Genomic DNA, 144,179 nt, shown 5'->3' on the forward strand with positions numbered 1-144,179 from the left:
CCCAACATTATATTTGCCACAGGTGGCTCCTCGGTCTTCAAAGGCTTTAGAAGTGGACTAAAAGCAGCTATACGTTACAAGCCTGGGTGTTGTGGAGATGTTACGATGTGGCAGATCTTTTTCCAGTCTAAGTGCATGTATTTCACATAATCACAGGATGGTGAGGGTTGAAAGGGACCTCTGGAGATCATCTAGTCCAACCCCCCTGTTAAAGCAGGATAACCTAGAGCAAGTTGCACAGAAACATGCCCAGGCCCCACAGCCTCTCAGGGCAGTCTGCTCCAGTGCTCAATCACCTTCACAGAGAAGAAGCTTCTCCTTAAGTTCCAGTGAAAGCTTCTGCATTTTAGTTTGTTCTAAACAGGATCCATTAACTTGATTTTTCCTCTGGTAAAGAGCTTTTAGACTGAGGGTTACCTTGTAAGGAAATACAGAGTGGATTGTTTCAGTCACACAGCAAGTGACACTCCTCACCTGGAACACTGCTTGTCCTGTCAGACACACTGGACAAGGAAATGTTTTCTCAGAGGTCCTCACAGGGCAGATTTGGGTGACAGCCAGTCTCTAGTCTGCTAGACAAGTCAATCATCAAACACTGGGACTGTGATAAAAGCCCAGGACATCTAGTCTCTTAGATTCTGATACTTAGATGCTTAAATCTTGTATGGCTGTAGATGTGCAGGGACCATCAAAATAATCATTTTTACTTGCTGCTAAACATAGGTGATGTGAAAATTGCCTTTAGTTGTAGCCTTTATACACTCACATCTGATAAACCAGGCTTTTCAGAAGGAAATGTTACTCCTGCAGATCCCAGTCTATGTCCAGTGACTGCACAGCACTTCATTCCTGTTCATCTGTGGAATGCTGGACAGGCAGACACTGCCTTCCTCTGAAAGCTCTCAGGAGTGTTACTGACAAGGAACATGGCTGGAGGACAAAACTTGTGCCTAGGAAAACACAGAAAAGGGAAGCCAGTAAAGGATTGGGTTGAAAAAATTAGCTTGCTGGAAAATTCTTTATGGTTTGAATTAATTTTCTGTTCAGCAGCATTTGTTAAAACTGATAAATAGACAAATAGTCTCTGGCTTTCCTTTTTCATCCTATAGTGTGCTTTAGAAATCTTACATTCAGTGATTTTTATTTTATTATATTTATCTATCACTGCAGGCTCTCTGTCAGAGGACTACTTTGATATCAGGCTGCTTGATCTCAGTTCTCAGTGTGATAAAAGCCAATTTGGAGTCACTTTCTCTGTACAAAACAATGGGCTGTACAAGATATTTTGATGATAATAGCACCTCTTAAAAAGGATGACCATCTGCATTAATTAATGTCTGCTTTCAGTGTCCTTTCAAGCTCTGTGTTCCCTATGGAAAGATGAAATCACTGAGATCACTTTCTGTCCTGTCAGCTGTGAAGATGTGTTAACCATCTTGTAAGACAAACATATGGCTGGGTCTTAAGGGCTTTTTCAAGCTGGGGATCCAAATATAGGCTGTTAAGTTGTGTTCAGGAGCATCTGCCACTTTGGTTCTTCATCACAACGCCTCCTTCCACCACCAGGAAGCCTGAGCTGGTGCCTGCTCTTTTCCAGGTTGGCATTTCATGGAAAGAGCAGGCTGCAGAAATGCAGAGCTGCATATCTGAGGGCTTAACTTTAGGCTTCTGCTTTTGAAAACCTTGAGACTTCAGACTAAGTTCTGGGTCCTGAACTTTGGCCACAAGCCTCTAACATGCTCCAGGTTTGGGGGAGAGCATCTGAATAGCTGCCTAGCAGAGAAAGACCTGAGGGGTATGGATTGACAGAAAGCTGAATGTGGGACAGCATGTGTCCAGGTGGCCAAGAGGGCAAACAGCATCACAGCCTGGATCAGCAATAGTGTGTCCAGCAGAACCAGGGCCACGACTGCCCCCTTGTACTCAGCACTGGGGAGGCCACACCTTGAGTCCTGGGTTCAGTTTTGAGCCCCTCACTACAAGAAAGACACTGAGGTGCTGGAGTGGATCCAGAGAAGGGCAGCAAAGCTGGTGATGGGTCTGGAGGATAGGGCTGGGGAGGAGCAGCTGAGGGAACTGGAATTGTTCTGCCTGGAGAAAAGGAGGCTGAGGGGAGAACTTCTGGCTCTCTACAACTCTCTGAAAGGAGGTTGGAGCCAGGTGAGTGTTGGTCTCTTCTCCCTAATAACAAATGACAAGACAAGAGGAAATGGCCTCAAGGTGAACCAGGGGAAGTTTAGGTTGGCTATGAGAAGAAACTTCTTGATAGAGAGGGTTCTCAAAGACTGGCACAGGCTGCCCAGGGAGGTGGCTGAATCCCCATCTCTGGAGATGTTTTAAAGAGGCAGAGATGTGGTGTTGAGGGCCATGGTTTAGCACCAGACTGGATAGATTTAGAGAATGATCAATGATCTTAAAAAGTCTTTTTTAACCAAAATTATTCTATGAGAGTACTTTGGGAAAGCTTCACCTATTTGGAGGATCACAGCAGAAACCCAGTTGCAAGCTATATGAGCATTGATGCTGAACAATCTCTCTAGGTGGACAAGACAATGATTTTGAGATGCATTTTGAGTCCACAGACTCAATGCTGTTTACACTGTGCTTGTTGGGCAGACCAGGAAGGACTCATTAGTCCTCCATCTGATGTATTTTTACACAGTATTTGCCAAAACTGCTATGTAGTAAGCCCAGTGTCTCTGTCTGGGTTTATTTGTGGTCTCTTTGTTTAGATGGCCTAGCTTCTGAGAAGCATCGAACAGGAGAATTGTCCTTATAGATGGGGTCCTAAGTGTGCTAGCAATTTCCCTGGCTTTTCATATCTAACCAGAATGTGTCTCTAACATCAATAATTTTATTTTTCTGTTCTGTCCTGCTCCTGCCTTCTGCCTTTGGTGACAAACACATAATTTCCCTCTACAAGCTCTTTTGGGGGTGATAGAAGCCACAGGGCAACTTGGGCTGGCCCTGGGAGCAAAGGCAAGGGCAAGGGCAGTGTACCACAGGGTGTCACCATTCCAGATGCTAAAAGCTAAGGAAAGGGCTTTAGCTCAAAGGGACAAAATGGGGTTTTGTTGCAAGCAGTGGATTTCATGGCCCTCATGGATTGCAAAATGTAAGTCATACTTCTGATAATTTGCCCTTTTCTGTGGCCATTCCAGTGCAGCCAACACGCTGGAATGGTGCCAGCCTTAGCAGTGCTTGTGAAGCAGCTCCACGTTAAGAGTAGGCAAAGTGAAGAGCAATCACCTGACCTGCATCTGACAGTTCATATTGGAGGCTGACTCCTTCCTTTTGACCTTCAAGAAGATGACCTTACCTGTGCCTTCCTTTTATTGCTGCTTCTGAAAAAGTTAACTCTGTGCTTAAGGGAACATATTGCCAAAGGAATTTGCAGTCAACCATTTACTTCCTCATTCAGCCCTTAATGCTAAAATTATCATCTATTCAGAGCTCAACAAGATGTTCTTTTCCCTCAGGAAACCAGCACAGCCATGACAAACTTGCCTGTGACAATGTTTGTGTGGAGGCAGTTGCTTGCATTCAACAGTTTCATGATGCCCGTGGCTAAAATCACTGCAGACTGTGGCTTTGGTACTTTTTGCCTGGTTATTTTTTGTTTAGCTGGGGGGATTTTGTGGTTTGTCTTCTTTTCAAAAGTAAGTCCTCCTCAATGTTGATCAGAACCAAGGCTGATCAACAGATGTTTTTTTATAAAGCAAAACCTGCTCCTCATGCGAGGAAGCTAACTTAGCATAGAAGCACAGAGTCATAGTGTCATCACAAAATGCTGGAAGGGACCTTTGAGATCATCTAGGGGTTGCACTAGATGGCCTTTGGACATCCCTTCCAAACTAGACCATTCTGTGATTCTGTGATCTGCTTCCAAGCCCTCCTACCCCATGGGCAGGTACACCTCCTACTAGACCAGTTTGCTCAAGCCCCCACCCAACCTGGCTTTGAACACTTCCAGCATTAGTCTCCGCAGCTTCCCTGGGCAGCCTGCTCCAGTGCCTCAACACCTTCATGTGGAATGATTTCCTCCTAATGACTGATCTAAACCCATCTTCTTCTAGTTTGAAGTCCTTACTGCTCATCCTGTCACTCTATGCCTTTGTAAAATGTCCCTCTCCAGCTCTCCTGGAGGCCCCCTTCAGATACTGTAAGACTGCTCTCAGGCCTCCACAGAGCCCTTTTCTTCTCCAGGCTGAACAAACCAAACTTTTGCAGTCTGCCCCCACAGAGGAGGTGCTCCAACCCACTGATCATCTTCATTGCCCCCTCTGGACATGCTCCAAGATTTCCACATCATTCTTGTGCTGGGGGATCCAGAGATGGATACAGTACTCCAGGTGAGGTCTCATGAGAGCAGAGCAGAGGGGAAGATTCCCCTTCCTTGAGCTGCTGGTCACATTCCTGGGATTCAGTAGAACTTACCTGTTCTAATTGCATAGAACTTGCCCTGAAGATCAGAAAGGGCAGAGTAATACAGAAAGATCTGTGAAGTTGCAGGAAGTTGTGTTCATTGCTATGTGTCAAGCTATTTAACATTGTTCAGAGTAATTTTAGCTGATCAGTGTCCCATTGGTCAACATCAAATTATCTGCCATGCTTATTTGAGACAACCTTCTGTCATGTATCTTCATTTGCTCTTATCTAGTGTTTGCCATAATCCCCATTTTAAAACTCCATTCATTTACCACAGGACCCCAAACCCTTCACCCTTCTCCCCCATCCCATGTAATGAATGACCAATTGATAAGCAGAGCAGTAAACAATTCCTGAAGGACTTTCTTTTCCTAAGGTAGCTGTTGAATAGGAACCATGCTCCTAGCAATTGGAATCACTTGGAAACACCTCTTGACCAAACTTCAAGCTGCAATCATTGCAATCAAGAGATTAACAGATAAGGAAGTAATTTTTAAAAGTCCCCTTCCCCCATGCACTGTTTTAAACATGAAGATTGCTGGTGAGATATTTAATAAATAGGGAATGAAAACCCCTCAGTTTAGGAAGGATGTTGACTTGCTGGAATGTGTCCAGAGAAGGGCAACAAAGCTGGTGAGGGGTTTGGAACACAAGCCCTATGAGGAGAGGCTGAGGGAGCTGGGGTTGCTTAGCCTGGAGAAGAGGAGGCTCAGGGGAGACCTTATTGCTCTCTACAACTACCTGAAGGGAGGTTGTAGACAGATGGGGGTTGGTCTCTTCTCCCAGGCAGCCAGCACCAGAATAAAAGGACACAGTCTCAAGCTGCACCATGGGAGGTTTAGGCTGGAAGTTAGGAAGAAATTCTACACAGAGGAAGTGATTGCCCATTGGAATGGGCTGCCTGGGGAGGTGGTGGAGTCACCGTCACTGGAGGTGTTTAGGAGGAGACTTGAGGGTGCTTGGTGCCATGGTTTACTTGATTAGGTGGTGTTGGGTGATGGGTTGGACGCAGTGATCTTGAAGGTCTCTTCCAACCTGGTTTGTTCTGTTCTGTTCTGTTCTGTTCTATTCCATTCCCATTCCTATTCTATTCTATTCTATTCTATTCTATTCTATTCTATTCTATTCTATTCTATTCTATTCTATTCCATTCTTTGGGGTGATGCTGTCAAGGAGCTGAGGCAGACCATGCTCTTTCTGTGCAGTTTAATAAAAAACAAGGCTGTGCAACATCTTCCGATGCAAAGTTCCAAGACTCTCAAGAACATCTAACAGTGAGCCTTAATAACACCGGAGCTGAATGCATGCAGATAGCTGTATTTGTGAATTTTAACAGCATCTGTGTCCATTTACACAGGCTAAACATCTAGTCTAACATTCAATACAAGCAATTTTCTCGTCCCTTCCCAATTAGCTGCATTGTAGAGAATCTAATTAAATCATATCTTTTAGCAGGAACTAAGAATTCAAGAGCTACATTATTTTTTTCCCCCCACTTAATTAAAAGCTCTTCATCTTGAACTGTTAATTTTCTGAAGAAGATATCCAGCAGTTCTTCCTCTGATGCACTTTGGTTACTGAATGAAGTGGCTCATTTACTCTTGAGTTAGCTCTTGAACTGTGTGCTTAGGCTCCAGCTCTTGCGAAGACCTTAGAAGATGATGGGAATTATAGCTGCTTTTCTTCTCACTTCTGGGTAAAATCTCTTCAGGTACACCCTGTGTTTCTTTTGGGCCCAGAGAGACATCTGGATGATCATCAGGAAAGCAAAAATGCCAACTATCAAGGAAAAAACAAAAGAAAAAGGATCATGTGTCTTCTTTCACAGAACCACAGTGGTGTAGGGGTTTGCAAGGCACCTCTGGTGACCATCTAGCTTGATCTCCCTGCCAAACCAGGGGCACCCAGAGCAGGTTGCACAGAAATGTGTTCAGGCACTCAGAAACTTTTGAATGTCTCTAGAGCAGTAGATTCCACAGCCTCTCCGGGCAGCCTGGTCCAGAGCTCCAGCACCCTCAAAGAAGTTTTTCCTTAAGTTTGGCTGAAACGTCCTGTCTTCTAGTTTGTGCCCATTGCCCCTTGTCCTATCACTGGGCACGATGGAAAAGAACCCAGGCCCATCTGCACCATCCCCACCCCTTAGCTATTGATTGGCATTGATCAGATCCCCTCCCAGGCTGCTCTTCTCCAGGCTAAAGAGCCCCAGGTCTCTCAGCCTCTGCTTGCAAGAGAGATGCTCCAGTCTCCTCAGCATCCTTGTGCCCCTCCATTGGACCCTCTCCAGTAGTTCCTTGTCCCTCTTGAACTGGGGACTCCAGAACTGAATACAACTTCCCCCTCTCCCCTACTAAAGAAGTAAAGGTTGTCCCAGGGGAATTGTCCTATCCCAGTCATAACCAGGACCACCCCTGCTTAACCTCCCCAGTGGGACACCTGCTGAAGCAGTGTAGCTCCACAACAGCTCTCGTTGTGGGTTTCTGTGAATACAGAGGGGACATGGAAAAGTCTGAAGTCTCTTCTCTGGGCAAAGACAAGTTAACTCTGCTACTCTCTGCCAGTTACTGATACACTATAGCCTGAGGCTCAGCTTCTAGACTAGGATTCATACAGGTGCTGTTCACATCTGTTAGACACGCTCTGTATCTGCCATCACTCATAAGACCTCTTTGAACATAGTGTCATCTCAACACAGTTTTACCTATGGCCTTTCTCAACTATTTCTCTGTTTTGCTTTTGGTCTACAACACTTCTTTGTTTTTACTTATGTCTCCCAGTGGCATGAAGGCATCCCTCATTCCTGGAGCAAGTGGGTAGTAGTGCAGGAGTAGATTAAGTTGCCTGGGAGCAAGGTCTGTGGTGGTTGTCTCTTGGGTACCTTTCCTTTCATGCTGAGTAGTACTGAATGGAGAATACTTTCACAGGTGCTGTTTGGATATTCATTGTCCTTTTTTCCTTAAAATGAGCTGGTGGATGAGGAAAATTCATTTGTGTTCTGGTCAAGTTCTGCTTGTGACAACTACTGCAAGGATCAGCATGCTGCATATGTTGCTGCTCCCTGTTCTTGCAAACACAGTCCTACAGTGTCCCCAGTGTTTCAGGTCATTTCTATACCAGAGCCTAAACACAAAATTGCTATATCTCTTCAAACAAAATGAAGTTTAACTTTTGCATGACACAGCTGAGCCTACTTCTGAAATTCCTTTCTTTTCATTTGTGAGCCATGTGGGTCTCCTTTTTTTGCAAGCAGCTTTCTTTAGGTTTCTCTTTTGAAACTGAAAGGTAATTAAAAAGTGACTGTTTTTGAAAGCTGAGTCCCAGGGCTCATGTTTGTGTGGGTATTTAGGTCTCTGAGGATGCAGGAAAGCACTGAGCAAGAGTTGCAAATGATAGTGAGCAGGCTGCTGTTAGAAGCTGGCTGCCTGGCACAAGCAAACAGGGAAATGCCACCAGGAACATGAGTGTCTTTCCTCTTTTGACTTACTAAGCACATCTGTTTTCCTCTGCCTGTTAGGGTTTACAGTGCAAAGAGGTTTTCCTACATCAAAATGATTGACTGTAGATGAAGAACACTGCCTCTTTCCCCCCCTTAAATTTCAAAATCTGTTTTCCTGTGGAAACAGAAGAGCGAGCAATATTTCACAAGAAGCAGAGAGCCAGTTTTGATCAAAAGAAGGTGTTGCGGTAGCGTCTGCACTCTCCCCGGCTTCCTGAAGGCAGCACTTTGAAGGTTTATAGTCGTGTTGCAAGAGGGATTTGATGGCAGTATCTCACATCTAGACATTTTTTGGCAAATTTAATATATCCATAATTCAATTCCTCCAATGACAGTTTAGAGGCTATCTCCATTCTGCTGCAATCTTACCTGGCAGGGTTTGTGTCATCACAGTGAAACTAATCCAAGACCCAACCTGTTGCAAAGAAAAAGGCTCTATTAATTGTAAATGCCATGCAAAGCAAAAGGGAATGTGTTCAAAAGCTGCCCCTGAAAGAAGGGAGTGATGTTTCCACTGGAAATGGAAGAGGAAAAATAGCTGGCAGGCACCCCACACACACTGTGAGGGATGGGGCGAAGAGATAAATGCTACATCCTTGGGTTGCTGTACTTGAGGGAACATGCACAGAGTCATGATAGTGATGTGAGAGGAGAGAAGGTCTGGTGGGGAAACATTTGTGGCAGCAAGGAGACTCTGATGTACAGCATGTAATATGCAGATTAGGAGTTGAGCTGTTGGAAAGCAGTTCCATGGAGAAGTACCTTGGAGTGCTGCTGGTCATTAAGTTATTTGTGGGACAGCAATGTGCCCTCGTGGCCAATAAGGCCAATGGTCTACTTGGAGTGCATTAAGAAGAATGTGGGGAGCAGGTCAAGGAAGGTTCTCTTCCCCAGCTACTCTGCCCTGGTGAGACCACATCTAGAGTCTTGGGTCCAGTTCTGGGCTCCCCAGTTAAAGAGGGACAGAGATATACTGGGGAGAGTCCAATGGAGGCTATGAGAATGATGAAGGGACTGTAACATCTGTCTGAAGAGGAAAGGCTGAGAGACCTGGGGCTGGTTAGTCTGGAGAAGGGAAGACTGAGAAGGGAGCTGATCAGTGTTTACAAGTATCTGAAGGGTGGGTGTCAAGAAAGGGCTGGGCTCTTTTTAGTGGTGTCCTGTGGTAGGACAAGGGGCAATGGACACAAACCGGAACATGGGAGGCTCCACCTCAACATGAAGGAAAACTTTCCTGTAAGGGTAACAAAGCCCTAGAGCAGGCTACCCAGAGAGGTTGTGGAGTCTCCTTTTCTGGAGACTTTCAAAACCTGCAGGGATGTGTTCCTGTGTGACCTGCCCTGGGTGATCCTGCTCTGACAGGGGCTTTGGACTAGATATCTCTAGAGGTCCCTTCCTACTTCTACCATTCGGTGATTCTGTGTGCAGAGGCAACTGTGTGGAGGTGAGTCAGAGTTTCTGCAGGCAGAGGGTGAAAGACAGTAGCCACCTACCCTATCCAAATAAGCAGAGGAAAGTCATGTACCTCATATGTGTAGTTGGGGCAGGATACAAGCAAGAAGAGCCACGTGAAGGGGTTGTAGGTTGGACTTGGAAAACAGGCTTGGCTTCCTGTATAAAGAAAAAGAAAGAAACTATTAAACCAGACAAAATCAGTTTCAACACAGGGAAGGGGACTGAGCCTAATCACAACTTGCCTATGTAACAGCCACCCCCTTGGCCAATGCTCCCAATGTACAACATGTCAGAAGTATTTCTGTTCAATGCTTTGGGACAACAGAAGCTGTGAGACTGCTGCTTAGTGAGCCATGGATCACTTTTTACAGCAAGGTTTGGCATGGCCAAAGGATGAACCGTTTGTTCTGAGGAAGAGAAAGACAAGCAGCTCGATGCAGAGTAGCCAGCAGGTGTGGAATAAAGACTTTTCTGTGATATAAAGGATACAGCTGCATCTTATTCAGCCTGACTCAAGGATGTGAACCTGTCCCCTCTTGCACCCTCATCCTTCATCCCAGGATAGAACAGGAAAACAACTCCAAAGCTAACAGGATGGCTTGCTACAGCCACTGGTAATGCTCACACAAAATGCCATGTGTGCAAGGATTCATTTTGGAGCTGTGGCAGCAGTGTTGTCTTTAGTGCTTGTAGGCACTGAGAATGTAGATGAATTATTTGGGTCCTGCAGCTTTTCAAGTGAATTAGGCCCCTTGCAGCAAAAAGTGGAAAACAAACACAAAATAAGTTTCTGTCTAACCACAGCACATCAAAAGCTTTCTGGAATAGAAGCTGCTTTCAGTGTGTGAAGTTGTGGTGAAGTGTTTTCTTAACAGAGCATTATTGCAGGAGATTAAACTCCTGTTATCTGAAAATATATTTTGCTTTCTAATGTATATATAGCATAACTTTTCTGGCCAAGGCACAAAAGACCCTGAAAGCCCACGCTTGGAGCAGCCTTTCAAGAGCCTTGCATATACATCGATGCCTCTGTAGGCATTCAGGAGGCTGCCTTTGTGCGCTCACATCTGTGCATGTATTGCTGTGTGAAGTGCACACATCTAAGAACTCTGCAGTCCAGCTGAGAACTTTTGGAGACTTATTTGAAATAGAATCCTCTGTTGTCAGTCTGGATGAGAACTTCCATGTTCAAATCCATATTTAAATTGCAGTTGTGCCTAAGAAAGATAAATTTGCTCTAAGCTTTGGAACAGCAACAACAGTGTTGATAATGTTTCCTTGTCACCACATTCAATGTTAAGATGTTATATCAGTGGCATGATACCTGCTTCATCTTCCTTTATTCTGTGGATGTAGATACACAAATTCCTGTACACCAGCAGAAGATGGATGGGTAAAGCACACTTCAGTCTTAAACAGATAAACAGGAAACAAAGACAGACCTGAGTGATTTTGGTGAGCTAAAGCTACATTGATAAAGTGATTTCCAGCTTCACACATCTGCAAGACATTAAAAACATATTTTCAGTTGCATGCCTAAAATGCTGCAGTAAGTCTGTTGTAGTGCATAACCAGAATGCCCCCCCATTAAAACTTAATCTTTGTACCCAGAAAATATGTATCCTCAAATAACTCTCCCATGGGAAATGCACTCTGTGACCCTTACCCAACAGAAAAGTGTCTGCTGTGCACCACAAGCACAGCCTGGGGTGAAAGCCTGTCTTTCAGATCCACAGAGCCCCATGCAGACATGCCTTCAGTGTGGTTCCCATGCCCATTATATGCAACATGTTTTGCTCTGGGGAAATAGGAAAGGCACCCTGGGGTCTAAAGAATTCAGAACCATACAATCATAGACTCCTTTCAGTTGGAAAAGACCTTTAAGATCACCAAGTCTAACCATTATCTAGTTCTACCAAGTCTGGTGCTCAACCATGCCCCTTAGCAAGATACTTCTCTGAACTGAAAATCATTGTCAGGATTGGGATGCAGTCTGCAAAAGAGCAGGTGAAAAGCTGACCACTGGGTTTGTAGAGACGTCATAAGTTAACAGCATCTACCCTCTTCCTACACATATTTTCAAAGATGTGACACCTTTGGTACTCCAATTCTCCAGGTCTGGAGAATAGGTCTTGTAAGGAGTGGCTGAAGGAACTGGGGTTGATTAGTCTGGAGAAAAAGAGGCTGAGGGGAAGACCCTCTGGCTCCCTACAACTCGATGAAAGGAGGTTGTAACCAGGTGGGGATTGGTATCTTCTTCCTAGAAACAAGGGACAGGACAAGAGGAAATGTCCTCAAGTTGTACCAGGGGAAGTTTAGGTTGACTGTGAGAACTTTCTTGACTGAAAAGCTTCTCAATCACTGAAACAGGCTCCCCAGGGATGTGGGGTTTAGGATGGAAATATTTCTTCACTGAAAGGGTTCTCAAGCATTGGAAAGGTCTGCCCAGGGCAGTGATGAAGTCTCCCCATGAGGAGAGGCTGAGGGAGTTGGGATTGTTTAGCCTGGAGAAGAGGAGGCTCAGAGGTGACCTCATTGCTCTCTACAACTACCTGAAGGGTGGTTGTAGCCAGGAAGGGGTTGGTCTCTTCTCCCAGGCGACCAGCACCAGAACAAGGGGACACAGTCTCAAGCTGCGCCAGGGGAAGTTTAGGCTCGAGGTGAGGAGAAAGTTCTTTAGGGAGAGAGTCATTTGTCATTGGAATGGGCTGCCCAGGGAGATGGCGGGAGTCACCATCCCTGGAGGTGTTCAAGAGGGGAGTGCCATGGTCTAGTCATGAGGTCTGTGGTGACAGGTTGGACTCGATCTTTGAGGTCCCTTCCAACCTTGGCGATACTGTGATCCCTGGAGGTGTTTAAGCAGCCAAGGGGACCTGGCCCTTAGGGATATGATTTAGTGTTGACCCTTCAGTGCTGGGTTGAGGGTTGGATCAGGTGACATTTGAGGTCTCTTCCAAATGGATGTTTTCTGTGATTCTGTGTTTGAATCCACATCTCTGGGGCTGTTTCAAAAGAGGCAGAGATGTGGTGCTGATGGACATGTTTTAGCCCCAGATGTGGCAGAGTTAAGAGAATGGTTGAGATGGAAGATATTAAAGGTCTTTTTCAACCAAAGAAAAATAGAGTGAATGAAAAGGCAGTGGTTCTCTGAAGGGCAGACTGGTTTGATGGACAGAAGTTAGGAACTGATAAATAAAAGGGAGCCAGTATTGTTTCTGGTTGTGCTACTCTCTGATTATGCCATTTCCAGCCCTAACCAACCTCTCAAACTTAGTCTGTGGAAGAAACACCATGGGAAAGGGGAGATTTGGACTGGAGATTAGGAAGAAATTCTTTAGAGTGAGGATGGTGAGACACTGGAACAGGTTGCCCACGGGAGTTGTGGATGTCCTCTACCTGGAGGTTTCGAAGGTCAGGTTGGCTGAGGCATTGAGCAACCTGGTCTAGTGGAAGGTGTTTCTGCCCATGGCAGGAGGGTTGGAACTAGATGATCTTTAAGGTCCCTTCTAACCAAAACTATGTTTTGAATGAAAGAATGAATGAATGAATGAATGAATGAATGAATGTCTGTCTGTCTCCCCACTTGATTATACAGTATGTAGTGTAAGCTGATTTCAGATTCGCTTGTGGCTTTCAGTTCTTCATCAATTGCAAGTGTAGAATCACACCTAATTATTACTTATGTTTAAAGTAGGAACTGGTAGGGGGAAAAAAGCAGTTTAAATTCTTGAAGAATAAAGCCTGTCAGTACAAAAATCTAACTTTATGGTTTTCATTTCTCCCCGCTTCATGAAGAAAACCAAATTGCTGTATAGATTTCAATCTCAGGCTGAATTGAACTTCTTTATCTATTTCCAGGTTTGAAGACTGATTTCTCCTTTGAAATTCCAAAAATGCAGTGTTAAAAAAACCCTCTGTGTTTCATTGTGTCACCCATCAGCCCACCTTTTGCAAAACTGGATAAAACTGAGAAATTAAAATCAAAAGCAAGGGAGCTAAAATCTGGAGACAAAACCAGTGTAAAGGCACAAAATTGATAATGAAATAAAGGAAGAGAATGGCAATTTTGAAAAGCCAGTTCTGACAAAGCCACCCATAACTAACTTCAATTAAAGATAATTGAAAGGAATATGCAACTTCATTTTCTATTGCCATGTGCTGCTATCTGAAAGAACATCGTGGAGAGCATTGAAGAATTCAGCCTCTTTTTATTTTGGCAGAGAGATGTCTGTGGCGTTTGTTAGGAAATATTAAATTGCTTCTATTAGCAAAGCTGTTATTCTGCATGGATTATGTAGTCATGGGTCAGACCCTGCAGTCCTTTTATGGTTTTTAATTACAGCTAACTGGCTGGTTTTGATCATAAACACCAGATGTAAAACACTAAATAGCCAGGAAAGGAAATTTTATTATAAAATACTATACCAGAAGCTATAATTCCAGACATAGCCATAGAAGTAATTTCCATTTATGTACTTCCAATTATGAGCTAGGAACACAGAATGGTTTAGGTTGAAAGAGACCTTAAAGATCAGCTAGTTCCAATACCCCTCCCATGGGCAAAGATACCTCCTACAGAACAAGAGGACACAGTCTCAGGCTGCGCCAGGGGAAGTTCAGGCTGGAGGTCAGGAGGAAGTTTTACACAGAGAGAGTGATTGCCCATTGGAATGGACTGCCTGGGGAGGTGGTGGAATTGCCATCACTGGAGGTGTTCAGGAGGAGACTTGACAGGGTGCTTGGTTGCATGGTTTAGTTGATTAGGTGGTGTTGGGTGACAGGTTGGACACGATGATCTTGAAGGTCTCTTCCAACCTGGTCTATTCTATTCTATTCTATTCTATTCTATTCTATTCTATTCTATTCTATTCTATTCTATTCTATTCTATTCTATTCTATTCTATTCTATTCTATTCTATTCTATTCTATTCTATTCTATTCTATTCTATTAGATGAGGTTGCTTAAGGCCCCATCCAACCTGCCTTTGAACACTATCAGGGTTGGAGCCTTCACTGAGCAACCTGTTCCAGTGCCCCACCACCCTCATGGGGAAGAATTTTGTCTGATCTAAATCCAGCTTCTTCCAGTTTGAAGCCATTACTCCTTGTCCTGTCATTTTATGCCCTTGTGAAAAGCCACTCTCCACCTCTCCTGGAGGCCTCTTCAGATACTTGAAGGCTGCTCTCAGTTGTCCCTGGAGCATTCTGTTCTCCAGGCTGAACAATCCCAGCTCCCTCAGCTGGAGGGATTTTTTCTGATTAGTACATGTTGGCTGTTTTCCTGATTACTGTTACTTTAGAGACAAAGTTTCAAAGTGGGAAGTGTTGTTATGGAACACTGTGCCCAGGCTGCTGCAGAGCAAGAGAGATCCACACACTACACTCAGTTCCTACTAATTCTGTAATCAGTTCCAAGTAAAATAAATACAGGGAATTTCTGTAGGGATTTTTCCTGGCTTACCTTTGACCCTGCAGCTGCATTCTGCTCTCATTAGCTCCTCTGTCCCTCTTTAGAAATGTGACTGCTAGTGCTCCATATCAAGAAGTGCTGCTAAATGTGAGCTAGTCCTGAGCCAATCTCTCAGGCAGAAAATATGGGGCAGTGGGGAACAGCAAAAAACTGGCCTACTGTATTTATGATGATGAAACATTGAAGCCTACATATTCTTTCCTTCTCTTTATATTCCACGTGTAGTCTGTAAGAAAAACATCCCTGCAGAGCTTTGAGTAATGTCTCTAAATGCAGGAATCTTTCAGAAGGACCTGCTGACACTCTTCAAATTGCTTACTACTGTTGTTTACAACATCTGTATACACTTAAATCAAGATATGTAATAAAGGCAAACCTTAAAGGGGGGGGAGGAGGGGGGAGAGAAATCTTCCAAATATTTTATTAATGTTTTAGCAGCTTGTGAAAACAGCTTAAAATTATTTTATTCAGTGTTGCTGGTTTGTGTTCATTATTTGGGAACCTGACGAGCAAGGTCTGAAAGGGAAGGGCTTTGATTTGCCATGGGTAGGAATTTCTGAGAATTCAGCCCACAGAGTGGGTGCTGATGCAGATCTAAAGGGGATGAGCCCTATTTTACTGCAGATAGCCCCAAGAGGGCTCATCTCTTTGCCTGATGGCAGCATTTTCCATAAAAGCTAGAGCAGGGTGTGCTACATTGGAGCAGGGAAGATGTTTCATTAGAGAAAAAGGCTTTTTCTCTTGCAGAGATTTTGATGAGGAGGACTTCTACTGGTAGCACTGAGTACTCAGGCAAGCAGTTTCCTTGGTTTCAAGTAACCTTGAGTTTAGGGAGGGAGCAGGCAGGGAGGCTCTGGGTGTATCACTGCCTACTGCTCCCACTGTCTTCACAGTACACGAACATTACTTTCAGCTGTAGAGTCTCACTGAGGTCATGAGCTTCTTCATAAGAGTATTTTGCTTGTCTTTGCTATACCTTATTTGAGCAAGAAAAGCTGAGAACTGCATGACCAATCTTAGAGACAAACACTGCCACAACTCTGAACTTTAAGGGTTACAATGTATGGAAGCATTTAAATATTGCTAAGGAGCTGTTTGAATGCTTTTCTGAATAGTATCTGCCTGGAGGTGCCTGGCTGGGCACATTACTATCCCATCCTTCTGTTGTATTTCTGGAAACTGATCTGTTTCTGTTATAAAGAGGTTTGGCTGCTGATGTCAATATTCAACATTTCCAAGGGCAATCTCCCAGAGGACAGAAGAGAATACACATCTCTGTAAGAGAATTCTTGCTGAGCCTCTGTCTCACTGTATAGTTGTGCTCAGTCAAACATCAGGTTCAGTGGCTTCAGCCATCCTTTGTCACCTGAACTTCCCCTTGGCTTTGACCCACTTTGGCAGGGACTGGTTTTACTGTTTTTAATAGCTATTGAGATTAAGTTACTCAAGGTACACAGTACTATTGCAAAATCTATTTAGAAAGCAATTCTTCAGTGTTTATAAAATGACAAGTTCCCATCTGTCTAAATATCAGTGTTTTACCCAATTATGAGTAGTAATCATAGAACTGCTCCGGATGAAAAAGCCCTTTAAGATCATCCAGTCCAACCATTCTCTAACTCCACCAAGTCTGATGCTAAACCACAGCCCTCAGCACCACATCTCTGCCTCTTTAAAGCACCTCCAGGGATGGGGATTCAACCACCTCCTTGGGGAGTTTGTTCCAGCCTTTGAAAACTCATTCAGTCAACAAGCTGCTTCTGATAACCAATTTAAACCTCTGCTGGCACAATGCTGCTGATGTTGTTAGGGGGTTCGAAGTACTTCTCATTAAGCTCTGTATAGATAGATACTACTAGGAAACTTTCTGGCCTAGAAGTCTCTTCCAGCCTGATTTATTCTGATTTATTCTATTCTACTTCATAAGCATATTTCTAATCTATTCTACTTCATAGATTATCACTAAATCCAGTCAAAGCACCTAGAGCTGTAGGTATAGAGTGATATAGGGGTAGATAGGTAGGTAGGTAAATAGGTAGGTAGGTAAATAGGTAAGTAGATAGGTAGGTAAATAGGTAGGTAGGTAGGTAAATAGGTAGGTAGGTAGGTAGGTAAATAGGTAGGTAGATAGGTAGGTAAATAGGTAGGTAGGTAGGTAGATAGGTAGGTAGGTAAATAGGTAGGTAGTAGGTAGGTAGGTAGGTAGATAGGTAGGTAAATAGGTAGGTAGGTAGGTAGTAGGTAGGTAGATAGGTAAGTAGATAGATAGATAGAAATACACAAATGCATTTTTCTAAATCACAGGTTACTCCCACCCCACAATCATCAATAACACTTTATTTTCATACATACCATAAAAGTAAGGGCAGATAAAGAAACTTGTCTGTGGCCGAGCGCTAGAAAACAGAGTGAAATGATAGGTCGCATTTTAGGGTGAGCACATAGATTACTGTGGATAAAATGAAAGTGATGCTGAGGAGCAGAACTGCTTCTTCACTGGCAGGCTCTGCAGAAAGAATGCACATTGCCACACACAATCTGAAGGCAATGCAAATCATGACAGCAGTCTAGAAATGCTGGTCTCTTCACCACTGGTTTCAAGGCTGTTTTCGCCTGATCCCCATTATCTGTGAACTTCAAATATGCAAGTGGTTTGTCAGAACAGCTGGTGGTGGTCTATTCCTTGGAAAGGCAAGGAGAGGGATGAAATAAAGGGCAGTGGCAGAACCAGGGTGGGAATCACAGCCTTATCCATCGAGCCTCCTATTTCCATGGGTAGAAAACTCAAGGCAAAAGCTATCCGTTACTTTTGTTTTGAACAGCAATGCCCATGGAAGAGCCATAAGGAGGACTCAGGGAACTACAGACCTATCAGTCTGAACTCAGTGCCAGGGAAGATCATGGGACAACCATTGTGATTCTGTGACCAGCTTCCTTGAGGCAGCATCCAACCTGCCTTTGAACAGTTCCAGGATGACAGCCTCCACAACTTCTCTGGGCAGACTTTCCCAGTGTCTCACTACCCTTGTGGGGAAGAATTTCCTCCTAATGTCAAATCTAAATCTAACTTCTTTCAGTGTGAAGACATTACTCCTCCCCTCCTGTCACTCCATGCCTTTGTCAAAAGTCCCTCTCCAGCTTCCCTGAAGCCCATTTCAGATACTGGAATGATGCTCTAAGATGTCCATAGAGCCTTTTGCTCACCAGGCTGAACAACCCCAGCTCTCTCAGGCTGCCTTCCTAGGAGTGGTTCTCCAGCCTTCCTTGGACAGGGAGTAAGCTGACCTCCGACATGTTCTCACCTGGGGGCCATCTATTGATGTTGGAGGATTTAAGGTTGCATACCAAAAAGGTTTTACAGCAAGGTGTGTTCTGTGCCCTGCTTACACAATACGTACATGGTGGTGTGTAGCGGGGGTGGTTGATGTAGTATGCAATCCAGGAAGTGAAGCCCCAGTAAAAGGCACAGCCCTGGCATGGAGAAAAGACACTTTTTGTTAGAGAGAGAGATGAGCAAGTCCACACTGCAACATAATAGAAATTCTGGTAGGTGCTTCTTCTGGCCTGAGCTAGAGCAGAACTGATTCTGGTCAGTGATTTGGCTTCCTAGCTCAGTCTCTGCTTAGTCCCTTTCTGCAGTTCAGGGAATGTTCTCACAGACAGTGTTCTCCTAGCAGTGAGAACGCCGATGGGCAGTTAGCACCAAGGGCTGGGGTGCAGGCCAGGGCACTGCTATATCTTACGTGTCGTGTCGGGGTGCAGAGTAAAAGGCCACACCTGGAGAGAGAAGTGGACAGTTCAAGTGACCCTAAACTGACCAGCAATGACCATTCTGTGGATGTCATATTCACTGTAAAGCTGACAGATCATGAGGGTTAACTTCTTCCTCTTATTCTTCAGTGGCCAGCATCCAAAGAGGAAATTGTTTATTCTGACTTTAATCTTGATCTGTGAGTACCTGAATCTCCAGTTAGAACAACCAGCTCCTGAATCTGGTTCCTATCTACTGCCAAGTCCGGTCTGGGACTTCTGCCACAGCATCACTGGTGACAGTGACCAGTTGTCATGAGGGGTTGGGTTCCATATTGGTTTGTAACTATTTCATGTTATTGTCATTGTTTTTATTAAAGCAGGCTTAGTTTCTTTCCCAACCCATCATTCTCTCTCCCTTGCTCCCTTTCTTTTACCTCTGGATAGGGAGAGGGGCTGGGAGGAAGCCTCTGGCAACTGTCTTAGTGGCCAGCCCACCCCTAATCCTTCATAGAGCAAAAGTCAGATGACCACTAAAAGAGTTTGCAGTGGCTCCTTGAATCATGGGCTATGGATCTTTTTAAGATGCTATGAGGCCACAAACAAAAACCTAAAAGGATGCAGAATGTAGAATGCATTTTACAGGAGTTGTGAGAAGTCAGGCTGTTTTCTCTTTACTTGATTCTGCTGCTGAAGGATACATTTCTTCCTGTTGTCCTATTAGAAGTCAAGGGCTGGCTAACACAGCTGAGCTGTTACTCTAAACTCAGCATTTCCCACCAAGATAGAGCTCTCCAAATAGAGCACACCACCAGCTGAGACAATAGAGAGTAAAACTGACTAGATCTGGTTTAACATGAAAAAAATAAACCAAAACAAAAACCCCCAAGGTAAACAGTTCCTATGAAGATAATGCATCTATCCCCATGGATTCAGCCCCACTTCATCCCTTGCTAAAAAGCATCACTGCAACTGTCTTTGATTGGTGATTGAAGCTGTGGCCCAGAGATAATGTGATAATTTTCTTGCCCTGTGGAGCACTCACTGATCCCATCCTTTGTGCAAGAGAAAAACAAAACCCATCAGCCAAAGAAGCAAAACCACCCTGGGGATGGGAGAAAGCCTTTTTATGTGTCTCATACTCTGTAGTAGCTGCTCAGGAAGAGCAATGTGCTGGAAGTGGCTGCAGCTTATGAGGCTGCCTTACGAGGAGAGGCTGAGACAGCTGAGACTGTTTAGCCTGGAGAAAAGCAGCCTGAGGGCAATCTCATTAATGCTGCTCAACAGCTAAAAGGTGAGTATCAGGAGGATGGAGTCAGACTCTTCTCAGTGGTGTGCAGTGACAGGACAAGAGGTAATGGTCACAAACTGGAACACAGGAAGTTACATGTAAACTTCTTCCTTTTGAGGTTAGCAGAGCATTGGGACAGGTTGTCCGTAGAGGTTATGGAAGTCTCCAACTCTGGAGGCATTCAGAAAACACCTGGGCATGTTCCTGTGTGATCTACTCTGGGTGATCCTGCTCTAGCAGCAGGGTTGAACTAGGTGGTCTTCAGAAGTCCCTTCCAATCCCCACCATTCAGTGGCTCTGTGATTCACTACGATCTTCAATGTATTGAGAAACCTTCCAAGGAGGCACCACAGTGGATGGGATGGGATGGGAAGGGAAGCGATACAAACTGACCTATACTGAGTATGTGAAATAAAAGGAAGGAGAGCTTATGAGTAATGACACAGCTGAAATTTGGGAACCTTTAGGAGACAGAGGACTTTAGGCCAGTTCATTATCTTCCTTCCTGAGGCTTTCACCTAGGGAAGGAGAATTATTTCCCTCCCCTGCCTTAATGCAAGGGCTGTCTCTCTATATTGATATTGCTCTAAGGAAGCAGAGTGTTATTTCTGTCAGCATTGCTAGATGTTGCAGCAGCATATCTCCTAATAAAAACAGTGTTCAGTCTGAAAAATATTCTGGACATGACAGTCAGCCCCTTGGGTGGATGAGTCAAAGTGGACATTGACATACAGGAGCTAAAATGGACAGTGATTTCAGTTCATGTCCTTGGGGACATGGCCCTGAAATTCATCCTGTCTTTCTATTTGGAGTAATCATAATTCCTGGAGCTAGAAAATAAATTAAATTTCCTATCCTCTTCCAAGGGCTGCTCTGATGTGAGGATAATTCTGTCTTACATAATATGATAAACATATTGTCACCTTTATCATGTTTTTCAGAGGAGTGTGCCCTCCCGAAAGCTTGTGAACGAATAAGGTCTCCAGAAGATGCCTGGTGTAGTGTAAACAATGGCAGAAGCAGGCCAAGCTGGAAGAAAAGAAGAGGGAAGAGAAGAGGAGGGAAGACAAAAAGGAGAGGAAAAAAAAAAAGGAAGTTAAGGTAAGTGAAAAATGACTTTTTATTACTCCACAGTTTAATGTCACAAAAGGAAAGAGGACTGATATTCCAAGACTGCAGAGTCGCACCAGAATCCTGGGGTTTAAGATACTCTCTTAATTGAAGCATCTGGAGGATTAATGAAATGATTTTCAGTGTCATGCAAAGTTGCTTCTATTTTGCAGGGAAGCAACTTCTTTTTACTAGCCTTGAATTAAGAAGAGCTCCTTGAGCTCTGAATGTGCTGCACAGCCCTGGCAAGGCATTAAAACAGGACAGCTGTGTGTACAAGCAGGCGTCTGCTCTGCTTTGCCAGAAGACATCTCCCATGTTTTAATGCCACCTTAATGCTCGTGGAGGATGTGTCTGACATTTAAAAACGTTCTGAATATCTTCTGAATGGTTTCCTTGTCCTTTGCCAGCTCGAGGAGCTGCGTGGAGGTAGTTTGCATTTCATTTCCTTGCGGGATACAAAAATGAGGCTTTGTCGCAAAGTCAATCCGTTCTGATGGCTTTTTTGTTGCCTCTTAGAAAGAAATGAGGTAATTGCTCTCAGAATTATTGTGCTGGTTCTCTGTTGAGGAAGATTATGAAACAATAACAGGCCTTGCTGATTTGCTTCCAAGAATGGGTTGCGTCTCATAGATGCTGAGTTTCAAAAACAAACACCCGAGTGATTCCTGGTGGCGTTTTCTCTTGCTTACATTTGCTGGGCTACCTGAGCCCATCTCACTTGCACACTGATTACAGTACATGAATCAAAAGAGGTTTGCAGCATGTGCAATCTCAAGTACTTCTATTATGCATCCTGTATGGTAGCCAGAGTCAAAAATAAACCCACTTTAAAGTAATTAAACCAGAGAGAGTTGAGGTAAGAGAATTCTAAACAATTAGTGACTTAATCAAAGTCTGAAGCAAACTTCCAGCTTTGGGAGTTTTAAAACTCATTTGGCTTAGGATGGGGACCTCAGGTGAACCCATTAAGGAGTGGTTACTACAAGGATTCTACATACCCCTTGCTCACTTAGAAGAAGGTTAAAGATATTTCTGGCTGTTCTGTGCTACTAGAGAGTCTCTCCTTTTAAGTGTACAAGCAAAAGATAGAAGGCAAGCATCTTGCAACCCTGGATTTGAAGTCAGCTATTCTGTTCTCATTTCCAGCTCCCTTAACATCTCTCCAAGTCTCTGCTCCTTCATCTGGGTTTAGTGTTCACTGTGTTTCCCTGCTGTACACCAGCTTCTCTGACTCTACAATCATAGTGTGGCTCCTAGTTTGCTTTGTGCCCTTCCACTTCCAGTGCTCAAACTCATGCAGCCAACAAGCTTTCCTTGGTCATGTTTCACCCCTCCACCAGGCATTAATTCCCCAGAATGGGGACAGTCACACTGAAGAGAAGAAAATTCCTTAAGTGTGATAATTCCCAGCCTGCCTGACTCTCATACCCAGGAGGTTTGGTCTGTGTATTGCTTAGCTGGTATCTGCTCATGTTTGGTAGTAAGGTGTTGGGAGCTGCAAAAGAGGGACTTTGTAAAAAGACATGTAGTGACAAGATGAGGGGGTAATGGCTTCAAACTGGAAGAAGCTCAATTGAGATTAGACATTAGGATAACAGTCTTCCCCATGAGGGTGGCAAGGCACTGGAACAGGTTGTCCAGAGGAGTGGTGGGGGCTCCAATCATGGAGGTGTTCAAAGCCAGGCTGGATGGGGCTTTGAGTAACCTGCTTTTTGATGTGCTCTTGAGTTCCAGCAGACTAAGCAGGTTGCATTTCCTTGCAGTCAGCTCCTGCTGTGTTATATTGGAGCTGGTTAATTTTCTTTGTTAGCATCACTGTTTCAGTGGTGGAAAGAAGCATAGCTATCTGGTTTATGCTCTTGTATGAGCTCCTCTGGTTTATTTATGTACAATCAGATGAAACCTGTGCACTTCGCTGTTCTAGAAGAGTGGCTGAGCTCTTATATTTGTTTATCACTAAGAGATTTGCTTCTTAGAAGTCTTTCAGAACTCACACATGTTGTGTATATATAGCACTGGGGAACAACCACAGTTTGGCAAGGTTTGTTTGGAAATCCAGATTACTAGTTCTAAATTTCTGTGGTGCCTCTTTTGGGTTTCTCAGTTGTTCCTGACCTGGCTCATGATATGCAGACCTTGCAAAATTCCTCCTGGTTCTGCCTAGGTGAAAGCTGGAGTAGAGGTAGTTATCTTCTGTGCTGAATGCTGATGCTACTCATCTTTTGAGTGGGAATGTGCTCTAAAGAGATGAGGACTGGGACACCTGAAGTCTTGTCCTTTCTCCTCTGCCAGCTGTGCCTTTGGGTTAGTACCCAGTGTGTTTATTATTTCACCCTCAGTTCAAGCTGCATGCCTAGAATGCATACTGCATCTCCCATTGTGACCAGATGCAGCAACCATTATAACTGGGATCCCATTATTTCATCAGTCTTATGAGTGCTGCTAAAACACTGAACACTGGTAAGGACAACCCAGAACTCCCAGTGACTCTGAAATCACAGATCATCTCAGAAGCAGCCTCACACCCTCTGTGACCTCCTCAGCCCTGGAAATGAAGTCTCCATCCCCCTGGCTCGCTGGCTCCTGGGTAAATAGCTGACACAAGTGTCACTTACTGGACCACTGGGTGGCGGAGGTTCTTCCTGCTTTCCCGTTGATCATAAATACTCGAGAGACGAATGTAAAAGAGCAGGTATATTACAAGTGGCCCAGTGTATTCTGTGAGGAAAAACTAGAAATGAAAAAGACAATGACTGTGTCAGAGTAGGAAGCTGGACCACTAAGAGCATGAGAAAAATAATACCCCTTCTTTGGAGACTTTCAAAACCCACCGAGATATCACAGAGTCATAGAATAGGCCGGCCTGAAAGGGACCTCCAAAGGTCATCCAGTCCAATCTCCCCGCAGTCAGCAGGGATGTCCCCAACTAGATCAGGTTGCCCAAGGCCTTGGCGAGCCTCACCTTGAATATCTCCAGGGAAGGGGTCAAAGCCACCTCCCTGGGCAACCTGTTCCAGTGTTCCACCACCCTCATAGTAAAGAACTTGTTCCCAACATCCAGTCTAAATCTACTCTTCTCTGCTTTGAAACCTTTGTTCCTCATTCTGTCAGTGCAGGCCTTTGTAAACAGTCCCTCTCCATCCCTGTTGCAGGCCCCCTTCAGGTACTGGAAGGTTGCTATTAGGTCTCCCCAGAGCCTCCTGTTCTCCAGGCTGAATAACCCCAACTCCCTCAGTCTGTCCTCACAGCAGAGGTGCTCCAACTCCCTGATCATTCTCATGTCCCTCCTCTGGACCTGCTCTGTCAAGTCCATGTCTTTCCATGTTCATGTACAGGGGTCCAGACATGTACACAGTACTCCAGGTGAGGTCACACAAGAACACATTGGCAGAATCACCTCTCTGGGCCTACTGGCAATGCATCATTTAATGCAGCCCAGGATGTAATTTGCCTTTTGGGCTGTAGGCTCACACTGCCTGCTCATGTCCAGCTTCTCATCCGTCAGTACCCCCAAGTCCTTTTCCTCAGGGCTGCTTTCTAACACTCATCCCCCAGTCTGTATTGTAGAAATGATTTCTCTGGCCCAGGTGTAGAACCCTGCACTTGCTCTTTTTTAACCTCATGTTCCTGTGAGACCTATTGTGGGTGACCCTGCTTTAGCAAGGGGGTTGGACTCCACGATCTCTATCCCCCACCAGCCCCCACTACTTTGTGACTGTTTCTGTTTCATCCTCAGAGCATTTGTATGAGTCCCCTCCTGACCGGGGCCCCACTCTGTAAAGCACTCTGAAAACACTGTAGAAGGCATCCTCCACTATTGAAACTAAATAGACTAAATGTAGACAGTGGTGGTATAGAAGGCAGAAGCAGGTCAGTGTAAGAGCTTGGAAGGAGCTGCTTTATTCAGTGTAGCTTTTCTTCTCAGCCATGAGTTGCACCACAAAATACACCCGTAACTGCCAGCTTTTATCATCTGTTTGGCATCAGCACTTTACAAAGCTGCCAGGAAAAGGCTGGCAGGGCTTGGCACCAAGTTGTGGTTACTACACCAAATGTTCCCCCACTTCCTTCCCCAAGTGATAAAGCAGCCCACAAGAAAAGTTGCTATGCTGGACCTTGTACTCATCAACAAAGAGGAGCTGGGGAGTGGTGTGAAATTCACGGGCAGCCTTGGCTGCAGTGACCATAGAGTTTAAGATCCTCGAGCTTGCAAGATCCTGAGCAAGCTCACTGCTCTAGATTTCAAGAGAGCAGACTTCACCCTCTTCAGGAAAATGCTTGGCAGAGTGCCATGGGATAAAGCCCAGGAGGGAAGAGGGGCCACATGGGAGGACTAAAAAGAATTTGTCTGAGATGCCAGTGATCAGGTTAGGAGAGCAAAAGAGCAGACAGAGTTAAACTTAGTCAGGGACATAAAGAGGAACAAGACGAATGGAGACTGGAGTGAGGTGGGGGTGTGTGTCTTCTCCATAGTAGCAAGTGATAGGAGCATGGGAAATGGCCTCAAGTTGCACCAGTGGAGGGTTAGGTTGGGTGTGAGAAGCAGCTTCTTGACTGAAATGATTTTCAAAGTCTGGCACAGGCTGCCCAGGGAGGTGGCTGAATGTTCATGCCTGGAGGTGTTTCAAAGAGGCGGAGATGTGGTGCTGAGGGCCATGGTTTAGCACCAGCCTTGGTAGAGTTACATCTTCTAACCAGAAGGACTCTATGATTCTGTGGCAAAAGACAGCCACTTTGTAAAAACAAAAAAGTGATCATTTAAGAATACAGAGCATTTATCTTCTGTAAGAATATCCAATATTTAGAAGAACATTACTTTTTTTTACCATTCTGTAGGTCTGCCTGGTGCAGTCAGATTTGGTGGTCCATAGTAACTGCAAAGAATTTTTTCCTTGGAGGAGTGTTCTGTCTCTATTACAATCTGCATAGCTCAACAGAGTTTAACTCTTGAGCTCATCATTAACCCCCTGAAGAAAGCATTAGATTGCCCTTGTGCCCCATATCCAAGCAGTCTGCACAAGATCCTGCTCCCTTCCCTTCCATCTCTCCTCTGCAGTGTCTGTCACTATATACTTGATCTGCCTCTTATTCTCAGCAGCACAGTGCCATCTATGAATCAAACCTCTCCCAGGTATGAGGTCCATGCAGGCTTCTAAACTCAAGCTTCTTTAACTGTCTCAATTATCAGGTCCTTGGGGATCTGCTTCGATGATACCCAAACATGGAAATATCTCCTACATAAATAACCAAACAAAACAGCTTAAAAGAGAGCTGAGACGAGAGTCTCCATCATTCAAGAGATGATGGGACAAATGGGAAGATAGTACATGACAGCTAATTTGCAGACCAGCAAGGCATCTCATCTGGTGTGAGCCAGATTGTAGCTGTTGCTTTTATCTCTGTTCAGATGATCATGTCACTAACACCTTGCTGAACTGAGCACTAACCAGATTAGGAACTGTAATCCCAGACTTTACATGGCAGAGGATATATTTAGGGAGCTATGAATGCAGCAGGGGTGAAAGGAGCTCTTTGAAGTCATTTGGAGGAATGTGAGGGGAACTAGTTGGCTGGTAGGGGTAGCTGGGCACAGTGCCTGACACCACCCCAACAGGTCTGTTACAGGGAATGGAAAGGTTTTTGATATGAGTTAAGAGTACCATGTGTACTGGCTTGGAAAAGGCAGGAAAAAAGGACAAAAGGAAGCTACAGAGGGGGTGGAGTGGGGGGAGTCTGAAAGCAATCCAACAGAATCTTTATAAATAAGCAGCCAACAGATTAGCAATCTTCACATGAGAGCACCAGCTAATTTCTCTCTGTAATGTTTATGAGATGCCCTTTCTGTAATATCACACAACACATCCCATCTTGTATCACGTTGCCTTTTGGCATAGTCTCCCATTATCTCATTTATGACAAGCTGCAGAGCAGAACTGAGGAAAGGCCATACAGCTTTTTTTCCATACTGCTCCCCTTCCTGCAGCTCTTTCCATGCCATTTAGGGGCAGTTTCCCAGTTCATCAGTGCTGGTTGTGATGTTTTCTCTTCCACTGCCAATGTGACATCTGGGTTCAAGCAGGGGAAGCGGAGGGTGTGGTATGAGGATAATACCTGCAGCCAGGACAATGACTCTGGGTCTTTGCCTGAAGCTCTCAGCCCAGAAAGAGCTACAAAATAGCCCAAGCATGTCCTGGGTAACTTTGATGGAGAAGCAGCTGCAGTATATAAATTATCTAATGGGCAGAGCTTAGTTTCTCTGATAAATGTGAGCCAAAGGCACTAGCTGCAGCACTGAGCCAGGGTCAGGCTGACACAGTACATAATGCAGAAAGAAGAGGATCAACTGGTATCAGACAGGCAGATCATTACCATGTGCAAGTATGTAGGATGCTGCTGGGATTTCTGATAAAAACAAGAAAAAAAAGCACTTGAACCGCCCCAGGGCCCCCAAAATACATTAAACTTATCCTCTAGACTCGTTTTACAATCCCAGCCCTAAGTACTCTTGGGCTAATGATCATGAAAAAACATTATTAATTTCTGGACTAATTTGTACTTCATATGCTTTGCCACCTCATTAAAGACCACATAGTTACCTGGGGGATGATAATGGCATTGTTTTAGCAACATCTCTACGTTTTCACCCTTTTCTAAGATGTTTGTGTTTTCATGGTTGCAAAAATCCACAGCAGCAGCTTTGCACCAGGCACTGTCATTCTTAAAGGGCTGCTTCAGTACTCAGTGAGTTTTATTTTGGTTCTCATGGAAATGGTTCATCCATTCTACAAAATGGAAATGGTGCCTGCAGAGGCACCTGAAACATCCCTTGTCAGGGCAGACTTTGCAGTGACACAGTGTCTAAGAGTATTTCAGGGTGCAGCTCAGTAATTGCTGCAAATAAGGATGGATTTGCTGAAGGATTTTGTAGGCAAATTGCAGCTGACTCAGGCCAGCTTCAGAAGCTGGGAGCTGAACAGTGACAGATGCTGCTTGACCCTGAGCCATGCCTGGGCTCCCTCTCGAAAAGGGAGGTGAAATCCCAGCTTTCTTCTGCCTCTTCATCTAAAACTGAGCTGCCTGAAGCCACATCAGACCACTTTATACTCTGGACAAGACCCTTCCCTGACAGAACAAGCCTTGGCATGCTTCTTACTCAAAAGGAGAAATTGCTGCAAATTAACAAATGCTCTTTTAATGTACATAGGTACATGCAAGATATCTGTGAGTTTAGCTGTACATATTCAGCCATGAATTAGAGCTCCTTTTATAATCAAACACCAGCATGAGTTCAGATTTGCTGCCAGTTACCTTTTCAGGGCATGATAAGCATTTTGAAATCAGCCATTTGTGACCAGAAGGACCAGGGGAAGGATTGTCCCCTTGTACTCAGCACTTGGGAGGCCGCAGTTTGAGTACTGGGTTCAGTTTTGGGGCCTTCACTAGAAGACATTGAGGTTTTGAAGTGGTACCTGAGAAGAGTAGCAAAGTTGGTGAAGGGTATGGGGAACAGGGCTTGAGAGGTGCAGTTGAGGGAACTGGAGTTGTTCAGTGTGGAGAAAAGGGGGCTGAGGGAGAGCTTCTGGTTCTCCACAACTCTGTAAAAGCAGGTTGGAGCCATGTGGGTGTCAGTCTCTTCTCCATAGTAACAAGTGATAGGAGAAGAAATGGCCTCAAGTTGCACCAGGCGAGGCTTAGGTTGGATATGAGAAGAAGCCTCTTGACTGAGAGAGTTCTCAAAGACTGGAACAAGCTCCCCAGGGAGGTAGTTGAATCCCCACCCCTGAAAGTGTTTCAAAGAGGCAGAGATGTGGTGCTGAGGGCCATGGTTTAGCACCAGACATAATAAAGTTAGATAAGGACATGATGATTTTACAGGTCTTTTCCAACCAAAACAATTCTGTGATTCTGTTTAATATGCATCACTTTAAAATGTGCATTTGTTCTCTGCCATGTAGACCCTTAAAAGGACTAGTGCTGTTTACCATCTATTGCTGATAATAGTATCAACTAACCCTTCCACAGTGCTTTTCATCTAGAAGCCTCTTTGCAAGGAGGTTATACTCTTATATTCTTGCCACAGATCTGGGAACTGAGATCCAGAAAAATTCAGTGATTTGTCCTTTGATAAGTTGGACAAAGAATGACAAAAAGGTATCTGGACCTCTCAAACAGAAGTTCTCTTTCTGGTTCACTCTCATAATCACTAGTTCACTTGCTTCTTTGTGCTCTCTTTATACCCTGTACAGGGTTGGTCAAAACTGGTTTTGCCAGGCTTACACATTCTAGCGGGACTAAAACTTCTCAGTTTTCACAGACTGATGTATTATCAGCCTCCCTCTCAATACAAACAGGGAAGGGTCTACACTTAGCACCACCATACATCAAGAAGTTCTTTGTTCCTTACGTAGCAGGAAGGGTTTGAGCATAACTGAAAGAAACATCTTGCTCTATGTATGCTTACTTAATTCCCCCTACTTTCATTTGATACTTTCAATTGATAAAACCTCAAGGGTATTACTAGAAACCCTTGCACAGGGGTTCTTCAGCCTGTACTGTGCTCAACAGCAACTAAAAAGTTCATCTCTCAGAATGCATTTTCCCAGTAGCTTCCTAACTGCCTTTGGCACCTGAAAAATTGACAAGCTGGCACGGTTTGTTGTGAGCTTGTGGCATTTGTTGCTGAGACCAAGAGAAATTATTGCAACACTCTTTGCCCTATTAGAAGCAGCATCCGAGGAATCCAAATCAGCCAGCTGGGCAGTTTCAGAGGTCTCTTCTTCCTTATCAGTTGACTTCATGCTGCTACTGGGCAGTAACAAAACGCCAGAAGTCTACGTGGCCCAAGGAAAGGCAGAAACAATATAGAACCATGGCAAGAAGTCAAGCAAAGGCAAGCTGTTCCCTCCTGATAACCCTGGGTGTTGGAAATTATTAGACTTAATTAAATGAAAAATAAAACCAATTTTGTGTGTGGAGCTTGCCTTTGTGAAAGGTTACAGTGTTTTGAAACTTCATAGCACTTGATTGGGACGAGATTAAGACTCGGCCAGCTGCAGTGAGGTAGAGCAACACTTAACTGTGTGTTCAAGCAGAAGCCTCTGCCAAGTGCAAACTGGAGGTGCCTTGCATTACAAATAATTGCAGCTGGGAAAAGTGCTTCAGTGGAAATAGTGACTGCTTTTTTTTTTTTCCTCTTCCCTAGAGATCATCTTCTATCATCAAACTAGCTATTGATCCAAGAAGTTTAGCAATGAAAACCTGATTGGGCATTTCTCTCTGTGGCACTTTGTTGTAGTTGCTCTTAAGCCACTCACAGATTTATAGAGAATCCCATGTTCTGTTTGTTTGGCACCACTGCCAGGTTTTCCAGGCACACCCACAAATCCCTGGCAGTGATACTCAGTTTGTAGGCAAGCTCTGATATGTGTTTGCTGAGAGCCATATTCAGTAACATTCTCCAGTAACTGACACATCCTATCTCTCTCTCCTCAGCTCTCTCTTACCTTGATCTCCAACTCTTTCCCAAGCAGTGTTCATATGAATTTTCTTACATTTGTCTTCTTCACAGTCACTCACTAGTTTGTTGGAACTGCCAGACCCTTCCACTCCTTCAGATTCCTCAGATCCTGTCTTTTTTTTCTTCAGTTCTAGTTGTCTGTAGTTCCACATCCCATCAAAAGGTTATAAACCTTTACTGCAGTCTCTTCTTCCATTCCCAAATTAGGGAAAATGCAGAATCAGAGAATGGTCTGCATTGGGAGGGACCTCCAAAGGTCATCTAGTCCAACCCCCTCTGCAGTAAGCAGGGCCATCCTCAACTAGGACAGGTTGCCCAGATCCCTGTCTAGCCTAACCTTGAATATCTGCAGGGATGGGGCCTCAACTGCCTCCCTGGGCAACCTGTTCCAGTGTTCCACTACCCTCATGGTTCCCCAAACTCAGCTCAGTGAGCAATGCAGCAGTTTGCCTCTTCTTCAAACCCATCAATACTCTAAAACTGCTTCATGTCACACTCACCCCACAGACTTCATGGGATTGTTCCATATTTACAAGACCAACTGAGTGACCTCTGCCAGCTGCAGTCAGAGCAAACTGCTCTTCCCTTGTTCACCACTCATTCACACCCAGAGCACAAAATAGCCTTTGGCACTTCCCTGCTGTGGACACCTGCTCTACATAACCACAATGCTTCCAACAGAGATGTCTTGGCTTCTTGTTCATTTTCCACAGTGATAATTTTGTTTGCCAGCCAGAAGGGAGGAGATCAGTCAGTGAAAGCATGGGTTTTCAGATTCTAGGGATGTCCCCAGGTTTACATAAGTATTGGTCCCTATATCTCTAAACTGGACAGAATCTTTTTATCACTGGAAAATGTGAAATGGAGCAGTCCTGCTGCCAGCCTCAGTTTTTGCAGACATGGCTGTGGGATGTGGCTTAATGGCCATGGTGGCATTGGGGTGATGGTTGGACTCAATGACCTTTAAGGTCTTTTCCAACAAAAACCTTTCTATGCTTCTATGACTTTAAGGCTCTCAGAACTATTTACCAAATCTCTGATTTTAGATCACAATTACAAAAATTACTTACTGAAGTACAGTGTTTGGGGCTGAAATGCACAGACCTGGAGGTAAAATACATTTTCCACAGTTCTAGGCTGTTTTCTCAGTTCTATTTTGAACCTTCTAGTAGCCTGCCTGGGTAGCAACTAGGCAACAGAAGCAGGTAAATCAGAAACTGCAATCAAATGAGGAAAGCTTTAACAGAAGACTAAATTTGGGCAGGAAGAATGTGTTTCATTTTCCTCTTGACCACCAGAGCAGCATGAATTCTTAATGTGAAATACCATCCATGTTTCAAAACGTCACTGCCACACTGCAGTATGTAAAAAGAAGTCTCTGCCAAATGTGTTTAGGCCCCAAATTGGACAGAGATTAAAAAGAAAACCCATCACTCCAGTGGTGGGAATTTCAAACACCCTTGGGAGTACAATTCTTTGCAGGAAGCTTATAGAAAATATCTCAAAACTCAGCTTCCATCATTATCTCACAGCATCACTCAGCAAACCTCAACTATCTCCTCCAGGCAGGGTGAAAGAATTGGTAAATACTGTGCAGAAGTAAATTGTCTCTTTCAGATAATATTTGTTTTATAAAAAATGAAGGCAGAGGAGAGAGAGAGCTGTAACAAAATCTGGGATACTGAAAAACTGATTCTGATTTCCCCATGAATTGGTTTCTAAAGGTGAGCCTTGAGGCCTTCTCTCTTCTAAACTAGCCAGCTGAGATTGGGTTGCTACCCACAGTATCTCAGGGAAGGGCTTCATTCTCAGAAGAGATTGAGAAGTAGTTGTTCCAGTGGAGAACTACCAATCTCTGATCCCAGTTTGTCCTCCCTTCTTCTTGAGAGCTTCTACAGTTGCTGAAATCTGGCCAGCCAAGCTCAGAGCAGTGGGGTAACTGGAGCCCATGGGGTATTTGACCTTTCACAACACAAAACACCAAAAGTATTTCAGCCACTGTGTAACCATGTTTTAGGAAGGCTGAGGATGAGGAGGAAAACATCCTTTATACAAAGTGGCAGCCTCTGACAGAAGGACCAACTAGACAACAGGAAAAGACAAACCCTCTAGCCACCACGGTGAAGTGTGACAAAGACTGTAAATCAGAGACTATGCATAGTCCAGAAAGGAAGCTGACATTTCTTGATTGAGAAATATGCTTCTAGACTTAGACACCCAAACTGTTTATCTGGGAACAGAAAACAGCATCATCTCTTATTTTACAGTACCCCTGGAGAGGGTACTCCTCCCGGGAGGTGGAAGTGTGTATCACTTTCCCCTTTAAAAACCACAGCTCTGTCCTGCTGTAAATCCCCAACACTGGGGGTCTTGGTGTTCTTGATCCTTGAGCAAACAACTCGGGTGTGATCTCCACTGAGGTGACAAAATCCCAGAGACCTACCTCTCTTCTTATTTTTCCCCTAGACAGATCCCTGCCCAACGCACTGACTTCTGGAGAGCCAGCATATCTCAGAGTGCTTCTGTGTCTATTTTTGGAGTCCAGACCTGAATGTGTCCCTTTGTACCTCAGCTGTCACTTTGCTGATGAGATAAGAATGTTTTCACTCTGTGCCTTGTTTATTTAAATGTCAGCTCTTTAGATCAGAAGCATCCCTTACTCTGTGCATAAATCTGATAGAGCAGAGAGAGGGATGGGAGCTCTAAGGGCAGTAAAAATGGCATTAAAATGACACACCCTGTGCAGAAATGTTTTCTTAATTGCTCATGAACAAATGTCCATGAACTTCTTCCCACTGCTATAGACTAGCTGCAATAAAAAGCTCTTGACTGTTAAAACAGAATCATAGAAGCATTTTGGTTTGGAAAGACCATAAAGATCATCAAACCCAACCATAACTGAAGTCTACCAAATCTGGTGCTAAACTGTGCCCCCTGGCACCACATCTCTGCAGCTTTTAAACAGCTCCAGGCATGGAGATTCAAACCCCTCCCTGGGGACTCTATTCCAGACTTTGAGAACCCTTTCAGTGAAGTTTCTTCTCGTATCACCCTAAACCTCCTCTGGTGCAAACTGACACAGCTAGGAAGAAGGTGTCTCCCACTGAGAACTGAGACAGTTTAGAATATGGAAACAGAGTGGGATGAGTGCTCAGGAACTCAGAGAGTCAGCTTTCTGCCCATGCAGATTAAATCATTTAAAAAATGCCACTGCTGGCAACATCAAGGCCTCATCATAACTGCAGCTGTTTATAATGGGATATTAAGCTTTAGTTATGGTACTGTCTCAGGCTGCATAAACCACCAGTAATGGACACAATAAATAAGATTCTTGCAGATTACTTGCTTGTAGCAAACAGGAGGCTGCTCCCAATTTTGCTTTGCAAGGCAATTCCACAGTTGAGAAGTGGTGGGATGGGTTGACAGGGAAACAGGACTCCAACTAGCGCTAATGAGTGTGGCTCCAGTAGGTGTTAATTAGTAGGTGAAGCAGTGGGATAAAGCTTCAGCTTTGGTAAGCTAGCAGACCTCTGGCAAAATAGTTAGGTGACAACTATGAACTGCTTTAACTCCACAGCAGTAAGTTTCTCAGCACTGCTGAGAGATTTGGGTCCTGTTAGTAGAACTGGGAAAGATAAATGGAGATCACATTCTTATTTGTAGGGACTGAAACCTGTTAGAGTTTGTGCTCCCTGGAGAAAGAGAAATGCACATGAGTGTGAGCAGGTGAAATGGACATGTGACCTTACAGTGCTGATCCCAAAGGTGACTGCCTCCAGAGTCAAGGGCATTTCTGGATGTAGCCATCCACCTTGACTATACTGGTTAACAGATAAGGAGCTGTAAAAGAGCAGTGTCTTGCAGTTATGCTTCCTAGACCACAGTGACCTAGTGGGGAGAGGGCCCAGTACTATCCTCTGCCATCTGCTTAAAGACCCAACACTCACAAGCTTCATGTGTACAGTCACAGCCAAGGAAGGACAGTGGCTGGTCAGTGGATGAGCAGAGTGGGATCTGTGAGCTGCCTAGGGCAAGATTGTAATAATTTGGTCTACAGCCAGGATGTCACTTAGCAAAACCTCACCTGATTAAAGCAAGCAAATAGCCCTTTTTTTTTGCCCCCTCATGGCTTTTGTGGCTTTCAGAAAGTGTAGTTCTTGTCTTACTTGTGTTTCTCACTGTAGAAATTGAGAGATTCATGACCCAATAGGCAGAGGTGGGGCGTGTGTCACTCCACACACTGCAGTAAATCTAGGTTGGTCTAGTCCTGAGACTGCTTTCAGCTCTGCCACTTACGCCTGTTGCAGGACATTGGGAAGGTCTCTTCATCTCCCCTTCCTTCACTGTTCGTTTCAAAGCATGCCATCTTCTCTCTCTGGGCCATCAAAGAATTGAATCTTTCACTTCTTGCTTGCACAGATGAGCCTGTAAGGTTACAGTATTCCACAGCCCCATTTGGGTGGAACATGTTGCCTCTCTTCTACCACCCTGACCTTCCAACAAGTGCTTACAGGAAAATAATTGCTCAAACTGAGGCCAGAAGTAAAACCACGTCATGGTTTGACCTACAGCACAGAACAGATACTGCTGCTCATGGCAAATGCTGAAGTTTAGAAGGTCTGTGACTCCTTAGCCTTGCTGGACAACTTCTGCTTGGAATCCTTTACCTCACTGCTCTCTCAGAACTGTTTGTTGGGTGAACAAAGAGTAAAACATTCCTATCCAATCATTTTCCTTCATTACCAGAAACCCAGTTTTTCTTTTAAATATCCTTCCACTTTCCAAGCTGAGGAATCTTGCAGGCAAATGCATTTGGCTACCACTGCTGCACAGGCATACAAACCCTAGATAAGCTAACATTGTTTTTAAACATTGATTTATTTTTTTCCCCCCCTCAGGCAATATTGTTATGTCCACTTTCTAATCTTTAATTGGATGTTAGTTAGCACATTGCCAACTTGGCTCACTATCCATTTAATTCTGGCTTGACTGCTGATAGTTACACCATCTGACATAGGATAGCTGAGGAACTTGGAGCAACAGGATGCTGAGACACATTGTCCATTCAGATACATCATGTTGAGTGTTACAAGGACGTACTTACCGTGGTCCAACCAACTTGTTGACCCAGGTCTGTAAAATACAGTGTAATGATGGAGGAAACAGCAAGGCTTTGAATGTTAATGGCATCCTTCAAATAGGGCCCATCTGTAATGGAAAAAAAATAAAAACAAGAGGGAAGAGGCATATTGGGTCACAACTACCCCATGAATGCTCCAGCTGCCCAGCAGAGAAAGACCTGGGAGTGTCAGAATCATAGAATTGTTAGGGTTGGAAGGGACCTCAAGGATCATCTAGTTCCAAACCCCCTGCCATGGGCAGAAACACCTCACACTAGGTCACGTTGCTTCAGAGCCACATCCAGCCTGGCCTTAAAAACCTCCAGGAATGGGGCTTCTACCACCTCCCTGGGCAACCTGTTCCAGTGTCTCACCAGCCTCATGGTGGTGTTGATTGACAGCTGGCTGGAGGTGAGCCAGGATGTGGCTCAGGTGGCCAAGAAGGCCAAGAGCATCCTGACCTGGATCAGCAATAGTGTGACCAGAAGAACCAGGGAAGTAATTGTTCCCCTGGATTCAGCACTGGGGAGGCCACACTTCAAGTCTTATGCTCAGTTTTGGGCACCTCACCACAAGAAAGACATTGAGGTGTTGGAGTGGGTCCAGAGAAGGGCAACAAATCTGGGGAAGGGCCTGGAGAGTAGGTCTGGTGAGTAGCAGCTGAGGGAACTGCCATTGTTTAGTGTGGAGAAAAGGATGCTGAGGGGAGACCTTCTAGCTCCCTACAACTCCCTGAAAGGAGGTTAATGCCAGGTAGAGATTGGTCTCCTCTCCAGTAACAACTGATAGAATGAGAGGAAGTCACCTCAGGTTGCACCAAGGAAGGTTTAGGTTGGCTATGCGACGAAACTTGTTGTCCGAAAGCATTCTCACAGATGGCAATGGGCTCCCCAGGGAGGTGGTTGAATCCCCACCCCTGGATGTGTTTTGAAGTGGCAGAGATGTGTTTCTGAGGGCCATGGTTTAGCCCCAGACTAATGGTTTGGCTTGAAGATCTCAAAGGTCTTTTCCAACTAAAATACTTCCATGATTCTATGAGATGAGCAAGAGGCATCCTCTGGAAGGCTCAGCAAGAAGTGTGGGCTGCCCTGCTAACGGTCAAGGTGTAGGCCAAACTTGTATTCTGATGTATTTAGAACTCTTGGGACTTACTGTCCAGGTTAGCAACTTAGAGTATTTCTCTGAGAATTATTCTCCTTGGATTTTCCCAAAAGCATGAGTCTGGCACTACCCTGGGCAGCAGTGCATACCAACAGCTACACTGCAGTCTCTGCTAATCTAGACCGTTAGAGATGCGCCATGCAGTCACACTGACGATTTCATACACCACTTTTTATTCTGCCTTGCAAGTCTGATGGGAAAGCTGATGCCACACAGCATCCCTCTCACTGCTAGCTTTTGCTGAAGCCTTTGCATTCTCAGGCTCTTTGACAATAGGTGGCACCACCATGATGAATGCAACTTCTTGGGCAAAGGGCCACAGATCCTTAGTAGGCTGTTGGACCCCGGCAGACCAGGTCTGACTGAGCATTTTCACAGTAATCTGAGGCACCTGCTTCCAGCCCTGATGTCTTTACAGGCAGAGACATAAAATGGCAGAATATGTTTCTCTTTTATTTACAGAGGCAATGATCTGGATAGTAGCAAACCCCAACAGCCACTGGCATAGTGTGTTGTCATGGATGCAGCACTTCTTTTCTCTTTTACATTTTATTTATTATCATAGAATGCTTTGGGTTGGGAGGAACCTTAAAGATCATCTAGTTGCAAACCCCCCACCATGGGCAGGAACACTTTCCACTAGACCAGTTTGCTCAAGGCTCTGTCCAGCCTTGTCCCTTTCAATATATGCTGTTGACTCTCTAAGTCAGTCCAGATGCTGAATTCCAGCAGGTGGTGAGCCCTTATTTTCTAGAGCTCTGGAATGCTGTGAGTCTACAAATAAACTGCTGCACAGCCTGTGGCAGCTTTGTCTCCCACTGCTGCATCCACCAAGAACTGTTGTGCTGGCACAGATAAAGAGGCTGCCTCCTGTAACCAGCTGTAGCTCCTGATAAGGCTGTGAGCAAGTCTTAAAATGGATCATGCAGTGAATGAGGGAAGTGAGTGAATAGTTTTCAAACTGCCTTGTCTTCACTATTTGACCATATAGTATGTTCTGAAGTTATTTTATTCACTGGACATGAAAAACAGTAGATTTCAATTTGATGGGCCAACACCAACCTCATGAAGCTCAACAAACCCAAGCACAAGGTCCTGCATGTGGGTCAGGGCAATTCCAACCACATATACACGCTGGGCAGAGAATGGATAGAGAGCAGTCACAAGGAGAAGGACAAAGGACTTAGGGCTGCTAGGTGTTGAGAAGCTCAATGTGAGCCAGCAACATGCACTTGCAGCCTAGGCACCAGCCATGGTCCTGGGCTGCATCAAAAGCAGCATGGGCAGTAGGTCAAGGGAAGGGATTCTGCCCTTCTGCTCTGCTGAGACCCCACCTGGAGTAGAGTATCAAGCTCTGGAACCCCCAACACAAGAAGGACATGAACCTGCTGAGGAGGCCACAAAGATGATCAGAGTGATGGAGCTATGAAAACAGGCTGAGAGAGTTAGTGGTGGTCAGGCTGGAGAAGAGAAAGCTCCAGGGACACCTTAGAGCAGTCTTCCAGTCCTCCAGGAGAGCTGGAGAGGGACTTCTGACAAAGGCATGAAGTGACAGGATGAGAGACTTCAAACTGTAAGAAACTGTATTTAGATTAGGCATTAGGATGTTCTTCCCTATGAGGTTGGTGACGCACTGGCACAGGTTGCCCAGAGAAATTGTGAGGCTCAAATCTTGGAAGTGTTGAAAGACAGGTTGGATGAGACCTTCAGCAACCTAGTGTAGCAGGAGGTATCCCTGCCCATAGCAGGGGTTTGGAACTAAAAGATCTTTAAGGTCCCTTCCAACGCAAACCATTCTATGATTATTTGTTAATGAGAAAGCCAATAAGATGATAATTGATACCAGTTAATGAAAAAGTGTTACCAGATCACTCAATAACATGAATAGAGAGAGCGGTACTGGTGAGAGAAGAAACTTGCTGAAGCATTAGTCAGGATTAGTAATACATTAGGTGGCTTTATTCAACCACAGTGATACTTACTGCGTTCCAGTTGCAGGCCAACACGAGAGGGATACCACTGGGGACCTGTTAAAATCACAAAGCATGGCTGTTTATGTCCTGGTGGAGCACCTGAATTGCTCTTTCTGTGAGCAGTCATTTTAGCTGGTAGCTACAAATGTGAGATTAAGAAAAAAGTTTCTTTTGGTCTCAGGTATACAAAGAGAAACACCTCACACCCACATCAGAGCAGAAATCCTTTCTCCCCACTTGAGTATTGGAAGGGCCAATCTCAGTGCTGAATGTTTCATCAGTGCCCCCAAAATGAGCATGTGCCTACCACTGGGAAGTATAAAACTGAATCTGTTTATTGCTGTATTTGCCCAAACTCCATTTTGAATGTGTCAGTCTTGCCCCTCCCTTTAATATGACACTTGTTCTTCATTCTGGTCCGAACAGGTTGGTCTTTCCTCATTTAGGAGAATGAGATGTGCAGCTGGCACCAGTTCTTAGTCATGGGTTAATAAGGCAAATAGACACACAAATAGGAGAGGCTCTAAGGGAGCTAATACTGTGTTATACAGGAATTTGTAATACCTATCAACTTAAGCACCTTCCCCAGAAGCAGATTGTTGAGTGCTCTAGTTTAAAGGTTGCTCCTAAATGAACAGTAGCAGTTGGCTATTGTTATTAGGTGCCCCTTGATGATTTTGGACTGTGACCTTGTCAGGTTGTTAACACAGTTCCAGATCTCCATCTGGATTTGTTTCTCTCAGTGTCAGGGCAAGTGGGCAACGGCCCCAGAAAGACTGCAGAAGGGGTTGTGGCTGTTCAGATTGTTAACTTGCCCAGGTCCTTGTGGGGCCTGTATGAAGAGCTGGTGCCTCTACAGTTGTGCTGGCTGAATGGACAACGTCATAAAAGCCTAGAATGGTTTGGAAGGAATGCTAAAGATCATCTACTTCCAACTCCCCTCCTTGTTCCACTAGACTTGTTCCACTAGACCAGGTTCCTCTCCTCCTTGTTCCACTAGACCAAGTTGCTCAAGGCTCCATCCAACCTGGCTTCCAACACTTCCTGAGTTGCAGCCTCCACGACTCATCCTGGGCAACAGGGCAACCTGTTCCAGTGTCTCATCACCCTCATAGGGAAGAATTGCCTCCTACTGTCTAATCTCAATCCATCTTTTTCCACTTTGAAGCCATTACCCATCATCCTGTCACCCCATGCCTTTGCCTTTGTCCAAAGTCCCTCACAACACACATTGTCCAGTTCTGGGCCCCTCAGTTTAGGAAAGATGTTGCATGGCTGGAATGTGTACAGAGAAGGGCAACAATGCTGGGGAGAGGTCTGGAACACAAGCTCTATGAGAAGAAGCTGCAGGAGCTGGGGTTGATTAGCCTGGAGAAGAGGAGGCTCAGGGGAGACCTTGTGGCCATCTACAGCTACCTGAAGGGAGGTTGTAGCTGGGTGGGGGTTGGTCTCTTCTCCCAGGCAACCTGTGACAAAACAAGAGGACACAGTCTCAAGCTGTGCCAAGAGAGGTTTAGGCTGGAGGTTAGGAAGAAATTCTTCACAGAAAGAATGATTGGCCATTGGAATGGGCTGCCCAGGGAGGTGGTGGAGTCACCACTAGTGGAGATGTTTAAAAAGAGACTGGATGAGGCACTTGGTTTAGTTGATTAGATAGTGTTGGGTGATAGGTCAGACTCAATGATCTCAAAGGTCTTTTCCAACCTGGTTAACTCTGTATTCTGTATAAGCACTCCTTTGCACCACAAAGACCTGGTATTTTGCTTAACCCATGCACACATAGTTTGCTGATTGAGGTTTTTAGGGCTGACCTGCAGCAGCTTGGGGAGACCTTACACAGTTCGTGGTGTTAACTGGGATGTAGAGTTAGGAATATCTGGCAGAGAAAAGTGAGGGTAAAGGGTGCAGCATCACCACCCCCAGACATTTCCACCACAATTGTCATTATTATGGTGCCATGGTTTAGTTGTTTAGGTGGGTTGGATTGGTTGATGGGTTGGACATGATGATCTTGAAGGTCTCTTCCAACCTGGTTGGTTTTTTATTATTATTATTATTATTATTATTATTATTATTATTATTATTTCCTTTGTCACACCTCAGGATAGTTGATAGCCTGAGACCATTGACCTAACATCACCATGGACATTAAACGATGTCCCACGGTGTCCAGGGATGGTGACACCACCACCTCCCTGGGCAGCTTTTTCCAATGCCTGACCACTCTTGCAGCAAAGAAATTTTTCCTGATATCCAACCTAATCCTCCCCTGCTGCAACTTGAGGCCACTTCCTCTCATTATTTCACTTGAAAGGAGGGAGAATCTTACAGGACTTGAAAGTTAGCCCTGCTATGAGCAGGAGCCTGGCCCAGATGGTTGCTTCTACCTGAACTGTATTTCATGATGATGATGAGAGCTTGTTCACCCACCAGCTGCCAGCTAGAGGGGAAGGGGAACTGTGCACAGAGTGCACTGCACTCACTGTGCAGTGGCACCCAGCAGACTCTCATTTCAAAAGCACTTGGTCTGAGCTTTGTTGGCAAGAACAGACATTAGCTGAACCCCGTGAACCAAGGCTAATAGCAGGAGGTGAGACATCCATCAAGCAAGTTGCAAACATGTTTTTCAAGGTACCACAACAATCTGTGGCTATTAAAGCTAACAGAAAGGAAGACTGGGAAAGAGCAGCTGTTAGACTTGTCAAGGCAGAGATGATTTGCTCCAGGACAGCAGATATCAATAGTTATTTGGAACCCAATAAGCAATGTACTTGTGTTAAATTGGAATCTTCCCCCGGCACCTCCCCCCTCATATTCCAGTATGTTTCAATAAAAGCCAATTTACCTGATCCTCTGGCAATGCTTTTTAGGTATGGCTCATCATCTTCACAAGGGCAAGCAGAGGTTGTGCGTTTGAGCACATCATCCCCATTGCCAGTCCTTCAGCCTCAGTGCACCATCACACTCAAAGATTTAGACTGATGGGAATAAGCCTTTGCCACTGCTTCGCTGCAGTGACCTTCTTATCACACTACTGGGCCTTTCTGGTTTCCAGACCAGGCTTAGGATGTTGTGTGTATTTTCCTGGAGGGACCTGTACCTCTGTTAGGATGTTCCTTCTCAGGATCAAGGGGACAGACACGGGCCGTGCACACTAGCTGACATCAATTGGAAATGCTATGCAGATAGAGTGGGGGACAAAGTCTAAACACCTCAGTTTGCAAGCACATTGGTTGGGAAGTCAGAGCATGAGAGTTTCCTACTTGAAATCTTTACTTGCAGCAGAATTTAGCAAGGCTGTTCCCAAGCCTTAGGTGCTTGAGGACGTAATACAACCTGCCAGTACCTGAAGGGGCCCTGCAAGAAGGATGGAGAGAAACTGCTTACGAAGGCCTGTAGGGATAGGACAAGGGGCATTGGCTTCAAACTAGAGAAGAGCAGATTTAGATTAGTAGATTAAGTTTTTTACCATGAGGATGGAGAAACACTGGAACAGGTTGCCCAGGGAGGTGGTCAAGGCCCCATTCCTGGAGGCTCAACATGGCTATATGCAGCCTGATCCAGTTGAGGATGCTTCTTACTGCAGGGGGTGTTGGGTGTTGGCCTTTGGAGGTCCCTTCCAACCCAAACCATTCAAAAAAAATAGAGGTCCTGCAACCCCCAACCTCTCTGTATTCCTCTGGAGGTCTGACTGGTCTGCTCTCCCAGCCTGATAAGACTCATTTCAGAGGGAGGAAGCCCTACATATTCCTGGGTATCAGAGATTTGCCAGCTCACCACTTGTGCCTTCTTCCTCACTGAGTACTTTCCACAGGGATCTTCAGGAGCTGACACTAGGGCATCAGAGATTTGCCAGCTCACCACTTGTGCCTTCTTCCTCACTGAGTACTTTCCACAGGGATCTTCAGGAGCTGACACTAGGGCAGCTCTAGATTTTTACCTGGAAATTCAGGAAGCCATTCCAGTCCAGCCTGGCTCTGCAAGCACACATTCATGTCATTCTCTGGGAGGAGAGCTCTTCTTTCTTCTCAATAATGAAAAGAAGCCAAACACAGTGACTATTTATCAACTCTGTTAGCTCTTGCTATTGCCTGTCAGAATAAAGGGCTTGAAGACTCTCCTGGATGCTTAGAGACAAATCATCTGCCATCAGCAGGAGTTCTGAGCTGCATGGGGAGAGTGCATGCTCCCAGAGTAAGACAGAGACACAGCTCCAGCTGTGTGCAGCACTCCAAGGCTTCTCTGCACTGCCACACCTCACAAAGCTCCCCTTGAAGGGCTTCTCTTTTCCAGGGCAGTTTTTTCAGTAAGGTTTACTTCCCAGTTTATTCTCATTAGCACTTCCCACTGGTGCCTCCTGAGGAGGTTTATGGCAATCCAAGAATATGAATGAGTGAAGTTTATCTTCTCACTCCTGTTGCATCTGAGATCAGGAATGTAGTATTAATAGTGTTGTTATTATGACTTTTATTATTGTTGTTATCATTGTTGTTATTGCTATTATTGATGCTATCCTTATTATTATTTACTGTCTAACACTGTGCTGGTGCAGAGAGCTCAGCCATGTGGCACATGGTAGGTCACAGTCCCTGTGCATTCCTTGTGATCAGCTCCCTCATGCAGGGTTTTGGGCTTGGCTATGCATTTCACTCATGGAGCAAAGTTGTAAAAATAACATATCCAACAGATTTTGATTTGAAAAAGTGGATAGCAGAAAATAAGTCTGGCCATCATGGTTCAAACCACAGGTTTATTTAGCCGATAGTATACCCTCTGATACTGGTTCCTCCATCACATTTATTGGATTTTTAGTATTTCTGCACAACAGCCTTGGCTCTTCTTTGCAGCTTGTTTGGACAGCTACTGGTCCGAACTCTCTTCTTGGCTTTTTTATGTTTTATTTGATTGTTTCTACCCTCCCAACGTCTTTTCTTCTCTTGAAGGTCGTTTGTCTCAATCTTTAACACATCACCCAACTGCATGCACATAGACATCTGCAACCAGTGACAAGCGGAGTCCCTCAGGGATCAGTCCTGGGACCTGTCTTATTCAACATCTTTGTGGGGGACATGGACAGTGGCATTGAGTGCACCCTCAGCAAGTTTGCTGATGACACCAAGCTGTGTGGTGCAGCAGACACGCTGGAGGGAAGGGAGGCCATCCAGAGGGACCTTGACAGGCTGAAGAGGTGGGCACAGGCCAACCTCATGAAGTTCAATAAGAGCAAGTGCAGGGTCCTGCATCTGGGTCGAGGCAATCCCAGGCACAAATACAGGCTGGGCAGTGACTGGCTGGAAAGTAGCCCTGAAGAGAGAGACTTGGGGGTGCTGGTGGACAAAAAGCTCAACATGAGCTCTCAGTGTGCACTTGCAGCCCGCAAAGCCAATCAGATCCTGGGCTGCATCAGGAGAAGTGTGGCTAGCAGGTCGAGGGAGGTGATCCTCCCCCTCTACTCAGCCCTGGTGAGACCCCACCTGGAGTACTGTGTCCAGTTCTGGAGCCCTTATTACAAGAGGGATGTGGAGGTGCTGGAGCGTGTCCAGAGAAGGGCCACAAGGATGATCAGAGGGCTGGAGCACCTCTCCTATGAGGACAGACTGAAGGAGTTGGGGCTGTTCAGTCTGCAGAGGAGAAGGCTCCGAGGTGACCTCATTCTGGCCTTCCAGTATCTGAAAGGGGCCTACAGGAAGGCTGGGGAAGGACTTCTCAGGATCTCAGGTAGTGATAGGACTAGGGGGAATGGAATGAAGCTGGAGGTGGGGAGATTCAGGCTGGATGTGAGGAGGAGGTTCTTCACCATGAGAGTGGTGAAGCCCTGGAATGGGTTGTCCGGGGAGGTGGTCGAGGCCCCGTCCCTGGGGGTGTTTAAGAGCAGGCTGGATGAGGCTCTGTCCAGCCTGATCTAGTGTAGGGTGTCCCTGCCCATGGCAGGGGGGTTGGAACTAGATGATCCTTGTGGTCCCTTCCAACCCTGAATGAAACTATGAAACTATGAAACCTTTGCCCCTTCCTCAGCTGAAAGGTCATTCACAAACTCCTTGATTTTGAGTGGCATCCTCGCTCTTCACTGAGCAATCCAATGAAAGATGTCCCTGCCTATGTCAGCGGGGCTGGGCTACACAATCTGTGACCATTCCTTCCAACCCAAACTGTTCTACAATTCCATAATTCTCTCTGTTGTGATTCAAACAATATCCCCCCTATGTGCACAAGCTTCCTGTAGTCTGGAAGGGTAAGTGATTCATGATGAGTCTTAAGCCTTTTACCTTCATCTCTTTTCTCTGTCAGGAATCTGTTCCAACTTTGTGGGGAAAAAAATCCATTCATTTATTCAAAGACAAAACATTTCAGTGCTATTACAGAATCACCAAGGTTGGAAGAGACCTCAAACCTTTACAGCATCATAAATACTTTTCAGCAGAGGATGGTATTTTCTTGGAAAATGACTCAATGTTTACTTTTAATAACCTATTTTTATGAAGTGCACATGAGGAGGAAAATCTTTCATCTGGGGGGGGCAAGTTACTTGTTGCACCTAGCAGTACTTAAAAACTAAGATCAAAACATAGGCAAACTGGCTGGGTATATAAAAACTGACAGGCTATACCCAACTCTGAAACCACACATTAACACTGGATATAAAAATCAGATGCAATGCTACTAAACCACCAACAAATAATGCCACTAAACCACCACACAAATGCTTGCTAAAATGACAGTCTTGGTGCTCTGTCCAGCTGCCAGCGCCTCTATGCAAAGATGCACAGAAAACCAAGTTCTACTGGTCCTGTTGCTCACACAGTTTGATTTTTCACTGCATTTCAACAATTCCAGTAAATTAATTGACTGCCAGGCACAGGAAGTAAGGACAGTTTTAAAAGCTCAGGTGTAGTTTTAAAACTGTCTCTGTCCACACAATTCAAACTGACCTTAAAAGTGTGCTCCACCACTTCACAGAATCAGAGGTTCACAAAATGGTAGGAGTCAGAAAGGACCTCTGGAGATCCTCTAGTCCAGCCCCCCTGCTAAAGAAGGGTCAGCTAAATCAGATTGCACAGGTTCACATCCAGGTGAGTTTTGAAACTCTCAAGGAGACTCCACAACTCCTCTGGGCAGCCTCTTCCAGTGATCTGTCACCCTCAAAGTAACGAAGTTTCTTCTTAAGTTCAAGTGAAACCTCCTGTGTTGTAGTTTGTGTCCACTGCCCCTCATCCTATCACTGGGCACCAATGAAAAGAGTCCAGCCCCATGTTTCTGACCTCCACCCTTTAGATACTGACCAGCATTGTTAAGAGCACCTCTCAGTATTCTCTTGTCCAGGCCACAGGTCTCTCGGGCTCTTCTTGTATAAAAGATGCTCCAGTACCCTCATCACCTTCATGGCCCTCCCTTGGACTCTCTCCAGTAGTTCCCTGTCCCTTGTGAACCGGGAAGCCCAGAAATACACACAGTACTCCAGGGACAGCCTCACCAGGGCAGAGTAGAAGGGGAAGAGAACCTCCCTTGAGCTGCTGGCCACACTTAATGCCCTAAAATATCACAAGTGTTTTGGAAAATTTAACAAATGAGAAATCTACCTACTTGGTACTTGCTAGTAGTTATGAAATTCAAGGGGTCAGTCTGGTTTATACTAAATGTCATAAAGAACCTTCCAGGGAGGTTTTGTAGTAAGTTAGACAATCAAACAGCTGTTTCCCACGAAGTATTTATGAACTTATGCCAACCTGCATGAGAGCAAAGGTGGAACATGATGACTTCCCTTGCTGGGAAATTCATTGCGTTCCTTTGAGCATAGCCCTGCAGCAGCTAATTCCACTGGGGAGTGAGGAGGGTAAGAAATGCAAATCAGAGCTGACAGACACAGTTTGGAGATAATTAGCAGACTGACTTTCCATGATCAGCTAATTTTATTATCAGTTAAATTGTTTGCTTCACATTGTATTTCAGCAGCCATGCATCTCTAATAACAAATAGCCTTAATAATTACAAGCCGTACCTGCTGTGATACAAAGAGCATGATAGGAACAACAAAATTACTATAATCAATCAGCAGCACCATCTTGGTGAAATTTGCAGCAATACAGAGAATTCTGCAGACCACTGCGGCACAAATATTCCTCAGATGGTCACAAAAGGTTGCATGTTAGCCGAGATAGCCAACAGAACCCACTCCTGGGAATGGAGCAGGGCTGAAGTGCATTCCACCACCCTAACCAGAGCATACCACTAGTATCTATGGAGCAATAGGAAGAGATTGCTAAGGAAGAGTCACAGATCAATTATGTGAGGGAATGGTAGGTCTGTGCGTAATATCATAGAGCCATAGGATAGCTTTGGTTGGAAAAGACTTTGAAGGTCATTGAATCTAACCATTACCTAACTCTACCAAGGCTGATGCTAAGTTGTGGCCCTAAGCACCACATCTCTGTGTCTTTGAAACACCTCCAGGGATAGGGATTCTACCACCTCCATGGGCATCCTGTGCCAGTCTTTGAGAACCCATTCAGTCAACAAGTTTCTTCTAATGTCCAACCCAAGCCTCACCTAATGCAACTTGAGGCCGTTTCCTCTCCTCCTATGTGGAGAAGAGACCAACACCCACCTGGCTCAAACCTCCTTTCAGAGACCTGTAGACAGCAGGATGGTCTCCCCTTCAGCCTGCTTTTCTCCAGATTAAACAACCCCAGTTCTCTCAGCTGCCCCTCACAAGACCTGTTCCTCACAAGACCTGTTCTTCAGACCCTTCACCAGCTTTGTTGCCTTTCTCTGGGACCCACTTCAGCACCTCAATGTCCTTCTTGGAGTGAGGGTTCCAACAACACACTGATTATCTGAAAACTTGCTGAAGTTTTTTCTTGACAAGTAAATGCTGAACAGATAGAGATGTTCCATGACCACATCCTTAAACATCAGTGGTCATAAATGTTTCTCTTGGTCACAGCAGGCATTTTTAAGCATTCTCAGGCATACTTCTGAGAAAACAGGAATAAATAGAGCCATCACCACGCTGACAGTTACAGCCTTTGCTGGAGCGAAGTCTGGACACTCTTGCTTCAGTGAGCTGACAACAGTAAAGCAGGATGCTGAAATGACTTGAAGCTGTTGCTTTCTGCTTTTATTTGGAAGGAAAGACTGTGGAATTTATTGTGCCAACATTGCACCTGAGTGATTTCTGAGCATGATAGCAGGAAGTAAAGCATGCCTAAGGAACTAAGCTGGGCCACAAGACTGAGAAAGTGTTTGAAGCTGTTACTTACTGTGCTTGCCTTCACTGTATTAAATGACAGTCACCAACTACTGTAATCTGAAGGACCAAGCTTTGGGCAAACAAGGCCCCAGTGTCTTATTACACACATGGCCCCACACAAGAGGCCCTCTTTGGCTGCAGACCGAAAGATATTTGCTGCTTTGACCCACTAAATGCCAGCACAATCCCCTGGGCCTTTTCAGCGCTAGTGCAGGGGAATAGCCTTGGCCAGGTCCAGCTGTACTGACCTGGCACCATACCGAGCTCCTGAGCCCAGCTGGGCTTCCAGGAGCCAGGCCACCAACTGCACACTGCTTCCACCTCTGCCTGAATCTGTAGGGCAGAGGGCTGGCCTTGTGAAGTGTGGGTCTGGGATCATTCAAGTAGGCCACATCTTCGTTGTAGCAAAACCTTTAATATGGTTTTATCACAATATTGAAAGGGGAGGAGCAAGGTTTTAAACTAGAGTCATGTTTTTATGGGAAGTCACTGAAAAGAGCAGATTCAGTACATTCTGTTTGGTAAAATCTCAGCAGATGTTGAAATAGAATTTGGTTTTAATAGTTCCATACCCAGGGATAAATCTCTTTTATTTTGTAGCTTTTATCTCTGAATATTTCCTATGATCTATTTAATTTGCAGGCTTTCCAGAGACAATCTCTGAACATGAGTTTAATAGAAGCACCTTGACCTCTAGTTGTGGCAGGGACACAAACAGTCACTCTCTTAGTGATGTGGAATTTAGAAAGAAACAAAAATGCTATTTGACCATAAGCATCCATTTCTTTCTCCTGGTTTTTATTTTACATGACAGGATCTAGCTGCAGTCATACTGGTTGCACAGGGAAAGCAAGAACTGAGCTGGCTGAATTGTTGTCTCCAGACATGGGCTAAGACAAGGTTTGGCCAAGGTGCAGAACAGGATCACAGGATGTTAGAGGTTGGCAGAGACCTTCAAAGAGATCGTCAAGTCCACCCCCCCTGCCAGAGCAGGACCATAGAATCTAGCACAGGTTGCACAGGAATACATCCAGATGGGTCTTGAAAGTCTCCAGAGAAGGAGACTCCACAACCTCTCTGGGCAGCCTGTTCCAGTTCTCTGTGACCCTCACAGTGAAGAAGTTCCTCCTCATGTTGAGGTGGAACCTCCTGTGCTGTAGTTTACATCCATTACCCCTTGTCCTGTTACAGGGTGCAACAGAGCAGAGCCTGTCCCCTCCCTCTTGACACCCAGCCCTCAGATATTTATAGGTATTTATTAAATCCCCTCTCAGTTTTCTCTTCTCCAGACTAAACAGCATGCACCTCCCACAAGCTACTAAACAAATAAGGCCCAGCCTGGAAAAATGTTTTCATTTCACAATGATAGAATCAGAGTAGTGTTTTGGTTGGAAAAGACCTTGAAGGTTATCTTGTCCAAACATTATGTAACCATACCAAGTCTGCAGCTAAAGCACGTTCCTCAGCACTACATCTCTGCCTCTTTGAAACACCTCCAGAGATGGAGATTCAACCACTGCCCTGGGGAGCCTGTGCTAGAGAACACTTTGAGAATGCTTTCAGACAAGATGTTTCTTCTCATAGCCAAACTAAACCTCCCCTGGTGCAACCTCAGGCCATTTCCCCTCCTCCTATCACTTGTTACTAGGGAGATGAGACCAACATGTACCTTACTCCAATCTCCTTTGGGGCAATTGTAGAGGATAAGAAGGTCTCCCCTTAGCTGGCCATTTAGTTGTTCCCACTGGCCTTAACTCTAACATCTGTAAGCATTCATTCTTCCTACATAAAGCCATGTAACTGTCACCCTGGAACCTCTAGTGAAGTGCCACAGATCCAGAAGGTTATTCAGATCATGCCTCCAGCCATTCTCCTTCAGGGTCAAAATCTTGCTTTTCTTGCCTAGGATCTGTCAACAAGCACAGTCCTGTCCATACATTGGTTCCTGAGAGCAGTTAATCTTCTGTGACTGTGTCCAGATGTGGAATTCCAGCCTAAGAGGCTCTTAGAATAGAATAGAATTAACCAGGTTGGAAAAGACTTTTGAGATCATAGAGTCTGACCTACCACCCAACACCATCTAATCAACTAAACCATGGCACCAAGTGCCTCATCCAGTCTCTTCCTAAACATCTCCAGTGATGGTGACTCCACCACCTCCCCAGGCAGCCCATTCCAATGGCAAATCACTCTTTCTGTGAAGAATTTCTTCCTAACCTCCAGCCTAAACCTCCCTTGGTGCAGCTTGAGACTGTGGCTTCTTGCTTTGTCATAGTATCATAGTATCATTCAGGGTTGGAAGGGACCACAAGGATCATCTAGTTCCAACCCCCCTGCCATGGGCAGGGACACCCCACACTAGATCAGCCTGGCCAGAGCCTCATCCAGCCTGCTCTTAAACACCTCCAGGGACGGGGCCTCGACCACCTCCCTGCACAACCCATTCCAGGGTTTCACAACTCTCATGGTGAAGAACCTCCTCCTCACATCTAGCCTGTATCTCCCCACCTCCAGCTTCATTCCATTCCCCCTAGTCCTATCACTACCTGAGATCCTGAGAAGTCCTTCCCCAGCCTTCCTGTAGGCCCCCTTCAGATACTGGAAGGCCACAATTAGGTCACCTCGGAGCCTTCTCTTCTGCAGACTGAACAGCCCCAACTCCTTCAGTCTATCCTCATAGGAGAGGTGCTCCAGCCCTCTGATCATCCTTGTGGCCCTTCTCTGGACACCTTCCAGCACCTCCACATCCCTCTTGTAATAGGGGCTCCAGAGCTCGACACAGTACTCCAGGTGGGAGTCACAGGTTGCCTGGGAGTATCTTGGGATACAAATTCATCTGACTGTATTTTCATTGCAAAAATAAAACCCCAACAAAAACCCTTGATAGGAATGCCTGAATTCCTCGAGGAACAGAAAGCTCCTCTCCCTTCCACCTCTATGTTCCCAGGGAAAAACAAAACAAAAATCAGGCTTTAGCTCTATTCTGATCAGGCAATAACGGACAAATTTCTTAAGAGTCAGCATAGTTTACTTAATGAAGATCGATAGTTATTAGTGGTAAACAGAATATTATTTGTCATTTAGAGGGCAATTTATGTCACTAGCAGATGAAGGTTTCCATTTTCTTTCTGAGCAAGCAGCTGTGTAAATTCAGACAAGGAAAAACAAAAACAAAAAAACCCACAAGAGCCAGAAACTAAAAGCAAAGACGTGTCCAAGATTTAGGTTGTGTGTTTTAATGGTTGGCTACATTGTTCCTACTTTCCACCTCCAAAAGAATAATAAATAAATAAATAAGGAAAAGGAAAAGCCAGCCCTCTGCATTTCAATTCACCATGTAGCCTGCTGCAGAAAGTATAATTAATTTTGATCTTTCTGGGTGGATTTGCATTTAAATGAATGTGCGTGGGGAAGGGGAAGGGAATGAGGCTCACCATTTATTTGATTAATACCAACCACGGAGCAGAATAAAGAGAAACAGGAAAATAGATGCTCTGACAAGTCTGGAGCTTGAAGCACCGTTCCCATAAGGGACTGCCCTTAACTCAAGGAGGTGAGGAGGTGCTGAACACATGGTGCTGCAGCAGTGTGACACACAGGGCTGCAGGGCTTCATGCTGCCTTCACTGCCTGTGTGTCCGACACGTTGCAGCAGGGTGGTGGTGGGCAGGCTGCTCAGCAAAGGTGGAAGTGATCATGCCCTGGCATTCAGCACTGGGGAGGCCACTCCTTGAGCAGTGGGTTCAGGTTTGGGGCCTGCACTGCAAGAAAGACACTGAGGTGCTGGAGTGTGTCCAGAGAAAAGCAACAAATCTGGTGAAGGGTCTGGAGAACAGGCTTGGGGGGGTGAGGCTGAGGGAACTGGGGCTGTTTATTCTGGAGAAAAGGAGGCTGAGGGGAGACCTCACTGTTCTCTACAGACTCCTGAAAGGAGGTTGGAGACAGGTGGGGGTTGTCTCTTCCCCACATAGGAGGAGAGGAAATGGCCTCAAGTGGCACCAGGGGAGGTTTAAATTGGGTATAAGGAAAAATTTCTTTCCTGCAAGAGTGGTGAGGCATCAGAACAGGATGCCCAGGGAGGTGGTGGAGTCACCATCCCTGGAGGTGTTCAAGGAAGGAGTGGGCATGGCACTTTGGGACATAATTTAGTGGTGGTCTTGCACTGACTGTTGGACTTGATGATCTTAGAGGTCTTTTCCAACCTTAACAATTATTCTATAATTCTGTGATACCACAAGAGTGTGTTTTGGGTATCTTTTGACTAGGGACTGCAAGGGAGGACTGCATCCTGTGATCCACTAATATAGCCCTGAGTTTGCTTAGTGTTTGCAGGCAGTCACGTTCTGGCTTTGAAATGCCAACACCAATTAGAGAGAGATGAGTAATGAATGCCAACTGAGGATCTGTATTCTGGCAGTGATCTTTTTCTTCGATTCTCCTGTCTCTTCAAGTTCAGGAAGGGTAACAAAGATAACTGTTGTCATATCAGGGGGATATGAGAACTCCAGCAGGGTTCTCTTCCTAAATGCAAACTCTATCAGTGAAGTCTCCATTCAAAGGGTAACCTGAACTTGAGAAACAGCACTTTAAGGAACCTATATCTTCCAAACTAAATCTGTGTTTCAAGGACAAAAAATTACCCTTCCTGCTGGATCTGCTTGTCCAGATCTTAAAATGAGATTTTTTTTTTTAAACACAGCTTCATGTTTGGTGAGTTATGGAATCAATTGCTGTCTATCCGAGTCCTTCACTGGCGTGCCAGTAGCCAATCCAGCCAAAGGTTTCATAAGCAGCAAAGCAGAGCATTTCAGCACAGGCATCTGGCCATCCTAGTGACGTCAGAAAACACAAGCAGTAAGATATAAAGGCCTGCTTTAACATGTTTCTTTTAAACCCTTTGCTCATGATCAGCCTCTGCCAGGTTCTGAGAGAACAAACTGTGCTGTGCCTCACGGTGTCATGGATGTGCTGTGTTTCAGGACACCAGATAACACAGGTCCTCATCTCCTTGCTTCAGAAACCGTTTGAGTACTGCCACAATCACCATGACTGCCAAGGACACTTAGGGAGCAGCTTTTCAGAGGGGCACAGAGCTGGTGAGGTGGCTGGTTTACTGACCTTTACTACACTAGGGCAGGTTTGGAGCCCTCTTGATTCATGTTTCAGCACTATACTGCAACCATTTCTGATGTTCTCATCATAAGAAGGACATGGAACTTTTGGAGAAAGTCCAGAGGAGGGCCACAAGGATGATCCAAGGGCTGGAGCACCTCTGCTATGAGGATAGGCTGAGGGAGCTTGGGGTGTTCTGCCTGGAGAAGAGAAGACTCTGGGGAGGACTGTAGAGATGCCTCCCCAATACCTGATGGGAGCTTACAGGAAGGCTGGAGAGGGATTTTTCCATAAAGGTGTCTAGAGAGAGGACAAGGGCAAATGGTTTGAATTTGAGGGAGAGCAGGGTTAGAATGGATCTGAGGAATAAGTTCTTCAGCACGACTGTGGTGAGACTCTGAAATGGACTGCCCGGAGTGTCTGAGGATGCCCCCTCGCTGGAGGTGTTTAAAGCCAGATTGGATGAGGCCTTGGGCATCCCTACCCATGGCAGAGGGTTTGGAGTAGATGAGCATAAGAGGGACATGGAACTACTGAAGCAGGTCCAGAGCAGGGTCACAAAGATGATCAGAAGTCTGGAGCACCTCCTCTATGGAGACAGGCTGAGAGAGCTGGGGCTGTTCAGCTAGGAGGAAAGAAAGCTCCAGGAGACTTTATAGTGGCCTTCCAGTACCTGAAGAGAACCTACAAGAAAGCCAGAAAGGGACTTTTTGCAAGGGCTTGTAGTGATAGGGCAAGATGGAATGGATTGAAGCTCGAGGAGGGGAGATTTAGACTGGAGATTGAGAAGAAATTCTTTTCAGTGAGAGCGGTGAGACACTGAGACAGGTTGTCTAGGAAGGTTGTGGATGTCCCCTCCCTGGAGGTGTTCAAGACCAGGTTGGATGAGGCCTTGAGCAACCGCAACCTGGTCTAGTGTCCCTGCCCATGGTGGAGAGTTGGAATTTGAAGGTCCCTTCCAACCTAAACCATTCTATGAATCAATGAATCTTGGGTCCCTTCCAACCTAAGCTATTCTATGGTCAGAAAGCACCTGGTGGTCCAACATCCATAGCTGATCCAGCAAAGATGGCTCCACAGCTCATTTGTCCCTCCACTTCAGACATACAGTTTAGAGAAGAGTCTTGCTCCAGGCTCCCTCTGTTTCTTTAAAAGCATTCCTTCATCAATTAGCTAATAAGTGATGCTAATGAAGTACAATTGTCTTTCAATATTTGGCTGTCCAGGGGATAGTGCTCTCTCCAGCCTCTAATCAGGAAGCATTCCCTTGCTAACCCCCTAATGGCAGTGTGGGACTTGTATCTAATGGCCATGCCAAGGCCATCCACAATGAACTGAACACATCTGAACCGACTGATTTCTTTCTTAGTGCAAATTAACTTCCCATAAATTTACTGGTAAATTCACTGAGAATTAATCCCTGCTAATAAAGGAGCTAAACTGTGGTTTCTGCACTAATGATGAGGAAAAGGCAGCAGAGATCTGCCCTGCTTTGGCAGCAGATCAGACACGGGTGTGTGAGCCAGAGGCTCAGGCATGTTCCCATGTACTTCCTGGGGGAAGTTTATTTAGGCTGGTTTAATTCCCCCATCCTACCACCTTAATTAGGTTGAGCAGAGGCTTCAGTGCCTCAAAAGCACTGCCACGGGACTTGGAAAACTGCTCTTCCCATCTCAGCTATGCATCAGAGGACAAATAATAGTCCCTCTGCCCTGCTGTGAAACCAGACTCTAGTACCTGAGTGAAAAAGAGCAAACATGGTTGATTCCAGGTCACCTCCTGTGCACGCTTTAGCCCACCTGTACAGCACAAGCCCTGTCATCCTAAGCTCTCCCAGCAGGAAATGAGACTAGGCTGTCTGCCCACCTACCATAAGGCAGTCATGTAGAAGGAAGTGTAAGATACTTTTCCACAGTTATGCAGACACAACCCATGAGGTACTTGAAGATGGTGATGTTGCTCAATGAGCGTGTTCATTATTGTACTTTGAGGGATGATGTTTCACCCCAATCTACACAGCAAGCCCTTAAAAGGGCTTGAACACTTCTACTGATTTTCTGCTGTGTATAGCAGTTGAATCCCCATCCCTGGAAGTGTTTCCAAGAGGCAGAAATGTGGTGCTTGAGGTCCATGGTTTAGCACATCTTGGTAGAGAGTTAGAGAGTGGTTGGGCTCAATGATATTGAAGGTCTTTTCCAACTAAAACAGCTTTATGATTCTATGATCAGCTCAGTAGGCTTTAATTCTCCATTTCACCTGAGACTAGATATTCCCTATAGCCTAGATTACTCTACAGGGCCTTGCACTGTGCTTGTCTCAACTGAGCCATAGGCACTCATAAAAACCCCACTGTAGCTAATAATAGGCAATTCTGGTAAACAAATGTTGCTGTTTCTCATCTAGATCTGTCAATGAAACCTACTGCAAAGGCAAGAAAAGCAACAAATCCAGCTATGAAATCTCCTCTTTTTTAATGAGGCATTTAAATAACATCTCACATTTGTCCTCCAATTGTTTACATAGGATGTCATTTGTGATGCATTGTTAGAGCCCTGGAAATCTCAGCTGGGAACAATATCCCAGAGAGCAGAGAGGGCCAGTTCTGCTTCAAGCTACGTCTCAATAGATTTCACTGCCTTTCCTTTTATTGTATCTGAAATGATATCTGTAATCCTACTAATGAAATGCAATAGCATCAGATGCAGCAGCTGCCAACAAACAAACAAACCAAAAAGAAGTGAAATACTGTGATTTTTCCATTAAAGTTTTTGAGTCTATCTTCACTTTGTTTTTCCCTTTTCCTTTGCTGGTTTAAACATTACTGGGGTTATTTTTTCTGAAGGTCATCTTCTTTCTATGAGAATGTAATGGATAGCCTAGCTTTTATGTTTTAGACACCTTTAGTCTCTCTGGTTCAATAGGTCATTAGGCATATATTTAAGTCCTTCTTTGTCCCAAATGTTTCTTATGGGATCACAGCCAAAACAGACAAAAGATCCCAAGGTGGATGAAAGGCAGGTTAATTGTTCTTACTTTATAGATGAGAAAATGAAGCTTGAAAGGGAGAAAGTACCTAGCACGCAACTCACCCCAGCCAGTAGTGTGGCTCCCCAATTGGTTTTCAGTCAAGTCTTAAAGACCTAAGTCCTAAACATCACATTCATCCAAGTGTGAATCAGGAGACTTCAAAAAAACCTAGCTTTTACTGTTACCTTTAGAAGACCAAAATGCTTTTAAAACATGACCCTAAAAGTCTTTGTTAAGGTCCTGTGCTATTAAGTGCACTGCTTCTAAACCAGTAGGGTGGTCCAAACCTCAACCATGGTTTCCAGATTTGGTAGATAATGAAAAAACTCTTTGTGACCACATGTACATAGCAGAAAGCAACATTCCAGGGATGTCTGAGCAGGTGGTTTTCAGGCTGATTTAATATCTCTTTCTCCACAACTTATAATGAGATTCAAGTGCTCAGCAAAAGTGAACTGCAGCTGCTTAGTCTGGAGCTTACTCTCATTATTAAGTCCAATTAAGCTGGGAGCAAGGAGTCAGACATCAGTGCCCCAGCTAGAAATGTCCAAATGAAAGTTCTGGGCTTTAGCAGTGTCAACAACAGATATATGAGTCAGGGCTCAAATGGCAGAGTTGTGAGCACAGCTCATGCTGCAAAATATCGTCTGTGAAGCACACAGAACCTTCTGGTGGGCTACCTGATGGCTACACGACTGTGATTGCAGCTGGAGCACTCCATGCATTGTGAGCCCCTTTTGGAAACTGGCCAGAATTGGTTTTCTGTAATTCCAGCACAGAAGGAGAAGGGAGGCAGAGAAGGGAGATTTTTGGAGCCTAAGTATAAGGTACATTTTTAATCACTTTGAGGATGAAAATCATGCGGTTAACTCAGCTTGGCTTCTTTTTTATCAGCTGTGTTATGTCAATGTGGCCATTCTCATTTCCTGCCTGGCTATTACAAAAGAAGTGGAAAGTATTCCCAGCTTTCCCAGGTGTGCTTCAATTATTTTGACAGCTAAACCATAAATTAAAGCTGCACAAGTCTGTAACAGCAGATAGACTCTTGGGGTTTGTATGGAGAGATTTGCATGGATATGCCCCAAATAAGCTGAGAGGGGATCACCTAATGACACTTCTTCCTGCACAGGTCAGAAATGAAGCTGATGGGGTAGGCTAGCCTGATGGCCAAAGCAGCATGCCAAGGCAGGAATTTAGGTCTCTTCTGACATGCAGACACTGCAGAGGCAGGAAGCAACTGACTCAGAAGTTAGATCTCTGATTGTGAGCTGGGGAGGAAGATGATGGCGACTGCTTTGAGTTTAGTGGCGGGAGCTGTTGCTTACTTTGTGCTTAGCCTTGCAAAACAACAACAACAACAAAAAAGGCAAATAATTTAAGTGCGTACAAAGCTCACTGTGGCAGCAACAAGAAGTTCAAGGAGTTTCTAGTAAACCCAATTGGGTTGACAAGCACAGAGTGGCAAACGGAGCTTTAAAATGGTGTCATTTGAGGGATAATAAAATCCATCACAACGTAGTCTTCTACTGCTATCTGCTGTGTGACTAAGACAAAAGAAAAAATAAGACAAAATAAACATCATCACGTTTGCCCCTAATCTAGTCATTTGCAAAGTCAACACAGATGAAGGAGCAGTTTACCCAGATGAAATTACTGCACTTCTTAGTGTCCATCTGCAGTAACTGCTTGTCCCATGGGATTCACCTTCATTGCTCCTTTCCAATCAACTTGCTATGAAAGCAGAGAGATGGAATTTCTTGAAGACAATAGCTGGCTGTGACTGCCACCACAGTGTGCTCAGAGAATCTGCACTAGGGACAGAGTGGTGAGTCTGTGAGCTCTGCAGTCACACAGCCTGCACAGCAGGGTATTGCCTATCCCTTTGGAAACTCATTCATGTATGGATTCGAGCTGTTCCTCTGGGCTAACGTCAACTACTTAGGATAAAACTAGGGAGGAAGGAGCTTGAGATTTGCTAAAAGCCACAAGACTTTAGCAGCCTTTCTTCCAGGGAGTGCATCCAGCTCAAGGCAACTCATGGCAGGATCAGACTGTGGCCCTCTTTCAAATGTTTTGGTTTATTCAAAGCCTGATCTCCTAATATAGGGCTAATATAAAGGAAGATCCCTTGGGATTGCTCTGTGCCCCAGATATGACTTGTTTGTCTCTCTTCAGTTTGCGAGACATGTGAAGGGATCCCAGCTGACTGACAGGCCAAGACTATGAAGTCAGCTTGGGAGAGCCATAAATAGCATCATTTAGCTTCTCTGAGTCCCCAGCAGGTGTATTCATCAGGTACATGAGTCTTGCCAGGCATCAGAATTGACAGATTTCATTAACTTTCTTCAACCTGCAAATCCAGCAGTAACAGACAGTGTGGAGAAATCAGAGGAACTGCAGGTTCCCAGCAAGCCTGTGTTATCAGACAGCTCTGATTACACACAGGCAGTAGGCAGGGCACCAGCTAAGCAGTCACTGTTCTCCCTGCTACTGCTCATAATGAGTAATCCCCACAGCAGCCTTCCTCACCTCTCTGAGCCTGGCAGTTTAACATCACAGCCAGCCTCCAGAAGGGATTTACGTGATACCATACAGTCATCCTTCCCAGCATCAGCTCTGCATTCAGCTCTTGCATTTCAACACAGACCTGGTAAAATACAAAGTCATTCCTCAGGCTCTTTCCCTTGGAATCATTCTCTCAGTGGTAACTGAAAACAGGAAAGCTGCATGAAGACCCTTAGCAGACTTTCTGGAAAGAAGAACTTCCTTTGCTAGAGGGCTAATTTTAACTCATAGAATCATAGATTGCATTGAGTTGGAAGGAACCTTGAAAGGTCATCCAGTCCAATCTCCCTGCAGTAAGTAGGCACATCTTTAGCTAGATCAGGTTGCTCAGAGCCCCATCAAGCCTGATCTTGAATGTTTTTAGGAATGGGGCCTCCACCACCTCCCTGGGCAACCTGTTCCAGTGCTCCCCTACCCTCATAGTAATGAACTTGCTCCAAATGTCTAGTCATTGCCTCCTTGTCTATCACTACAAACCCTTGTAAAATGTCCCTCCCAAGCTCTCCTGTAGCTTTCCATGTACTGGAAAGCTGCTCTAAGGTCTGTGCAGAGCCTTCTGCTCTCCAGGCTGAACAGCGCCAACTCTCTCATCCTGTCTCCATAAGGGAGGTACTCTAGCCTTCTGAACATCCTTGTGGCTCTCCTCTGGACCCACTGTCACAGTGCCATGTCCTTCTTGTGTTGAGGGCCCCAGAGCTGGACACAATACCCCAGAGGTGAGGTCTCTCCAGAGCAGAATAGAGTGGCAGAATCATCATGTGCCTTAAGCTGAGGAGCTTGGTTTGTGATTTCTAAGTAATGAAAGATTTTTCTCCTTGCTCTTCACCAGACCAGCCTGGCTTCTGCTGTTCTGTTTTGAACATCTGCTTCAGGGTTTAGGGCAAACAAGAACCTGTTGGTTCTAAAATGCTGCTCTCCTTCCAGCTGCTCAACACCAGCTGAGCTAAGCTCTACTGACAGGCAGCCACAGGGAGAAGCGAGCTGGAGGCACTAACAAGTCAGTTTGAAAAGGCATGGAGGGAGAACATGCAAAGGCCTCTTGTGCATCTGGAAAATAATTGCATGGTGTGGTATTTCTGCTTATGTTTGTCCTCTGAGATGATAAGGTATCTCCTTGAATTGGCAAGAAGGATTTTATTTAAGGCACTTGGAAGTCAGTTTGGATTGTTTAATAGACACATGGAAATGTGTGTTGGAAGAGCCTGCAGAGAAGCATTTAATCTTGCCTTTGTGCAGGGAATCAGACAAGGTACACTCTGACCAGTTAGTTTGGAGGATGATATCTAAGGACCTGCCAGTTCTCCTGTGGCTTCTGGGGAACATGCAAACCAAAAGTATTAGGTAAAATTTGGCAAAGGTCCCTGGCAGGATCAGAAAATTGATTGTCCCCCATACTCAGCACTGGGGAGGCCACATCTTGAGTAGTGGGTTCAGTTTTGGGGCCCTCACTACAAGAAAGACATTGAGGTGCTGGAGCAGGACCAGGGAATGGCCAGGTCTTGGGTGGAGCAGCTGAGGGAACTGGGTTTGTTCAGCCTGCAAAAAGGGAGGCTGAGGGCAGACCTGGCTCTCTACAACTGCCTGAAAGGTGGTTGGAGCCAGGTGGGAGTTGGTAACTTCTCCGTAGTAATGAGTGATAGGAGGATGGGAAATGACCTTAAGTTGCACCAGAGGAGGTTGAGTTTGGATCTTAGAAGAAGATTCTTGACTGAAATGGTTCTCAAAGACTGGGACAGGCTCCCCAGGGAGGTGGTGTTTGAATCCCCATCCCTGGAGGTGGTTAAAAGAGGCAGAGATGTGGCGCTGAATGCTGTGCGCTAGCACCAGCCTTGGTATAGTTAGAAAATGGTTGGACTCAATGATCTTAAAGGTCTTTTCCAATCAAAACAATTCTTGTGATTCTATGAGAAATGAATGCATCCTAACACACTCCCTGAAGCAGTTAGGAGGAGGCTTAGAGATTGGACCCCACCATGAAGAAAGAATTGTACTGTCTCCTTCTCCTCTCTCTACAGGAAAGCAACAGAAAACATTTCAGTGGTTTTCCAAAGAACAAAGCTTTTCTAAGGCTGGCTGTAGAAATACCTCTGAGAAGCAGCTGTAGGATGATATTGCAGAATTCTGAAGTTTCATAGTGTCCAGAAATGATGATGTTTATTCTTGAGTGCCATCTACTGACAATTTCCTTCTTAATGATTTCCTCTCCTTGGCATTGCTTATTTCAAATGCCTTGTGTAACATTTATTAGCTTTGATGGAGGGGCCTGCAATTTTGGAGTTGAAGGAGTTAGTGTTTTATTGGGACAGCTGGCAGCTTGAAATGTTCCTTATTCCCTGAGTACCTCATTCCCTGCTGCAAACTAGGATACTCCCCACATCACGTTTCCAGTTCTCTCTTTAAATTCTGGTTTTTGTTCCACCCATTACCAGGCTCCCACCATCTGCCCTTTCTTCCCTTCCTGCTCCTTCCACCCAGAGGGCAAATTCTGGCTTCTCTAGGCTCACTCTCCTGACTTCAAAGACCAGTTCTGGTTGTGCTATGTCTTTGTGAAGGGGATTGCACCCCCAAATTTGTCTCAGTATTGCTGAGATCTTATTTCCCTCTCTTCCCTTTCTATTCTTCCCCTTCTTTCAAGAACTTTTTTCAGCAACTTTTCTGCAGTGACCTTGAAAATATTTAATGATCACTGACTGCACTATCTAGAGGTATTTTATTTTAGTTATGTGATACTTGAATTAGCATTATTATTACAGTTTTCCATTTTCTATCTGTCAGATTTCCTCCCCCAACAATCCAATACATTTTGCAAAGATAAAAATAAATTAAAGGTGAAGAGTTATTGCCAAGGACAAGAGCTTGTGAAGTGTAGCCTCCAAGGTACTTCTTTCTCCACAGAAAACATAGTATTTATAGATAAAGCAAACAGCAGCTACCTAACTCACCACAAGCAACTGAGAAAATGGGAGAAGTTTCCTTCTTGCACACTTTGGTTTTGGCTCAGTTTTACCTCTGCCAGTTAGCCAAAGGAATAAGGAAAATGGTAGTAGTCACTACCTGCACAGAACCAATTTGACTGACACTTAGAACCACAGAATCATTTCAGGTGGAAAAGGCCTCTAACATCAAGTCTATCCATCAGTCCAACACCACCATGACCCACTACACTGTATCTCAAAATGTCCTGCATAGACGCTTTTTGAACACCTCCAGGGTGGGTGACTCCACCTCTCTGGGCAGCTTGTTGCAATACCTGACCAGTCTTTCAGGAAAGACATTTCCTAATATCCAGCCTAAACCTCCCCTGCCACAATAAGAAGAGGGGCAGGAAGAACCTGCACTCCCTAGTGGACCTGGAGGGGAACACGGTGACTGAGGATGAGGAGAAAGCTGAGGTCCTGAACACCTTCTTTGCCTCAATGTTTAACAGCAAGGCAGGAGTTCAGGACGAGTGGTCTCCGGAGCTGGGCGATGGGGTCGGGAAGCAGTGTAATGCCCCGGAAATCCATGAGGAATTAGTTTGGGACCTGCTGAGCCACTTGGATATTCACAAGTCCATGGGACCGGATGGGATCCATCCTAGGGTGCTGAGAGAGCTGGCAGATGTGCTAGCTAGGCCACTCTCCATCATTTTCCTCCAGTCCTGGCTCACCGGTGAGGTCCCAGGTGACTGGAAACTGGCCAACGTGGTCCCCATCCACAAGAAGGGTCGGATGGAGGAACCTGGAAACTCCAGGCCGGTCAGCCTGACCTCAGTGCCAGGGAAAGTGATGGAGCAGATTATCCTGGTGGCAATAACTGCGCACCTGAAGGATGGCCAAGGGCTCAGGTCCAGCCAACATGGATTTAGGAAGGTCAGATCCTGCCTCTCCAACCTGATCTCCTTCTATGATCAGGTGACCCGTCTGGTGGATGTAGGGAGGCCTGTGGATGTGGTCTACCTGGACTTCAGCAAGGCCTTTGACACCGTCCCCCACAGCAAACTGCTGACTAAGCTGTCAGCCCGTGGATTGGACTGCAACAGTCTGTGCTGGGTTAGGAACTGGCTGGAGGGCCGGGCCCAGAGAGTGGTCGTGAACGGTGCCACATCCAGCTGGAGGCCAGTCACCAGTGGTGTCCCCCAGGGATCCGTGCTGGGCCCTGTCCTCTTCAACATATTCGTTGATGATCTGGATGAAGGGGTAGAGTCAGTCATCAGCAAGTTTGCAGATGACACAAAGTTAGGGGCAGATGTAGTCAGTTAGAGGGTAGAAAGGCTCTGCAGAGGGACCTCGACCAACTGGGCAGATGGGCAGAGTCCAATGGGATGGCATTCAACAAGTCCAAGTGCCGAGTGCTGCACTTTGGCTATGGCAATCCCATGCAGAACTACAGGCTGGGGTCAGAGTGGCTGGAGAGCTCCCAAACAGAGAGGAACCTGGGGGTACTGATCGACAACCGCGTGAATATGAGCCAGCAGTGTGCCCAGGTGGCCAAGAGGGCCAATGGCATCCTGGCCTGCATTAGGAATAGTGTGGCCAGCAGGAGCAGGGAGGTCGTAGTGCCCCTGTACTCTGCATTGGTTAGGCCACACCTTGAGTACTGTGTCCAGTTCTGGGCCCCTCAGTTTAAGAAGGACATCGAAACACTTGAACGTGTCCAGAGAAGGGCAACAAGGCTGGGGAGAGGCCTTGAGCACAAGCCCTATGAGGAGAGGCTGAGGGAGCTGGGATTGTTTAGCCCGGAGAAGAGGAGGCTCAGGGGTGACCTCATTGCCCTCTAAACTACCTGAAGGGTGGTTGTAGCCAGGAAGGGGTTGGACTCTTCTCCCAGGCAACCAGCACCAGAACGAGAGGACACAGTCTCAAGCTGCGCCAGGGAAGGTTTAGACTCGAGGTGAGGAGGAAGTTCTTCACCGAGCGAGTCATTCGGCATTGGAACGGGTTGCCCAGGGAGGTGGTGGAGTCATCGACCCTGGAGGCGTTCAAGGGGAGACTGGACGTGGCACTTGGTGCCATGGTCTAGTCATGGGGTCTGTGTTGATAGGTTGGACTCGATGATCCTCGACGTCCTTTCCAACCTGGGTGATACTGTGATACTGTAATTTAAGGTCATTTTGCCTATTCCCCACCTCACATAAACCTCCTTTCAGGGAGTTATAGAGAGTGAGGTCTCCCCTCTGCTCCAGACCAAACAACCCCAGTTCCCTCAACCACCCCTCACCAGACCTGTGCTCTAGACCCTTCACCAGCCTCATTGCCCTTCTCTGTACTTTGGCCATAGCTTGGATAGCTGTGTGATGGCCAGTAACACCCAAGCACTCAGTAGAAAATATCAAGCAGTAGAAGTGCAGACATTTGCAATGCACACAGATTGTGGAACTCCTTCCCAAAGGATTTTGCTGAGGTCAAAATCGCAAGCAGGTTTAAAAAGGATTAGACAGATTCATGGTGGGCAGGTGTGATGTTTGTTATTAAGTGTGACAGGCTGGATCTAACATCTGTTACAGAAAGGCCCTGTAGAGCTGCTGGCTGGAAAGGCTGCAACAGGAAAACTGCTGTTCTGTGCTGATACGGTTGGTGCTGCCAGGCCCTGCCAGGGGCAGTGGCTCCAGCAAGCAGGGCCTGATTCAAAACAGCAGCCTTCAGAGTGGAAGAAATGGAGACCCCTGGAAATTGCCATGGAAATGGCAGTTTCTCTTGGTTATTCTCCAATTAAGAGTTCTTAGATCCTTGAATGTGGCCACCAGGGACAGGGAGGTGCTCATCCCCTTGTACTCGACACTGATGAGACAACACCTTGAGTACTGTGTTCAGTTCTGGGCCCCTCACTACAGGAAGGACATTGAGGTGCTGGAGCATGTCCAAAGAAGGGCAATGAGGCTGGTGAATGGCACATGGCCTAGGAGGAGCATCTGAGGGAGCTGGGATTGTTCAATCTGGAGAAGAGGAGGCTGAAGGGAGACCTCATTGTTCCCTACAGCTACCTGAAAGGAGGTTGGAGCAAGGAGGGGGCAGCCTCTTCTCCTTAGTGACAAGGGACAGAACCAGACGAAATGGTTTCAAGCTGCATCAGAAGAGGTTCAGGCTGGAGGTTATGAAATATTTCTTTACTAAAAGGATTCTCAAACTGCCCAGGGTAGTGGTGGATTCACCATTCCTGGAAGTGTTCAAGCAGTGTGTGGACCTGGTGCTTAGGCACATGGTTTAGCCTTGACCCTTCAGTGCTGGGTCAAGGGCTGGACTGGAAGAGCTTTGAGGTCTCCTCCATCTCCTTCCAACTGGATGGAGTCTGTGATTCCATGAATCTCTAGGGATAAAACTAAGATTGTTCCCCCCTGCCCCCAAAATCAGAGCCATGGGCTTTGTAGGAGTTATCTCAGCAGACAGTTTTGCTTAAGTGAGGGCTGAGGAGTATTTCAGTATTTGTTCCTTGCCTTCTAAGTCCATATTCTGCCTTTCATATAACCACAGATCAAAATTAATGTTTGACTGACTTTAGAAACTGCTTAGCAGTAATATGTTATCTGTCACTTGCATCCCATTTCTTTCATTTTCGTGGTTAACAGCCTTCTGTGCTGCAATTCATAATTCAGTCTTTTTCCTCCTTCCTTGAATCAGGCAGCAACAACTGATCAGTGACAGAGATGATGCTTGTGAAATTGCTACATAGGGGTTCCTCTTACTGAAGGGCTGACAAGATCCCAGCTGAGGAGAAAGCTTAATTGCCTGAGTGATCAAAGGAGAATGTATGAAGACGGGGAGGGGGGTGTAGGAGTGTGTTTTAGCAAGAGATTATAGAGGAACATGTGAGTCTGGCACCCACGGAATGACAGAAATGAATGCATGAGCAGGATCAGCTTCAGCCCCTTCTCAGCTCTTGCCTGAAAGAACTGTTTTCTATTAGCTGTCATCCACCAAACTCTCTGAAGAGAAAAAAAAAAAGTGAAGGTTTGTTCTTCTTGCAAGTGGGAGAGGAGGAGGAGGGAATCTCAGGAGACAACAACATCTCAGCTGAACTGGAAAAGTGAGATCAAAGCAAGGAGCTGGCATGGGAAGAAAAGATGCAGGACAGCATTATGGTGTACTCCCAGGAATGGGAGGAACTGATGTAAAAACCAGGACTGGGAAAGCCCTGAAGACACATGCCAGTGATCTGTGTTGTACTCTCACAGTTGCAGCTCATGTTTTGTTGTTTTGCTCACTGTTTACCACCATGCTGGGCTTCACTTACATCACTAGGAGTATTTGAGGAGTAAGATACCTCTCAATATGAAAACAGGTGCCATTAAAGTGGTTTACACACAGACTTCAGCCATTTTAGCCCAAATCCATTAAAAACCTCATTAAGGTTAAATTGGTGAAAAAACTCTGTGCCAGTGATCTTCAATTGATTTAAGCTGAATCGATATAAATACCATTTCAATGGATTTAAGAGAGCCCAGGCAGACCTTTGCTGCATTTCACAGGCTGGTGGGAGGATATACTCTTACTGAAATATTAAAACTTGGGCACTTGTTTGTTTTCCCTCTGTTCAGCTTCAGGGTTTTTTCAGCTTCTACCATTCTGCATTTTATAAGCCCTTACAGGGAGTGAAAACAAGTAGTTGAAGAACAGTCAGGTCAGCAGCCTTTTGCTTCATCAGCTGAAGCTTTGTGCAACCACAGAAGCCTTCAGCTTCTGCATAATATTTCTTCTGCTTACATTACTCTGAACTCAGAATATGTGTGTTTTACTAAACCTTTTTCCTGATTTTGCAAGAGGCATCTAGCCTGTAGTTGAACAATAGTAAAAATAATGAAAGCCCATCACCTAAGATGCTTACTCCAACAGTAAACCCTCCTGGTTCTTGGAACCAAATACCTCATTCCTAATTTGAGTTTCTCTAGTCTTAGCTGACAACCCCCAGCTCCTGTTGCACCTTTTTCTGCTCAGCTAAACACCTCTGCACTTCCAAGCAGTCTACTTCAAGTTAACAGGCCGTGACCTACGCATCTCAGATGTGGCTGACAATCAAGGTTATCGTCTCAAGTAGCACCATACTTTCCACAGGAAGAATTAGGAGAAACATTCTTCAGCCTAGGAGCAAGGGTGTCACAGTTAAGATCTCTACAAACACAGACACAGCAGGATTTTAGCATTTCAGAACTCAGGACACACTACACACACATAAAGAATCTGGAGGTTTCAGGTCCATTTAGCTCCACTCCCCCCTAACCAGCAATTCACTGGATAAAAGTAAATGCCATCAAACTCTGGTGCTCAGATGCTTTCACTGCTCTTTCTCCCACCTTTCCAACCGTCTTCCTCTACAAAAGAAATGGGGGAATGTGGCTCAGAGGAGGCAGAAATGAAGCATCCAGCAAACCTTTCCTCTGTTGTCTGGCAGGAAGAAGAGAGGAATTTTCATGTGTGATTGCTCTTGTACAAGGTCCATGTCTGCAGTTTGTACGTGCAAAAATTACTCTAGCTCTCTGCCCCTCATAGATATGAAAAGCAATACAAGAGGTATTAGAAGAAAAGGAGGTTGCTCTGACCATTAAGAGCTTGGACATGGCTAAGGCAGTTGAGAAGCTTGTCAAATTGCCTTCTTGACCACAGTTAGTCACTCTAGCTCCCCATTTCAGTAGTGGTTTGGTCTACATGGTCTGTTTGTGGGCAGTTTGAAGTGGTCCAGTGTTATCCAAGCTTGTCTAATGGAACACTGTGAGGGCAAATGCTGTTGTGGTCTTCAATTGAGGCTGTGCAATGTTAAAACGAGTATAGAAAGCATTACCCTCCTCATGAGTTGGCAGTGATAAATTATGCAGTCCTCTCCTTCCAGGCTCTCACATCTGTGATAGCTACAGTAGAGCCTTAGTCCAAACTGCTGCTCTTACTTAGCACAGGAGCTGTCAAGCCACCCTCAGCTTCTGTGCAAAATTTCATGAAAAATAAATCTGACAGTTTCTCCAAGCTGCAAGGCCTCTAACCATGCCTCCAGCCTGCTATCCAGAGTACTTACATTCTTTGTGAAATTTCTGTTTCACATCAAGCAGGGTAGATGTTGGCGATACCTGGAAAATAAACCAAAATGGGTGCAGTTTATTTTTCCTGTCTCCTCCACTCTGGGATCCCTTTGTCCCTCCTCTAATGAAGAGCTGATTCAATTTGTCTGCAGGTTCCTTAGGCAATAATGAAGCAAACCAGCAAATTTGCTCTCACATGTTGGTCTGTTATTGAGAATTGTCCACATTTGATTTACACATTACCTGGACCGCCTAGGCTTGGCTAATGGAAAGGCAAATTCCCAAGGGTCAGGAGGGAAATCTGCTGGCCCAGCTTGCGGCAATAACTTCCCTCAAGGTCAAACCCATGGGAAAAATGGAAAGGTTAGCTTAAAGTCAGGTTCAAGCACGCTGGGGCATGTCTCTTAGAGACAAGAAAGGATTTTCCTGAGGGCCCAGGAGCAAAGGTGGCACTTTCTGTCCTTTCTGAGTGAAATGAGTTTGTTTCTGCATGATGCTGTTCCTGTGCAGTGAAGCAATTCGGGTGTCACAGTGTTAGATGGCAGTCTGGAGGCCTTTTAGGCTCTGTTTTATTACGTGTATTGATTTCTTAATACACTTTGTACAAAGTATCTGAGAAACACAGTTAGAATTTACTGGAGAGAAACACTTAGAAGTACCTTACAGTGGAATACTTAAGGTAGTATTTTGAGCTTGACATCAAGGTGGTAAGAGGTAAGATCTGGTCTTAACAAAACCATCCCTTTGCAGCTGACACTGATTTAATATTCTATATTGTTCATCTAATCACAGAGACTGAGAAGTAAATTGAACTGTCTAAAACTATGGGGATCTGCTTTGGCTCTATCAGGAGACCTCATCATAGAAAAGAATCATTTTGGTTGGAAAAGGCCTTCAGAATCATCAAGTCTGACCATTATTTAACTCTGCCAAGGTTGGTGTTTAACCATGCCCCTTAAAACCACATCCCTGCATCCAGAGATGGGTCAGCCACCTCCCTGGGGAGCCTGTGCCAGTCTTTGAGAATCCTTTCAGCCAAGAAGTTTCTTCTCCTGATATAGCCTCCTTGGCAGTTACACAGGAACCCAAGAGCTGTGCCCTGCAGAAGCTTGTCCATCTCTTCCCAGCTAAAGATTCCTGTGGAATTTGCTGGGCAATGGAATTCTTGTTTCATTGCATTAATTAGAACTCATGCACTTCAGCAATAACCGGGCTACCAAGCCTTGCTTGGATCTTGGCACCATCTTTAGCTCACAGCCTTAATTCTTCCAAATATGATTAGTGATATTTATCCATCAATCTAGTTTACTTTTCAGTGATATTAGAATCATAGAATTGTCAGGGTTGGAAGGGACCTCAAGAATCATCTAGTTCCAACCCTGCCATGGGCAGGGACACCTCACACTAGATCAGGTTGCCCAGAGCCTCATCCACCCTGGCCTTAAAAACCTCCAGGGATTAGACTTCCTCCACCTTTCTGGGCAACCTGTTCCAGCGTCTCACCAACCTCATGGGGAAGAACTTCTTCCTAACATCTAATCTATATCTCTCCTTCTAGTCCTATCATTGCCTGACACCCTAAACAGTCCCTCACCATTGTAGCCCACTTTGGATATTGGAAAGCCACAATTAGGTCTCCTCAGAGCCTCCTCTTCTCCAGACTGAACAACCCCAAATCCCTCAGCCTGTGCTCCAGCCCTCTGATCATCCTTGTGGCCATTCTCTGGACATGTTCCAGCACCTCCAGATCCTTCCTGTAATAGGGCCTCCAGAACTCCAGGTGGGGTCTCACCAGAGTGGAGTAGAGGGGGAGAATCCCCTCCCTGGGCCTGCTGGCTCTGCTTCTCTTGATGCAGCCCAGGATCTGATTGGCTTTCTGGGCTGCAAGTGCACACTGGTGGCTCCTGTTGAGCTTCTCATCCCCCAGCACCCCCAAGTGCTTTTCCTCAGGGCTGCTCTCAAGCCAGTCACTGCCCAGCCTATATCAGTGCTTTGGATTGCTGCAACTCAGATGGATGACCTTGCACTTCATCTTTTGAAACTCATGATGTTAGTGAATTGTGACAATAACCACACCAAAAAATAGAGAACATAAGAAATTCTGCTAGTGGAGACCAGTCAGCACACTATCAGAAGTTGCTTTGCTGAAAAGATTGAGTTTGGAGAAATAACAATGTAAGAAAATAAAATTGCTGACTCAAAAGCAACAAACTGGTACAGAAAGGAAAGGTTTGCTCTTGTATATTAGGACACCCATGCAAACATGCAACACACTTGCCATTAGTGCTGAGGAGCAAGCCAACAGGTTTCCTGTAAGAACATGAGCAGGCAGGGAGCTCAATACACATTTCAGTGATCTAAAGCTGTAAAGTAATCCTTGTGCTAAAAGATGTGCAGAGTTAAGGTTTTCCCTAGCTTTTTCTTTGGGTTTAGATAAGAATGTTTTCTTTTCCACAGCCACATAGGAGTTTACTGGATGGTGGAAAGGTCCTTGTTTGCAGCAAGGGCTGTAAGTGATCCTCTGCTTAAACCCTAGCTTGTCTCTCTGATGCACCTGCTAAGTGATAACAGCTCTGCTCACCCAGACCAAGGACTGGGCTCCTTGAAACCAAGGACATACCCTGTTCCCCTTCCCAATATCACCAAGGTCTGTCTTGCACAGATACCTTGTCCTCTTCTCCAGCAGAGGGATATTGCTCAGAATTGATTAAACCCATCTTATCTTTCTCAGGTCAAAAAAGAAAGCAAGCATTTGATCTGTGTTCATGGCACTTAAGCTACTTCATGCAACATCCAGTTGAAAAGCAAATCTCCTTTCCTTGTTGCAGTGTGGGCTTGAACACAGGAGACAGAGGGCTTTTCTGTCTTCAAAACCTCTAAAAATATCTGAAATTGCTTTCTCACACCTTGAAATCTCACACCTGTGAGGTCTGGAGCCCAGAATCTGTCAGGTATGGATGCAGGTGTTGTTAGCTGGCAACAACTACCCAGCACACAGAACTGGAGACCAAAATCTGTCATGTGTGCTAGCCCAGGGCAGGTGTGCAGGTTTTCAGAGCTGGCATTGCCAGCTCAAGGATGAGATGTGATGGAAGATGATCTGGCTTTCTAAATACAGTATAAGCTGCCTTACTTCAGGGCCTGCATCCCAACACGAGATGAGTATCTCACCATACCAGCTTCTAGGAAAGAGTAGGCAGGGCCAGCCCATGCTCTAGGGACTTGATAATCTGATTAAGTTAAGGGAAGCTGTTACGGTTAGCATGCTCACAGAACAGTGCTAGCTCCAAACAGAGCCCATGGTCTCCAAGTCCTGCAAAAGTCCCATCTTTCAATCTGAGACCTTCTCCCATCCAGATCCTGCTATAACAGCCTGCTATGGCATTTATATCATCTGAGTTTATCCATGGAAAAAATTACTCTAAGCTTTTGGTTTAAGTCCACCTATAGAACCATTCAGATGTTGGTATTTGAAAGTTACAAAGCATCTGCCAGAATCTGTGTTAACTGTCTGTCTGCTGCAGCAGAGGAACCAGTGAGCATAGAATCATAGAATTGGTTTGGCTGGAAAAGACCTTTAAGACCACTGAGTCCAAGTCTGTTGGACTATCAAGTCTGGTGTTAAACCATGTTGCTCAGCACCACATCTCTGCCTCTTTTAGATGCCTTCAGGGATGGGGATTAAACCGCCTCCCTGAGGAGCTTGTTCCAGTCTTTGAGAACCCTTTCAGTAAAGAGGTTGCTTCTAATATCCAACTCAAACCTCCCCTGGTGCATCTTGAGGCCGTTTTCACTTGTCCTAGATGATGTGATGTGAACCATCACACACCACCTTCCTTATCTCCAAAGCTGGAGCTTGAACCACATCACTACAGCTGAGGGGGACTGCTCTGTTGCAACTCCTATGCACGACTCAGTGCTCACAAGCAAGGGCACTGCTGTGCCCAAAAACATCCAGGCTGCTTCAGGCTGGAGCTGGGTTCAATCCTGCCAGCTGAGGCCCAGGCAGGCATGTACTTGGTCAGTTCGTCACAGCCTGGCAGCAGCAAGTGGCATCATACTGTATGAGCCACCTGTGCCCAGGGACAGCCTGGAGCACACATCCAGCCAAGACAGCAGAAATATATTTGTGGTTCATGGGCTAGATAGCTTAGCAAAGGACCCTTCCACTTACCATGGAAACGTAGAAACATTTTGGGTTGAAAAGACCTCTGAGGTCATTGGGTCCAACTGGCAATCCAACACCCCTATGCCAAATAAACTATGTCCTCAAGTGCCACGTCTACATGTTTTTGAAACACCTCCAGGAATGTGTGAAGCAGCTCCACCACCTCCCTGGGCAGCCTATTCCAATGCCTGACCACTCTTTCAAGAAATACATTTTTCCTAATATCCAACCAAACCCTCCCCTGATGCAACTGGAGGCCATCTTCTCTTGTTCAATCACCTCACTGCAACCTCCTCTCAGGGATCTGTAGAGCAAGAAAGGCTGCCCTCAGCCTCCTCTTCTCCAGACTAGACAACCTCAGTTCCCTCAGCTACTCCTTATCAGACCTGCTCTCCAGACCCTTCACCAGCTTCATTGCCCTTTTCTGGACCTGCTCCAGCACCTCAGTATCTTTCTTGTAGTGAGGTGCCCCAAACTGAACATAGCATGCAAGATGCAGCCTCACCAGGGTCACCTGAGACAAACTACACAGATCACAAGCTGAAAAATACCACCAATACCTCCTTCTCCAGCATGGGCTATGGCTTAGAGGAATCACAATGTCCTTTTGCAGGCTGAATAATGAAGCTGCAGCCACAAAAGAATGAAATACATTTTTTTTATGATCTTGATAATTCTGTGTCCTTTTTTTTAAAGACCTCATAAAACACCCAGTGAAGTTATAGTTTCTAATATTGATCAGTGTGAAGATGGATGCCGAGACATCAGCTTCCTACTGAGACTGTCCCCTCTGTGGACTATTAATTATCTTTTGTTCTTTTCATTGTACATCAATAGGAGCTAAAGTATTGTAAGGATTGGAACAGGAGCTGCTCTTATTACCCTTTGTGCTAACTGAAGAAACCACCCAGGAACATTTCACTGTAATTATTAATCTTGCTCTCTTTTTCTTCTTTTAAATTAATCCTGAAAGTGTTACAACTTTCCTTTGCCTCTGTTTCAGCACTTTTCAAATATGCAGAGGAAAGACCAACCTTAGCTTACTTAACTCAAGATGGAGTGCACTGTACAGCCACCTTTTCCTTGGCACCTACCTGGAGTCTGGTGGTCAAGCCAGTTTTCCCTCCAACTTCTTAACTTGCAGTCTAATACTAGAATTTAAAAGTAGCAAACTTTCTTTCAAGTTCATGCATAAGGTTCAAGGCTGCTTTTTCTTCACCAGAAAATGCGAGGAAGAAATGCAGATTTGACAGGTGTGGGCTGCCTTCATCACACTTTGCAGTCAGGAAAGGATGATTTTAAGAGCTCAAATGCTGTTTTCCCTCTCCAGAGCCAAAATGCTTTTCTGCTTTTTTCATTTGAGGCAATTTCTTTGTGTAATTCTTTTAGGAATCCAAGAATGAAAGGACCTTCTGGGTCACCCGTTCCTGTCCTGTCCTTCCTTTATGCTGCAGTGAACAAAGCCTCACATTTCTTTTTAAGATTTAAAATACTGTATTAGGAACTTGGCTTATGACTCAAGGAAGAGCACTAAGTGGATGATGTTATGGGAACTTCATCCTGCCTTTTGTGAGTGCCAGCTAATCAGAGAGTTATCCATGTTCATACCTCTTTCACTTCTATAAGGCAAGGAATTAGAACAAATCTGGGGATCTCTATGTAATTGCATCACACAGTTCTTGCACTAAAGAATTCTTTTTTGGAGGCTAGAGGTTAGCAGAATATCAATATGAATTTGAATAATACAATTTTAGCAAAGAAGTGCTTTTCCCTTGGAAATTCCCCTCTGAGTGTTTTGTCTCTTTGTGACAGGTCAGTGCCACTGCAGTGCTGAGTCACCTGCTTTCCAGCAGGCCCTCATCTCTCATAATTGCAGGAATTCAGAAATTCTGCCACTCCAGCTGCTCATTAAGCACAGATGTCCCCATCTTCAGCCAGGGTGAATGTGTTCAAAAGGGTGGCATCAGCTTATTGCAGCTGAGGATTTGACCCTGAAAGAGATACCCAGCTAACAGGGCAGCCTATCAAATTCAGGTACTTATCAAACTCAGCACTCAGCAAATATTTCAGCATAGCAATCAATGTGTGCTTCACCATTACAATACTGTGGCCAGCAGGACCAAGGAAGGGATTGTCCCCCTGAACCCCTGGTGAGGCCACACCTTAAGTACTGGATTTCATTTTGGAGCCCCTCACTACATGACACACATTGAGGTACTGGAGCAGGTCCAGAGATGGGGTAACAAAGTCGGTGAAGTACCTGGAGAACAGGTCTGGTGAGGAGCAGCTGAGGGAACTGGTTTTATTTATTCTGAAGAATAGGAGTCTGAGGGCAGACCTTATGGCTCTCTACAACTCCCTGAAAGCAGGTTGGATCCAGGTAGGTGTTGGTCTCTTCTCCCTAAGAACAAGTGATAGGAGAGGAAATGGCCTTAAGTCACACCAGGGGATGTTTAGGTTGGATCTTAGAAGAAGGTTCTTGACTGAAGGAGTTCTCAAACACTGGAGCAGGCTCCCTAGGGAGGTGGTCAAATCCCTACCCCTGAAAGTGTTACAGAGAGAGAGATGTGATGCTGAGGGCACCAAACTTGATAGAATTAGGTAATGGTTGGACTGCATGATCCTAAAGATCTTTTACAAGCAAAACCATTCTATGAGTCTAAGCTTGCTGCTTTTCCACCCTGCCCTTGCTTTGGGACCATTCTGTATTACTGGAAGTCAGCAGCATATCACAGATAGTTGATAAATAAAACAGCTCTCCTGACTGATCCCTGTGCTCTGTGAGTTTGACTTCCTAATCAAATTACTTTTTCTTCTTCTTAATTTCCAAACACAGTATCCAGAGCTGGGTACCTCCTTCAGTGTGTCCTACTCTGCTGTCTTGTTAGCCTGGTGATCCAGTGTGCTGGTCATGTCCAGAGATATAAATAGATGAGCTCACTGTGGAAATAACATAGCAGTGACTACATATAGACAAGTGTTCTCAGTAGCTACAGAGGCTTTATATAGAATTTAATATTTGACTCAGCAGACTGCAGTGAACAGCATACCCAACAGCTATCTCTCATCTCAAGCCACACTTTCCAGAAACTGAAGATTTTCAGAGCTATGGTTTCAGCTCAAGTCAGTTCCAGTAGGCATGGGCAGAGAGGGCTGTATCGCTGAGCAATCTCCTAGGTCATTATGTGGTCAGATGCATTTTGGTGGATAGGATAGGATAGGATAGGGAATAGAATAGAATAGAATAGAATAGAATAGAATAGACCAGACCAGACCAGACCAGACCAGACCAGACCAGACCAGACCAGGTTGGAAAAGACCTTGAGACAATCCAACTCCCTAATACTTCCCATGACTATGTGTCAAATTATCCAAGAACACACATAACCACAGGCATGTTGAGTGCAGCCATGTCAATTTACACTAGCCAAGCTTGTCTCTAAAAATGTCATACTGGTTTTACACTGCCAGCTGGATGCTGGTAGGTGAGAGTGGAAGTCAAAATGAATGCAATCCATTAGCAGACAGAAGGGGTGTGCAGGCTACCCCTCAGTACACAGAACTTGCTACTGTTTCTGAATGTCCTGCTCTGAGCTGGAGCACGACCGATTCTGGTCAGTGCTGTGACTTCCCAGCTCACTCTCTGCTCAGGGCCTTTCTGCAGCTCAGGGAATGTTCTCACAGACAGAGGCTGCTCCTAGCAGGGAGAGCATTCATGGGCAGAGTCAGCACCAAGGGTTGGGGTGCAGGCCATGGGCACTGCTACATCTTGTGTGCTATGTAGGGGGGGTGCAGAGCAAAAGATGACACCTGCAGGGAGGAGTGGACAGTTCAGGTGACCCTAAACTGACCAATCAGGGATTCCATCCCATGGACGTCATATTTAGTATAAGGTTGAGGAATAGCAAGTCAACAACTTCTTCCTCTTCTTCAACAGCCAGCATCACATTTAATATAGAGATGAGTAATCCCGAGGGCTGAGTTCCTTTCCCTCTGTTTCAAGGAGGAGGACTCAGTAAATTCTGCTCTTGGTCTTGACCCATGAGTTCTTGAATGCAGTTACAGAGTCCAGCTCTTGAATCTGGTTTCCATCTGGTGCTGAGTCCAGCCTGGGACTCAGCACCACAGCACCAGTGGTGACAGTGACCAATTGCCAAACCATATTGGTTTGTATCTATTTCATTTTATTTTCATCCTTTTCATTAAAGCAGGTGAGGTTTTTTTCCCCAACCCATCAGTCTCTCTCCCTTAATCTCTTTCTCCTCCATTTGGGAATGGAGCAGGACTGGTAGAGAGCCTCTGGCACTTGGTTAGTAGCCCTGACCCTTGACATTGAGCAAATCTAACTGGAATTGATACCCCTCTGGGTTTTCTGGCCTTTCATTAAAGGGAGCTGACTAAGTCTGCTGTATTCACCTTGAGAAGCTAAGAGCAGAACCAGTCAAAAAGCCTCTGTAACAGCACTTTTGTACCAGGGAAGTTAAATTGCTCTGACAAAATTCTGGACATGCAAATTCATATCGACTTCAAATTTTAAGAATGAAGTAGAAAATGCTGTTGGCTTCTTGCTGTTTGCCTTTTTATGCCCTACTTGAGGAACATGCTGAAAATTCTTAGCATTTTGTTATTTTCACTTTGCTTTATTCCTCATTGGCATGGAGCTTTCATTACTTTTGCATTATTTCATGACCCATCAATCACAGCAGTGTGAAATAATATAACACATGGGTTCTCATGCCATGGAAAATAGCCCAACAGGAAACAATATTCAAATAATGGCATTATTAAATTGCAGAAGAAACTGCACCTAAAATGAAATATTTATTGTGTCATAACAGATTGAAATCTTCCCAAATCAGTTTCTAATACAATCTTTCCCAAATTCTACCTTATCCCAAATTTAAGACTCCAGAAGTTAACACAGTATTCCAGGTGTGGCCTCACCAGGACAGAGTAGAGGGGGAGGAGAACCTCCCTCAGCTTGCTTACCACACACTTCTTGTTGCACCCCGGGACACCATTGACCTTCTTGGCCACAAGGGCACACTGCTGGCTCCTGGTCAGCCTGTTGTCCACTAGGACTGCCAGGTCCTTTTTCCCAGAGCTCCTCTCGAACAGATCAGCCCCCAACATAGAATCATAGAATCAATAAGGTTGGAAAAGACCTCAGAGGTCATCAAGTCCAACCAATTACCTAATACCTGGCACCTTGCGACAACTAAACCATGGCTTCAAGTGCCACAGGGACGGTGACTCCACCACCTCCCTGGGCACCACATTCCAATGGCCAATTACTCTTTCTGTGAAGAACTTTCTCCTCACCTCAAGCCTAACTCAAGCCTAACTGTGTCCAGTTCTGGGCCCCTCAGTTTAAGAAGGACATCGAAACACTTGAGCGTGTCCAGAGAAGGGCAACAAGGCTGGTGAGAGGCCTTGAACACAAGCCCTATGAGGAGAGGCTGAGGGAGCTGGGATTGTTTAGCCTGGAGAAGAGGAGGCTCAGGGGTGACCTCATTGCCCTCTACAACTACCTGAAAGGTGGTTGTAGCCAGGAAGGGGTTGGACTCTTCTCCCAGGCAACCAGCACCAGAACAAGGGGACACAGTCTCAAGCTGCGCCAGGGGAGGTTTAGACTCGAGGTGAGGAGGAAGTTCTTCACCGAGCGAGTCATTCGGCATTGGAACGGGTTGCCCAGGGAGGTGGTGGAGTCATCGACCCTGGAGGCGTTCAAGGGGAGATTGGACGTGGCACTTGGTGCCATGGTCTAGTCATGGGGTCTGTGTTGATAGGTTGGACTCGATGATCCTCGAGGTCCTTTCCAACCTAAGTGATACTGTGATACTGTGATACTAAACTCCACCTTGCACAGCCTGAGACTCTGTCCTCTTGTTCCGTTGCTGCATGTGCTGATCTGTGGGGCTGCTCTTCCCCAGCTGCAGGACTTTTCACTTTCCCTTGTGGAATTTCATTGGATTTCTCTCTGCCCAACTCTCCAGCCTGTCTAGGTCACACTGAATGGCAGCATAGACTGCTGGTGTCAGCCACTCCTCCCAGTCTCCCATCCCACTCCTCCCATCAGCAAACTGGCTGAGGGTACACTGTGTCCCTTCAAAAAGTGTGCATGTGTCTGCTCTGAAGGGATGAGACCTTTTTCAATGCCTGCAAACACAGCATGTCTTTACAAAGCTGCTTCTGAGCACTGCAGAAAGAGAATCCTTGAGCAGGTTTGGGCTGGATGGCTGAGAAATAGTATCTGCCTTTCCTGCAGAAGCAGACTGAAGGAGACAATGTGATAGCATGGAACAGACAGTTCCTTAAATAACATCCTTGGTGATTTTTAGGCTTCTAAAACTTTCATGATGAAAGCACATTTTTTTAACACAACAACATCTAAACTGGACATTTGGGAGGGGGCTCAGAGGGATGGTGAAATCTTTCGTGCTGGCTTTCCTACCCCGCTTGCCTGCACTGAACAGGAGGGAGGCATTTTTCATCTCTTTAAAAGTTTGAGAGGTGAGTGTGTTCATTCTTTAATGGGCATTGACTTAAGGCATCCTTTTATGCTCAGCTGTTGCTCACTTTTATCCTCAAACTTTGCTTCAACTGAGTACTTCTCTACTAACTTCTTGTATGCAAAAACAATCTTCTGTCTGAAGGTAGTTTAAAGGCAAACTGCCTGCAATTACAACACCCTGGAAGTAAGTTCTGAGGTGAAATGGTGTCTGCTGTACACATTGCTGTGGGTATTTTCTTCCAGAAACACTAAAGGGGATTATAAATGTATTTCCTGAATTCTGCTTGGTGACACTACAAGATGGAGATGATAACACTTTAGAGTATCAGTGGTGCAGAGCAAATAGCTCTAAAAGCTCTGTGGAGTTTTCTGGAGCTTACTTTACTCATCAATAGCTAAAGGGTAGGGGGCAAGAGATGGAGCCAGACTCTTTTCAGTGGTGCCCAGCAACAAGACAAGGGGCAGTGGGCACAAACTGGAATCCAGGAAGTTCCACCTGAACATGAGGAGAAACTAGAGCAGGCTCCCTAGAGAGGTTGTGGTCTCTGTAGAGATTCCAAACCCACTTGGACATTGTGATCCTGCCCAACCTGCTGACAGTGACCTTGCTGTAGCAAGGCAGTTGGACTGCATATGACCTCCCAGAGGTCCCTTCCAGCCCCCAGCATGCTGAGATCCTGGGATTCTCTATTATTACTCTTGTTATTACCATTCTCTCAGTGTCTGTGACACTTTCTAGCTGAGGGCTGCAGAGTTAATGAGAATCCATTTCCTTGGCACAAAATTCTTGAATGTCACGGTGTCAAATCTTACTTTGGTCAAATAATAAGATGGACAGTTAAGAACTTATGGCAATCTTTGAGGGTCCCCAGTTCTTTGATCACAAAGTATAATTTCATTTGAACACCCGTGGGCGTGCTGATGCCTGGGCCAACCAGTCCAGACTTCAGCAATGGGTGTGGGCCAGATGCTGAGTTTGGCTGCTGTCCTCACTGAAGCCACCACCCTCCTCCTTTTAAAATTCTTGAAGTGCTGGAAATATGGCCTGGGGGTGTTTTGGTTTCATTCATTTGTTTTCAAGTGAAGACAGCAGCCAGCTTACCTCTGATCATGGGACTCAATCAGCCATTGCCTGCTCTATAGGGCAGGAAAAGATAATCTCTGAAAAAACCAAGATTCTGCTCCCCAAAAGCAATGACATTTCAAAGCAAGAAACGTGTGGCATTAGGTGCTCCTGGAAGCTGAAACCTCAGACACTTGCCCCTCTGATGTGATCACTTGGCATTGCAGAGCCTCTGTCCAGCTCACTGCACCTCAGGATGTGTTGGGAGCGTGTGACGGCTGGCTCAAGGAAACCTCTACACATACTCAGAGCTACCCTGACCTGCCGCAGTGCCAGCCCCACAGGCCTCCTGTCAGGGCAGGGGCAGGTAGGGTGAAGCTGTCTTCTTCCTGTAAGTAAACTGCTTAGTTTGGCTGCCAGCCTCAGAGAGTCAGCCACAGCATTCTGCCCAGGTGACTGTTTGTGTCTTGGCAAGAGGCACCAGGCTTTCTGAGGACCACTGGCGTTCAGGGTCTATTATCACTGTAACAATTAGTGATGCAGAGAGCAGCACTAATTCTCTGGAGCATCCTTATCTGAGCATTTTTGAGGAAAACACTCTCTACAAGGCTTATAAATATGTAAAGGGTGAGTGCCAAGAGGATGGAGCCAGGCTCTGCTGGGTGATGCCCAATGACAGCCAATGGGTGGAAGTCGAGGCATAGGAAGATCCATGGAAACATGAGGGAGGGTGGAGTGAGGAGAGGACCAGCCTCTTCTTGATGACAAGCAATAGGACCAGAGGAAATGGTTCTGAGCTGTGCCAGGGGCGGTTTAAGCTGGATATTAGGAGAGAGAACCCAAAGCATGTTCTGAGGGACTAATAAATCATCATCAGGAGTATTTTATTGCTACAATAATGCCTGTATGAGATGCTATTATACACCTACATTTCCATCATGGGTTGGTCTAACAAAACACCTATAGCTCCCTATGGTCTTATATTGCTCCACTACCTTGATAATTTGCAATAAACAGTGAATTATCTTCAATGCAACATGGCAAATGTGCAGCTGGGGTAAAATAGATTCACTTTGTTGGGAAATAGGGCATTTTCACACTGACCTGGGATCTGTCTCTACAGATACACTTTTGGCAATGCTCACTGTTCTGTTAGCATAGCTGGCTTTTATTGTTGGCCAGAATGGCTTATGGTGATGAAGAGCTGGAGCAACAGTAGTGTCTCAAGGATTCATTCTTGTGTTTTCACTGAATTCTGAATCATCCTTTAATTTTTTGGATCAGTTATTATATTTCTCAATGATCTGGATGAGAGGATTGAGTGCACCCTCAGTCACTTTGCAGATGGCATCAAACTGGGTGGCTGTGTTGATCTGCTAGAGGGTAGGGAAGCTTTACAGCAGGATCTGGATAGGTTAGACCCATGGGCCAAGGCTAATTGCATAGGGTTGAACAAAGCCAAGTGCCAGGTCCTGCATTTGGGTCACAACAACTCCATGGTCAGCTACAGACCTGGGCTGTGTGGTTCGAAAGTTGCAACTTGGAGAGGGACCTGGGGATATTGGTTGACTGTTGTCTGAACGTGAGTCAGCGGTGCCCAGGTGGCCAAGAAAGCCAATGGCATCCTGGCTTGTACTAGAAACATGGTGACCAGCAGGAACAGGGAGGTGATCATCCCCTTGTACTCAGCACTGGAGAGGCCACACCTCAAGTATTGTGTCAAGTTTGGGGCCCCTCACTACAGGAAGGACATTGAGGTGCTGGAGTGTGCCCAGAGGCTGGTGAAGAGTCTGGAGCACATGGACTGGGAGGAGTGCCTGAGGCAGCTGGGGTTGGTCAGCCTGGAGAAGAGGAGGCTGAGGGTAGACCTCCTTGCTCTCTACAGCTCCCTGGATGGAAGCTGGAGCAAGGAGGGGGCAGCCTCTTCTGCTTGGTGACAAGGCACAGGACCAGAGGAAATGGTTTCAAGCTGCACCAGGACAGGTTCAGGCTGGATGTTAGGGAATACTTCTTCACTGAGAGGATTCTCAAACATTGGAATGGTCTGCCCAGGGCAGTGGTGGAGTCACCATCCCTGGAGGTGTTCAAGCAGTGTGTGGACCTGGGAGCTAGGGACACGGTTTAGTGTTGACCCTTCAGTGCTGGTCAAGGGTTGGACTGGATGATCCTTTAGGTCTCTTCCAACTGGATGTATTCTGTGATTCTCTGTGATTCATTCTTTCTTTTCCAACCTAGGCTTATCCTTTTCTATCTCAAGTAAGAGCTATATAAAGCCTGTCACTTAAATGCCCTTCCAAGCTTTGAAAATTACTATCAGCTGAACGTTAGCCTTCTAGCAGCTTCTCTCATCCTTTAAATTATCCCCTTACAAATGCTAAATGCCCTTAAGTTAGCAGCTTTTCCCCTCCCCTCCCCCTCTCTTCTGGATGAATCAAAGGCCATTTCTCCAGGTATTACATTTAAAAAGCCATATTGAAACAAGATTGGTGACAGCAAAGAGCAAGCAGAAATTAATATGTCTAGTTGCCTTTTTTCATCTGAAACTATTTGTAGCTATACTGACATGCAGATTATGTGAATTTCTAGTGAAGCAGGGAAAAAAATATGAGTGCAACACATTGCTTCAACAGAATTTGAATATGTTTACCTGCTTTACCAAGTGTAACTAACAACCAAGGAAGAAAGTACTGGTGTCACCACTTCCAGCACTGGGGGACAGGCATAAAATTCAATTCTTACTAGCAAGGACATGCATAAACTTTATAATGTGTTTGCAAATATAATGTTGTCTTCTTGCTGTGCCTCCCAGCAAGGAACAGATCCCTGTTGTGCTAGATGCTGTGCAAACATACATTAAAAGACACAAGATACAACAAAATCCTCCTTTGCCTTCTTGCTGTGGGAATCTCTAGTTTGTGGGCCTCAGCATCAATGTGTGGTCTTCCCATGGAAGCCCTCTCCTTTGACATAGCTGGTTATTCAATTCCTCATCATTCAATGGTGCATGTTTGGCATCAAGAGGCAAGACAACTCTGCCACTTTACTCTGCTCTGATGAGACCTCACCTGGAGTACTGCATCCAGCTCTGGAACCCTAAACACGAGAATGGACCTGATGGAGCAGGTCCAGAAGAGGGCCATGAGGATGATCAGGGGGTGGAGCACCTCTGCTATGAGGACAGGCTGAGGGAGCTGGGTTTGTCCAGTCTGGAGAAGAGAAGGCTCTGGGGAGACCTATAGCAGTACCTGAAGGGAGCCTACAAGAAGGCTGGAGAGAGACTGTTCACAAAGGTGATAGGATGAGTGGGGAATGGCTTCAAAACAGAGAAGAGCAGATTTAGATGATAGGAACAAGTTTTTTGCCATGAGGGTAGTGGAACACTGGAACAGGTTGGCAGGCCCCATCCCTGGAGTATTCAAGATGAGGCTCAACAGGGCTCTGGGCAGCCTGATCTAGTTGAGGATACCTCTGCTGACTGCAGAAGGGTTGGACTAGATGACCTTTAGAGGTCCTTTCCAACCCAGACTATTCTATGATTCTGTGATTCTAATTGTCAATTGCTTGAATGAGAAAGATGATGATCTTAAAAATCACCAAGAAATGGAGCAGGTCCAGGTGAAGGATGTGGAGAACAGGTCTGGTGAGGAGTAGCTGAGAGAGCTGGGGGTTGGTCAGCCTGGAGAAGAGGAGGCTGAGAGCAGACCTCATTGCTCTCTACAACTCCCTGAAAAGAGCTTGTAACCAGGTGGGTGTTGGTCCCTTCTCCCTACTAACAAATGACAGAAGGAGATATAATGGACTCAAGTTGCACCAGGGGAGATTTAGGTTGGATATTAGAAGAAATTTCTTGACTGAAAGAGTTCTCAAAGACTGGAACAGGCTCCATAGGAAGGTGGTTGAATCCCCATCCCTGGAGGTGTTTCAAAGTTGCAGAGTGATGCTGGCTTAGGACCAGCCTTGGTAGAGCTAGATAATGGTTGGACCTGATGACCTTAAAGATCTTTTCCAACCCAAATTACTCTGATTCTATGACTTTTTGAAGCACTGCACAGCACATCTCTACTGACATTTATGTGTTTCTGAAGTGTATGCTGTTAACCAAGAACACTGAACTATCAATAAGGAGGTTCTACAAAGGGATTTCAGCAGGAGGATGCACAGTGTGCCTGGAGGGCTGGCTCCCTGGGAAAGTATCTTCCAAGTGTTCAGTGGTGCCCAGTGATAGGACAAGGGGCAAGGCCACAAACTAGAATACAGGAGGTTTCACTTGAACCTAAGGAGAAACTTCTTCACTTTGATGGTGCCAGACAACTGGACCAGGCTGCCCAGAGAGGTTGTTGAGTGTTCTTCACTGGAGACTTTCAAAACTTGTCTGGACCCATTCCTGTGCAACCTGATCTAAGTGACCCTGCTTTAGATCATCTCTAGAGGTCCTTTACAACCCCTAGCACTCTGTGATTCTGTGATCATCTTTGCAGCACACCAAGAAAAGAGGCTCTTTTCTGCACCCTTTAGGAAGCAAACGAGAGTTCTGTAGGCCTTAAGAAGTTTCTTTGGAAAGGAGGGCCCCTGTGTATCAGCCAAAACCTGAGTCTGCACCTCTGATTCTAGCTTAACTTGCAAAATCCATAGAGCAGGAAACCTCTGAGCTCTGAGACTTCCAGCTGGAAAAAGCTTTCTCTGCTAGTTTTCCCAAAGGTGATTTATTCTGTTAAAAACTATATTGTGTAACACTTTCTGCCTTAAAAGCAGCTCATGCAAAATTAATTACAAGGCACTATGTTTGTGGGGAAAAAAATGCATTTTGCTACAAGTTAAGTTGAAGAAAAAAAAAATTATATAATGTATGTTATACCAGAAACAGCTATGAGCTGCCACCACAGCCCTTATAAATCAAATCACTCCACATCAATGACTTTAGGACTAACCCACATCAGGCTTTGTGGGATAATGCACAAGTAAAACCATTTTGGAGTAGCTGTGTATTTTTCCTAAGCTGGGGGGGTGACAATACAAAACTGGGGATTATGTGTTTTTAAATGGCAAAGTGGGATTTTGGGGGGGGTTGGTTTGTTTGCTTGCTTGTATTTACGGCTCGGTGAATTTTGCATGTTCCGTTGTTTTCTCTGGCTTTTTGGAAGTGATGTGGGAGCCAAGACCCTTTGAAATCCGGGGGCTCTTTTTCACTGAAAATATTGCTAATTACTGGCCTTGTCCTCTTAAACAGGCAGACAGAAATTTCATCTGTAGAAACTGATGACATCCTCATAGGTAAACTCAAGAGCAGTGAGTTAGACCATGGACTAGCAGCAGACTTGGTGGAGTTCAAGAATGGTTTCACTCAATGACCTTAAAGATCTTTTCCAACAGAAACAATTCTATGATTCTATAATTTTTTAAATCTATGGTTCCTATTCTCTTCTATCATAAATCCTGGCAAGCAATAATTACATAGAACCCTGAAAAAGTAAGCTAATCATAATTACTGTGCAAAAAGAACACAGGCATTATAACAGTCCTGTTGGCTCTGTATCAATATTATATTTAATTAAGCAGAAGATTATCCAGTAAAATGGTCTCTTGTTTGCTCTATTAACCAGCTGAAAGTTCACCAACACTAACAAGTGTTCACAGGAGCGAGGAACACAACTTCCACATCTTCAGGGTTGCCTTAGGAAGGGATCACCCCAGCAAATTAAGGGCCTCAGGCAGACAGATGAATATGCATTCAAAATCCAGATTGTTTAGGCAGTCCTGGAAATCTCAGCCATGCACTGTACTTGCACCAAATCCCTCAGTACTGTGCCCAAAACCCCCCACAACTTAGAAAAGGTCCATGCTGCTGGCCATATCCCTGGGGATATTCAAAAGGGTGCTTGACAGGGCGCTGGGCAGCCTGATCTAGTTGAGGATGCCCCTCCTTTCTGCAGAGGGGGTTGGAGTAGATGACCTTTGCAGTTCCCTTCCAACCCAGACCATTCGATGAGTCTATGATATTGACCACAGATCCCTCACAGTTTACTGTTGTTACTGCTCTTCTGTTTGTATTTTACCTCTACATAGGGAGTTCCTCACAAGCATCATTTGTAAATCTCTTTCCACTATCTCCACAGGGACAGAGTTCATGGTTTGGAGAAGGTGTAGAAAACATTCAGCATAAAGATTAAAATGCAGGTCTGTCGTTGCCTCAGCAGTCTACAGTTCTTCCATGCATTCATGAAAGGATTCCTGAAATGTGGCTCCTTGCCTAATTCTGTTCCTGTTCATGTCACACTTTGACTGACACTACAGGAAACCTTAAGGTAAGAAAGAGCCCTTTTTTGGATTATTTTTTTTCCAGAACAGTATTTAGATAACTCTATTTTAACATCTGGCTAGATTCTATGGTCCTGCTCTGGCAGGGGGGTTCGACTCGATGATCTTCACACGTCCCTTCCAGACTGGACGTGAGGAAGTTCTTCACCATGAGAGTGGTGAAGCCCTGGAATGGGTTGTCCAGGGAGGTGTTTGGGGCCCCATCCCTGGAGGTGTTTAAGACCAGGCTGGATGAGGCTCTGGCCAGCCTGATCTAGTGTGGGGTGTCCCTGCCCATGGCAGGGGAGTTGGAACTAGATGATCCTTGTGGTCCCTTCCAACCCTGACTGATACTATGATACTATGAACCCCTAACCCCTAACATCCTGTGATCTGTGAGAGTAATTTTTATTTATCTGACCCCTTTCCACATGTCCCCTTTGGCTCAATTTAAACCACCACCACCTCCCCTCCCCTAGATATTTTGCCCCATTAAGAAGGAACAAACAGGACATTTAACTTCAACTAAGCATACAAAATACCAAACCCACCCTTTAAACAACCAAGAGCAGTCCAAATCCAGTACTATTCCACACTGCATATTTCAAAGGCATTAAGTTAAACATGTGAAGCAAACTTAGCCACAGGTTCCAGATGCTGACAGCGAGGGTAAGGGATTTTTAATGTTAGGGTTTTTTAATTCTAGCACAAGAACCCTCAAAATCCTCCTATGTTACTGGAAATCCCCATAGTCTTAACTAGATGAAGATTCCCACTTTGGTGGCACACACATGAGACCACATCATTGCAGTGTAGGATTAATGGTTGGACTTGATGATCCCAAGGGTCTTTTTCCAACCAGAATGAATAAATCTGTGATCTGCTGAGGGGCAATGAATCACCAAAGCAGCAATGAAACTGTTTATGAAGTGTATTTTCAGCTGGTTCTTACTGTGTTGTAAACTTCCTTCCACCCAGTCCTTTCACCCTGCTTATACAATCTGACTACAGTTTATGTATTTTTATTCACATTATTATACAAAGCAAAATTGAAAAGGAACAAAAAACCAAAACCTAAATCCCTGTTTGAAATCGGCAGGTTCCTGCCTGATCTGACAAGTAGGACTCAGCTATGTACCTTTAGATACCAACCAGAACCCACAGCACTGCAGAGAAGCTCAGCTTTATATATGTGTTAAAACTCAGTATCCATTCTGAAGCAGATGATTAAGCATCATGCTCTGAATTAAAGACTGCAACCTGTCAAAGAGACAGCCTAAGGACCTATCTGGAGTGCACAGAGCAGCCAGGAGGTCTAAAAGAAACCAGTGTAAACATCAGCCATGGATTGTGACTAAGGAGAAGTTCTGAGTATCCCCCAGAGCAAAGAATGAAAGTGTTTCTATTAGAGAATAAGACCACAGCAGAGTGAAAAGAGAGTCCCTGAACTAGCACCCTGTGACCCAGGCACATTCCCACCATGCCAGAACAATGCACTGACCTTGTCCACAATGCAGATCGGCTTCTTGCTTTGCCCATCAAGAATTTCCACTTCAAAGTAAGTAATCTTTGAATGTTTGAGGGCTGGTGTTGCCTTGGGTTTGCCAGCAGAGAGCATAAGCTGAGAGAAGCTGAGAGAGGAGCGTGAGTCATTGTGGGACATGGACAAAGCTCCTCCATGAGATTCGAGATCACTCTTCTGTTCTGGAGAGCTGGGTTTCTGCCTCCTGTCCATGGTGTGACCCAGAGGCAGAAACTGTCATCTCAGCAGGGCACAGTGGCAGGGGAAAGTGTTTCCTCCCTTTGTCAGTTAAATACAATCACAGACTGATGAGACAGGAAAGGTCAAGTGGCATTCCATTTTCAGAGCGCTGTCTTATTTAGCAGGACTGAAAACAATGGCTCTGTAATCCATGCCTATATTTAACCTGCTGCTGGGATCTGCTCTACTGCTCCTGCTGCTTCCCCCACTCCCCACCCCCCTTTTTTTAATTTAAAACAGTGTTTGAAACACTACATCTAGAGATTCCCTCTTACAAGAAGGCAGACCCTAAAATTCCAGAGCCCCAAAGGAATTGGTGGCAAATGCAGCAAATTTTACTGTTTTCTACTAAGGCAGAGGTCTAAAAGTGTCCACATAGGCACAGATAGAATCATAGAATTGTTTTGGTTGGAAAAGGTCTTTAAGATCCATGAGTCCCAACATTCCCTAACTCCACCAAGTCTGGTGCTAACACAGCCCTCAGCACCACATCTCTGCCTCTCTGAAACACCTCCAGGGATGAGGATTCAGCCACTTCCTGGGGAGCCTCTTCCTATCTTTGAGAACACTTTCAGCCAAGAAGTTTCTTGCAATATCCAGTCTGAGATGGATAGGTGTGGATGCATGCACCCTTACTGTGCATCCACAAAATAATGTCAGATATCACCTCTTCTGGAAATATTTACTAACTAAATGCCACAACTTCACCAGCAACATTTAAGGGTTGCCTGCAAATAGAGAGAATCCGGTACCTGGTGGTGTTTAGCTCTAAGGACCTTCTGTCATTCAGTGGGGCAGAGCTTGAAGCTCTGCCATGAAACTCAAGTGATGTAAAGGGAATTACAGCTACAAAGGCACTAATTCAGGGCTTGGAACATTGCACTATTTTCTTACTATTGTCTTTCCCGACAATGAATTGTCGCCACGCAAGTCTGATGCAAAACCCAAGTAGCCTCAATTGTAAAAATAAGGCTTAGTTAAACAAAGATATTTGCTCTACAAGGGCTTCCTCAAGCCTTGTTTAAACTCAATTTTTCCTTGTATAACTTTTTTTTTTAGTAGTATTTAGTAGAACTAGCAGCGCTTTTCCACGCTTAGAGTGTCCCAAGGATCACACTGTTAGATGGGCACCACAAATTCCTGCAGACAGCTTTTTTTTCCAGTGGAGAAACAAAGTTCTGAATACATTCCTACATGGTAAAAGCCTGGGGAAACTACAATCACCATGACAAAAGTCAAACAGGTTTGTTACACTCAGGAAATTGAATTAAGTGAAAAAAAAAAACCCTTCCTCAAGATAAAAGTGGGCACACAATTGAGCCCACAACTAATGCCTGCTCTAGAAGGCAGGGTGGGAACAGAAGAGGTCTCTTCTCTTTGACAATGATACAACCTACAGAAAGTTTAGTGGTGGCCTAGCAACACATGACAAGAAGCTCTGTGAAATAACAGAGAAATTAATTGATAAGTGATTGCAGGAATTAGAATAGAGTAGAGTAGAATAGAATAGAGCAGAGTAGAATAGAATAGAATAGAATAGACCAGACCAGACCAGATTGGAAGAGACCTTCAAGATCATCGCGTCCAACCTATCATCCAACACCACCTAATCAACTAACCCATGTAACCAAGCACCCTGTCAAGTCTCCTCCTGAACACCTCCAAAGATGGTGACTCCATCACCTCCTCAGGCAGCCCATTCCAATGGGCAGTCACTCTCTCTGTGTAAAATTTCCTCCTAACCTCCAGCCTAAACCTCCCCTGGTGCAGCCTGAGACTGTGTCCTATCTTTCTGGTGCTGGTTGCCTGGGAGAAGAGACCAACCTCTGCCTGTCTACAACCTCCCTTAAGGTAGTTGTAGAGAGCAAGAAGGTCACCCCTGAGTCTCCTCTTCTCCAGGCTAAGCAACCCCAGCTCCCTCAGTCTCTCCTCATAGGGCTTGTGTTCCAAGCCCCTCACCAACTTTGTTGCCCTTGAAAAAAATGAGAGTGAGGGGGCCCCCCAAAATGAAGGAAATTTCCAAATCAAAGCTCCTTTCCTGGCAATATTCACAGATAAACTCATCTTCACATGTGGGAGTTATCTAGTTGCTGTTGATGGAACAACTCATGCTACATCAAGCTGTCCAAGTGCTCAAGTTCTGAAGAGCCATTCCTGCATGCATGAAATGAGTCCTGCCTGTAGACATGTGGAAAAGATGTAGGAGAGAAGGAAACAGCACATTAGCAGGAGCTGCATTCATGAATGTCTGAGCTCAGCAGTACCAGGACTGGGCATCTGAAATTACAAAATACTTGCAATACCAAGAGCTAGCTCAGTTTATTTATGGCTCTTTAGCCAGTTGTTCTGACTAAAGAGGCCAACCCAAACTCATAACTAATGTGCTTTATGTCTATACAACACAACAAACTAAGGCCTGGCAGAAAATCCCTGTTATTTGTCGGTGCAGTGATGCAACCTCTGAATGCCTTCAGTGACTTTGTTAGTGGGAAGCCCTGACTGTGGGAATCGAGACTTGGTGACATTGGTCACATATTGGCTATACTGAAATCAGCGTCTTGCCATTGATGGAAAACAAGTCAGCATATAACGAAAAAACATGGTCAGAATTGAGCAGGATTACATTGTGATCAAAGAAGTCCACTTACGGCTGACTGGAATCACAAGGTCTGCAAGACGCCACCACCTTGGTGGAATCAATATAGCAAGCAGAAGTTTTGGTATGAACTGGTCAGAACATGGAGAGTGATGAATTATTAGCTAACCATAAGGGGCTTGCTATAAGCAGTAAAGTAAAGACCAAAGCTCCTGAGTGCGTATTTAGGCAGACTACTATAAGCAAACTTGATAAACTACTGCAGAAGAAATGAGACAAAGTGACACAACTTCCCCTGTTTTGCTGCAAGACCTCAGTGAGCTCCAATACCATATATTAATAAATATTCTAAATTCAGTTCAGTTCAAAAGCAATTAAGAATAATGTTGAACATCAACAAGAACAACCAGTGCTGGGTCCTGTACTTGGGTCACAACAACCACATGAATGCTCCAGGCATGGGACAGAGTGGCTGGAAAGCTGCCCAGCAGAAAAAGACCTGGGGATGCTGCTCAACAGCTGGCTGAAGATCAGCCAGCAATATGCTCAGGTGACCAAGAAAGCCAACAGCATCCTGACCTGGATGAGGAAGAGTGTGACCACCAAGAGCAGAAAAGTGATCTTTCCCCTGGACTCAGCACTGGTGAGGTCATTCCTTGAGCCCTGTTCAGTCTTGAGACCCTTACTCCAAGAAAGACATTAAGGTGCTGCAGAGTATCTAGACTAGGGCAACGAAGCTGGTGAAGGATCTAGAGGACAGGTCTGGAGAGGAACAGCTGAGGGGCGACCTTTTTGCTCTCTTCAGCTCTGAAGGGAAGTTGGAAACAGGTGGGGGTCAGTCTCTTCTCACTAGCAACAAGTCATAGGAGGAGAGGAAATGGCCTCAAGTTGCAGCAGGGGAGGTTTAGGTTGGATATGAGAAGAAACTTCATGACTGAAAGCATTCTCAAAGACTGGCACAGGCTCCCCAGGGAGGTGGAGATGTGATGCTGACGGACATGGTTTAGCACCACCCTTGGTGGAGTTAGGCAATGGTTAGACCAGATGATCTTAAAGGTCATTTCCAACTGAAACAATTTGGTGATTCTATGATCATGGCTAATTCTCCCTTCTGTTGCCAGCTTCCTAAACAGAATGACTCAGAAACTGAAGATCAATGGAGACAAATTCCCCAAGTGGCCCTGCTTTGGCAGGGAGGTTGGATCCAACGATCTCTTGAGGTTCCTTCCAAGCTCTAATGTAGTGTGACTCTGTGATGTGTATGTAAGAAACCAGCGTTGCAATCATTACTGTGGGCATATTTGTAATGTTATTTAAAATTGTAACAACTGAGCTGATGCTTCCAAAACACAAAGCAACACAAAAACAAAGTTAAAAAAAAAAAACCACCTTTTCACAGAATCACCAAGGTTGGAAGAGACCTCGAGGATCAGAGTCCAACCTGTCACCACCGACCTCATGACTAAACTGTGGCACCAAGTGCCACGTCCAATCCCCTCTTGAACACTTCCAGGGATGGTGACTGCACCACCTCCCTGGGCAGCACATTCCAATGGCCAACAACTCTCTTAGTAAAGAACTTTCTCCTCACCTCGAGCCTAAACTTCCCCTGGCGCAGCTTGAGACGGTGTCCTCTTGTTCTGATTTACTGCAGACATTTAAATGATCAGCATTTTATTAGTGACCAATGAACACTTCAAAAGCTGAACCAGTTCCAGCAAAATGGTCATTAAAATCTATTTTCATTTTTTCAATCTGAAGTAATCATCTTCAATGTCAATATTTTGATATACAACAATCTTTACGGAGCTAAATACTTTCTTGACATAAACTAGTAGGACTTCCCTGAAGGTGACAGGCTCTTTCCTCACTATTAAATTATGGGTCTGGCATCTGACTGGAGCACCATGTCTGCAGCAAACAGACTGCATTAAAGCTGGGTGCAAGCCACTCTACCAAAAATAAGCAGGGATAGAATTGCCACTGATAAGCTAAACTCTCAAAGAGATGCATAAAAGCAGTGGAGATTTTGCCATCAGTGTGACAAGTGCTGCACTTGCTTCAAAGTCATCACCAGCTTTGGATGTGAGGTGATTCAGCCCGTTCTATGAAGAAGTGCACACAGAAACATGAATCGCTAAATGAAAGGCACATGTTCCCTATCAGTGCCTCATCTCAGTGCCCAGCCCTAGAGACAGGAAATCCTAGCACATGGGGCCAAGCTGTCAGTCCTGGGGTGAGATTTATTGATCCACACTCCATGGGTACAAGCTGCTGTTCCCAGAGCTGTGCTAGGGCTAGTAGCCAGCAGCCATTGAGACTCTGACCTCAGCTTCATTCTGGGACTCTGAGATGAGTCAAAGAGCACTCAGCAAGAATTAAATCATCTCTGACAGCTTCAGCTCACACTGAATTTCCTGCCATATAAGGGGCTGATATTTTCGAGGAGGGCCACAAGAATGGGCATAGCTCTTCTCACACTGTGGCTCTCCCTCATCCCCTCAGCTGGCACAAGCTCTTGTACAGACAGGCAAGCATTTTCCTAGGGAAGCCTTCTGAAAGGCACTTCTTCCAGGGGCAGGAAATACCTGCCCCCAAAGCAGGCAGCAGGACCATCACTTCTGCTTAAATGAACCATTGGTATATTCACAAGAAAAGCAGCACCCTTCTGTAATGGACTTTTTGTGCCCTTCCCATACAGTGTCTTGAAACAACCATCAGCCTCTAGAGATCATGACAAAGCAGCTCACAAACTACAGGGCAGGGCCTGAGCTTTAACTTTCCTGTGAGGTGTTAGTGAGCTGCTGTTTTCCTGCTGTTCCCATTCCACAGGTCTTCTCTGTGTGAGGCTCTCTTGCACCGCACATTTTGCAGACAGCCTGGCACAAAGGGATTTCCCAAGATCTCAGCTGGGGCCTGCAGGCACTTCTGAAGTTCCTTTTCATCTTTGCTCGTGTTTTGTCCTCTACTTTCCCCAGAGAATGGGCTGTCTTTCAGCCTGCTGAGTATCGACTGTTAAGTCAGCAGCAGAAGGTCATCTGTCAGTCTGGATGCTTGTCAGCAGCCCCTCACATGTCACATTTTTATCTCACTCACTTTGAATGCTTGATGGAAAGAGAGTTACTACTTTCCTGTGGGCTTTGTGATGCCAAAAAACTGAGCAATGCCCCTAAGACACAAGCCTCCAGAGCACAAAATATGTGGGCTTCAGTACTGCAGGTCATGCAGCCTGAAGTAAAGCAGATTCCCAGGAACTGTTCTGATTAGCAAAGCCCTTTAAGATCGAGTCCAACCGTGAGCTAACTCTACCAAGGCTGGTGCTAAAACGACCTGTGATAGAACAAGAGGACACAGACTCAAGCTGCACCAAGGGAGGTTTAGACTGGATGTTAGGAAGAAGTTCTTCACAGAAAGAGTGATTTGCCATTGGAATGGGCTGCCCAGGGAGGTGGTGGAGTCACCATCACTGGAGGTGTATAAGAGGGGACTGGATGAAGCACTTGGTGCCATGGTTTAATTGTTTGGCTCGATGATCTCAAAGGTATTTCTAACCTGGTCTATTCTATTCTATTCTAAACTGTGTCCCCCAACACCACATCTCTGCCTTTTTGAAACACCTTCAGGAATGGGAATTCAACCACCTCCCTGGGTATCCTGCTCCAGTCTTTGAGAACCCTTTCAGTCAAGAAGTTTCTTCTCAGATCCTATCTAAACCTCCCCTGGTACAACTTGAGGCCATTTCTTCTCATCCTATCACTTGTTCCTACAGAGAAGAGACCAACCCCCACCTGGCTCCCATCTCCTTCCAGGGAGTCATAGATAGCCAGAAGATCTCCCATCAGCCTCCTTTTCTCCATACTAAACCACCCCAGGTCCTTCAGCTGCCCATTCTCCAAACCCTTCACCAGCTTCCTTGCCCTAGTGTGGACACGCTTCAGCACCTCAATGTCTTTCTTGTAGTGAGGGCCCCAAAACTGAACACAGTACTCAAGGTGTGACCTTTCCAGTGCTGACTACAAGCTCATGACCACTCCCCTGCTACTACTGGCCACAGTACTGCTGGTCCAGGCTGGGATGCCGTTTGCCTTCTTGGTTACCTGAGTACACTGCTGACACATCTTCACCCAGCTGTTGACCAAGAGCCCCAGGTCTGTCTCTACTGAGCAGCTTGCCAGACATTCTGCCCCAAGCCTGGAGCATTCATGTGATTGTTGTAACCCAGGTGTAGGACCCAGCACTTGGCCTTGTTGAGTCTCATACAACTGACCTCAGCCCATCAATCCAGGCTGTTCAGATCCCTCTGCATAACCTTCCAACCCTCAAGCAGATCAGCACTTGCTCCTGCCTTAGTGGCATCTGCAGACTCACTGAAGGAGCACTCAGCCCCTTTGTCCAGATCACTTATAAAGATATTAAAGAGAACTGGCCCCAGTACTGAGCCCTGGGGAATGCCACTCATGACTGGCCACCAACTGGATTTAACTCCATTCACCACCACTCTCTGGGGCCAGCCATCCAGACAGTTTGGTGGACAAGAGTTCTCAAAGCATGGGCAGACAGGGAGCTTCCATGTATTTCATTGTGACTCTCTGCTATCACACCACTTTGCAGTGTAAACAGAGAGGCCTGAGTGGATTAATGAAGGACAGGTGCTGATACTCTGTACTTTGCAGCAGTAAGCTTACTTTGTGTCCTCACCTAATTTCATCTGAGGATATGTATTACTGACAGCATTTTCTTTTAATCCCCCTCCAAGAACATAACCTGATGAAATAAAGGGTTGTCATTTCCCAGGGCAAGATCAAGCAGCCACATTACCAGAAGTTAAGTATGGATGATGAAAAGAAATACAGGGAGGCAAAGCCTTGCTCATGACTGGCAGCAGTACAGGACTGTCAAATCCATGCTCTTACTGCTGAGATTAAATGCATCTTTCTTTTGTGCAGACTTACACAGGCAAGATGAAGTTGGAGCCACTTGCACTATCTTCAAGGAAACAAAATGTTGCTCAAATCTGTGGGTTTTGTTGAGGCTGAAGCACTCAAAAGGATTTACTCATTTGGGCAAAAAAGATTTTGAGGTTCAGAGTAAGCTCATCTCTCTTGTATCTTCTGGCCAGTGGGATCATAGAATGGTTTGGGTTGGAAGGAGCCTGCAAAGGTCATCTAGTCCAACCCCCTATGCAGCCAGCAGGGATGTCCTCAACTACATCAGGTTGCCCAGAGCCCTGTTGAGCCTCACCATGAATATCTCCAAGGATGAGGCCTCAACTACCACCCTGGGCAACCTGTTCCAGTGTTCCACCACCCTCATGGTGCAGAATTTGTTCCTAACATCCAATCTAAATCTGCCCTTCTCTAATTTCATACCATTCCCCCTCATCCCATCACTGCAGGCCTTTGTAAACAGTCTCTCTCCATCCTTTCTGTAGGCCTCTTCAGGTACTGGACGGCCGTTATTAGGTCTTCTGGGAGCCTTCTCTTCTCCAGGCTGAATAGCTCCAGCTCCCTCAGCCTGTCCTCATAGCAGAGCTGCTTCAATGCCCTGATCATTTTCATGGCCCTCCTCTGGACCAGTTCCATCAGGTCCATGTCCTTCTCATGTTTAGGCACCAGAGCTGGATGCAGTACTCCAGGTGAAGTCTCACCAGAGTACAGTGGCAGAATCACCTCTCTGGGTCTGCTGGCAATGCATCACTTGATGTGATTTGCTTTCTGGGCTGCAAGCTCACACTGCTTGCTCATGTCCAGCGTCTCATCCATCAACACTCCCCAGTCCTTTTCCTCACCTCCTCCCCTACCCAGTCTGCATTGATAGTAAAGGTTTTTCTGGCCCAGGTGCAGTACCTTGCACTTGGTCTTGTTGAACCTCATGAGGTTCACCTGGGGCTACCTCTGTAGCTTGTCCAGGTCCTTCTGGATGACATCCTGTCTCTCTAGCATATTGACAGCACCACTCAGCTTGGTGTCACCTGTAAACTTGCTAATGGTGCACTCAATCCCCCTGTCTATATCATTGATAAAAATATCAAACAGTGCAGACCCCTGAGGGACACAACTTGTCACTGCTCTCCAGCTGGACTTCAAGCCATTGAGGACCACCCTCTGGATGCAGCCATCCTGCCAATTCCTTATTCACTGAACAGTCCACACATCAAGCCCCTATCTCCCCAACCTGGCAAGTAGGATGTTGTGGGGGACTGCATCAAAGGACTGTATCAAAGGCAGAAGTCCAGATAGATCACATCCATAGGTCATCCCTCGTCCACTGATCAAAAATACATTCTTGTGAGATTTTTCTCTAAATGCAGAATGATTTGGAATTAGTCAAGTGGAGCAAAGGGAGGATTTTTTGTGTTTCATTAGAACTGCCCTTCAGCACCAGGTGTTTTCAAGCTTAAAATGTCTGGGAAAATGTTTCCATGCAGGAAAATTACAAAACAAAGGCAAGCATTCTCATCAGATTTAAATACTCTTATCTTTTTCCAACTCTTTCTCCTGCTAAGCCTCTCCTGCCTATCCTGCTACCTCACCTGCCCCAGGAATACTGTCACTCTTCTTAATGACCCCAGTGAAGAAGCCACCTTACCCCAGTTTGGGTATTGCCCTGGGCTATTAGTGCATTCTGTTTCATTTTGACCATTACTTACATCTCAGAAGCAGAAAGAAGTTTCACCTGAGGTCTGATCGTTTTTCTGATAGGGCTGGGATTTTGTCCGGCATGGGAGGCAGCGCTCAGCCAGGCAGCTCTGCCTGCAGCAGGTTGTGCTGGTTTGGAATAGAGTTCATTTTCTTCCTAGGAGCTGGTACAGTGCTGTGGTTTGGATTTAGGGTGAGGAGAATGTTGATTACCCACTGATGTTTGAATGGTTTCTAAGTAGTGTTTATCCTAAGTTAAGGATTGTTTAGCTTCCCCAGCTCTTGGAGCAGACAGGTGTAGAGAGAGCAAGCAGCTGCATGGTGCTTAGTTGCCGGCTGGGGTTAAACCTCCACACATGTTTAGGTGAAGATGTCACTGACTTGCTACCTCCAATTTAGCAGGATCATGCACTCAGGATTGCCACCTTATCATACCTGTCATCCTCACAGCACCTGGAGCCACCACATAGCCTGAAGCAAAACCTGTCTTTCATAGATTGGAGAGGCATGAAATTGTTTCTGTTGGAGAAGATCATCCAGCCAAACCATTCTCTGACTCTCCCAATGCTGGTGCTAAACCATGGCCCTTAGTACCACATCTCTGCCTCTTTGAAACATCTCCAGGGATGAGGATTCAGCTACCTCCCTGGTGAACCTGTTCCAGTCTTTGGGAACCCCTTCAGTCAAGAGGCTTCTTCTCATATCCAGCCTACATCACCCCTGCTGCAACTTGAGGCCATTTCCTCTACTTCTATCACTTGTTGCTCGGGAGAAGAGACCAACACCCACCTTGCTACAACCTCAGCTTTTCTTTAGGAAGTCCAGCCAGACTGGAAGGGTACTCACAGAATCAGAGTTAGCAGTAGCTCCAGAGGAAGCCTAGTGACACATCCACCTGTGTGATGCTGAATAGTGAGAGCTGGCTCTCACTATCTGGTTGAGCAACCTGGCTCTTTTCCTCATGCCTACACATGATAAGGTTCCAGAAATTAGGCACGGAAAGATGTGACTCCTGAGGACCTCCCTCTTCTCAGAGAAGCCCCAGCAGAACAGGCTCTCAAGACCCTGCATAGCTTCAAAGGAGAAGATCCCCATGCTGAGACATCTGCCTCCCCTACACGAGGTACAGAGTACCCTGGTAGCTCAACACTGGACCTCTCCACAACCCTTAGAGCAGGGTGCTGTAGCACTTGAATGCTTTTTAAGGGCTGTCCTGTGGTCTCATGCTCTGTGCCACAATTTTGTGTACTGAGGGGAGAGCAGAGATGACTGTAGGGAAAGCGAGCTGCCCACAGGCATCCAGCTGATGAAGCTGAGTATAGTACCAGGTCTTCCAGCCACACACAAAAGGATGGAGCCTCTGTGAGCTCCAGAGCTCCCTCCACTTCCACTATTAAGCCCCCTGAAAGACATGCAGACACAAACAAGTGTGCATTTCATCTGTGTAGCGATATTGCACCACATAGTGAAACAGAGTGAGTTGAGAACAGGGTTTTAAACTTGAGCTCAGGGGCAAAAAGGTTAGCTCCAGAAATGCTTTTGTGGCTTCATGTGGAACACTTCCATTCCTAGTGCAGAAAGCATTTTCCACCTGGCTCTCTGTGGCTGGTACATCCCAATTTAACTCCTGCTTTGTTTCATCACAGCAACGTTGACACAGCAGCACTTGAAGCAAAAAGATGTGCTTCTGCACAGCACAGTTGGCAGGGAAGAGTGCCCTAATTTGTGTGAAGTTTGCGGTGCAGTCTTCCCTTGTTTTGCTGCAGCTCAGACAAGAGAGGGGCTTGCTGCTTGTATTAGTTAGCATGTGACAGCTCAGTGGTAGGCAGTTTGGCTTCGAGGAGGAGCAAAGCCAGAGCAGACTGTTGCCAGAGCAGACTCTCAAACCTTGTCAGGAACTGATATGTAAGCTCAGGCTGCCAAAAGACAGCACTTGTTGCTTGACACGTTAGGACAACAGCATGTCACTCAACACCCCTGGAGTGTGAGTTCCAGTTTAACAGCTCCCAGTCAGGAATGAGTGTGACCAGCTTGCAAACAATGTCAGAACCACCACTGGGTGGCTGCAGCCAGCTGCCAGAATTATATTTGCTTTTTAAGAAAATGAAAAACTGATGCTGTTGGTAGGCTTACAGCTGTCTGTGTGAGAGCATTCCTGCAACCTCCATAGCCACCCTGGGGGCAAGGTGATAAAGACAGATGTGACAAGGAGAGCCCTGACATTGACCAGTCTGGGAAGCAACACTGGAGCAGATCTGTGTCTTCCCTGTAATCTCAGGTAAGATAGCAGCATCCTTCACCAAAACTTCTTGTTGCAGAAAGCAGCTCAGATTCACAGACAGATCAAAAATGCAGGGAAATAAAACACTTGGGTAGAAAGAATGTGTCCCCACATTCTTAGTGTAGAGGGCTACACTAAGGGATAGGAAGTGCTTTAAAAGGCTGAAGATGCTGCCTCTTTCTAAGAGTGAAATAAAGGAAGATTCAGCATCACATCTGCAATCTTCCTGAGCTAGAAATTGATCAGTGGAACAGGAAAATACACAATTGCCTAGAGGCACTTAGTGCAGTTGTCACTAGCTCCACATGCTGATAGGATACAAAAGTTCACTTTTTTTGACAAGTAAGGAAGCTCTCCAAGAAGCCTGGCTTAGCAGTTGTCCTGTTCTGAGACAGAGCAGAACCAATTCTGGTCAGTGCTGTGACTTCCCAGCTGAGTCTCTGCTCAGTGCCTTTCTGCAGCTCAGGGAATGTTCCCACAGACAGAGGCTGCTCTAAGCAGTGAGAACACTGATGGGCAGAGTCAGCACCAAGGGCTGGGATGCAGACCAAGGGCACTGCTGCATATTGTGTGCTACATGGGGGTGCAGAGTGAAAGGTCACACCTGCAGGGAGGAATGGACAGTTCAGGTGACCCTAAACTGACCAATCAGGAATACCATCCCAATAGAGAGCTGAGGGATCATAAGGATCAGGCTGCTACTTCTTGTTTTTCAATGGCCAGAATCCAAGAAGGGTTCTGTCTGTTCTGCTTTTGATCCTAATCCATGAGTTCCTGAATCTAGCTCCCGTCTCCTGCTGAGTCCAGTCTGGGGCTTCTGCCACAGCATCAGTGGTGACAGTGACCAGTTGCTATGAGGGGGGTTGGGTTCCATATTGGTTTGTATCTATTTCATTTTATTGTCATTGTTTTCATTAAAGCACATTAGTTTCTTTCCCAACCCATCAGTTTCTCTCTTATTCCCTTCCCTTTAGAAAGAGAGAGGGACTGGTAGAGAGCGTCTGGCACTCAGTTAGTGGCTACCCCAGCCCTAGCCCTTGACACCTATGCTATTTTACAGCAGGAAAGTGGAGAATGGCTGCATTTGAAAGGAAACCCTTCCATCATCCAGGTTGCCAGTCATCCTCTACAGCCTTAGTAACTAATTAGTCCTGTATCCAGTCTGCAAAGCAATGAGGTATAGCTTTGCTTTTTCTTTCCTAACCATCAGGCCCTTTTCCACATGCCAGGCACCTCAAGCTGTCAGACATTTGGCAAAGCATGCTGTGCTGCAGATGTACTCAGACATAATCCTTGTGTACTGCTCTGTTGTGCTGACTGGGAGGTATGAATTGGCCAGGGCTCCTGGATGTGCCTGTGTGACAGCCACACTGCACCTTCACAGCCTCTGTAGCTTTCTATAGAGCTGCAGGCACCTGTGGTCAGCCCTGTCATACAAAAAAAAACCTGCTCCAGCATAGAATCATAAAAACAAAGAGCCATAGAACCATCTTGGTTGGAAAAGACCTTTGAGATCATTCAATCCAACCATTCTCCAATGCTACCAAGGCTGGTGCTAAACCATGGCCCTCAGCACCACATCTCTGCCTCTTTGAAACACCTCCAGGGATGGGGATTCAACCACCTCCCTGTTCCTGCTTTGAGAACCCTTTCAGTGAAGATGTTTGTTCTCCTATCCAACCCAAACCTCCCTTGGTACAACTTGCTTTCTGCTGCAACTTTCCTTTGTGAGCAAACCACGTATGGGCACCACAGATGCTGTATCTGAGTCCATCCAGTTTATCAGCCTTTGTGCCAGAGCTCTTGGCATTGCTCTATCCACAAGAGGAACTGGCTATGCCTGCCAGTTTCTTTGTAGATAAAGAACCTGCCTTGCTGTTGCTACTGTCAATACAGAGGAATTCAAAGTTTCATTCTGTTGCCAAAAAAAAGTTGCTTTGGCATGCAAAAGCAAGAACAGCCAAGAACAAACGTGGGGGAAAAAAAAGGCTACTAAAGAGAGCTGATCACTCTGTGCTGCAGTTTTTGTCTGTAGGTTAGCTACCACAGCACCCAGATGCAATGTGAACTGTTGGTGTGTATAGAGTTAGCAATGACAGAACAGTTTCTCATGAACATTTGTATGCACAGCTTTTCTCCAAATTCACAGCATTTAGAGCAAAGTAGACTGACCACACATCTTGGGGGGACACTCTCTACACAGAGGCAACCACAAACTCCACCTCAGAAAATAAATAGGTGGTTCTTCAGAGAGAGTAAAAAGTACAGCTTTAATTAATAGGGAGAAAAGAAAAGGTTTCTCTTGAAGTTTCTTCCAGAGAGCATTTTGCTTTCAGCTAGCTGTAGCACACAAGAGAGTGTCCAAGCAGGAACGTAACAAGCCTCTATCTTGCTTTTGCAGAAGCAAAGGTAAGATCTTCTAAGGACGAAATAATTCCTGCTTATGTGCAGAAATATGCTAACTACTGCAGCACACCTGGTTGGAAAGACTCTTAAACACAGTGAGAGGTTCTTTTAAGCAGAGTAGAGGCCTCAGGAATGCTACCCAGACAGCCCAGCGGTGGTGTAGCTGATGCACAGGCTGGATTTATTGCTAGTGGCAGAACTGTGAACCTGTCAGATCAGGAGACAGGCTGAGCTCCTCAGGTCCATGCCTTAAGTTAGCACTGCTGAGATGCTGATAAAGAAGTAGTCAGACATCTTCACCAACAACATCCTTAAAGGTTGTGTTAATAATGTTTGTATGGCTAAAGGGCACGTTCTGAACCAGGAGCTAATGGTTTCCCACTTGACGCTCTTTGGGGCTTGGAGAGACAAGCGTTCTGGTGTCTGTAATTTCTCACCTGGATATACTTTCCAATCTCTCTCTTGCAAACCAAAAAAAAGCAAGACCCACAGCAGCAGGATATGCCTCACTTTCAATAGCTCTGTCAGCTTTGTCTCAAAGAAGCTGATGTACAGTTTACACATCTCCCTCCTGAAATGGAGCAACTGATGGAAACAATACAGGACAATATAAAAGTGCCAGGGAAGCATCTGTAACTACTTAAAAACAACAGAACAAGCAGAACATCATTAGTAAGACTACTGAAACACACAAATTAAATTATGTATTTCTCCCCTGAGGAAAATCCAAGACTGAGCATCGAAACTATTCCAGAGGAAAAGACCATCTGGGCAGAATTCTGAAAATCACAGCAAGTGCATTAGCATGGCCTGGGCTTTGGGCCAGAGGGAGCTTACCGAAAAATGAAGGCCTCAGAGGGCTCAGCAGACAGTGACCTGGATGCTGAGCTCAAAACAACACTAATCAAAATTAAACTCTTAGCAGCAGCCAGGAGAAACTTGGGTTTGGTTGAGTAACACCAGCATGTCTGTGTCCTTGATTAAAAGTATCTGAATGAAGCACTTAGAAAATGAAATATTTCGAAACATTAAAAAAGGTAACATTTTATGAGATAAAAGGCTTAGAGAGATTTCACTTTAGTCATTGTCTTGTTCAGATGTTTTTAGCCTAGAAATGGCTATTAATTTCTGAGCCAGCAATGTGCACTTGCAGCCCAGCAAGCCAACCAAGTCCGGGGCTGCTGCAAAAGCAGCTTGAGCAGCAGATTGAGAGGGAGGATTGCCCCCTCCCCCCTTTACTCTGCCCTCCTGAGACCCCACCTGCAGTTGTGTGTCCATATCTGGAGCCCCCAAAACAAGAAGGACATGGAATTGCTGGAGCTGGTCCAAAGGAGGCCACAAAGATAATGATCAGAGAGCTGGAAAACCTCCCTGTAGGGGCAGGCTGAGAGAGTTGGGGTTGCTCAGCCTGGAGAAGAGAAAGCTACAGAGACAGCTTAAAGCATCTTTCAGGATTTGAAGAGGGCTACAGGAGAGCTGGAGAGGGACTTTTGACAGAGGCATGGAATGACAAGATGAGGGGTAATGGCTCCAAACTGCAAGAAGCTACATTTAGATTGGACATGAGGAGGAAATTCTTCCCGATGACAGTGCTGAGACACTGGAACAAGTTGCCCAGAGAAGGTTTGGAGCTCCAGCCCTGGAAATGTTGAAAGTGGGGTTGGAAGGGCCCTTGAGCATCCCGGTCTAGTGGAAGGTGCTCCTGCCACAGCAGTGGGGTTGGAACTAGATGATCTTGAAGGTCCCTTCCAAAGGGATATTTATCGTTTCAGTTGCAGAGTAAATGGTTATGCTTGGTTTAAATCACGTTTATTAAAGCCCATGAAACTTACTGTATGAGAGACAAATGCAATTATCTTTATTGTGGAATAAATGCATAAAGAATGCCTAGCTTTCCCTCTTCAAAACAGCATATTTCACAAGAAGGATAGATTCTGGCAAAGCAATGCTCCCCTGCCACACAGCACATGTTTAATGAAGTTACTCCTCAGCTGTTTGTTGCTGAACTGAGCTGAGCCAAAATGAGACACGCTCACTGAGTTTGTAAGCACTCCTAGTCCTTCAAAGTGGAAGCCTCCACCAAAGGAAAACACTTTCCAGTGCCAGTCTAAAAAAGTATGTCAGAAAAGACAATCATTCTGTCTTTTCAGAAAGCAAATAGAGCAGAAAGCAAGCACAGAAAGGAATTAAGAGGGACTTGTGGTCAGATCTCCCATTAGGATCACTCAGACCAGCTGGATTCATACAGCCTCAGATCTCTCCCTTTGCATTGTCACATCCTGGCCAGGCACAGCTTTGGCAGGGGTATACTGGAGGAATGCCAATGCCACTTCCATGCACTGCAGTTAATAAGCAAGGTTTTAATTTACCTATTGAAAACCAATCAAATTCTAGGAAGCTAATGAAAAGCCATTTTATTAACAAAACAACTGATTCTCTCTGGTCTGAAGAAATGACTGAAACATTAGGCAACCCACCTGAACTTAGAAGGGAAGATTTTCACATTCAGGAAAGAAAACAATCAAGAGGTGGTGGGGTTTTTGCATGGAAAACCATGCCACCGGAACATATGTGCCGCAAAAATGGAGCTTAAATAGTCAATATAAGACAGCAAAAAGCAGTGCCTGATCCCTCATAGCTAGCAGGTTTTCAAATGATGGAATTCATCTGCCACACTTCACTTAGCATAGCGGTAGCACTGCACCACAGAATGCCACCATCAGGTAGTTACTGTAATGGTGAGCAGTTAAATGAGCAGTGTAAAGGGTAATAGAATAGGGAGGGGAAAGAGGCAAGAACATTTAGTCAAGCATGTTTCTTTTTCCTTTTCTCTCACACAGAAGACTGAAGATTCCTCTTTAGCTTGCTTTAAATGAGGAGGAATGGGTGGGGGGAAGGCCTGGCCCAAAGAGTGGTAGTGAATGAACTAAATCTAGCTGGCACCCATCACTAGTGGTTTACCCAGGGTTCAGTACTGGGGCCTGTCCTCTTTAATGTCTTTCTCAGTGATATGGATGAGAGGATTGAGTGCACCCTCAGTCAGCTTCCAGGTGACACCAAGCTGAGTGGCTGTGTTGATCTGCTAGAGGGTAGTGAAGCTCTACAGCATGATCTGGACAGGTTAGACCCATGGGCTAATTATATGAAGTTTAACAAGGCCAAGTGCCAGGTCCTGCATTTGGGTCACAACAACCCCATGGTAAGCTACAGACCTGGGGATGTGTGGTTGGGAAGCTGCAACTTGGAGAGGGACCTGGGGGTTCTGGATGTCAGTCGACTGACCATGAGTCAGCAGTGTGCCCAGGTGGCCAAGAAAGCCAATGGCATCCTGGCTTGGATTAGAAACACAGTGGCCAGCAGGAACAGGGAAGTGATCGTCCCCCTGGACTCGGCACTGGTGAGGCCACACCCCAAGTACTGTGTTCACTTCTGAGCCCCTCACTGCAGGAAAGACACTGAGATGCTGGATCATGTCCAGAGAAGGGCAGTGGGTTGGACTGGATAATCTTTGAGCTCTCTTCCAACCAGATGGATTCTGTGATTTGATAAGGCAATTTACTTAATGATAGAAATCTTGAAGCTTACTCCAGGGCAGATCTCTAGTGGTGCTTACACTTCACAAGGGTCAATAGACACAAAGACCTTTACTGCGTGGAGAAACTATTTACCTAAAGCAATTGTTCTCCAAACTTAAGAGCGACTGGAGACTTGCCCCTAAAAATTCAAAGCCTCCATCTTTACAGTATTTATTCTCCAAAGCAGATGGCAAGCCTTGGTCTTTGGTCAACTAAGTCTCAAGATCCAAGCTGCAGAGTCTGCTGCTCTCTTGATCAAGGTTGGCTGTGCCCACACTGTTTCCTGAGTGGGCTGTACAGAGCAGTGAGAGATGCAGCACAGTCCTCTCAGGCTCCACAGCAGAGACAGTGGCTGAACATGCAAACTGCCAAGAGCCCCAGGCAATTCTCCAAACTGCATCCAGGCATTCCTCATCTCAGGAAGCTGAACCTTCCTTGAGGGACAGGTGAGGATTGAGCATGCAGGAAGGTTGCTAGGTAAAGCATCATTTCTCCTGTTTTCATGGTGGCTGGCTGGCAAAAGCAGCACAGACACTGGAACAGGGTGCACAGGGAGGTCACCTCCCTGGAGGTGTTCAAGGCAGGCTGGACAGGGCCTTGAGCTACCTGGACTAGTGGGAGGTGTCCCTGCCCATAGCAAGGGTGTTGGAACCAGAGGATTGCTAAGGTCCCTTCCAACCCAAACCATTCTACGAATCTATGAATCCTGCTTTGCATTATGAGGAGGCTTCCCACCTTCACCGTGCTCCAAGCAAAAAGTAAAATGCACAGACCTGCTCTACTTAAAGCTGCCCTGTCCCTCACACATGTTAGCACAGCTGAAGCTATCAGAAGGTTTCTGCAGCCACTGAATTTTGCTCTGAAAAGCTATTTCACTCAGTTCCTTTGGCTTCAGCAGTAACTTGGGCTGGAGAGTTACTGTACCAAAAACTACTGCAGCCTGAAAGCTTGGAATCATGAAAGCACAGAATTATTTCAAGTGGTAAAGACCTTTAAGATCATGGAGTCCAACCATTCTCTCCCTCTGCCAAGCCTAATGCTAAACCATGGCCCTCAGCACCACATCTCTGAGCTGCCACATGTCACGTTTTGGTTTTAACCTGCCTTCAGCTGCTACTTTTGGTCACCACTCCTACACCACACAGTGCATGGAGACCTGGGAGGGAGTCAGGAGGACAAAGACAGAAGAGGTTTTTCTTCTAGGACATGTTTGCTGAAGTAAAGCACTGGAACCCTCTGCTATTTGTAGCCCAGGTGTAAAATCTGCCGCCTTACATATTGCTGCTGCTGCTCACATCCTGCCGCATTTATTAAGCAGCCCACTAGAAAGGAATTCTCTCTCTTCTTCAAGTCTCCCCAGTCCTTCTCATAAAATACAGTGTGTACCTCTTGCACAAAAGATTATCTGAGTTTTGCAAAGATCTTTTGTTCATTATTTAACAGAGGGAGATAGCACACATTTAGGGAATATAAAAATGTTTTATTCACTGCCTTCAGCTGCCTCTTATTTTTTCCTCTGCCCCAGTAATAGAGTTAATACATTTGTATGCATTTTCCATGCAGTCTCTCACATTCCACCTGCAGATGTATATTTTTGTCTTTGAAATAGCTATGAAATAATCACTGGAAGCCATCTTTTGTGGATAGCTTTATCATTTTACTGTCCCTGAATGCAAAGCTAACACTGTATCACTGTTACAGGAAAGCAATTAAGGTAGACTGCATGACTTGGAGGAAATGGAAATCTCTCCATCCTGTTGCACACAGCAGCTTGTTTCCATCCCCTGTTTAGGTAAGGAAACAGCAGATGTTTGCAGACCTAGCTGGGTAGATCTGTGTGTGGAGGGGGTGGCTGTTTAGTAGGGTTACCAGATGCATGGGGCAATGCAAGAGAGGGGCCATGGATGTCACCTCTCTGGACTTCTGCAAGGCCTTTGACACAGTCCCCCACAATATCCTTCTCTCTAATCCATCCAGATGTGGATTCAAGGGGTGGGCTGGTGGATAAGGAATTGGCTGGATGGTCACAGCCAGAGGGTAGTGGTCAATGACCAGATGGAGATGGGTGACAAGTGGTGTTCCTCAGGGATCCATACTGGGACCAGTGCTGTTCAACATCTACATCAGTGATATACACCATGGGATCGAGTGCACCCTCAGCAAGTTTGCAGATGACACTGAGTGGTGCTATCCATATGCCAGAGCTATGGGATGTCATCCAGAGGGACCTGGAGAAGCTAGAAAGGTGGGCCCAGGTGAACCCCATGAGGCTTAATGAGGCCAAGTGCAAGGTCCTGCACTTGGGTCAGGGCAATCCTCCTTACCAATACAGGCTGGAGATTGAGAGCAGCCCTGCAGAGAAGGACTTGGGGGTACTGGTGGATGAGAAGCTGGACATGAGCCAGCAATTGTGAAGGCCAGTGGCATCCTGGGCTTCATCAAAAGAAGCATGGTCAGCAGGTTGAGAGAAGTGATTCTGCCCCTCTGCTCTGCTCTCCTGAGACCTCACCTGGAGCACCAGCTATGGGCTCTCAACACAAGAAGGAAGTCACAAAAATGGTCAGAGGTCTGGAGTACCTCTCCTACAAAACAAGGTAAGAGAGCTGGGGCTGTTCAGCCTGGAGAAGGCTCTGGGGAGACATTATAACAACCTTCCAGTACCTGAAAGGAGCCTGTAAAAAAGCTGGGGAGGGACTATTGAGAAGGGGTTGGAGTGATAGAATGACAAGCAGTGGTTTGAAACTAGAGAAGGGCAGATTTAGAGTGGATGCTAGGAAGAAGCTCTTTGCTATGAGGGTTGGGGAACACTGGAACAGGTTGCCCTGTGAGATGGTGGAGGTCCCACCCCTGAAGACACTCAAGGTCAGACTTGATGGGGCTCTGAGCAGCCTGATCTAGTTGGGGATGTCCCTGCTTACTGTAGGGAGGGTTGGACTAGATAAGCTTTGAAGGTCCCTTCCAACCTTATGCATTCTGTGGTTCTATGATAAAGGCAAGCTATGTTTTTTTAGCCCTAGGTCCTGGCTACATCAGCACCCACATGTGAAGAACTGAGTGCAATTTCTTCTCTGGTCACAGCTGGTAAAGCAGAGGCACAGCACAGCCTGCATCCCTACAGTCACAGTTACTGCCTGGGGCATGCTGCCTGTCGGTCCCAGCTCAGTGCAGGAACCCATCAAATGAACAGCCACAGGAAAGGACAAATCCTCAGCCTCATCCCAGCAGATGGAAGATGCTTGGTTTCAAAATGTGGCCACTGGTGTGAGGTGCCTTAACACCTGTGTAGTGATTTTGTGTATCCATGAATGCTGCCAATCCCTTAACATCAGCCTGTGAATTAAAGTCTACATTTGGGACCTACTTCATGGAAGAACCTAAGTCCATCTGAGTACCAGCCTTCCTACATCTGAAATCTGATTTGGTCAAGACCCATCTCTTTCACAGGACACTCCTAATATGAGATAAGAATATCCAAGACTTGTCTGGGTTCTTTCCTTTCTTTTTTTTTGCCCCCAACAACTCAGGGAACATGGAATAAACACTCTCTAATCTAAAGCACAAATCAAAGCCAGGGATCTTGCTGCTTTTTTTTTAATTAACAGGAAAATCTGCATACACAGTCAGCAGAGTTTCTGGGTTTAGGCCAGTGTGGTGGTTTGAGCCTTAACTGGGACATAAGAGTTCAGATGGAGGCCAGGCTGAGAATCCCTCCCCCACTCCCCCCTCCTCTTTCCCAATAGAGAGGAAAAGAAAGGGAAGGAGCAAATCCACCAAGAAATAATTTGGGTCTGGCTTGGAAGTAGAGAGATAAAGAATTTTCTTTAAACAGTATATATGTGTAACAATAACAGGCAGGGTTCACAAGGGTAGGGAACAAGGAGGGATGGGAAAAGAAAGAACTATGACATACAAAACCAGTCCTTTGCAACGTGTGGAAGCAGCAGGGAGGACCACGTGGCAGAGAAGCAGCAAGCCAGCAGCAACTCTCTTTCGTCCCCACGAGGCAGAAGGAAGAGAGCAATGGCTGCAATGCCCTCACCTTTACACCCCTGCTGGACAGGGGGAGGGGGTGGGAGGGTGGAACAGACCAAGCCAGTTTCCCAGGGGAAAAACACCCTCCATGGAGGGCCAAAACTCTCACAAGCCTCCCCCCTTGCTTCCAGGATGAGCATAACCCATCAGAGCCAGATTTAATGCTAGCATGCCAAAGGAGGGAACAGGAATTGTCCCCACAGAGTCTCACAGTAGGCATTATGGCCTGCAACAGCCTGCCTGTGAAAAGAATCGGTCCTGTCAATGAATGGTGCTAACAGAAAATGGAAACACTCCACAGTGAAACAGCTCACAAAAGTCTCATTGTTCATCATCAAAGGCTTCTGCTATCAGAAAGCATAAATACTATCATCCATCCACCCACATTTTACTACTTCCAGTAATTAATTATTCTTGCCTAGGAAGCACCAAAGAAGTTAATAAAACATTGTCTTCACTCTGGAGATGCCTATTTTAGGCAATAGCTGTGAAATCAAAGATTTGAACCAAGAGGGTTCCAATTCTGAAACATAAAAAGCCTTTCTTCTTGGAAGAGCTAAATGGCTCACACACACAAACAAAAGTAAACAAACCCAGGAATTCTTCCTGCTTTGCCACTCTCCCCCACATCAGCAACTGTCCCTTCTGACAGCTCTAGAAATGCCAAGGTAGGACCACAAAGCAAACTGGGGATGTGCAGTCAAAAAAACCCAAACCCCACAGAGCTATTACCAGTGGAAGCCGAAGTGAAGCCTCTTCCCTGTGCCCAGTTCTGTGCAGCAGCCAGCTGAGACCACAGCCCAGAGTGAGTGACAAAACGGTGAGGCTGAACCCACATCCAGCCTAGCATGTCCTTGTAGTCTACAAGCCTGTATGGAAATCCTGCCCACTGGACAGAGAGGAACCAGCCCTGTGGGAACCAATTAGGAAAGGAAAATAGACTCTCCTGCCCTTAGGTAGCTCTGTACTTCTGCTAATGTGTCCTTTCTTATCAACTGGAAACAGCCCTCATGAGCTCAACAGCCCTCTAGAGCACAAGAAACCACCTCTAGGTGTTTCAGAAACCACTGTAGGTTTGAGGGAATGAAAAAAATAAAGCTCTGTCAAGTCACTGTCTGTCACTTGCAGAATGAAACTATGGCCAAATTATGCACTATTTGCATCTTCACATTCAGCAGCTTAAAGCATAAACCAAAGCAGGGAGCTGGCAGGTTAGCTCATCATGACATGCTGGCTAATTTATTATACACAGCTCTCTAACGAGCTGTGAAATACATTCAGATGTGGCCATTTTAGCAAATTCACAATAATCTCCAGCTCTCAAATATCTGAGCTGGTTTGCCACTCCCCAAAGCTGTGGCTACTGGTTTTAATATCAGTGCCTCTACTTTGCATCACACAGGTGCCTGAATGCTCCCACTGAGCTCAAGGGTGTCTGCTACCTGGGAGCTGCCAGGCAGACCCTCTGCAGTGCCTTCACCTCAGAGGGGACTCTTTCTAAGAATTCTGAGACAGCTCAGAAAACATCTTTCAACCCAAAAACTTTGGCAAGGGCTCTCCTGGCTACCCTGAGTACTGTGTTCAGTTTTGGGGCCCTAACTACATGAGGTGCTGGAGCATGTCCAGAGCAACAAAGCTGGTGAAGGGTCTGGAGAAGGAGAGGATGAGGGAACCGGTGCTGTTTAGTCTAGATAAAAGGAGGCTGAGGAGAGACCTAGCTCTACAACTGCCTGAAAGGAGGTTGGAGCCAGGTGGGTGTTGGTCTCTTCTCCCTAGTAGCAAGTGATAGGACAAGAGGAAATGGCCTGAAGTTGCATCAGGGGAGGTTTAGATTGGAGTTGAGAATGAAATTCTTCACTGAAAGGTTTCTTGGAGACTGGAGCAGGCTCCCCATGCCTGGAGATGTTTCACAGAGGCAGAGCTGTAGTGCTGAAGGCAGTGGTTTGGCACCAGCCTAGGCAGAGTTGCATTATGTTTGGACATGATAACCTGAAAGGCATTTGCCAGTGAAAACAACTCTATGATTTTGATTCTATAGTTAGCATCACTTTTCACCATTTAACCACAATCCCAGTTCTCTACTAAGCAAGCCTCACCAGCTAAGGTTGGTTTGGGTTTTTTTTCAGAAGATAGAGGAGCAGATGTACATTAAAGGGAGAAAAAGCATGGTGAGTATATGGCTATGGCTCTCAAACACAGGTGACGGTGTGCAACATGTCAGATGTACATATTCTTTGGTAGGGAAATGTTTGAGATGATGAGCCCAAGACTGTAAAGCCTCAGCAAGCTTAGCCCCATAGCAACTATAAATTCACCTGCTATAAACACACAATCCTGGACCTGCAAGACATTTGTATTCTGTCACACCCAGTTTTAAAGGTCTCAGGCGAAGGTGATTTGCAGGCTATTATATTTCATTAGCAAGATGCTTTCTGGGTACTCATTTACAATTTTCCCTTCCTTAATTAACTCCAGCTACTTCTAGTTACACCTTTGTGTGCTTCATTAAATCATTTCATTTCCTCCTTGTTATTTAACAGCCTTCAGTTACTTGCAGACTGCTGAGCTCCATTCTCACCCTTTAGGCTGGCCAGTGGCCAAAACTAAAGTAGCCAGCTCAGAACCTCAGCTGGCATAAATCACTTTGGTACTTTTAATATTTCTCACACTGCATGAGTCTCTCCTTCCAAGTCAACGATCTGCTCATCAGTTTTTTTTCTCTCTCAGCTCTGACCTCCTCCTGCTGCTCACACGATGCCCACACTCAGCACGACTTGCAAGAAATGAGTGCACCAGAGGCCTGTAAAGTCAGCCCAGATTGCCACAGGCTTTTTCTACACAGGTTGGAAAGCAGTGTCTAATTCTGAGCTCAGAAGAGCAGACTCTTGTCTCCTTCAATATTTTCTTCCCATGCTGTTGTGGATGTTTTCAATAAAATTGTTGGAAAAAATAGACAACTTCACACGTTTTCATGTATAGTTTTGTAGCTTTTCCCTCCTCTGATGTATTTACCTCTCTTGTTGAATCACTGAATCTGTTTAATCTTAGGTCTGTTTACCTCATTGTCTAAAACATAAGCCCCAAACCAATCCCATTGGCATGTGTGCCAGTCAAGTGTATGGGGTGAGGTGCTTCTGGAATGCTATGGCATAATACCCACTCAAACCTACTCACTGGGAGAGATGTGGGGAACAGCTGTGGAGCTTACAGATGTCTACAGCACAGAATTGAAGGAAGCAGAAGTGTTCGCCCACCTGAATTAGTGTCTAGTGCTGCCCTCCAATCTTAATTAGTCTCCAGCAGTGCTAGAGCTGCAGAGAGTTGCCTGCAGTGTGAGCACCTTCAAAGAATCCCAGACATGCCTGTGAATAACTTCCATTGCTTACTATTGTATGGTGCTGCCATGATGTGCAGAACTGAGCTCTCTAATTAGATGTATTGTTGAATAACTTGACAGAAGGAAACAGCTTCAGGCATTTGTCCCTCTGAGGACTCAGCTTCCCTCCCAGTCCAAGGCAGATGTTGCTGGGTTTGTTGCTCAAGGAGTTTTATTTCTAAGCATAACTGCAGTTGCACCATCCAAAGCACTCAAAGGTCACTTTTGTGCCATCCAGCCCCTCAGAAACAACTCCACCAACACGAAGGACAACCAAGGTATGTGCTACAACCAGCCACAATGTCTTCCAGCAGGGGAGGTGGATAAAAGACATGCAAGGTGTTTAACACCCAGGTTTCCAGTGGCTTGAGTAGAGAGGTTATTTTCCTCAAGAAAGGAAGCAGTTGTGTCTGAGGTACTGCAGAGCAGCACAAGCTGAACACAAACACCAGGAAAATAGCTTCCGACAGAAGTGACAGAGCCTGCCCCAGTGTTTAGCAAACAGGTCAGTAGCTGGGGCTATCCCAGGGGGCTGCAAATGTCAGCATGGCCAAGTAGTTTCTCTGTGAGATGAAGGGAATTGCATCCTACCCTTTCTCTCACAACAGCAATGCAAGGGACAGTGGCATGACTGCCTTTTGCTTTTCCATGCTAGAATTGGACACATTTTGCATCCCATCAGCTCTCTACCTCCATCCCATAGAGGAACAACAGGATGGCTGTCTGAAAATTGCCTACGTGCAGGTTAATAAAATGAAGATTGGCTCCCCAGGCATGCTGGAAATAGTACCTGTAATATATAGCTCTTCATGCTCACCAAAGGTCAGGCAGGAGATCAGATTTGAGAATTTGTATCAGGCAAATTAATTAGACAGTTTCTGGCTCTCTCTTATCAAATAACTAAAACTAACCAAGACTGCTTTAGAAAAATCAGTTCTTTATCTTCAAATACAGCAGCCAGCTTCATGAGGCAGACTGATTAACAAGTGAGAAATTGCAAACTGTGAGAAAGCTGTTCACAATGGAGTGATTCTCAAGACCAGAACTGTCACATTATCATTCGAAGCTGCCCTAAGGTTGCTCTAAGCTGCACATGGTCCATATGGGATCTGAATATAGACAGTAGCAGTGCAGACAACCAGCAGAGCCTAGACAGATAGGATCACACAATCAGAGAATGTTAGGGGCTAGAAGAGGGACTTAAAAATATCATCCAGTCCACCTCCCCTGCCAGCACAGGATCACCTAGAATAGGTCACTCAGGAACACATCCAGGCAGGTTTTGAATGTCTCCACAGAAGGAGACTCCACAACCTCTCTGGGCAGCCTGTTCCAGTGCTCACTAACAGTGAAAAGTTTTTCCTTATGTTCCCATGAAACCTTTTCTGCTCCAGCTTGCACCTATTGCCCCTGGTCCTATCATTGGACATCGATGAGCAGAGTCTGGGTCTGTCCTCCTGACACTGCCCTTCACATCTTTGTAAATATGAGGTCACCCCTCAGGCTCCTCTTCCCCAAGGTACAGAGCCCCAGCTCCCTCAGCCTTTCCTCACAAGGGTGTTTAAAAGAGGCAGAGATGCGGTGCTGAGGGCCATGGTTTAGCACAAGCCTTGGTAGAGTTAGAGAAAGATTGGACTTGATGATCATGAAGGTCTTTTCCAGCTGAAATGATTCTCTGATTCTAATTATGAACTCCAATGGGACTGTGAACACGAGGACTTTCAACCACACACATAATTCTTGCCATCACTGGCAATCAAATGTACTGCAGATACTTGGCCTCATACCAACTTGCTTCCCCTGCCAGTCTGAATTTGAGTATTTTCATGCTTTTCTCTTTCCCTCTACAATCACTCCAGACACATTCAGATGCATACTCTCCTTTCTGCACATCTTTACCCTCTGCAATCCTGTAATTAATCCAAAATTCCATAATGAAACTTGGGTCTTACAAGCTTTTGAGGGCAGTATTTTGTTGGGCTTTGTGTTGTTTTTTACTGTGCCTCAGCTTTCACCAATAACCAGCTTCTCACTCAGCTAACCTCTCTGAAACCTCAACCAACCACACATGTGGCAAAGCCACAGCAGCCCCCAGTACAACTTGTGAGAGATGTACCCTGCCTGGAATACTATCACTGCCTTCTGCTTCAGCATATCTAAGTGTGAAGGTAGGACAGTGATGTGCTCTTCAGTTCCAGAGCAGTTTTACCTCAAGACCCCCTTTAATTGGGATGGCACTGCTTCAAAAAGAAAAGATTTGGGAGAGGGTCTTGCAATGCCTGTTTTAAGCTGTGTTGAGCCAACTGCACTTTGACCTCCTTATGCCTTTGTTTGCTGTGTGAATCATCATCTTCATTTGTGCTTTCATTCTTTTTGCTGATGGAGAAGATAGCAGGACAAGATTCCTCAGGATTGATTAACTAAGCTCTCACCTCATTGCTCTTGGTAAGTTTAAAAAGAAATGGAGGTTACAATCATGATAGCCATGCACATTTCCATCTTCCCCTATATCACATCACGACTTTGCACTTAAAGGAGCACATAGCTCGGATAAAGCAACCATCTCTTCTCTTCCCCAACCAGTGCCAAGAAAGTTCTGGAGAGCTACAGCATGCTGTGAAGCCCCTTTCAGTAAGTGTGGCTTTATAAAAGTGCTGGGTTGAAATCTGTGCTTGGTTCTCTTCAGATTGGGCTGTAGGTATGGTATGAACTGAATGCCTGGGAAATTCACAGATCTGGCTTTGTTCTTCACGGATAGCACTCACAGCAGGCATATGAGCCTGGGAAAGGACTGCAGAGCCAGAAGGGTGTCTAAGGGAAAAGCACAGTGTTCCAGGACAAACTGGGAAAGAAACATCACAGGGAACTCAGAAATCACTCTTCTCTAGGGCTTAGAGGGTCAAACCCAAGTGTAAGAGCCAAAAAACCTCATCTCAGATGAGGGGTGAGTGCAGGAGCCTGCCTGAAATACCTGTAACAGGAAAAACTCTTCACTGAGGAAACAATCTAAATTTCAGAAACCAAAGTGTCTACTCTGTCCCATGGAACCAGTGGCACAGTTCTTGACACAAATCAGCCTCAGAAGGAAAGCCAGCTAGCAGGACAGAAAGGTGGTAATAGACTCTAATTGCCCTTATCAATCTGCCCTGGTGTACGCAGCTTCCACCCATAGCCCAGGAGTTCAGATCTGACCCCTCCTCTGCTTCCTTTAAACTGTGTTGTAGAATTAAAGAACTGTTTTGGTTGGAAGAGACCTCTAAGATCACTGAGGATAATGATTGCATCAGCCTAAGACCACTAGGGCCATTAAACAATGTCCCAAAGTGCCATGTGCACACATTTCTTAAACACCTCCAAGGACAGTGACTCCAGCATCTTCCTGGGCAGCCTGATCCAATGCCTGACCACTCTTGCAGGACAGAAACAGTTTGCTATTAGGAAAAGTGCCCTGTGCAGTGGTGACTAGTTCGACTGGCTGAGCACCTCCTGGGGCATGGTGTCTGCCCATGCTGCAGGTACTAAGACTTGTTTAGGTGTTGGTAACAGGTCCTTGAAAGGCTGTGTGTGCAACAGCCCAGAAAATGGAGCTGAAGACTGTGTGGGGCAGGGCAACACAAAGGCACAAGAGCCTTAGTCTGTTTGCAGCAGAGAGACCAGGCTTGCTTTGTGAGAGCTCCTAGTCCAGATGGGGGATGCAGGTGTTCCTGAACTGCAGGGTGGCAGAGCAGGGGGCTTAAGTACCCACTGGTATGGAAAAAGACTTAGACACATTTTGGAGGGAAAAGGTAACTGTTTGAGGGTCTTGTGCAATTTATATGGTGCTGCTTTGGAAAGGTTTAAGGGTACCTGGTTTTACACTCTTCCTTTTGTTGAGCTTGCTTCAGTGACACCAAAGAGATGGCCTGATAGATCTAATGGAGCACTGATTCCATCTCCTGGCTGCCAAAAGAAAGCCTGTGGAGTAAGATTTTACAGCCACTGTGAAGCTTCTAAGCAGTACAGCAGAACAGAAAGGAATTATAAAGAACAAACACATGAAATGTGGTGGGTTTTTTTTTCTCCTCCCCCAGAGTCTAAAGGTGAAGTTGTACAAATATCAGTAACTAATTAAGCTGACTATGTGATATTTAGTTATCTTAGATCCTAGGAGAAGAATTGATTTCTGTTGCACTGCATTAAATTACATTTTCATACTGATTGACACAAGCAGACTTTGCTTCTACTTGTCTTGCAAAACTAACAATTACCTGATTCCAGCTTTTGAAATTCAGCCACTGAGCATTTGCAGTGATGCTATTTTAACCCTGTATTGATGAACAAACACTTTGTCTGGAGGTAATATTGTGCTGAAAGATCTTCTATACATATTCCACCACTTTTTGAACTAGCTGCAGTTTTTAAAAGGGCATTCTTCCTCCTAAGAGAAACTTGTACAAATACTCTGTGTTGTTACCAGCTGCCAGCTTTTTGTATGAGGGGCTGATGCAAGTATCAAAAGTTTGTTTCCATTTTCAACAGCAATCAGCTTTTAAAACAAAGTTGGTGCCTGGAAGCCAAGCACCATGCTTCAGTTGCGTGGCCCTTAGCATCTCCCCTAGCTGATAACAGCCAGCCAGCTTCAGGAAGATGAGCTTCAGGTAATAATGTCTCATCTGATAAACCTTAAGTTCAAGGATGTGGCATTGCTACTGTTTGGCAGTGGTGCCACTGTGAGGTATTTACTGTAGAGAACAGAAGAGGTTGGAAAAGACCTTTGAGATCGAGTCCAGCCTATCATCCAACACTACCTAATCAATTAAACCATGGCACCAAGCACCCCACCCAGTCTCTTCCTATTATTCATTGCTGTGCTTCTGAGACAGGAAAAGGGGCTGTAGGTGTCCAGCTGATGGCCAGTTCTCCTCATTGCCAAGTTGCAGGCAGCTCCTGGATGGGATCTTTCTGCACATCACCGTGGCACATGCTAGTTCCTCTGCTGTGAGTGGCTCAGGAGGATACAGAATTTGAGATGCTGCTAAAGAAAAGGATCCTTGGTTCTGATCTTTTGTTGCAAGGACAGTTGGAATTTTTAGACTCTGAAAGCAAACTCTAACAACAGTCCAAATCTGTCCTTCAGTACAAAGGGAAAGAATGCTTCTGTCTGCAGATGAACTTGCCTGTGTCAAGGAAAGACAAGGAGGATGCAGTTCACTACTCTGAAGTGAAGCAGGAAGGTGGTCCTAACTATGTGGAAAAGCATGAAAGCATTCTTGGATGATACTAAAACTGCTTTCCTGCTGGGAGAGAATTTTTTTTTCCTCCCCTTGAGGGGAAAACACAGAATCACAGACTCAGAGAATTGCTTTGGGTGAAAAAGGCCTTTAAGAACATCAAATCCAACCATTCTCTAACTCCACCAAGGCTGGTGATAAACCATGGCCCTCATCATCACATCTCTGCCTCTTTGAAACACCTTCAGGGATAGGGATTCAACCACCTCCCTGGGGAGCCTGCTTCAGTGTTTGAGAACTTTCAGTCAAGAACCTTCTTCTCAGATCCAATGTAAACCTCCCCTGGTGTGACCTGAGGCTATTTCCTCTTCTCCTATCAGTTGTTAATAGGGAGAAGAGACCAACATTCACCTTGCTTCAGCTTCCTTTCAGGGACTTGTAGAGATCAAGGTCTCCCCTCAGCCTCCTCTTCTCCAGGCTAAACAACCCCAGTTCTCTCCGGTGTTCCTCACCAGACCTGGTCTCCACACCCTCCACCAGCTTCCTTGTCCTTCTCTGGACCTGCTCCACCACCCTCATGTCTTTTTCCAGTGAGGGGCCCAAAACTAAATCTCAAATGAAACTCAAGGTGTTGCCTTACCAGTGCTTAGTAGAGGGGCACTATCCTTTCCCTGGTCATGCTGGCCACACTATTCCTGATCCAGGACAAGATCATGTTTGCCTTCTTGGCCACCTGGACAGGCTGCTGACTCATCTTCAGCCATCTGTCAACCAAAACCCCTGGGTCTTTTCCTGTGAGGCAGCTTTCCAGCCACTCTCTCAAACCTGGAGCATTCAGGAGGTTATAACCCTTGGTCTTATTGAATCTCATACAACTGACCTCAGCCCATTGATCCAGCCTCTCCAGATCCCTCTGTGGAGCCTTCCTGCTCTCAAGCAGAACAACATCCCCCCCAACTAAGTGTCATCTGCAAACTTACTGAGGATGCACTCAATCCCCTCATCCAGATCATGTACAGGAAGTTTAATGTTAACATCTTGGTATCTTGATGCACTGTGATGGACAATCCTCTCTTGATCTTGTAAGACAGTTTGAGAAGCCCCTTGATTCCTGAGGAAAGCAAGCACACCTGAATCTGCCCAAGGATTCTGCTATCAGTATTTTTCTGCACACCTGACTCCTTTCACTCTCACTTCTCATGGAATCCTGGTGAGTTCTGTAATGGAAATTGCATGTGGCATGTCTTTCACACTCATGGGCTTATCAAGGTAAAGCTGACAAATTCTCTCTCCTCAGCCTCTGACTGCATGACAACTTGTACTAAGTCTTAGCTGCTTCCAGACAGCCCATGGCTTCTGCTTCCTACACAACCAGAGATGCTTAGTTACACTGATAAAGTGCCTGCCACAGAGCCCTGGGGTTAAGTGCTGCTCAAAATACACCCAAAGCAACAGGAAACTGGCACAAGAAATAAAGATGAAAGAAAAGGAAAAGTTCAGGCTAGACCCAAGCACTGTGAAGGTCTTGGTCACCTTTTGGGCTAAACTGCACACATTCAAGCTTTGGATGGCAGAGAAATGTCAATGCACCCAGTTCTCTTGGGTCAGAGCTGTGTGCTGTCTGCCTTCTCAAAAAAGTTAGGTAGTTTCTCTAAGCACCATGAAGAGTCTGGGATACAGAAACCTGTGCCCAGATACTTCACAAAAGAACTTCCTGTAATGGTTAAGAATTGCTTGAGCCAAGGGAGAAAGTGTAAGCCTATGTCCTCACACCCCTTTTGCACTAAGCAGCAGAGATGCACACATCCATCCAGCTCTCTGCTGCATCTAGGCCTAAGGCATATAAGGCAAAAGTGCTGTCAGGATGAAAACTCCTGGCTGGATACTGGGAACAGCTTCTGTGCCAGGGGTAGGGACCCTTAACCAAGGTATGCCACAAGGAAGTGGAGGGGAAAAATTAGCCTCTCTTCCTCAGCAACAGTTGGAGCCCAGGTCCTCTGGAGACTGCCTTGAATAAATTCTGTCTCCAGCATGCTGAGCAGACACTGCAGAAGTTACTGTGATTTTGTTGCCTATCCTAACAATGCACACACTGCTGGTTTCCCCCAAGGTAGTTCCATCAACATGAGAAACCTCAAACTCTGAATTAAAACCCACATTATACAGGGTGCACTATCTCACATGATCTGCAGTCAGGGAAAGGAGCTGCAGAACACTCCAGTTCCATGGCAATGGCAAACATATTAAATTCATCCAGGTTGTCTTGTTTTTTGCAAGGCTTTCATTGAATAGGTAGCTGCTGAAGTGACTGCATAGTTTGGAGACACTGCTCTTAAAGCACTGAGGTGAGCATGGCTGAGGGAACTGGGGTTGTTCAGCCTCCTTTTCTCCAGACTAAGGGGAGACCTCATTGTTCTCTACAGCTCTCTGAGATGAGGTTGGAGCCAGATGGGTGTTGGTCTATTTTCAGTAGGAGCAAGTAATAGGACAAAAGGCAATGGCCTCAAGTTGCATCAGGGGATATTTAGATTGGATATGGGAAGAAAATTTTTGACTGAAAGGGTTCTCAAAGATTGGAACAGGCTCTCCAGGGAGGGAGTTGAATTCCCATCCCTGGAGGTGTTTCAAAGAGGTGGAGATATGGTGCCGAGGGCCATGGTTTAGCACCAGCCTTGGTAGAGTTAGAGAATGGTTGGACTGGATGATCTTAAAGGTCTTTTCCAACCAAAATGATTCTGTGATAAGACTTACACTATGCAAAAGTTGGCTGAAAAAAATCTTTTATATTCACTTGGTTTGTTTCTAAGCACTGCAGAAAGAGGTTAAAAGGCTCTATCAATTTGCAGATGTTCTCTTCCATTAACAACCTGCCACTCCTGTCCCATCTTTATCAAAGAAATGTTCATTAAGGCAGAGCTCCCCTCCATTTGTGAAGGCTGAAGTAAATGCTCTTAGATAGTCTGAAAAATATCTCCTGGATTCACTGAGTATTATGACAAAGACTTCTTGCTCACTTCATTCCTTCAGTTTGGGTAGTTTACATCAAATCAGTGTAAAGTTATTTCCTTTGTTACTAAAAATTACTCCAGTTCCCCTTCACAGAGGCATGCAGAGAGATAAAAAGTTCTACTTTGTAGGACTAAAGTTTGTAAGACCCATTAGCAAATGCAAGCTGTTTGCATATGGTGTTGATAAAAAGCCTTCAGTACTAGCATAAGTAGAAAGGGCAGAAATAAATGAGGTAGAAAGGACATACTAACAATACCAAAATAGCCTTCAAAGATCAAGAGGTTGCAGCTGAGACAGATGAGTAATGGTGGAAGCACAAGCTGCTGATGCAAAACCTGAAGAGAAATGATGGCTACAGAGATGACAGTGACCCTCCCTGAAATTCAACAACATACATGGCCTGTTAGAGCAGATCCAGCTTGCAATCTGTTGCTTTTATTCTCACATCAATATTGAATACAGGGCAGGGGTGACCACCGACTTTCTGTATGAGAGCATAGGGAAGCAGTTCACAGAGCAAAGCAAGCTGCAAGCAGTCTTTCTCCTGCTCTGAACTATCCTCCAACCCACCAGGGCACTTGTTCCTATTCTGCTCAACCAGTTTCAGAAGCAGCACTCAAGGACTAAATTCCCACTCGACAGAATTGAGAAAGGCTGTAGGGCTTTAACTGCTATCACTGTTTAGCAGTTATTTTTCCCAAAGCTGCAATTATCACTGCCAATGCAATTCAGTGGGTAATGGAGGAAGTCAGGACAGTGCATGCTTCAAAACCTCTCAGGTGCTACCTACCCGTGGCACTTATTTGTGAGGCTCCTCCATTGCTCCAGGCAGAGTAAAAAGCATGAGCTCTCCCCTGTTGAAACCTCCAGCCCAGCTTTTGCCTTTTAGGCTGGATGTTAGGAAGAAGTTTTACACAGAGAGAGTGATTGCCCATTGGAATGGGCTGCCTGGGGAGGTGGTGGAGTCACCATCATTGGAGGTGCTCAGGAGAAGACTTGATAGGGTGCTTGGTGGGTTGAATTGGTTGATAGGTTGGACCTGATGATCTTGAAGGTCTCTTCCAACCTGGTTTATTCTATTCTACCGTGCCTTTGTAGGAGCTGGGAAGAATGCTGGGGGAGGAGGGAAACAAATTAAAAAGTCAAAGAAGGGTAATTACAGAACAAAGGCAAGATGTCTGCACTCACTAACCTAGCCCTCAGGAGAGCAGATGAAGTGTCAAAGTAAGGAATCAGACAGTTACAGTCCTGGACAGGACGGATCGTTAACACCTGCGTTGTGAACCAAGAAAAGATTTTTACACCAAGACTGTGGGCCTCGGTAAGTCTGAGTGTCACCTGCCACTCACTCATTTGGTGCTGAAGGTACTGAGGTGCTTCCAGTTTTGCCCTTGAGGTTATTGCTCAGAACTTGGATCCCAGCCTTGAACAGAAGATGCTACTATGACAGTAAGCTACTACGACCCTCTGAAGATTTCACTCCAGTCCCTGAAACATCTTAACTTCAGTTTCTGGTCAGTTACATTCTGCATATAAAGAGCTATTAAATGTGTTAATACATTCTTCATGAAGTCATAAAGTCCAACAGACCAGCAAGTTGTTTCTGCTTGTGGATTGCAACAATCTGCAGCATTTGCTGCTGTTTTTAGAACCATCTAGAGGTAAGTGGCATATGTGATAACACTTCATACTCATTGATTAACCTCAGATAGCCCACTGGAGATTGCTGAATCAGTTTTATTACTCAATGGACATGAATTCATTTCCATTTCCCATCTAGCCAAACAGAAGGGATCGTTGCTTCGTTTCAGTAGCAATTAATTGCTGCTAGTGAATCAAAAGAAAACCCAGAACCAGGCAGGAACACATGCAAACAAGCCAACCTGCCACAAACCTTCTGATGAAGAAGAAAACACTGGGCAAGGAAACTCTGCCACCATTAGGGAAAAAAAGGGCTCAGTAAAGCAAAGGCAAATTTCTTATCAAACATTAAAAGCATTAAGAAGTAATAAATATCTGGGATTAAAGCTGCAAAATACAGAGTGTAATCATTTTGTATGCCCTGCTTGTTCCTAGCCAATGCTACAGTGCGAGATTCCTTCTCTCAATTAAACAGGTACATTCATGATGCAAAACTAATTAAATGGAACAACTTTGGACAGGATTTGTTGCTTTGTCCTGCCTCCAGCCTGCAGTGTGCTGATGCAAGTGTGCCATCAAGTGGTACAACCAGAAAGAACTTGGCAACGAGCTGATCCTCTGGCTCAAGCCTATTAAATAGAGGAGCCCTGGTGCCCTTGCAGTGCCACCTTTTTATCTCTAAATAACAAGTGATGAATATTGATGTGCCACCATAGCACTAGGTGGGGAAGAGCTCTGTGGCTGTGGTTCCTGGGAACATAACTAAAAGGGCAAATGTCTCAATGCAACAAGATTTGAGGCTCTTTAACAGGCTTATATCAAAACCTAACTTTAAGTCTGCCAAAGGCCCAGATTGTCATACAGCATGGAAAATGTCCCACCGAACAGGACAAAGCAGCTCTTGAAAGACCCAGCTGAGGAACTGAGCAGCACAACTTGTTCAGACAGATGATGCTGATTTCAGCACAGGTCAACTCACCCCAGAAAAGAAACTGTCAGCTGAGACGTGCTGGTAGTGCCTGGTTGCTGAAGGACTTGTACAGCAACACAGGGACAACAAAAGATCACTCATTCTCCTTCTGCATGCTGGAGCTGATGAGTTAGCCTCCGAAATATCTGATTTGGGTCAGGGATATGAAGGGATCAATTTAGAGAGATGAAGAATCCTTCCTAAGGATTTCACAGGAACCTATACCAAACTACTGCAGTATGTCAAACCTGAGTGCACCAAGCCCTGTGTTGCTCTGAGGAAGTCTACTTTACCATGGCTTTGTTGTTTTGTGGGTTTTTTTTTTGTTTGGTTTTGGGGTTTGTGGGTTTTTTACATACAGTAACTTACAGAATCATAGAATGGGTTGGGTTGAAAGGGATCTTATAGATAATTTAGTTCCAAGTCCATTGCCATGAGTAAGAACAACTACTAGACTAGTTGCTCAGAGCCCCATCCAAACCCGCTTTGAGCACTGCCAGGCTTGGAACCTCCACAGCTTCCCTGGGCAACCTGTTCCAGTGCCTCACCACCCTCATGGGGAAGAATTTCCTCCTGATGTCTAATCTAAATGTAGCTTCTTCCATTACCCATCATCCTGTCACTCCATGCCTTTTCAAAACATCCCTCACCAGCTCTTCTGTAGCTCCCTTCAAATATGGGAAGGCTTCTCTGAGGTCTTCCCTGAGCCTTCTTTACTCCAGGCTGTACAACCCCAAGTTTCTCAGCCTGTCAGACTTGAGCTTGTACAAGGCAAAGCTCATACTTCAAGAGCTTCTAAGGCATCTGTACTCAGTAGAGTCACTAAAAGTTGTCTTCCCCTAAATACCTTTACAAATATGGTATTAGCCAACATGTCAGACAGAATATCAGTATATACCCTATATATAGTGCTAGGTGTACCAAGTGTGAGATCAAGAGCAGCATACAGCTGCTTTTACCTCCTGTATTTATCTATCTCACTAAAAGTTATAACTGAATTTCCAGTTCTAGTGTGACTAAAGCAGCAGATATTACTCTTTGCAGAACTACTTCTGGCAATTGCACTTGTTCCAGATTTTCAGCACTTGCTCAACACAGCTGAGATGACTGCAGCACAATTCCCATTGATTTCCTTTTTTTCCTCTACCTTAATTAGAACTTTCCAGTTTTTGCTGAGGGGGGGAAAAAAGCCAACAGCAAAACAAGTGAGGAAGTGTGAACATTAAACATTTGCATACAGCCCTCCACTGTGACTAACAGTAATAGGTTGCTTGGCTAATGTTCAGGGAAAGATTATTGAAACTTATTGAGACAAAGTTACCTTTCCATGAAGAGGCTGAATTTCTCTTTGTGATGACCTTCAACTTCACTCTCCAGCAAATCCTTCCCTGGATATTGCCTGATGCCAAGCACATCTCAGCACTGCATGGTTCCTTTGATTGAAAAAAAGGGGGGGGAAAGAAACGTAATTAGGAACTGGGTTAAAGCACAGCTCTGTGAGACAGTGTGTGCTTAGTGGGTAAAGTCATAGCTGTGCCAAAGCAGACATTTGAAATAAAAGAACCATGGAATCATTTTTGTTCAAAAAGATCTTCAAGATCATTGTGTCCAACCATTCCCTAATTCTACCAAGGCTGGTGCTAAACCATGGCCCTCAGCACCACATCTCTGCCTCTTGGAAACATCTCCAGGAATGGGATCCAACCACCTCCCTGTGGAGCCTGTTCCAATCTTTGAGAACCTTTTCAGTCAAGAAATTTCTTCTAAGATCCAAGCTAAACCTCCCCTTGTGCAACTTGAAGCAGATTCACAGAGACCTTCAAAGGTTATCTTGTCCAACACCCCCCCTGTAGTCAGCACAGAAATCTTCAATTAGATCAGGCTGCTTGGGGCCACATCAATGTCTCCAGGGATGGGGCCTCAACCACATTGTTGGGCAACCTGTTCCAGTATTTCACCACTCTCATTGTGAAGTACTTCCTCCTTATGTCCTACCTAAATCAACCCTGCTCCAGTTTAAAAGCATTGTCTCTCATCCTAATCATGACAAGCCCTTCTAAACCGTCCCTCCCCAGCCTGCCTGTAGGTTCCCTTCAGAAACAAATGTAGTTATTAGGCCTCCCTGGAGTCTTCTCTTCTCCAGGCTGAACAGCCTTAACTCCCTCAGCATCTTCACAGGAGAGCTGCTCCAGATCTCTGATCATCTACATGGCCCTCATCTGGACCCACTCTAGCAGGTTCATGTCTCTCCTGTGTAGAGGTCCCACAGCTGGACACAGTACTTCAGGTGAGGTCTCACCAGAGCAGAGTGGCAGAATCACTTCAGGATCTGCTAGCCATGCTTCTTTTGATGAAGCCCAGGATGTGACTAGCCTTCCAGCCTTCAAGTGCACACTGTTGGCTCATGTCCAGCTTCTCATCCACCAGCACCTTCTTTTCTGCAGGGCTGCTCTCAATTTCATCACCCCTCAGCCTGCATTAATATCTAGGATTGCCCCAAGGTAGGTGCAGGACCTTGCAGTTTGCCTCATGAGGTTCTCCTAAGCCCACTTCTCCAAGCCTGACCAGGTCCCTGGGGATAGCACCCATCCCATCCTTCAGTCTTATCATCCACACCACTCAGCTTGGTATCATCTGCAAATCTGCTGAGGGTGCCTCAGTCTTGCTGTGTGTATCACTGATGAAGATACTGAATAACAGTGGTCCCAGTACAGACCATTGAGGGACATCCATCTCCATCTGGACATTGAGCCACTGACCACAGCCCTTTGTATGTGATCATCCAACCAATTTCTTACCCTCTGGACAGTGCACACATCACTCCAGCTTAGAGAGAAGGATGTTGTGGGGGAATGTGTCATCTCCTCTCATTCCATCACTTGTTACTAGGGAGAAGGCATCAACACCCACCTGGCTCTCTTGCAGGGAGTCAGAGAGTGAGGAGCCTCCTTTACTTCAGACTAAACAACCCCAGTTCCCACTCCAGCAGCTTGATGTCTTCCTGCTAGTGAGCACAGCTACATAAAGCTTCCTCAGGGAATGTGGGCCCAGAGCTCACTGAGACCAATTGTCTCTACCTAGTAGGTTAAACTACCATACAGAGGTCCAGAGGATCAGAACTAGCAGTGTTCAAAATCTCAGTGGCAGAGAAGTGACTATCAGACAGCAGTAGAATGGAAATCGCCCACCTCACTTCACTGTCTAGAAAATGATGAAGTTGACTTAGATGAGGTTTTAATTAAATTTACCTTTTCCTTTCATCTGCTCTTCAGTCTTCTTAATGCAACTTGAAAGGCTTTTCCCATTTACAGATGGCTTTTCTAATAATTAATTGGACAATTAACTGTAACTTAGTAATTATTTATCCAGTATGCTAATTATGCAAATATCTACAGATTTAAAATATACCCACACTGAATGAATTTATTATAAAGGTACTGCTGTGGATAGTACAGAACTGCTCTCTTCACTTGCACCAAATACCTGAATGGCAAATGGTCGGGTTGCATTTCACAGACTTTGGAAAGGTGGTGTGGAATAACAATCACTGTATTGACCAGAGACTCAGAAGCCCCTGAAGACCTTTTTTAGAACACAGTAAAATTGCCTTTGAAAATTTTGTGACACCTCCAGGCTGCTACAATAGTCCCTTGGTATCAGTATTCAGCTGAAGGAAGGTGTAGGGGACATCTCAGTCAGCAAGGTGAGATCCCTCTGGCAGGCTTGTTCAGCATAGTAAATTTTCTATGCTGTTTTGGGGGTGTAACCCTAAATCTGAACATATCCATTCTCCCATACTTTCCCCTCTTTAAAAGTGTGGCAGTAGTTCAGATACCAGCAGGAGCCTAGAGTCCTAACAGTGGAGAAGAGGGAGGTGCCAGCAAAAATAGCAGCAGGTGAGGCCATGCCAACTACTGATTCCAGTTCTCTTCCATCACAGGCCAGCATGCAACAGCCTATTAACGCTGAAAGGTCTTTTCATGTATCTCAAACTCTACCCATGAGGCATAAAACATCCCACAATTTAAGATGGTGCCTTTCAGGGTTTTTTTTGCAACAATGAAGATTATACTGCACAGCAGAGAAGAGTGAACAGGCACTTAAAAGTTCTTGGAGACCTGCATGCAGTGGGCTAGCTCCTTTTTCCTCTGTTAATTAGCTCCTCCCAGCAGCTAGCTTACTTCAGGAATTGGGTAACTCCCTTTCCTACATGTTAATGTATATCCTTTGCCACTCCTGGAAAGGAATGCAGTCCAAACAAAAGCAGTATCTTCTCATCAGGCTTGCCAGCTCAGCTACACCAAATCAGCTGGCAGTTCTTCAGTGTAAAATCAGCCACAAGATCAAATCATTCTTTCTGTTCTTCCTTTTGTAGATGAACTTCCCATTATGACTCACTGGGTTTGCACCTCTTCTATGATTTCCTTTCCAAGAGCACCTCTCTCAAAACATGACCAAACCTTCACATTTCAGGCTCCTTGTATTTTGTTGTCTGATTGGACTGATGCCTAGGCTGATGCGAAGCACCATGTGCTTTTGGACTCAATCCATGGCAGTAGCTCATGCTCTGCAAGAGCAGGTATAGAAGGAAGAGCAAATTTACTTGGGCTGGACCGTTCTTGTTTCCATGCTTTTTCTTTGGTCTTGCCTCTTCATTCATAATATTTCTACCAATCCAGAGTACACTATTGCTTCATATAGAGAACCAAGAAACTAATAAAGCCTGAGGCTGTTCAGCCTGGAGATGGCTCTGGGGAGACCTTCTAGCCACCTTCCAGTACATGAAGAGGGCTACAAGAGCATTGGGAAGGGGCTTTTTACAAGGGCTTATAGTGATAGGATGAGAGGGAATGGATTGAAACTTGGGGAGGGTAGATTAGAATGGATATTAGGAAGAAATTATTTACAGCAAGGCAATGAGACAGTGAAACAGGTTGCCCAGGGAGGTCATGGATCCCCCTTCCTCTAAGTGTTCTAGGCCAGGCTGGATGAGGCCTTGAGCGACCTGGTCTAGTGGAAGGGGTCCTTGCCCATGGCAGGGGGTTTGGAACTAGGTATCTCTAAGGTCCCTTCCAACTCAAACCATTCTATGATTTTATGTTAAATGTCCATTCTTGCCATTTTGTCTCAGCTCTGGGTCTCTCCTACATTTATGACTAGTGACATCTTTTGATGATCTTTTGGTCAGTTCTTCTCTCTTTTTTTTGCTACTGCTGTTTTCAACTCTATCACAAGGCATCCTGAGGAAGGAGAAGACACTGAACTGGAAAAACTGCTCAGGGTTATATGATGGCTTCTGTAACTATTTTTATGGCTGTTTGAGACCATTGGAATTGAAAGCATTGGGAATACTTGGCCTACAGTTATTTGTGAATAATCTTAGAATATCCATCACCCTGGCTAGCTGAAAAGCTTGAAAAGCCATTTTCAGTTTGGAAAATGAAGTTGCAGCAACACTGCTTTTAAGAGCGGGGATTCTTCCTGACAATTCCATGACAAACTTGTCTCCCTTGCACACACCATACCAAAGAGAGTTGTTCTTTCTATAGTTTCCTTTGAGCATTGCTCAATGCTTTGGCTATTAGTGAGAAGGAAAAGGGTAAGTACAGTGCATTCCCTAGGGCTAATGGATTTGCTGATAAAGCGTGGAGAGAAGGCTCCAAGGAGACCTTATTGTGGCCCTACAGTACCTTAAGTGGGTCTAAAACAAAGCTGATGAGGGACTGTTTAGGGTGTCAGGTAATGGTAGGACTATGGAGAATGGAGCAAAACTAGAAGTGGGTAGATTCAGAGTGGATATTAGGAAGAAGTTCTTCACCTTGAGGGTGGTGAGACACTGGAACAGGTTGCCCAGGGAGGTGGTGGAAGCCCCATCCCTGGAAGTTTTTAAGAGCAGACTGAATGTGGCTCTGAGCAACCTGAGCTAGTGTGAGGTGTCCCTGCCCATGGCAGGGGGTGGAACTAGATGATCCTTGAAGTCCCTTCCAACCCTGACAATTCTATGATTCTAAATCATTACAAGCTCTTAATAGTGAGTGGAAACAAAACTGCTTAGCCAAATTCTGTTGTCACTTCCGCCAGGGAAGTCTGGAGTCCTCCTCCAGTGAAGTTACTCTGCATCTATTCTGGAAGACCAAAATCTGACCTCTTCCAGCTACACCAGCAAGATGCTTTTGCTAGTCATCATCTTCTCTCATGCTATACATACAATATCTTAATCACATCAAGATAACATCTCATCCACATCTGTTTAGCCAGGAGGAGACTGAGGGGGAATCTCATGAATGCTTAACATTTAAAGGGCAAGTGTCAGACCCTCCTGATATGGGATGGTGCCAAACTCTTCTCAGTGGTGTCATGTGACAGGACAAGCAGGCAAGGAACAGTCTGCAACACATGAGGTTAGCTCCACATACAAGGAAAATATTCTTCCTTTTGAGTTTGGCAGAGCACTGGGCCAGGTTGCCCAAAGAGGTTGTGGAGTCTCCTTCTATGGAGGCATTCCAAACCTGCTTGAACATCTTCCTGTGTGACTTACTCTTACTGTAGGTGATCCTGCTCTAGCAGAGGGGTTGGACTGGATAATCTTCAGAGGTTGCCCACCATTCTGTGATAGAACACAGCAGCCTTAGAAGCAGCAAGGCTGGCAGGACACAGAGGTGTGGGTGATCCCCAGAAAAGGTCTAGGACAGGACTTGATTCAGTGTGCCTGCTTCTGAGTATGTATTTTCAAAACAGTTCAGTTTCCTTTGTGAGAGTTATGGCCTTTCCTGTTAAATGAAAGGCAAAAACAGACAGCAGTGTGGATGGAGGTTTTGTCTTCCCTGTGAAAGCTGGCAACATATATAAAAAAAAGCAATATTTTAGCTACAAGGAGTGCTGAATCCTCATTCCCATTTCAGATATCTGATCATACACAAGTAACCCAAGTGCTTTTATGCCCTTCATGAGGAAAAGGCATAGAATGCTGTTACATGGTCTAATGGAGGATTGTAAAATTGCTGCAAACATTGGTGGGAATGCTTCATGGGCTGGAAATGGGTTTGCAAATACTGTGCTCTTAAAAGGGAAAGGACACTATCAACATTTAGGCAAGAAGAAACCTGAAAGTTGTTCCCCAGAGAGGCTTGATGCCTTCCTCTGAACTGACTCCACAGCTTGTGCTTATTCTGGATTATTGCAGGAGGTTGGGCTGATGTGACAAGAAGAAAGGAAAAGAGAAAAATTCCAGCTGCTTTAAAGTATCAAATGCTGATTTTCTGTGTGGCTGGCAGGTGTTGACTGTAATGAGTACATCTTGAGGAGGGGAAATGACATTTAGTCAAAGCATCTAAAAACTTGTAATGTATTTACAGTCACTTCGAGCATTGGGAAGCAGCATGAAAAAAATAAAAGGATTACATTACCCTATAGAATTAAGCAGTACATAGACAGGTCTTGCTGCACAGGGCTTCCTATGTGCTAAACAACACCTTAATGCATCAGAAATTCACCTCCAAAACAGACTTTTTTCTTGGTGTGGCAATTGTTGATCAGCCACACGTGTGCCTGCTGCTTCAGCCTATTCAGCACACCACATACCTCTGAAGGGAAGAGGCTCTACTGTGATCACTGGTCTAGCACTTGCACAGCCATTTCAAGTCCTCATTACCAGTATGGCCTGTGATCTTCGGACAGGGGGGAAAGATGTCTAAGCAATGCTTAAAGTGCAGGTTCTCTGAAGTGCTGGGGTGCTCCTCGGCCCTGTTCTAAGGGCAGTATTGCTGCACTGCCAGCCTTCAGAAGTCATGCAGCCTAACTTCTGGAAAATCATCGGCTGAGGCACCAGGTAATGAGACTAGAGACTTAGGGTTGTGCTTTAAGCTCTTTCCAGAGCTCAAAAGCCCAATGGGACAGATTTAAGCTGCCTCCCCTCTCCCCAGTAGGGAAAGCAAACTAGGCAGGAGAAGAAGAGAGAGATAAAACTACAAAAGAACAGTCTTGCATCAATTTGGAAGTAAAAAGGGGAGCTTAAAAAAAAACCTAAAAGGCATTTGAGCAAAAGCAAGGTTAAAAAGGTATCAGAAAAATGAATAAATAAAAACATATACACACCTAGACACAGCTGGTAAAGGACAGATTGGCTTCACATGCACTTCCCTTCGGTGTCCGTGACAGCGTGGAACATGCTCGACCATGTGGTTAACAACTCACAGCAACAACAGCAGTAAAGAGCCAGGAGCGAAACAGCACATTGCCCGCTCTTAAATAGGGTTGCAGGCAGGAAGTAGGAGGGGAATAAACTTTGACCTGAGACCCCTCCCTCTGGGAGGGGGCTAGGTCTTTCTGCCCGCCTGAGGCTAATTTTTTTCCAGCTCATCCCTCTTGGGCTGGGTTTGACTTAACCCAGCACTGTCTGACAGAGGAAACCCCAATGTTTCTTTTCTTTGACTGTTAAGTGTAAACATATGCCACTCACAAGCATCTTTATGCAGCTAAGTGGTGATGGCTTTTAAGAATGCTAAAACTTTGCATGTGGGAATTGCGGGAACCTGCACAGGAGTGAATGGCTTCTCTTCCTGGCGTGTTGATAATTAGCCGCCCAACTACTTTCCATAAAAGCACATGTCAAATCTCCTGGAGAGAGGAGAGGGAGAATCCACAGCACCTGTGATAAAATTGTGAGCCGTGGCATCACCACCTGCTGTGTTGATAATTGTTAGGTCTTGTTCTACAGGTGGGATCCAAGCCACAAACTGGCTGACATGACCAGCACACACAGGTGTGCTTCGTGGGATGTAATTGGCTGTCCTGTTGATGCTGGTGTGGTATAATGCTCTTGCTTGGGACAGGGGTTTGCTGTATTAATAGATTAGAAATTGCTGGGAAGCCTGAGGCTTAAATCTCTTTTTGGATGCTTTGTGAAGCAGCTCAGAGCGGAGAGCATAAGAAACTAGCCTCAGATTGGTGCAGGGTGCTTCTCCAGAATTAAAAGATTGAATTCCAAGTCTGAATTGCAGGGTATAGGAATGTAACTCAGAGAAGAGCCTCACAGGGTTCTGAGCAAACCACGCTTGTGGTGATGATGAGTTTCTCCAAGAATCTCTGTGGCAGGTGTTTCATCAGAGCAGGTGGATTTACCCCAACACTCAGTTTCACCTGATCAGTTGTACAACATGGTAAACTGTGCTGCTGGACTGAGAATGGGAACATAACAGCTCTGGTGGGCCAGACTCAGACTTTGAACCTTTTGTGTGACCTCATTTTTACTGTGCCTCTGACTACAGTAACTTACAGCTGAGAGCTACTTTATTTGCTGCTGTTTGCAGACTCAGAGAGCAGCTCCCATGACCAAGGTGCTTGTGGTCCTGACCCTCTTTAGTTCATTGGTGCATTAGTTTTAAGATGGACAGTCCACAGGGCACAACTAACAGTTTGTTCTCTGCAACCCAAAAGTGCCACTAACTTCCTATTGTCCTGCAGTGGGGTGGCTCTTGAAAGGCAAGTTGATATGGTAGGGCATCTACTGCTGTCTCAGAATTGCAGAAAGGCTGTTTGCTTAAGGGCCACAGTTGCAAAGGGATCTTACTTTCAGAGGGGCTCTTCTAGAAATTTAGGTCTGAGCTTGTTGGGCAGGAATTTTTGTTCTGTGCCACAAGACACCTGGTGGCTCCAGGTGTGAAAGCAGTGTAAATAAGTGTAGAATATTGAATACCTTGGGTAGATGTGAAAGTCTGGGCTTAAATGCTGCCACAAATCAGAATTCTTTCAGATGGAAAAGACCTTTAAGATCACTGAGTCCAACCATTCTCTAACTCTACCAAGTCTGGTGCTAAACGATGTCAGTCAACACCGCATCTCTGCCTCTTTTAAATCTGAGCATAAATTTTTGCCTTCAGAGCAAAAAAATCTCAAGTCTTGCTTTGATGTTGCCCTTTTACAGCCTGCCGTTTATGCCTAAGCAGAGCCAGTTTTAAATTGCTAGCAAAACAGATTGATGGCTTTTCCAAGGGATAAGAGGTGGTCAAGTTGTCATTCTCTCAAAAGCATCGGTCATCTCTGTGGGAAGCACAATGATACCCTGTTTTCTGTCCCAAATAAGCTCTCCAGCTGAACAAGAGTGTAATGGGGTAGCCAGCAGATGTCTGTTATCCTGGGTATAGTAGTTCCCAAATTACTGTCTGCTTTCCATGCCAAACTGCAAAGCACTGCTCATAAGTGGTCCTCAGAACCATCTGAAGAATATGGGAACATGGCAGCTGGAAGCTGTTTGGCCTGAGATATTTTTTTAGGACTGTTATTTCTCTAGTAACTTAACTCCCAAGGCACATAGGTGGAAACTTGAGGGTGCTGAAATTGTTCACAGCCACAACCACACACTCAGATCAATGCCAGTCCAATGCATAAAGGGCAAAAAGAGATCAGTGATGCTTCTTCAGAGCAGATGCCTGCTCAGAACTGCTATGTGACTGCTCACACAGCTTTTGAGTTGAGGACCTCTTCTTTTACATGCTAACACAAGCCAGTTGGCAGACAAAGGACATACAAACAGAAAATTTCTGCACAGACTGAGTAGTTGTTACTGGGTCATAGCTTAAACTTCTTGGTAATAAACATTACCAAACCTCAACTCTGAGCACTGGTCCTGCTATTTTGAAGTACCATCACTCCTTCAGACCCTGGCAGCTCAGAAAACACTTGAGGCCTATATCTAGGAAATGAAGATTGCATTTAACAACCATTGAAATGTGAAAGTAACTGAAGAAGTTGGGACCACTCAGACTCTGAGAAAGCATGAGTGTAGACACACCTTGAAGAGTCTGTGCAAGTTCCCATCTGTCCTGATTTGATTTAGAGCAGAACAAACTCTGGTCACTGCTGTGTCTTCCCAGCTGAGCCTTTCTGCTCAGTGCCTTTTCGCAGCTCAGGGAATGTTCTCACAGACAGAGGCTGCTTCTAGCAGTGATAACACTGATGGGCAGAGTTAGTAACCAAGGGATGGGGTACAGACTAAGGGCACTGCTACATCTTGTGTGCCATGTGGGGGTGCAGAATAAAAGGCCACACCTGCAGGGAGGAGCAGATAGTTCAGGTGACCCTAAACTGACCAGCAAGGGATTCCAATACATCTACATCATATTTAGTATAAAGCCAAGGGATCACCAATGTCAAGCTTCACTCTCTTCTGCAGTGGCCACTGTCTGAGGAGGACTTCTCCATTCTGCCTTCAACCCTGATCCATGAGTTCCTGAATCCAGTTCCAGAATCCAGGTCCTGAATCTAGTTCGGTCTGCTGCTGAGTCCAGTCTGGGACTTCTGCCACAGCATCAGTGGAGACAGTGGCTAATTGCCAATAGGGGGTTTGGTTTGATGTTGCTTTCTATATATTTACATATATATTATTTTATTGTTATTATTTTTGTTAAAGTAGCTTTAGTTTCTTTCCCAGCTTCTCAGTCTCTCTCACTTATTCCTTGTCTCTTTCCTTTGGGATGAGACAAGGAATGATAGAGAGTGCCTGTCACTTGTTTAGTGGCTTGACACCATCCAAGCAATGAACAGAAGCCAAACTCATCAGGTCTCTACCTAGGTGCTACATCTGCAGCCACAGAAAGCTTGATTCTGAGGATGGCTAAATCCACTCAGCTACTTAAAGGAAGCTGCATGCTTACAATATCTTTGGAAACCAAGTTATTTCTGTCAATAAAGATCCATGTTTGGGCAAGTGGTGATATTCTGATGCTATTTAGATGTTGTTGATGATATAAAAGTCCTGTATATGACAGAAGCACCATGCCAAATATGTTCAAAGCAGTCCAACTCCTGGAAGATGTTGTTTAATGCAGAGAGATATGCTAAATCTTCAATCCAATCTGATTTATACATGAATCTAGCCTTTGTAGAAGAATTTTCATTCATAAGGCTTTGCTTTCAATGGTGACAAGGCATTTATTCATATTTATCTTGACTGACATGGAATTTCTCATAGCTACCACAGGCTGCAAAGCACAGTGATAAGAGATTTGATGTTTGAATCCAGGCAGTTGCATTCGAAGGTGTGTGGGGCAAAAAGCAGCAGGCAGCAGAGCTCACCAGGAGAAGACAAGCCCTTCAAGAAAAATCCCACTAATGTTGAGAGGAAACTGTACCCAACTTCACCTTCAAGTGTAGCAATCTCAGGGCAATTTTCAGATCCTTGATGAAAAATAGCAGAAGTTGTCAAGCTCACCTATGCTTCATTGACACAGAAATGTTAACAAGGAATACTACTACATCTTATATCCATAGAGTATTGAATAGTCAGTATCACTAAGGTTAGAAGAGACCTCAAAGAGCATCGAGTCCAACCTGTCACCACAGACTTCGTGACTAGAGTAGGGAGGACACTACTGCCCACTGCAGGCTTGAACTCATGACCTTCCCATTAAGGGTCTTATGCATTACCTACTGAGCCACAAGAGGAGAAGTGGAAGGCTGAAGGAATGCAATTTGTTTTGCTAAACAAAAAGCTGATTGAGATGTGATTTGGTAACAGTGTAGAATCATAGAACGGCTTGAGTTGGAAGGGACCTGAAAGATCATCTAGTTCCAACCCCACTGCCACAGGCAAAGACTCCTCCTACTGGACCACATTGCTCAAGGCCCTGGCTTTGAACGATTCCAGGCTTGGAGCCTCCACAACTTCTCTGGGCAGCCTGTTCCAATGCCTCACCACCTTTGTGGGGAAGAAATAATTCTATGCGGAGGAACACCTTGATTTCAGGTTAGGAAGACACAGTACTTGTACTTTAAAAAAAGCCTGCAATCACTAAAAGTAAGGATCAGCTATTGAAGAGTTGGCCAATTAACAACTGAAAATGTGTGGGAAGCTTTGCTGAGTTTTCCCCTTGCCTTGTGGCCTCAGAGAGGTTGTCTGTCTGTGCAGTGTTTTTTAAAAATAGTAATAGTTGGGCTTTTTTCTATCCTTCAGTTAGTAAAGGAGGTCAAATGCAAGGAGCTCATTTTCCCTGCTGTTTGACACTTCTGAAATTTTCTTCTAGTACAGATCCACTGTCTTCACAGGAACTATGCTGACAGGAGATGGGTCTCAAGGTCCCATGCTTGTTCCAGAAAAGCAAGAGGCTTTAATAATCAGACTGTGGAGCTCAAGAAGAGTGGGGTCAAGGATTCCCTTTTGTCCCTGCAGACTCCACTCAGGCCAGTTACACAAAATCATCTAAGGACATACACCAGTCAGGAGTATGTGCTTCATGGGCACACCCATGTAGCTGTGTGAGCATGGGGGAAGGAAATAAAGACAAGCACAAGGACAGCAAAGGAAGGTTAACATCAAAATGGCAAAGTCAGGAGAAAAAAAAAGAAAGATTAATCTCAAAGGACACACTTAGATCAAAGCACACAAACTCCATTAACTCTTGCTGTCAGTGCAGAAAAGCTGATTCACTAACCACCATTTGATTTGTTTCAATACCAATTTTCCTCAGGCCTTAATGAGGTAGGGGAGGAGGTTGCTTTTGAAATACCTTTGGCCATTCAACATGGTTGGGAGATAATAACTTTATGAAGAGCTGAAGATGTTCCTGGAAACCTCGGAGATTTAATTGAGGCTACCTGCCATTAAATTCATATTGCTGTTCAATGGGGCTCTGCAACAACCTAGATTAAAATGAGTCATCTCAGTAGAAGCTGGCATTGAGATCGATCCTATTGATATGAGCATTAATGAAGGCTTCCACATAAGCATTCAACTAGTCTGCAACACAACAATGGAATGATTTGGTATGAAGAGAAACAGAGTAGTCTTAGTATTGTTGGGGCTTGTGTTTGCTGAAGTTTCCTGAAAAGTCTGCTTTTGTGGGGGGGTTTAATTCATAATAAAGCTCTTGCTGAAAAGCAAGCAACATATGACATACTTAATGGCCTTACAAGTCTATAAGAATAAAAAAAAGGATTGTATTAAAGTTCAACTAGCTTGCTCTTTTAAATGACAGAACCAAAGAAATAAGAGCAGCAAAGACCATCAAGTTAAAGCAAAGAGCAGATAATCCACTCACTCTCCTCCCCACCCCAATTACCTATGGCTTGCCTGAAGTAACAGCATTTTCATTTTTGCAGCCACAGATGGGAGTGCACAATGGAATTAAGTGCATAGTCATCAGAGAAACATTCATGAAGAGAAAAGGCAATGTGTGAGTCTCGTGATGTGCCAGAGAGAAAGCTAGTTAAGAAAGTTTGACACTGAGGATGCTGGTTCTTATAACTGGTTTAAGTGTGGCTTTTTCCCCCTGTTTCCCTGTAGATATCTCTAGCATCCTCAGCCAGCATTCGTGCTTCAGGCAGGAAGGAGGAGCTGTGCAAGCCTACATCACTAGATGGTGCAAGCAGACCACCAGCTCCAGCACTGCTCTCCAGACTGAAGGAACCCTAGCTTCTAACCTACAGCCCCGGGCTGGACAGCTTGGAGTGAGGACGGCAAACCCAGTTCATCTTGCAGAAGTCCAGGCAGGCAGAGCCTAACTGCTTTGAGTTAGAATGAGAGCAAAAAAGAGCTGCATTGCTTTGTGCCCTTGAAGCTCTCATGCTCCATTTAAATGAAAGTTTCTGCAGGTTACATTCCTCTCATGGTGAAACTGTTTAAAGAAATCTTTGGGGTTTGTTTAAAGCTGTTAGTAGCAGATAACACAAAGGTGAGCACTGGAGTTCCATGACATGTTCACTAGCCTGCAGAACTGTCTTCTACTGTTATTTAATCATCTGATAGAACATCAGCTCAGCATCATAGTTAAGAGGTAGGTTTCCAAGAGAGATTGATTCTTAGATGTGCAAATGACATTCCTGATATTTCTAAATGTTACTATTTCTAACTCTTCAAAATAATGGTCATGGAAAGTGCACATTATTGGACTTCAACACAAAACTGGAATCATCTGCATTTTTCCCAGAGTTCCAAGTTAGCTGTAGTGCTGGGTTTGGCTGGAGTAGAGTTAATTTGGTTCACAGTAGCTGGTATGGGGCTGTGTTTTGGATTTGTGCTGGAAACAGTGCTGGTAACACAGGGATGTTTTAGTTCTTGCTGAGCAGCCATTACACAGAATGAACACTTCTCTGCTCCTCACACCACCCCACCAGCAAGCAGACTGGGTGTGCACAAGATGGTGGGAGGGAGCACAGCTGGGACAGCTGACCCCAACTGACCAAAGGATGTATACCAGATCATGTGATGTCATGCTCAGCGTATAAAGCTGGGGGAAGAAGAAGGAAGCAGGGAAAGGTTGGAGTGATGGTGTTTGTCTTCCCAGGTAACCATCATATGTAAGGGACCCTGCTCTCCTGGAGATGGCTGAGCACCTGCCTGCAGATGGGAAGTGGAGAATCAGTTCTTTGTTTTGCTTTGCTTGTGCACATGGCTTTGGCTTTACCTATTAAACTGCCTTTATCTCAACCCGTGAGTTTTTCTCAACTTCACCCTTCTGATTCTCTCCCCCATCCCCCTAGAGAGGGATGAGTGAGAAGCTGTGTGGTGCTCAGTCCTCAGCTGGGGTTAAACCATGAGACAATCTCTTACTGTGGAAAAATATTGCCAGAAACATAAGCAGCTGTGAAATTTTGCACATGGAGAAAGTGAGCAGCCCCTAGGAAAGGAACAATTGTGGAGGAAAAGGGGTGTGTACATGTTCACACGATACTGAATAGGCCTAGTAAATAACCTGCTCTGTACCCCATTGTGAGAAGTCAGACCATGGTACAGAACAGAGACAGGACATTTGTTAATGATGTCAGCTTCTGTTTGTTGTCAGTTAATCTGAAGAGAATACTTACCAGCAAAGAATTGCAGCCTGGAGAAAACTTCCTCTGAATAACATTCCTCCAAGAATGCAAGAGACAAGAAGCTGTCAAAGCTGTGAGCCATCCATGCTGATTCTGAATCGTTTGGTTTGCTTCCATCTGATGGGAATTTGGTTGTCAAAAGAAGCTTCCCAGGACAAAGTGAGCAAGCAAATCTCCACAACTTTGTTTTTTTTTTTTCTACTAGGGGATATCCCAATATTTGAGCATTCGTCCATGACTTGAAAATGTTGAGAATTGTTAAAAATCAGGTAGCTTCACTGCAGCTGAAATATTTACTGTAAAACAAAAAAGGGCAGTTTGGATTTTTGTGGAAGTTGTTTTCCATCAAGGTATCCTTCTGATGGAAAATTCCCAGCTGGTTCATGAGGTGAGATTTTTATGCTGTTTTCTTTCATCTCTTCCCTTTTTGTTTGCTTTTTTTCTCTTTGTTGTGCCATGGCATTAATAGGTTACAAAGCCGCAGGCCATGAGTTTGCTGGTCACAGGTGATGTTCCCAGGGCTTGGTACTGGGACCAGTTCTCTTTAAGATCTTTATCAGCAATCTGGACAAGGGAACCTTCAGTAATTTGCAGGTGACATCAGATTGGGTGGGAGTGTTGGTCTGCTTGAGAACAGAAAGACTCTAAGACCAATCTGGCCAGGCTGGATCAATGGACCAATGCAAAACAAGACCAAGTGCCAGTTCCTGCACTTCAGTCACAACCCCATGAATGTTCCAGGCCTTGGGGCAGAGTGGTTGGAAAGCTGCCCAGCAGAGAAAGACATGGGGGCATTGATTGATAGCTGTCTGAAGATGAGCCAGCATGTGCCCAGCTGGCCAAGAAGGTCAACAGCATCCTGGCTTGGATCAGGAACAGTGTGACCAGCAGGACCAGGGATAGGATTGTGCCCCTGTATTCAGCACTGGTGAGGCCACACCTTGAATCCTGGGTTCAATTTTGGGTCCCTCAGTGCAAAACAGACATTAAGGTGGTGGAGCAGGTCCAGAGAAGAGCAACAAAGGTGGTGAAGGGTCTGGAGAGCAGGTCTGGTGAGGAGTGTCTAAAGGAACTGGAGTTGTATAGTCTGGAAGAGACTGAGGGGAGACCCCGTTCTCTACAAGTCCCTAAAAGGAAGTTGAACTGAGGTGAGTGTTGGTCTCTTCTCCCTAGTAACAAGTGACAGGAAGAGAGGAAATGGCCTCAAGTTGCTCCAGGGGAGGTTGAAGAAACTTCTTCAATGAAAGATTGAAAGAGACTCTCCAGGGACTATCCCTGCAGGTGTTTCAAAGAGGCAGAGATTTGGTGATGAGGGACATGGAGTTAGATGATGATTGGACTTGATGATCTTAAAGGTCTTCTCCAAACAAAACGATTCTGTGATTCTTGTTATATTTTTTATAGTCATCCAATACATGATGTGGCCTTGTTTAAAAAAGCAGGGAGATAAGAGCCTTGTCTGATAAAAAACAGTCCTTACTGCACTATGTGCATATCCTCACATGAGTAGGACAAAGTTCTCTAGAGTCTGTTGGGGCTGAACAAATTTTTCCCACTGAAAAACTTTCACACACACAACGTTCTTCAGTTATTCTAAAAATCCACAGAACTCTAGAAGGAACAGATTTGGAATTTTTTTAGTGAAAATCCAGTAATAATTTAGTCATATTCTACACAAGGTTTTAGCTGAATTATTTTAAAAACAAGTAGTGTTAAAATTTCTTTTACAGGCTGGTTGGCTTCATTTTCATTCACTGACCATCTCTCCTCAAAATACTGGTTAGATAAGCCAAAAAAGCTCTTGGCTTAGTGCCCGGTTTTAATAAAAGTCAGTTCAAAGTGATAAAAAATGGCAAGCTATCCATACTGAGGATTCTAGGGTAGCTAACTGAGCACACTAGACCCCAGATTTTGAAGGTCATCAGGTACCTGTAGGATGCAGACACTTTAACCATCTGCATTGTATTGACCTGATATTTCCAACTGATCCAACTCCAACATTTTTTCCCATAGGAGGGGATTTTCCAAGAGCAACTTCAACTCTATTTGTCCTACTTAGTCAAAGTGAAAATGAGTGAAGGAAAAAAAGGAAATCAGCTTTAGAAAGTTCTAGCAATGCACCAGAAATTACAAATTTCCTCTCTGTGGTTTGATTTCCTAAACTTTGGAACAGGATCACAATACTTGGGTCAAATTAGGTTAGATATCTTAGAATCATAGAATCAATAAGGTTGGAAAAGGCCTCAGAGATCACCCAGTCCAACCTGTCACCCAGCACCTCATGACTAGTAAGCCATGGCACCAAGTGCCACATCCAATCACCTCTTGAACACCTCCAGGGATGGTGACTCCACCACATCCCTGGGCAGCACATTCCAATGGCCACAACTCTCTCAGTGAAGAACTTTCTCCTCACCTCAAGCCTAAACTTCCCCTGGCACAGTTTGAGACTGTGTCCTCTTGTTCTGGTGCTGGTTGCCTGGCAGAAGAGACCAACCTCCTGCTGGCTACAACCACCCTTCAGGGAGTTGTAGACATCAATGAGGTCTCCCCTGAGCCTCCTCTTCGCCAGGTTAAACAATCCCAGCTCCCTCAGCCTCTCCTCATAGGGCTTGTGCTAAAGGCCTCTCCCAAGCCTTGTTGCCCTTCTCTGGACATGTTCAAGTGTCTCAATGTCCTTCTCAAACTGAGGGGCACAGAACTGGACACAGTTTGGACACACATATGGAGAAGAGAGGCTCTGCTGCCAGGGATGGTGGCACAAGGCAGCCACCCCAGATAGGGCTGGTGCAGGCAGCAGGAGAGCCACCCTGTGCCCCATCTGCCTGGGAACCATCAGAAACCCAGGGCACACTGCTTGCTGCAAGGATTGGTTCTGGTTTGCCTGGGTGCTGCTTCCCTGCCCTGACCTTCCCCAGGCTGCTCTCGCTCAGCAGTGCCAGAAGGGAACCCAGCTGCTTGCAGGGAACCTCCTCTCTGCAGGGAAGAGCAGCAAGAAAAGGTGGCAGGCAGCCCCAGCGCCCACTGGCCTCTGCCTCCCATTCTGCTCCCTGAGCTTCGAGTGGGCAGAGGGGGCACGACAGAGCTGCTCTGCTCCATCATCCCAGAAGCCCCAAACCCTCGTTCCAGCCGGGCAGGGCTCCTTTTCGGTCCATGCCGGGTGCCTAGAGGGCATCAGGGTGTGCGAGGGTGTAGTGAAGGATGCTTATGATCAGGATTGTGCCCCAAACACTTGGGTAGGATATATTTCTCTGTGTGTTAACCCTCCTTTGTTCCCCCTCCTTTCTCGAGGCAGCAGGGGGGGATCCTGGCGCCACTGAGTCCAGGTAAACAGCCTACTTGGGCGTGGTCTCACCCCTGTAGTACTAGAGGCAGGCTATATGTTTGTTTCCCTGGGTATAGCATATACTCAGGCCGTATTTGGTAGCTGGTAGTTCATTGGTTAATGTTTGCGTTAGCAGCAGATGCTTATTGGATTAGTATTCACTGGGGCAAATGGTAAATAGGGGTCGTTTGGAAAATGAGCCCCCCCACCTCGGTGTTGGAGCCTGTGTGTGTGCGTGCGTGCCAGCCAGTGCTTCGGGAGGCCTCGTGGTCCTGTTGCCACCGTCACCCAGCTGCGTGCGGTACCGTGGACAGTACTCCGTGGGATCAACCGCTGCGTGATCCATCGTAGGAGAAAACCTGGTAGCCCGTGTGAACCAGCGTTGCTGACCTGCCACTGCCCCCCTCCGAGCGAGGAATTTTGTATCCTGGGAGAGAACAGCAGAGCCACGCGGTGCGGCCACGCGGCCGGCGCCATTTCCTGTCTCTTTATTACGGCACATCCGTGCCACGTTCTCTGGATTATAAACATTATTGAGGAAAGACTCCACGAAGTTCTCAGCTTGTGACTAAGCCAAGCCCTTTTGTAGAGCTTCAGTTAGGAGAGCGTTTATATTGCTCCGGGTGGAGGGTTGCCGGTCACTGACCAACCCCTCCCCCGCCACTCCCTGACTCAGTTTAGATTATAAATTCTGTGAATCATTTTGATTTAAATGCCCATACATAACATTCTTCAAAGATAGTTCCACTAACCGAATATTGATACCTGGGAAGGGCGATTGTAAATACCCCATTACAGAGTTTGTACATATATAAATAAACTTATATTTTCATTGATGGATCTGCCGCGCATTTCTGAGGGCATATCCACGACAAAGGGTTCCTAATCCTCAGGAGCTCCGAGCACTCCTTGCAAGTGCGCTGCAGATGGGCGCAAAGGCGCAGGGCTCTCTCCTGCTCCCAGTTCCCTGGCTGAGGCCAGGCAGCCCTTCAGGACCCTGGGCAGGGAGCACCTCTCTCGCAACAGGCCCCAGCCAGCCGCGGCAGGGCAGCCTCCTCCCTCCTCCCCCTCTCGGCTGCCTCTGCCCTGCTGCGGGGGGGTGCTGCTTCCCCGCCCTGACCTTCCCCAGGCTGCCCTCGCCCAGCTGAGGGCTGGCTCTTGGCTTGCCCTGGGGCAAGGCTCGGTGCTCTGCCTGTGCTGAGGCTGCCGTGGCCCAGCTCAGGCTCTGGCCCCGGCCGAGAGCGCAGTCTGAGAGCCAGGAGCCCGAGCCCCGCTGTCCCTTGTCACTGCTGAGGCCATGACTCTCTGCCCCCAGCACGCTGCCCATCTTGAAGGAATGTAGTTAATGCCGGCTGCGCCCTGCTTGCGGGTGGCCCTGGGCTCCCCTCATGGCCGCTCTGTGCTGCTGCGAAGGACGGATGAGGGGGTCTGCAGCAGGCCCCTCTATCGGACGACGGAGATTGGAATCAATACGGCTGACCAATGTGATCGAGTATTGTCCCTTTATTGTTCCAGTGTTGCAGGTCGATGGTGCAGGCCTGAGGTGCAGGCCTATGGAGCAGGCCTGTAGTGCAAGTATAGCACTGTAAAGTGTAGAAGAAACAGGAGACAGGAAAGGCAGAAGTGCGTAGCAAGGCAACTGCTACAGCTTATATAAACTCGGAGTGCCCTGTTGGCATAGCTCCATTGGTTCCCTATGAGTGACCACACATCACACTATGACAGATTATTGGTCCAACTACTAATGACACAACGAGGTTGTTGATCCAGGTGCATGTCCCAAGATAACTGTCCATGTTTATAGCTAC

At 45.5% G+C, this 144,179-nt stretch overlaps 1 protein-coding gene and 1 long non-coding RNA gene across 2 annotated transcripts; one reads left to right on the forward strand and one right to left on the reverse strand.

Moving 5' to 3' along the window:
• Positions 1 to 5,617: 5,617 nt before the first annotated feature.
• Positions 5,618 to 87,496, reverse strand: TECRL (trans-2,3-enoyl-CoA reductase like). Its single transcript, XM_068137421.1, has 12 exons — positions 87,245 to 87,496; positions 67,701 to 67,752; positions 38,781 to 38,825; positions 35,622 to 35,725; positions 23,616 to 23,731; positions 20,811 to 20,916; positions 18,245 to 18,317; positions 17,199 to 17,242; positions 10,819 to 10,876; positions 9,447 to 9,532; positions 8,291 to 8,336; positions 5,618 to 6,207 (listed from the first exon to the last, which is right to left on the reverse strand). Exons 1-12 carry the CDS (start codon positions 87,476 to 87,478, stop codon positions 6,080 to 6,082), a joined length of 1,092 nt encoding a protein of 363 aa, XP_067993522.1. The 5' UTR covers positions 87,479 to 87,496; the 3' UTR covers positions 5,618 to 6,079.
• LOC137440805 (uncharacterized) lies at positions 85,569 to 108,844 on the forward strand. Its single transcript, XR_010987245.1, has 4 exons — positions 85,569 to 85,751; positions 106,703 to 106,793; positions 107,334 to 107,595; positions 108,013 to 108,844. It is a non-coding gene; the product is annotated as an uncharacterized lncRNA (long non-coding RNA).
• The last annotated feature ends 35,335 nt before the right edge of the window (positions 108,845 to 144,179 follow it).

Source organism: Melanerpes formicivorus, unplaced genomic scaffold (genome assembly GCF_026170545.1).
Source record: "Melanerpes formicivorus ecotype bairdi unplaced genomic scaffold, bMelFor1.0.p_v2 SCAF_4, whole genome shotgun sequence".
Lineage (NCBI taxonomy): Eukaryota > Metazoa > Chordata > Aves > Piciformes > Picidae > Melanerpes > Melanerpes formicivorus.

Bases quoted from the DNA above. Each gene is read 5' to 3' on its own strand.
- TECRL (XM_068137421.1), bottom strand. From the start codon at position 87,478: ATGGACAGGAGGCAGAAACCCAGCTCTCCAGAACAGAAGAGTGATCTC. The intron at 9,533-10,818 runs GTCTGTCTTTGT...TTCTTTATACAG, and splicing joins AGCTCACCAAAATCACTCAG to GAAGCCAAGCCTGTTTTCCA. The intron at 8,337-9,446 runs GTACATGACTTT...TCTTTGCAACAG, and splicing joins GCCCCAACTACACATATGAG to GTTGGGTCTTGGATTAGTTT.